At 41.8% G+C, this 124,316-nt stretch overlaps 1 protein-coding gene across 4 annotated transcripts; it reads left to right on the top strand.

Moving 5' to 3' along the window:
• The first annotated feature begins 62,854 nt into the window (after positions 1-62,854).
• Positions 62,855-123,781, top strand: KDM3A (lysine demethylase 3A). Of its 4 annotated transcripts, none has more exons than XM_059079343.2 (26): positions 62,855-63,003; positions 63,542-63,756; positions 70,722-70,877; positions 72,083-72,193; positions 74,896-74,998; positions 75,693-75,817; positions 76,449-76,521; positions 76,626-76,714; positions 83,209-83,372; positions 84,930-85,444; positions 96,002-96,206; positions 104,226-104,440; positions 107,580-107,732; positions 107,871-107,966; positions 108,326-108,453; positions 109,987-110,182; positions 111,451-111,623; positions 112,047-112,283; positions 113,553-113,724; positions 116,145-116,232; positions 117,194-117,324; positions 120,513-120,632; positions 120,713-120,852; positions 122,111-122,287; positions 122,369-122,503; positions 123,078-123,781. In XM_059079343.2, exons 2-26 carry the CDS (start codon positions 63,571-63,573, stop codon positions 123,156-123,158), a joined length of 3,969 nt encoding a protein of 1,322 aa, XP_058935326.1. In that variant the 5' UTR covers positions 62,855-63,003; positions 63,542-63,570; the 3' UTR covers positions 123,159-123,781. The 4 variants fall into 4 exon arrangements, with proteins under 4 accessions (XP_058935326.1, XP_058935327.1, XP_058935328.1 ...); XM_059079344.2 differs by having other exon boundaries at positions 62,856-62,959; XM_059079345.2 differs by lacking the exon at positions 107,580-107,732 and having other exon boundaries at positions 62,872-63,003.
• Positions 123,782-124,316: the final 535 nt, after the last annotated feature.

The raw sequence follows: 124,316 nt of genomic DNA, 5'->3' as shown, positions 1-124,316 counted from the left end.
TGACACTATTCATTGAATAATCCACCATTTTCTCCCTTACTTCGAAAGACCATCTCTATGATATACTCTAATTGTTATTATATCAGGGTCTATTTCGGGACTCTGTTCTTTTCTGCCCATTCATTCATGAGTTAATACCACACAATTTTAATTAATGTAGCTTTTTATAATATATTTTACTATTTGGTAGGGCTAGTGCCTCCACTTATTTCCTGAATTTTTCTTGTTATTCTTGCCATTTATACTTTCATAAGACTTTAGAGTCATGTTATTCATTTCAAGAACTTCTGGTTGTTATTTTTCATTGTTATGAGGTAAGATTTGTCAATTAATTTAGTGAGAATTTTTTTCATTACAATATCTAGCCTTCCTACGTGAAAGCAAGACATCCTAGGCACTTCCAATGCTTCATCTGGAAATGAACAAAAATATAAAGTGATCTGATTCATGGCTTGAGGAAAAACCCATTGTATTAAACTGTGATGGACCATATAAATAATTTTTTTACTGTATACAATTTTTTGCCTTAAAGATTGATATTGATATGAAAACTCAGCATAAGGTACAGATAAACCAGAAGTGGTTCACCATGAAAAAAAAAAAAACAGTTTTAGGGCCTCTAATTTTTTCCCTTTTAAGACCCTAGGCAGGACCCTAGCAATATAGTCACATGATTACATGTGCAAAAGTAAAATATTTTAATTAAGATCTGTTGGAGTGGCTATTTTTCCCACTCCATCTCTCAATCATGCTTCTCCTTGTATTGAGTATTATCCAAGTGGTCAAAAGCATTTTGGGGAGCTGGCGAAAGTGAAATTGAATTGGGAATACATTTTGTTAGGGTTTGGAGATATAGATTTATGGACTTGCAGTCATTTCCATGTCTAGTTTAAACTATGGCTACTCTCCACTGGAGGGACAGCTTCCAAGAATCCTCCTAGCCTGCCGATGCAGGGGACGCGGGTTCGTGCCCCGGTCTGGGAAGATCCCACGTGCCGCGGAGCGGCTGGGCCCGTGAGCCATGGCCGCTGAGCCTGTGCGTCCGGAGCCTGTGCTCCGCAACGGGAGAGGCCACAACAGTGAGAGGCCCTCGTACTGCAAAAAAAAAAAAAGAATCTTCCTACTGCCCTCTGTGCCAACACACCCAGCTTCAGACACAAGGGTACAGGGCTAAAGATTGGTATGATCATGGTATGAATGTGTCCTACAGCCTTGCCCCTGGAAATGTTTGGATAGTGGCAGAGAAATAGGTTTGAAATGTACAGAGCCAGAAATCTAGTCTGGGACTATTCTTCCAATCATTGGCTGTATAAAATTGTAAGTGGAGGATTCAGTTGTCATCAGTGCCAAGACCAGGAGGCAGAGAGAGCTAGGGGCCTGGGAAGTAGATTTATAGGAATAGATCAGCTAAGGCAGAGAGCAGGTCCCTGGCCTCTCTTCAAGCAGTGTCGGGCACCTGCAGCTCCTGCACTTGCTAGGTCAGAGGGTACGGTCTTCTGGCTTAAAGGTTCAGGTTGAGAGGCCATGAGCACAGGAAAATGCAGGGAGTCAGGTATTAGCTCAGTACTTTACTGTCTTATAGCAGAAGTGACACCATATGACTTCCAAGGCCAGGTCATAAAAGACCATGTAGTTTCTGCCTTATCTGCTACTCGTTCTTGGAGGATTGAGCCACCAGGCTCATAAAAGAGAAATGTGACTACACTGAGGCCGTATGTAGGTGTTTTAGTTGACAGTCTCAGCTGAGCCCAGCCTTCAAGGTATCCCAGCCCAGGCACCAGAGATGTGAACACAGGAGCCTTCAGATGTCTCTAGCCCCTAGTCATTAGAGTCACCCCTAGCCAATGGAGTCTTCCCAGCTGAGCTTCCATATATATTGGAGCAGAGACAAGCTATCCCACCATGTCCAGTCCAAATGCCTGACCCACAGGATACATAAGTGTAATAAAATTGTTGCTGTTTTTTTTTTTTTTTTTTTTTTTTGCGGTATGCGGGCCTCTCACTGTGTGGCCTCTCCCATTGCGGAGCACAGGCTCCGGACGCGCAGGCCTAGCGGCCATGGCTCACGGGCTTAGTTGCTCCGCGGCATGTGGGATCTTCCCGGACCAGGGCACGAACCCGTGTCTCCTGCATCGGCAGGCGGATTCTCAACCACTGCGCCACCAGGGAAGCCCCTGTTGCTGTTTTTTGCCACTAGTTTGCTGTAGTTTGTTACATAGCAATAGACAGATAACCAGAACGCCAAGTAAAGCTCCAGGTGTAGTAGCAAAGTTGGGATTTGAACTCATCTTTCTGATTCTCCAGACTGTGAACTTTCTACTTCACCAGTGGTTCCTGGGAACCAGTGCCCGGCAATGATAGCATTTTCAGTGAGAAAAATCAAGGTAATATAATGCATTTTTCAGAAAGCTAACATATGCCATTTAAAAGACCGTCTCTTATTCTGAGATTGTCTTTTATACCTTTGGGGTTCTTCATATGTCCTTTCTTTTATGACATAATGGTGACAGCAATTAGTGGTTGTTATTTTACCTAATGTCCTTCCTGGCAAAGTAAAAAGCTACCAAACTAATGTCATTCCCTTCAGTTCCTTTTTTTTTTTTTTTTTTTTTTTTTTTTTAAGCTTCACTGGTATTTGAAATTCAGAAGTCCAGGGGCCACTGCTCTGTCCTATTCCCTGAGTATCATGGATTCAGAGGTAGATACACTGGAAACTTGACATTGTTGTAGGGTTTCGTGTTTTCTTTGGTTGTTCCCTCTCCCCTTATAGGACTAGCACATATGTTGATTTATAATTTACACCCCACCTGTTTCCAAAAAGAATTCAAGGCAGCAAGACAGTTTTTCCCCTGGCATACCCCCAGATTCTTATAACGGTTACTGAGTCAGATGGGGCCCTTCCCCGGGTGCTGAGAGGATTCAAACAGCAGAAGAGGGTGGATGAGGGATGATCTTGTGCTATCTATGGCAGACAGAGCTGCCACATTGCCATTTGGCAGAGCTCAGCAGGGAAAGGCAGAGATTGAGACCAGGGCCCTTTGGCCCTCGTCCTGGCCCAGCCAGACATCCATCTTTAGGCTGTAAAGCTTTGCCTTAGGCAACACCTCTTCCCTTCAGGTGACTGGCTGCTTGTTGCCAGACCTCTTTATAAATGATCACCTGTGGTGGGACCCAAAAACTTTGGGGGAGGCAAGTGCAGCAGAGGAATTAAAAGTCTGATCTCTGGAGGAAGAGTGCCCAGATTGAACCCTAGTTCTGCCACTTACTAGGCATGTCATGCCCTTGGGCAAGCTGCCTTACTTTTCTGTGCCTCTGTTTCCTCATATGTAAAGTGGGGATAATAATAATAGTACATACTTCATGAGGTGGTTGTGAGAAGTAAGCACTTAAAACAGGGCCTGGGAAAGGCAATTTAAAACCACAGCGAGGGGACTTCCCTGGCGGTCCAGTGGTTAAGACTTCAACTCCAAATGCAGGGGCCATGGGTTCGATCCCTGGTCAGGGAGCTAAGATCCCACATGCCTTGTGGTCAAAAAACTAAAACATAATACAGAAGCAATATTGTAACAGATTCAATAAAGACTTTAAAAATGGTCCACATCAGGCTTCCCTGGTGGCACAGTGGTTAAGAATCCACCTGTCAATGCAGGGGACATGGGCTCGAAGCCTGGTCCGGGAAGATCCCACATACTGCGGAGCAACTAAGCCCGTATGCCACAACTGCTGAGCCTGCACTCTGGAACCCGCGAGCCACAACTTCTGAGGCCGCATGCCCCGACTACTGAAGCCCGCGTGCCTAGAGCCCGTGCTCCGCAACAAGAGAAGCCACTGCAGTGAGAAGCCCACGCACCACAATGAAGAGTAGCTCCCACTCGCCGCAACTAGAGAAAGCCCGCGCGCAGCAACAAAGACCCAACGCAGCCAAAGGTAAATATAAGCAAATAAATAAATTTTTTAAAAATGGTCCACATCAAAAAAATCTTTAAAAATAAAATAAAATAAAACCACAATGAGATAGCCCACCCACCCAGGAGAACGACTAAAATTAAAAAGAACAACAATACCAAATGCTGAAAGCAAATACTCAAAAGCAAGTGGAACTCTTGTACATTGTTGATGGGAATGAAAAATGACACAACCACTTTGGAAAACATGCTGGTTGTTTATAAAATGCCAAATGTTTTTTAAATTTCATTCATCAAATAAAATATACACATAAAGTGCATTAATATGAGATGATGTATACATCTTTACAAAAAAAGAAATATATGTTTACCAAATGGCCCAATATACATTTACCTCCTGGGTTTTTTACCTAGGAGAAATAAAAACATAGGATCACAGACTTGTAAAGAAATGTTCACAGTAGCACGATTTGTAACAGCTAAAAGAGTAAACAACCCAAATGGCCATCAACAGGTGAATGGATAAACAAAATGTGGTGTATCCATACAATGAAATACTACTCAGTTATAAAAAGGTATGATCTACTGACACATGCAATAACATGGGTGAATCTCAAAAAACTTTATGCTGAGAAAAATAAATAAAACCAGCAACAAAAGAATACATCCTTTGTTATTCATTTATAAGAAATGCTAGGGAAGACAAATCAATCTACATAGACAGAAAGCAGATTGATATTTGTATAGGGTGGAGAGAGAAGATTGGGGGAGAGAACAACAGAAATGTTCTCTCTACGTATATTGTGATGGATGTGGCCTAGTATATGTATTTTTTAATTTATTTTTATTTTTATTTTATTTTTATTTTTTTTGTGTGGTACGCGGGCCTCTCACTGTTGTGGCCTCTCCCTTTGCGGAGCGCAGGCTCCGGATGCACAGGCTCAGCGGCCACGGCTCATGGGCCCAGCCGCTCCGCGGTATGTGGGATCTTCCCAGACCGGGGCACGAACCCGTGTCTCCTGCATCGGCAGGCGGATTCTCAACCACTGCGCCACCAGGGAAGCCCATGTATTTTTTAAAATGCAACAAACCATACACTTCAAGTGTATGAATTTTATTATGTGGGAATTATACCTCAGTAAATCGATTTTTTAAAATCTACCTATTTGTATATAATATGATGCTCTAGCTGAAACTTGGGCTAAGGAAGGGGAGACGGTTATAAAGTTGGGGAGAGTGAGAACAAGGTAGAACCCATGAGCGTGAGCTGAAACCCACAAGATTGGACAGGAAGCTGTGTCAGTCACTCACCACCTCCAACCCTGATGAAGGGTATCCTGCAGGAGAAGCTGGCATTCTTTGTCACGGAGCCTAGCACACACCTGGCTCAGCAGTCAGGGAAACTGAAGGAAGAAGCAGGGCATGGTGGAGCACTGCAGGCCTGGGTGCTGTCCCAGCCACCAAGGTAAGCAGAGAAGCAACCATGTGCAATAGAAGCAACTGCCCTGACTTTCCATGTGTGAGAAAGAATATGGCTGCTGCTTCAGCTCTGCCCTCCAAATCTCATGAAAAGTCTCTTGTGGCCCAATTCAGCAGAAACATACAGGGAAGGAAATTCTGGGAAATGCAGTTCAGGCCAGCCAAACTGACACCTTACAAAGCCACCCTAAGTTTGCAGTTTCATGACTTAAAGCTGGTAGGTAGTTATGTAAGTGTTCTGACATTATTCTCTCTATTTTTTGTATTCCTGAAATATCTGATGATAGTTTAAATGTTCCTCACAGCTGGGGAATTGTAATCATGTTGGTTATACCTGCCCCTGACCTCTACAGCCTATACATTTAGAATCACAGATGTAGCCACTGAGACTCCAGGTCACCCAGACAGCAAGGGGCAGCACTGAGTCCCAAGACTGCCTTCCATGCTCTTTCCTCTAGATCAGGCTGCCTTCAGCAAACATGAGAAACTTAAAAGAGGTGGCTGCTACAGTATACTATCTTTTTACTTGATTTTCTTGTTTGACATCTGTCTCTTGTCACTAAAATGTTAACTCTATGAAAATAGGGGCATTTGTTCATTTTGTTCACTGCTGTCATCCTCAGAACCTAGGACAGTGACCTGCACACAGCAGGTGCTCAGTAAGTGTTTGTTGAATGAATGAATAAATGTTCTAAGAGAATTATGTTTCTCACATCACACAAGAGCTTTGGACACATTCTTGTTTAAACCAACAAGACACCCTCCACACACCCCCTCCAACCTAAGGCTTCTAAAGTAGCAGCCAATATTCCAGAATCATCATGGTCAGCATACAGCATTGACTTATGGCCCATCTTCATAAAAAAAGAACAAATCCTAAGGAATTCACTGGCCTCATTGAGAAGGGCCCAACCTCCTGAAGACTGAGTCAGCAGGACTGAGTTGTGTACCTGAATTGTGTGATTTCAGTGGTGCTCAAGTATTGAGCATGAAGGCCTAGCCCCTGTGTCTTCCCACCAGGATGCCCCGGATAGCCTCCTACCGTTATATGAATCCCGATGCATCAACTAAGAGAGCTAGGCTGTGCCACAGTAACAAACAGCCCCAAACACTCCATGGCTTATCGCACAAAGTTACTTCTCTCTCATGCCACGTGACAATCACAGGTTGTCTACTCCTCAAGTCTTCACTCTGGGACTGAGGCTGACAGAACAGCCACCCCTGAAATGTAGCTTGGGAAGGGGTACCCTGGAGAGTCTCACACTGATGATTAAATTCTCTGGCCCAAAAGTGATGAATACCCCCTGAGCTCACATCTCATTGACCTTTTCCTCATGGTCCCACCTTACCACAGAGTAGCTAAGAAGTACAATGCTATCATAGGGCTCAAAGAAAGAAGCTAGAAATAGCCATCCCTACCACATCAGGACCAACCCCCCACATGTGCCAAACCCTACTCAGTTCCCCCCTCCCCAATAATGCCCAGGCTTCTACTATCCTCTTATCTATTAGAAGGCAAAGCTCATCTAGTGTCCTACTCCCTCTGGATCCTGTACACTGCTCTCCATGGTGATGTCTGACTAAATTGATCAATTAATTTGGATTCTGTTAATGAGTGCTAATGTTTCACATAGCAGTTTTCTATAGACTGAACCGTGTTCCCCCCAAACTAATAGGTTAAAGTCCTACCCCCCCCCATGTGATATATTCAGATATGGGACCTTTAGGAGGTAATTAGATTTAGGTGAGGTCATGAGGGTGGGGTGTTCATATGGAATTAGTGCTCTGATAAAAAGAGATACCAGAGAGTTTGTTCTCTCTCTCTTTCTCTATCTCCCATGTGAGGACACAGCAAGAGGGTGACCAGCTGCAAGCCAGGAAGAGAGCTCTCACCAGGGACTGAATCAGCACATTAATCTCGGGCTTCCCAACCTCTGGAACTGTGAGAAATAAATTCCTGTTGTTTAAGCCACCTAGTCTATGGCATTTCTGTTATAGCAGCCCAAGCTTCAAGGTCTTCAAGGTAAGAGCCCAGCATTTTAAAAAGGGCTACCTGGAGACAAAAACTTCAACTCAGGCATGGAGGGAAGCTCTTTGCGGGTAACAGTTCAGGGTTCATGGGACCTCTGAGGTCCCTGAACTCATCCCACACAAGTTTAGATACTAACACATGCCTGGTAAGACACATGCTAGACAAGCAATGTGGATTAAGCAATGTGGACTGTACTGAGAGTCAGAATTTTCAGAGTTCTGCCTGCACAACTAGTGAGACATTGACCTTGGAACAAATTACAACCTGTCTGAGCTTCAGGTTTTTGTTTTCCACCAGGAAAGTAGGGGAAATCATCTTTGCCCTGCTTACCTCATAAGATTGTCATGAGGCTCAAATGAAACTGCCCCATAAAGTCTTTAATATGACTCCAATTATTCCCATGAGATGTTTATTCATTCCTAGAATGGAAAGGAAAACAAGATCACAGATGGACATAAAGGTGTGCAAAGGGCCAACTATTCCCATCAAAGACTTTCTGACTGCTGAGGACTCCCAGATGCTGAGGGATATTCACCAACAGCCAACTACAGGCATACCAAGCCTCAAGTACTGATTCTCTGAGAGGAGAACCATGATGCCCACACCCACAGCCCAGACTCCCCACAGCTCAGCTGTGGAAGAGTGGGGTTTGGATCCACAGCACATTCCCTCTTGTAGGTGGATTTTAATATTGCTTCCCCCACTGCTGGTTTTCTCTCTATGGCACACAACACAGCAGCATCCACCTAGTACTTATCCTGGCTGTGCTCAATGTCAGAAGACCCTGTTCTCATCACCCTGGACTCTTATCAATCTTATAAGATCCTGTCTGGAGCATACCTGATCACTCCCTACTTTGTTTCTCCTGAAGTTTTGTTCACACCTAGCAGGGAGTAGTGAAATGCCTTGTATTTCATTACACATCTTTCAATCCCAGCAGACTGGGAGATTCAAGAGAACATAGGCCTGGCTTATCCATCCATGGTTTTTGGCTCCTTGGCTCATGACCCAATGGTAGGCGTGTGGCAGGTGTTACATATAAGCTTGTTGAATGAATGAATGAATCAATCAATCAAAAACACTGGACAAACTCCCAGGCTATGCCTACTTTACCAGAGCTGTATTTCTCTTACTGTGCCTCTCTGATATTTGTGTCTGCATGGAGGTGGTAGCCACACAGAGGGCTGAAGACAGATGGCCCAGCAGCCTCAGACTTCTATCCTCCCAGGTCGGCAGTCCCAGAAGACAGAGAATCTCTACTCCCTCGTATCCAACCCAGAGAAGAGGCTGATTGCTCTTCTCACCACATCCCCAGCTTCTACCCAAACTCTTTAGCTTCCCGACGTCTTTCAAGAGTGTTAACGGTCTCACTGATGACCATCTAAAGAGTTCATTTACTACTTCACAAAGCTGATGTTACAGATTGAATGTTTGTGTGTCACCCCCTGACCCCCGTCACCCACCGCAAATTCATATGTCGGAAGCTAATCCGCAATGTGTTGGTATTTGGAGGTGGGGCCTTTAGGACGTGATTAGGTCATGAGGGTGGAGTCTTCATGAATGAGATTAGTGCCCTCAAAAAAGAACTCCCTCACCTCACCCTTTCTACCAAGTGAGGGCACAGCAAAGTGACTGCTGACTATGAACTAGGAAGTGGGTTCTCATGAGACATGGAATCTGCTGGCATCTTGATCTTGGACTTTCCAGCCTCCAGAACTATGAGAGATAAATGTTTGTCAGTTAAGCCACCCAGCCTGTGGTATTTTTTCTCCCCCTAAATTTATTTATTTATTTTTGGCTGCGTTGGGTCTTCGTTGCTGCGCGTGGGCTTTCTCTAGTTGCGGTGAGTGGAGGCTACTCTTTTTGCAGTGTGCTGGCTTCTCATTGCGTTGGCTTCTCTTGTTGCAGAGCACGGGCTCTAGGCATGCAGGTTTCAGTACTTGTGGCTTGCGGGCTCTGGAGCGCAGGCTCAGTAGTTGTGGCACATGGGCTTAGTTGCTCTGTGGCATATGGGATCTTTCCGCACCAGGGCTCGAACTTGTGTCCCCTGCAGTGGCAGCCAGATTCCCAACCACTGCACCACCAGGGAAGTCCCGTAGTCTATGGTATTTTGTTGTAGTAACCCGAATGGACTAAGACAGCTGGGCTGGACAAGTGCTGAGCAGAGTTTATTGCCTACCCCTCTTTTCCCAAAGGTCCAGGATCCTCTGGGCAAGGGCCTAGAGAGAGTTGATTAGATTTCAGGGTAATGTCCCACTGAGAAATGTGAAGGAAGTTCACACTTCCCTGCAATGCCATTGTTCTAGAAGACCTGGCTGACATGTCCGGAAAAACAAGTAGCTGTCGCTCCACACATGAGAACTGTGATTATACAAGCAGAGAATTTCCAAACCAGAAGAAACCTGGTTCACCCATCTGACTTCAGGAAACATAAAATTTAGGCTATCCAGGAAAGAAGAGTCTATCTCAGTAGAAAAAACAACAACAATAATAATGATGATAATGATAAACTATTGCTTTCGGAACATCAGTTCCTTATCCACAAAATGGTGATCTTCCACAGGGTAATTTACAAGATAATTAAATTAAATGAAGTCACACATATGAAGCAAGTACCAGGTAGACACAAAGGAAGCACTCCCTAAATTTCTCCTGCCTCCCTGTCACAACCAGCCTTTATCTCACCAAATTAGAGAATGAAAGTCCATAAATGATCAATTTTTTTTTTTTTGCCACACCGCTCAGCTTGTGGGATCTTAGTTCCCTGACCAGGGATTGAACCCAGGCCCTCAGCAGAGAAAGCACGGAGTCCTAACCACTGGACCACCGGGGAATTCCCCATAAATGATAACTTAAATGGATACACACACACACTCACACCCTGACTTATTCTGGATATTTACATTCTTTACATTCGATGACCAGGTACTATTATTTTAACCAAATAGTCTTTTGCTTTTATATTTTAATTGATTTAGTTGAAAACAGTTACTTCAAGTACAAGACCAACATTAATAATCTGAGCTAGCTGAGTGTGTGAAACTTGAAATTCTGGCCTCTGTGGTTAGCTTAATTTTCAGTTTGCCTTCTCTGATTGGTAGACTGGAGAAATTTCTTTCTAGTTATTTTAATTCAGAATTAATTAAAGTCTTTTCTTTTGCTCTCCAGGCAGAAGCCGGTTCTGTAGAAGCTGGGTGAATTGTTACCATAAACTCTAATTAATCCACCCAGAGCCACGCTATTGTGATGAGCGCTGGCTAGCCATGGCACGGGAGAGCCATGCTTGTGGGACACTTGGATTTGGAGGTGGGAAGCATTTCAACTCAGTGCCAGGACTACAAGAAAAGGCTGCTTTGTCTGTTCTTACTGTTGAGCTCATTAACGTGGATTACTGTCAGGACAACCGAGCCCCAAATGACAAACTCAGTCGTGCTGCAAGAGCCCTTCAAAAGTCTGCTGTAGAAGCAGGCCTGTATTTCCCCATGGAAACTGATGCTCCGTCCAGAACAGCACTGCCTTCTCTGAGTAGCCCACAATGCTGCTGAGCCTTCCAGCCTGAGTTCTGGAGCCCAGGAGCAGGGAGCCTCCGTGTAGGAGGTAGGGAGACATTGCTGGTGCAATGCTTCTCTTTTCCAGGGTACAGGTTGCTGCTGTTGACCCCAGAAACTCTGTGTAAATGTTGTTTGGTGCTTTTTGTTTTTTTTTTGTTTTTTTGTGTTTTTTTTTTGCTTTTCTGGCCGAGCCTCGCAGCTTGTGGGATCTTAGTTGCCTGACCAGGGATGGAACATGATGTGTCCCTGCAGTGGAAGTGCGGACTCTTAACCACTGGACCGTCAGGGAAGTTCCTAAATGCTGTTTTATGTGTGTGCATGCGTGCATCATTTGGGGCAGTGGATCCAAAGCTTTCCCGTGACTCTCAGAGCTGTCGCTGTGTCACTGACACCTCATCTTTCTCCCCACCCGGCCCCCTGCCAAAGGTCAGAAGCCCTTGTCTTAGTCCAGACCTTAGAAGGTCTGGCTCCACCTCACCTTCTGTTCTGCTTCTCCTGAAGACTCATGGCAGCACACGGCACCACACACAGAACCCCCTCCCCATACTCGCCACTTGAGGTGGGGGGGTCCTGAGGTCAAAGACTCCCTCAGCCAGCTAGAAGTCTTCCCTAGAGCCACTTCCTGGGACCTGTTCTTGCTCCTTTACATTTAGGAACATGTCCAAAAAACCCCGACGGCTTTCTTCCTCTAAGTGTGGCCAGGAACATGTTCAAGTGAAAATTCCCAGCCCCTCCCAGTCAAAACGTCCGGGGGAGGGCAGGGCTGCCATATCCCCCAAGCACACGAGGCACAGTGCCTGGGACCCACGAAAATGTTTTAATTTCTTTCAAAATGAGAAGAAACATAATCTAGTCTGGATTAGGTTCTTTGTACCAACATCGTGGTAAAATATAACTTTTTAGCATTTTTTTTTTATGGAGGAAGGTAGACCTGCCCAGGGCCCGAGAAAATCAAATGATAACCCCGAGGGGCGGGGCCTGAAACTCGCATTCTAACCCACTGGCCAAGCGATGCTGGCGCACCGAACTTGCACCACGGTTTTGCCACCTGCATTTAGGTGGCAGCGGTTGGGTGTGGGGGGTAGAATGGGGAACTGAGGGAGGTTTTGGAGGGGGCCTCTGAGCAGACAGCCACCATCGGACTGTGGCTCGTTTTAGAGTGTGGCATAGCTAACTGTACAACCTTCCAGGACAGGGGTAAGAAGCAACCCCCAGAGGGGAGGAGAGAAGCCTGACCTCCAGAGAGCAGCAGGGGTGACGGAGAGGGGTAGGGGAGGGAGGCAAATAGGAGGGGAAAGGACGGGTAGAGCCCCTCCCTCTGCAGAGCCCGGATGCCAGCCACTCCCTCCTCTCCGCCCCCAGCCCTCCCCCTTGGCCCAGCCCCTTAGCTGAGTTCTCAATTTCCCTGAACCCGGCAGCTGCAACTACTGAGCCTAAGTGCTCTGGAGGCCCACGTGCCGCAACTAGAGAAGCCTCAGCGCCGCAGTGAAGAGCCCGGTTGCTGCAACTAAGACCCAACGCAGCCAAATAAATAAATAAATATTTTTTTTTTAAAAAAGGGAAGGAACCAGTCCTGCCCACACCTTGATTTCAGACTTCTAGCCCCCAGAACCATTGGAGAATAAACTTGAGTTGTCTTAGGCTACCTAGTTTGTGGTAATTTTTTACGGCTGTCCTAGGAAACTGATACAGGTAGCTGCCTTCGGAATCTCTGGGGAGGTGCCTTTGTTTTCTCCCTGTTCTCTGGAGGCTGGGCTCTTCCCGCATCCCTGGCAGGGCTCGGGGTGGGAATCGTCATGTGAGCAAAGCATACAGGGCCATGGGTTTGTAACAGCCAGTCAACAGGGACGCCCTGTGAAAATAGCCCTGTGCAAAGTCCAGGTTAGGGCCCAGGGCTAGGAGGCAGTCCGCAGTGCAGTTGCCCCCTCTCTATAGTAGAGATGATAAAATGAGCCAGGGTGGAGGTAATATTAGTGAATGAGCAGAATGTTACTAAAAATAGGCAAGGCTGCGTGCTGGGGAGACAACAAGGAGGCAAAAGCATGTGGAGGTTATGATCCAGTTCTTATTAATAATGTAATGATGAAAACTACCATTTACTGAGCACTTAGCATGCCAGGCAGCACGCCACGCACTTTACAAACAATGTCTCATTTTAGCCTCACATCAGGCCGTTGTACGTAAATAATGGGCCCAAGGTCAAAAAGCTAGTAGGTTACAGAGAAGGGCAGATAAGACATGTGCTCACAAAAAGAAAGGAAGAAACAACAGAGCTGAAGGACATGATTTAGCAGGAGAAGCAACACTCAGTGTAGAAAAACCTGTAAAATAGTGACAAAATTAATTCCAACCTCATGGGTTGTTCTGAAGCCTGAGGGGCTAATGTTTCAAAGGATTTTTTTCTTAAGCGTCTAGCATTAAGCTCTCAGGAAATATTAGGTATTCTAATTATTATTAAAATGGGTAGGGCAGAGAGCCAGAACCTTCCAGATGGAAAGATTATCTAAGGAAAAGTAGAGATGCAGGAGTGGGTGTATTTTATTCTGGAGCCAGGTGTTTACACCGAACATGGAGATGAAGAAAACAGACATAAGTGTGGCTAAATAAAATAAAGGGCATTGGGAAAGTGTTCTGTGGCCTCCTGAGCTGGAGGGTCCTTACAGTTGCTGGGGGACAGGTGGGTAGAAGGCAGATGTTACAGGGGCCAGGCCCTTCCCTACCTCCCCCACCCTGGGCCAAACTGTTGAACTATTTTGCCCCCAGGACTTCATCATGGGATTTTGTCTGAAAAACGGACTCTGATTCCGAGCTTTGCCCCTCCGAGTCCTGTAACGAGCAAACCTCACGTCACCTCTCTGAGCCTCCATGTCCCCACTGTGAACTGGGGATAATACTAGCAGCTATCTTCCGGGGTGGTCATTCCATGCATGTCAAGGGCATGGGACAGCGCTGACACCTAGCACTAGCAAAACCTAAAGGATTCTGCTGCCACCTTATAGAGGAGGAAACTGCTGACCAGAGACAGGAAGTGACTCCTTGAGGTTGCCAGGCTGGCTAGCAGCAAAGCCGAGTCAAACCGACCTTTGACATGTGGGATCCACTCCCGTAACCCGGACCTACACTTCCTCTATGCACTGGGCTAAGGGCCTCACAAATATAACTCACTTAAGCTCGTGACAATCCCGAGAGGGGAAAGTGTAAAATTCTCCCATCTCACAGATAAGGAAACTGAGGCCCCAAACTCTTTTTTAAAAAAAATTCTACTAAATCAATGATTATCCTCAACATCATTTCGAAAAGGAAATGTAGTAGTTGCTTATACACAGACATGTCTAACTGGAGACCCAAAACTCTCGCCTGAGGGCTCAGAGCTGGTTAGTGTCAGAGTGAGAATGCAAACCCAGGCAGCACGGCACCAGGCTGTGAACTTTGCCTCAATCAAGTGACATATCCGTTTGTAATCGGGAGGGTTGGGATATAATTTCAGGGGGCAGAGGAAGGTGGCTTGCTGGGCTGTGAGTGGGACAGGCAGCCTTGGGGGTGACTTTGTGAAGCAGCCTACCGGGGACAGTGTCTTTCATGACCAAAGCCCCCTTGCCCTTCCTTACCCAGGTGCCCCTTACCCTGAGCTTCCTTCGTGCCCTGGCTTCCACTGGATGCCAGGAAGAAGAGCAGCACAGCTATTCAATTTCTGGGTTCAAACCCCAACTCGACTCCCACGTGCTGACCATGGGCAGGTTAGGTAACCTCCCTACCGCTCATCTGTCAAATAAGGATGGTTTTCTTGTGTTTCCTTTGCTTCATTCTAAGGATTAATCAAACCGTGTCTATAAAGCAAGTGGCACACAGCACTCCCTGAATTCTTGTTTCTTCCTCTGCACCTCAGCCTGCTAAGCCCCCTCCGCATCTACCCCTCCCCCACAACCTTCCCTCTCTAATTGCAGAACCCTGCGTCCCTGGCTCTTTCCTGCAAACATCCCTCCATCCGATGAGAAAATACGACTCAGATGGAAGTCAGCGGATTCACACTTAACCGCAACGAACATTTAGAACACCGTTATCTACCAGGCTGGCGGCAAGTGCTTTAAATGTATTTTTCTCACTCGAATCCTGCAATTTCCCGAAGTTTCAGAGACGGTGAGTAACTTGCCCATGATCACGCAGGAATACAACGTCAGACAGGACCCAGCAATCTTACTCCCAAGCCCGAACCGATTCGATTTCTCCCAAGACCGTCTCGCCAAGAGGAAGCCCGCCCGCGTCGTGCGGGCCCCGAGAGGGGACGTCTCCGAGACTGGCCTGGGGCTCCTGCGCCCCCTGGGGGAGCCTGCGGGGAGGGTGCGAAAAAAGCCACCGACGGCGCTCCGAGGACCCGCTGCCTTCAGCAGGCGCTTGGCTCTTCCCGAGGGACGGCAATTCAGTTAAGCCCCCAAGTTCAAACCCGGACTGTCCCAACACTCATGCCCTGGGAGGATCTAGAATCGGGAACAGGTGGGTGAGAATTTCAAAACAAGGGAGGTTCCCGGAGGAGCCCGCTTCACAGGGGACAGTCCCTGGCGCTGGTCAGCTGACATCATCTTCACTCCCCGGCGGGTCAGAGGCAGCCAGGTGAGGTGAAAGCTGTTGAGGTCCAACTCAGAAAGTGTCAGAACTTGAGAGGAATAGGACAATCGACTGTTATAGAAGACGAAAGTTGAAGTACGGAGGACCACTTGCCAGTCCAAAGGATTCCCGCTTTGGATACGAAATTAGAAGTTTCTCTGATTGAAGTTTCTGTGTCAAGAATCTGTGATTCTGGGCTTCCCTGGTGGCGCAGTGGTTGAGAGTCCACCTGCCGATGCAGGGGACGCGGGTTCGTGCCCCGGTCCGGGAAGGTCCCACGTGCCGCGGAGTGGCTGGGCCCGTGAGCCGTGGCCACTGAGACTGCGCGTCCGGAGCCTGTGCTCCGCAACGGGAGAGGCCACAACAGTGAGAGGCCCGCGTAACCGCAAAAACAAAAAAAAAAAAAAAAAAAAAAAGAACCTGTGATTCTACCACAGGTGCTGCTTTAGGGAAAAGTGCATTTGGGAGGTCTTCCCACACCTGGAGTTAATCTGAGGTTGACAGAAGCACATTTGGAGGAAATACTGAGAAAGACAGGGGTGGGCTAGCCTAGCTGAAACCGCACCTGAGATGGGACTCGAACCCACAATCTTACAAATGAAACTGCACAACTTGTCCCAGGACTTGATGAAGCTCAGGTTCCTTACGTCTCAGTGCAGAAGGAATTCAATGAGCGGCAAAGTGATAGGTAAGAAGTAGATTTTTAAATATCTGCTTATTAAAGGGGTTGCAGGGAAATGGGGTGCGAGAGGATACTCATGTCTCAGGGCGCAGACGAGTTTCTGGGATTGGTGAGGGTCCTTGGCTTCCAAGCAGGAAAGAATTCAAGAGCAGACACAGTAAAGTGAAAGCAGAGGTACACAAATGTAAAATGGATGGCTAGTGGGAAGCAGCTGCAAAGCACAGGGAGATCAGCTCGGTGCTTTGTGACCACGTAGAGGGGTGGGGTAGGGAGGGTGGGAGGGAGACGCAAGAGGGAGGGGATATGGTGATATAAGTATACGTATAGCTGACTCGCTTTGTTATACAGCAGAAACTAACACACCATTGTAAAGCAATTATACTCCAATAAAGATAAGAAAAAAATTTTAAAAAGCAGAGGTACACGTTCCAGAGACTGAGTGTGGTCTGTCTCAAAAAGCTAGAGGGCCCTGAGCTGTGGAGGGTGGTTAGTTTTTATGCTCTGGGTAATTTCATAGGCTAACGAGTGGGAGGATTATTCCAGCTGTTTCAGGGGAAGGGGCAGGGATTTCCAGGAATTGAGCCACCACCCACTTTCAGCCTTTTATGCTCGGCCTCGGAACTGTCATGGCGCTGGTGGGTGTGTCATTTAGCAAATGCTAATATATTACAATGAGCATATAATGAGGCTTAAAGTCCACTGGACGGCTAGTCTTCCGCCATCTTGGGCCTACTTGGTTCTAACCAGTTTTTGTCGTATCCAGTTCTTCTCAATGGTTGTATCATTCTTTTAATGGTTGGGCCCTGCCCCCTTCCCTCCTGTCTCATACTGCTTCTCAAAAATGTGGTTCCCGACTAGCAGCTTCAGCATCACCTGGGAATTTGTTAAAAATGCAGATGGGGGGACCCCACCCCACACCTACTGAATTAGATACTCTATGGGCGGGACCCAGGAATCTGTGTTTTAACAAACCTTCCTTCTCCACCCCACTCCCACTCCAGCATTCTGATGCAAGCTACAGTTTGAGAACCACTTATCTAGAGTTCCTCTTATTCTGGTCGTTCTTGTCCTCTGAATGTTGATTACATAGGATCGATTTTATTGCTGTTAATATAACGATATAGCATTCATTAATTAGGCACTTATGAGTCAACACAAAAGTGAACAAGAATTCTTCTTTTAGGAGTTCACAATCTGATGGGAAACTTGATTTCACCCCAAACTGTGATCTGCTCTACAGCCAAGGGATAAACACAGTAAGGGCACAGAAGAAAGAAGGGATTTATTCCCACTGCTAAGCTGAGGGAAAACATTACTGAAACTGTTAGGTGCATAGGGTAGGAGGTCCTGGAGAAAGGGAACCAGGCATGGCTTTCTTGACACAAGAGAAGCCATTTTGGGCCCAAGCCATTTTGTGATCTAAGCCTGGCCACAATGTTTGCCCTTGAACAGGTCTCAGTAATTAATGACCTTAAGGGAACAAAAGAATGCAGGAACAAATGACTGTTTTCAGGCAAAAGAAGTAACAATAGCAAAGGTAATAAACCAGTTGTAAAGACTCCCAGTTCTGTTTCAATGGCAAAGATTAGCCTGAAGCACTTTCTTGAGCAGTTTTCTCGAATTCAAACCCCACTCCACCACCAGGTCAGCTGGAATCTAAGGAATGTTGATGTTGGCTTTTTCTGACTCATGACTTCCATCAACTAAAGCTTGGACTCTGTCAACCTTTTCCCAAATTCTATGCTGAACTCTCCTCTGCTCAAGCCTCTTCATGAATATGCATAAAACTTCCCCAATTTTGCTGTCTGGGGAGACAACTGCTTTGGGAAAGATCCCTGGTGTTCTTACTTGCTGCAAGTAATAAATCCTTCTCTCTCTTGCTCTTTGGCTTCGTTGTGTCTTTTAGCTCAACAACCACCAAGAGGCAAACCCAGTTTTCAGGAAACAAAACAGTGACACGTGATTTGGATCTTGAAGGCTGTGTGCAATTTCCAGCAGGCAGAGAAGGACTTTAATATTACTTAATAACAGTTCAAATATCCTTAAACTCAGCGTTTTCTTTTATGCTCAACAGAGCAGAATAGCGGTTATCCTTGATATCTCTTATTTACCCTGTAAGTCAGGCAGCCTCATTTGCTGGTGGCTCTGGATGATAACAGAAAAGGGAAAATATATGATCTTCATTAGTTCACGAGGTCACTAATCACCCAAGGTCATGGCTGGGGACTGTTAACTCAGATGCCACTGGTTTTGAGTAGAGCAATAGGTGGAAAGGAGAATTACCTGGTGACAGCAAGAATGCATTGCTGTGTGTAGAGGGTTAGATGCTTGAAATGGGGAAAGAGGAATGGAGAGACATCAACAGAGAGGCAAGAAGAGATGGAGGAGAAATTGACTGAACTTGGTGGCTGCTGAGTAGAGGCCATCAGAAAAGAGGAAGAAGCAATAGTTCAATAGTACCTATACTTTGCCTCCTAAATTAAATATCAATAAGGCTTTCAACCCGAAAGCTTAAAAGGAAGTTTAAATCAGTGTTTCAGAAGTTTATTTAATACTGCAACATAGAATATTTGGGTCTGGGTCAGAGCTGAGATCCAGGCTGGCTTGAGGAGTCAGGCTGCATCACCTGTGAGAGAGATCAGGGCAGTCTAGCTCCAGGATCAGTCAGGGTCTGATCGGAAAAGAGAAACCACGGACCAGTTTGAACAGGAAAAGTTTAATACAAAGAATTATTAACTGTAATAGTGGATTGGAATAACAAAGGATTGGCCAGTAAGAAGCAAAGAGGACTCTAAAGAATATAGGCATAGCACATACAAGGAGCAGCTGCTACCCCTAGGGCTGCCACAGTGGACAGGATGGCAGGGTTACTGAGAGGCTGCAGCAGCAGAGCTTGCTGAGAATCAGCCCTCTAGGGGGCTAGGAAAAGCTGCTGACACTGCAGTGTCACTGGAGACACTCTGTTGCAAAACCACCAGAGGTGGGAGTGCCAGGGAAAGGTGCTAGCCTCTGGGTGCTGCAGGAGCCTGGGGCTGTAGAAGCTGTGCCTGCTGCAGGAAACTGCTGAACAAGCACACTGGAAGGAGGAAGCAAAGCTTTCCTTCTGCAGTGTCTCTCCAGCGCCCTCTACTGACACAGCTTTAAGGTCAGTTGGGAAAGGAAAAATGTTTAAAGGTCCCAGCCCAATTTTCACAGAGCAGTCAAAAAGGGTGAAGTTGGAGCTGGAAAGCAATAAACTGATAACCGGCACACTCTATAACCATCTTAGAATGTTCAGAACGCTGAAAAAACAGTATCCTTTGAGTTTCATGGGGCTCACATTTCTTTAGGAAACAGCTTAAATTTGTCTAAATTGGAATTTAGGCAGATGGAGACCTGCCTGATAAGTACCTGGCTATGAGTGCATCAAAAAATGTATAAAAATTCATTCTCTTTGATCAAGAATTTCTACTTCTAGAGACCCACAATAAGCCAATGCAAAAAAAAAAAAGTTCATTGCCATGCTTTTTATAAGAGAAAAAAAGTGCTTAAAAGTCTGATAACAGGAGAATGCTTAAATAAATTATGGTGTGTTTACAAGATGGAATATTACGTGGTCATTAAAACTGACATTTTAGAACAATTTTTAATGAAATGGGAAAATACTCATGATGTAAAAAGAGAAAAAGGGGCTTCCCTGGTGGCGCAGTGGTTGAGAATCCTCCTGCCGATGCAGGGGACACGGGTTCGTGCCCCGGTGCGGGAAGATCCCACATGCCGTGGAGCGGCTGAGCCCGTGAGCCATGGCCGCTGAGCCTGCGCGTCCGTAGCCTGTGCTCCGCAAAGGGAGAGGCCACAGTAGTGAGAGGCCCACGTACCACCAAAAAAAAAAAAAAGAGAAAAAGGAGTCAAATAATGTTTCTGTAGTATATTCGCAATTGTGTTAAAATAAAAAAGGTGTGTTTGTGTATAATGAAAGAGAAGGAAATTATAATAGTGTTTATCTCTGGATAATGATTAATTTTTCATTTCTTCTTCATATTTATATTTTCTATATTTCTTAGACTGAGCATGTGTTACTTTTATAATTAAAAGAAAATGTATGATACATTTTAAACAATATGCATATCTCCAGCATTCAGTAGTAGGAGGAAAGCTTGACTTCACAGTGCCTTATGGAAGTTTACATTCAAGATCTGATTCCCCTCCAGGAGCACAGACATTTAACGGTTTATTTACAGCACCCATGGAGTGGGGGTGGGGGTCTATTTCTGCCCTTCTCATTTCCTTTCCACATCTCTCTTGAATCTTTCCTCTCTTTGTGAAAGAGGAGAGAGACAGAACAAAATTATGCAGCAGTCTGGTATTCATAAAACCCTGCGCCTGACAGCCGAGAGCAGGGCATTTTGGTTTATTTACTAACTGCAGAAGCCCTCTCCCTCCTCAAAACCTCCCTCCTGCTTTGCTAGATATTTACCAATTCATTCACATCCGATGTTCCCTCTGAAACAATTCCTGGGATAAGATGAAATTCCTTTTGTTCTCAGATTTTCAATTGCCAGATCAGCGTTCCAGAATCTTATTTTTTAACAGACCTCAATTATGGTGAAAGAATCGCATGCAACATAATAATAACAAAAAAATCTAATGTTCACACTGACTAATAAAGAGTACTAACCAATATCCATTTTCATAGCTTCCTATATAATAAAAGGAATTGCACTGTCATAGGACACTTTTAACAAATCACTGAGTGACAAACTCCTTCCTCTTTTCATGAGTCCGAGGAAAGGTCAGCAATTTAATGACAGGTATCACTGAGGAAATAATGGAAGAGGAAGAAGAATGGGAAAGCTGAGAGGAGGAATGTTGTAATTAACCAGTATGCGCCCCCCTCCCAACACACACACACACACACACACACACACACACACACACACGCACTCACATGCTCGTGACAGGAGATGAAAGGAGATAAAAATTCCCTCTGGCCTGTGGAATAGAAGACAGCTGGAGAGGAAGAAAGAGAACTGATGGTTTCTCACCTAGATCCAAATGAAATGGAAAACAGTAGTTTAGAGGTGTCTAGTGGGACTTTCAGCAGTGATGGGAACAGTCTGTATCTGCACCAGCCAATGCAGTAGCCACTAGACACATGTGGCTAGTGTGACTGAGGCAGTGAGTTTTACATTTCACTTAATTTAAAATATTTATTTTTAAATTTTAATTCGTAATCTTTATTTTATATTAGAGTATAGTTGATTTACAATGTTGTGCTAGTTTCAGGTGTACAGCAAAGTGACTCATTTATACATATACACATATCTATTCTTTTTCAGATTCTTTTCCCATATAGGTTATCACAGAGTATTGAGTAGAGTTCCCTGTGCTATACAGTAGGTCCTTGTTGATTATCTATTTTATATATAGCAGTGTGGAGATGTTAATCCCAACCCCCTAATTTATCTCTCCCCCAGATTTTACTTAATTTAAATTAATTTAAAATTAAATACCCACAGGTGGCTACCATCTGGGTGGCACAGAAAGAGATGCAGTAAGTTTGGAGATCTGAGCACAGAAGAGCCCTGTTCCCTCTTTCTCTCCAGAACTCTGGTACCTTGCAGCAGTTTCTCAAGCCTTCATGCAGTAGCAGCCATACAGTAAAAATGGCTGAGGGGGATGCCAGGGACACAGAGGTCCTGAGACAGCCTCACCTAACTTCCCATGGCTCTGAAGTGGCATGGGGGAACAGCCAGCCACACGTTCCTGAACCCTCCTCCCCCAGAAGGTACAGAAGTTAGATAAAAAGAAAGGAATGCTAACTTCCAGGGTCACTCGGTCTTAAGGAGGGGATGCTGCCTTACAAAGTGGTGTGAGCTCTGTGACCGTGGCCGTATGAGGACACTGCCAGGGGCTGGAAGACTTACTTTATGGATAATGTGGTGCTTCCCTGCTGTTCCCCCTCTCAGGGACAGTGGCAATTGTGGTGAACTGGAGAGTAGAGACCCTTCCCTGATTCTCAGGGCTCTCTATCAGCATTTTGGAGTGCCATGATACCCCCGCAGGGACAGGGGGAGGGGTGACACCGAGGAGGACCCTGTGGGAGTCCTGAGCATGGAAGCCTTTTTTGTCCCGTTTCTTTTTTTTTCTTTCTTTTTTTTTTTTTTTGGGCCCCTGTTTCTTGTAGGCGAGACATCAGCCTCCATGACCTTCGCTGAGTTCCAAATGGCAGATTTGAACATTTGCTAGTCAAGGGAGGAGCAGCCAAGAAACCACCTGTGGCAAGATTAAAAGGACCAGAGAAGCTCATCAAGATTAGGAGACCCACCACCTGACACCCTGTACACTCCCTAATCATGTCAGCAACCCCTTGAACTAGTGCTATAAAACTCCTCATTAAGGACTTCCTTGGCAGTTCCATGGTTAAGCCTCTGTGCTTCCAATACAGGGGGCATGGGTTTGATCCCTGGTTGGGGACCTATGATCCCACATGCCGAGTGGCCAAAAAAAAAAACCAAAAACAAGATCCCTTATCAAATCCTCCTGGGTGAGGACACATAGTTTTCAAGGGCAGGAGCCCACTGTGTCCCCCTTTGCCTGGCAAAGCACTAAAGCTAACCTTTTCTACTTCACCCAAAACTGCATCTCCAAGATTCGATTTGGCACCAGTGCACAGAGAAGCTGAGCTTTCAGCATCAGGGGGAGGGGCCCAACAGTGCCCAGGATGGATTTTTGTAGGAAGGATGAAGTCATAGCGTCAGAATTAACTTGATTTAAGGAAAATAAATTTAGCAAACTAAGATTCATACCCAATATATTAGTTTGATTGTGCAGCTCCCTCTTTCTTACCTCTCCTCTCTTAAAAGTGGATTACTGGGGCTTCCCTGGTGGCACAGTGGTTAAGAATCTGCCTTCCAATGCAGGGGGCACGGGTTCGAGCCCTGGTCTGGGAAGATCCCACATGCTGCCAAGCAGCTAAGCCTGTGCGCCACAACTACTGAGCCCACATGCCACAATTACTGAAGCCCACACAACTAGAGACTGTGCTCCGCAACAGGAGAAGCCACCACAATGAGAAGCCTGCAAACTGCAATGAAGAGTAGCCTCCACTCGCTGCAACTAGAGAAAGGCCACATGTAGCAACAAAGACCAATGCAGCCAAAAAATAAATGAAATTTTTTAAAAAAATAATAAAATAAAATAAAATAGCCAGGGCATGGAAGCAACCTAAATGTCCATCAACAGAGGAATGGATAAAGAAGGTGTGGTATGTATATACAATGGCATATTACTCAGCCATAAAAAGGAACGAAATAATGCCATTTGCAGCAACATGGATGGAGCTAGATATTGTCATACAGGGTGAAGTAAGTCAGAAAGAGAAAGACAAATATATAATATTGTTTATATGTGGAGTCTAGAAAAATGGTTCAGATGAACTTATTTGCAAAGCAGAAATAGAGTCACAGATGTAGGAAACAAACTTATGGTTATTAAGGGGGGAAGGAGAGGTGGCATGAATTGGGAGATTGGGATTGACATATATAAACTACTATATATAAAATAGATAACTAATGAGAACCTACTGCATAGCACAGCGAACTCTACTCAGTGCTCTGTGGTGACATAATGGGAAGGAAATCCAAAAAAGAGTGGATATATGTATATGTATAACTGATTCATTTTGCTGTACAGCAGAAAGTAATACCACATTGTAAAGCAACTATACTTATATTCCAATTTAAAAAAAAGAAAAAAGATTCCTTTTTTGACTATGTGTTATTTAGAAAGATGTTGTTTAATCTCCAAATATTTGGGGATTTTTCCAGATATCTTGTTGTTATTGGTTTCTAGTTTAATTCCATTGTGGTCTGAGCAGATACTGTATGGTTTCCATTCTATTAACCTTGTTAAGGTGTGTTTTGTGGCCCAGAATGTGGTCTATCTTGGTGAATATAATACATTTTTTTACTTTTTATTATGTGGAAAGAATAGTATAATGAGTTATATTTTCATCACTCAGCTTCAGCAGTTATCCACACATGGCCAATCTTATTGCATCACTGATGTCTCCCGGCCATTGTAAAGCAAATTTTAGATGATATCATTTTATCCATAAGTACTTCAATATATACCACAATGTAGTCATCACCTTTGACAATGCGGTCCTTTGGAGTTCAACAAAATCAGCCTGTGCCCGTCGATAGCCATTGATATCCTGCCTTGACCACCCCTCCCCCCAACATGCCCTCTCCCTTGGCCAAAGCTAGATCAATCTAATTTGACTGTTTGTGATGAAAAGACTCCAGAAGCCAATGATGTGAACATGCCTTTAGGCAACTACTTCGGATAGGCAAAGGGACACAGTTGCAGTTGGCAGTCTGAATCCAGCTGTCACCACTTTGGAGCCATGTGAACTTGAGCAAGGCTTTCAACATCTAGAGCCATGTCTTGGTTTTCCTCTCTGCTTAAATGGAGATCATAAAACCTACTTCACCAAATTGTTACTAAGGTTACCTAAGGTAGTAGAAGTGAAAACCATGTTAGTCATTATTACCCTGGTTTATGCAGCAATAAAACCATGTTAAGGATGGAGATTTTCAATTAACCTTTGGTACAAGGTCCTCTTTTGCACACAGGAAGCCCTGTGCCCTTTAGAGAAGATAGTTCGGAAATCCCATGAAACCACAAGGCCCCAGGCACCAGTTATCAGAACAAGGCCCTGATAGAGATTGAATCTTGAACATGGGACACCAGGAAACCCAAACTGTCCCTCATGAACTAGATGTTATTTTATCCACTGAGTCATAAAGTTGGAACAGCGCTCAGTGTATAATGGAAATGGTAAGAAGAAGATAAGGCTCCAGCAGGTCTAAAAGCTCAAGAATATTGCATGAGTAGGTCAGCCATACTCCCATGCTTCTTGCTCCTACTGTTTTACCATCTCTCTCTCAGCCCACATCCACAGCCTCATGGGGAATTATGACTAGTTGACAGAAGAAGACAAAGGGCAGGCTTAGTTTGCAGATGGGTCTTTATGATACAGCCTCAAGTGAACAGATGCTGTTTAACCGCTTCCCTCAGAAGCAAGTCTGAAAGACAGGGGTGAAGGGAAATCCTCCCAATAGACAACGTTTTAAGTAGTACTTACATCTGCTGTCCACTTAGTGACGAAGGAGAGATGGCCTGGGGTGTGTAAGTATCAATTTACAGTCAGTGGTTCATGCGTTGAAAGATGGTCATTGGTTTGCAAAGAACAAAACTAGAAGTCTGGGGACAAGGAGGTCTGGGTCTCTGCCCCTCCCTCTTTGCTTTTGTCTACTTCCCCTTTCTAACCCTTGTCCTCCTGCTGTCCCCAATACTGTCTTCTTGTTCCTGCTCCTCACAGAGCAAACCAGCCGCAAGGCCACTGACACCACCCCATACCTGTAAACAGAGCGCCCACCTCTCTCCATGTGGATGAGACCCCAGAATTGGGGTTTGCCTGAGACCTTAGCTATGTACCTCTCTTGATTCTGGAAAATATGAGGTGTGTTCTCAGAAATGAACTGTTGTGTTCTGTTCCACCACAGAGCAGTCTGTAATCCACAAGGTGTGGTACAGGAGCATGAACCAGGCTTGGTTCTGAATTCTGATTTAGATATTAGACTGTGGCCTTGAGCTTCAGTTCTCTGAGCCTTCAGCTCACTCATCTGTGAAATGGGGATAATAATATCTACCTGACAGGGTACTGTGGGAAGCAAATGAGAGGGACTAGAAAACAACACAAAGCCCAGTCCCGGGAAAGTAAGACCTCAAAAATACCAGTTTTTCTTTCATGTCTTGAATATAATGCTGGATATATTCCCTAAAAAACTTGGCTTTGGCAGTTTGGCCTTTGACTGTTGCTGTGTTTCCAGAAAATAGCAGTTGTGTGTGTGCATGTATGTGTGTGTACACATGCATACGCTCCAGTTCTGCTAAATGGAGAAGGCCAAAGTAAGTCTGTTTTGTATGTGAGTATGTTTGTGTGCATTTGCATGCTTATCTTGGGGATTCCAAGGAAACAAATCAGTTAAACTTGACTCAGATAATTGTGTGTTAGTTTTTTTTTTTTTTGGGTATGCGGGCCTCTCACTGTTGTGGCCTCTCCCGTTGCGGAGCACAGGCTCCGGACGCGCAGGCCCAGCAGCCATGGCTCACGGGCTCAGTTGCTCCGCGGCATGTGGGATCTTGCCGGACCAGGGCACGAACCCGTGTCTCCTGCATCGGCAGGCGGATTCTCAACCACTGCGCCACCAGGGAAGCCCTGTGTGTTAGTTTTTAAAGCAGGTCTTCACTAAGACCTCACGCTATGCTTGCTCTAGATTCCATGAAGCATAAATCAATACAAGACATGGTTTCTGCGTACAAAGATTTACTAGTCAAGACTCTTCAACTAGCTTAAAGATGCAGGGGAGGGACTTCCCTGGTGGTCCAGTGGTAAAGAAACTGCCTTCCAGTGCAGGGGATGTGGGTTTGATCCCTGGTCAGGGAACTAAGATCCTACAAGCCGCGAGGCAACTAAGCCCATGCGCCACAACTACCAAGCTTGTGTGCCTCAATGAGAGAGCGCTCATGCCACAAACTACAGAGCCCATGTGCCTTGGAGCTCACATGCCACAACTAGAGAGAGAAAACCTGCAAGCCACAACTGGAGAGAAGCCTGCACCGCAACTAGAGAGAAGCCCACACGCCACAGCTAGAAAGAAGCCTGAGCGTCACAGTGAAGAGCCCACGCTGCAAAGAAAGATCCCACACGTCTCAATGAAGACCCCGCATGCTGCAAATAAGACCTAAGGCAGCCAAAAAATAAATAAATTAAATCAATAAATATTAAAAAATAGATTCAGGGGAAACATATTGGCTCAAGGAGAAAGACTGCAGAAAAAGTAGAAGTAGATCTGCCTTCAGATTCAGCTGGATCCAGGGCTTAAGCTCTGCCAGGACTCTCTTCTTGTGCTTGAGTCTCTTCTCCTCTCTTCGTTCTAGCCTGTTCTCTTAGACTGGCTCTTCTATGGGGTGGGAGATATGGCCATAGAGCACACAACCAGAGAGGAAATAGGGCTCTTTTCTCCAAGTTCTAATGAGAAAAATCCTACAGAAAAACTCTGATTGTCCAGGCTTAGGTCATGTATTCATTGCTGGCCCAATCATTATGCCTTAGGAATTAATGTGTGGCTTGCACTACCCACTGTGATATTGTGATTTATAAGAAATATATAGTTGGTCATTCAGATAACCAAAATACATTTCTCATATATATTTGATCTTCATCCACAGTTCCTGGCTCACAGGTCCCAAAACTCTTGGAAATTCCTAAGTGTGGAGAGTAATAAAGTTGTCTTTTGTTGGGACTTCCCTGGTATTCCAGTGGTTAAGACTCCGTGCTTCCAATGCAGGGAACATGGGTTTGATCCCTTGGGGGGAGGTGGAGGGAAAGTTGTCTTTGGCTATGTGAATGAGGTGATTTTTAGTAGAGTCTATGGATGGAGGCTGATTGCCAGGGAAACCAGCCATGTGATTAGAGGGTTAGAATTTTCAGTCCTTTCCTATTCTCTGACCTCAGGGGAAGGGAGAAGGGCTGGAAGTTGAATCAATCATCATTTGCCAATGATTTAGTCAATCATGACTATGTAATGAAGCCTCCACAAAACCCCCAAAGGATAGCTTTATGACCCTTTTCAGAAAGCTTCCCTGTGAGGGAACCAGAACACTTCCAAGTGCTACCATGCCAGGCCCCAAGCTCCATGAGGACAAAATCTCGTTTGTTTGGGATGTCGCTGTATGTATTTCTTTATCTGGCTGCTGCTTCGTAACCTTTAATATTCTTTTATAATTAATTGGTAATCTAGTGAGTAACCGGGTTTTCCTGAGTTCAATGAGCCATTCTAGCAAATTAATTGAACCCCAAGAGGAGGTCATGGGAACATCTGATTTATAGCCAGTCAGTCAGAAGTACAGGTAGCAACCTGGGCTTGTGACTTGTTTCTGAAGTGGAGGGCGGTTTTTTGGGACTGAGCCCCTTACCTATGGAATCTGATTCTGTCTCTGGGTAGATAGTGGCAGAACTGAGTTGAATTCTCTGACATTTTGCTGGCGTCCAAGAATTCCTTGTTGGTGTGGGGACGTCCATGTGCACGTGCGCAAACACACACACACACACACACACACACACACACACACACACACACACACACACTGGAACTGGGTCCGGGAATCCTTTGGATCTATCCTCACTGGTGACTGGAAGTGTAGGGTATCAAGAATGGCAGACTTGTGTGGCTGGAGGGTAGGGACAACTTCCCAGAAGAAGGATGTTTCAGTTACGGGCAGATGATATAAATAATAATATACCACACAGATGCATGTTAAATTTTGCTATGGAGGAAATACATGTCAGTGACATAATTAGTGAGCAAGTCAATATTTTTAAATTCTATTTTAATGGTGTCAGTAATAGATTGTCTTTTACACAATTAGAATAAGGTGTTTATCTTTTGATAATATAAACAAACAACTACTTAAAGTTTCAGAAAAAAGGTATTTTAATCCAGATATTTTCAGAAAATTACCATAGCTTCACAACTCAATGCATGTCCATGAGATAAAAATGTGTCTCACTTACTTTATAGTAATCTTTTATAAAGGGCTTTATTATGCCATGGTTTGGAGTAAACTGAATTTAACTTACCTTTTCTTTCTGCTCCATAGTATCTAAGGTTTCTTTCTTTCTGTGACCACAAAATGCCTATAATTCCTGATATTAACATTTTCTGACATCAATACTGTAATGAGGATCTACTAGATATAAACTGATATAAGTCATTGAATTCATTAGTGATGCCTTCAGAGGGAAATTTGGGATCCCAGGGTCTGTTCCAACTTCTGTGATATCTTGGGGTAGAACCAGAAATGACATGAGACCACACAGAATGGGAGGGGCTTAGACCTGGATATGGACTTGATTCACTGAGGTGGTGGAGGACGGAGAAAGGAGGGCTAGTGAGTCAAGAATTGTGGAGGCAAGACCAATAGTCCTTGGCCAGTGCTTGGAAAAGGGGAACAAAGTAGAGTGAGGATCCCACAATGACAGTGAAGTAGGGTGGAGGTGTTGGTTCCAGAACTAGGAGACAAGGAGGCAAAGCCAGTTGGAAGAGAGTCCCATTTATTTTATTTTTAATTTTTAATTTTTTGGTTGCGTTACATGGCTTGCAGGATCTGAGTTCTCTGACCAGGGATTGAACCCGGGTCACTGCAGTGAAAGTGGTGAGTTCTAACCACTGGATCACCAGGGAATTCGTGAGAGTCCCATTTCAGACAGTGAGGATGAGCTGCCAGGATCTGGTGGTACCGTGAGACTGAAACTCAGGACAGAAAATGGATTTTGGCAGCCACCCAATATGGAGATAACAGCTGAACTATGACAATACATGAGTTTGTCAAGTGAGAAAATGTAAAGAGAAAAATCATCACAGAGTGGGGTCAGCAGGACAGGGAAAGGAAAGAGAGGAAACAAAAGTATGGTTTCCATCAAGTCCCAGGGAGGGGTGCTCCAACCTGATTCTGCAGTGGGCATGCTGGGGTGTCTGTTGTGCTCAGGTCAGGGGTGGGCTGAGGACTGCAGGGGGTGGGAGATATATGCCCAGGAACCTCTGGTCCTCCTAGTGTCCCAGGGCCAGCCTACCTCTTACCCCTACACACACATACCCAGGGAGGTTTGACTGCCATTTGTGAAGATTCCAAGCTAGTTGTTTGCAGGACGTCCCTCAGTGCATTTGTCTGGCTGTTTCCTCATGATCACATTCAGTTCAATATTTTTAGGAGGAATGTTTCACAGATGATGTTGTGTTGCTCTCTGAACAGCACATGAGGGGTCACGTTGGTCTATCTCGGGCTGCTGTGACAAAATCCGACAGACTGGGTTTATAGCAACAGAAGTTTATTTCTCACAGTTCTGGAGGCTGGGAAGTCAAAGGTCAAGATATGGGCAGATTTGGTGTCTGGTGAGAGCTCTTTTCTTGGCTCATCAATGTCTGTCTTCTTCCTACAACCTATGGCAGAAAGGGGGAGGGAGCTTTCTGAAGCCTCTTCTTTTTTTTTTTTTTTTTTTTTGCAAATGTTAAAACAAAAAACAAAAAACTCTAGCCTAATATTGATTTGGAGTTCATGTTGGAAAAATTCCTTATTGCTTGTTGCTCAGGCCCGGCAAGTCCACAAGTTCACCATTTGGCCTCAGAGTGAAGCCTCTTCTTATAAGGGCATTAATCCTATTCATGAGGATTCCACCCTATGATCTAATTGCCTCCCAAAGGCCCCACCTCCCAATACCATCACATTGAGATTAGGCTTCAATTTTGGCGGGACACAAACATTCAATTTACAGCACACATTATGGCAATGGGCCCCATTATTAGTGATGTTAAGTTGAATGATTTGGGTGAGTGTGAAAACACACTGTGCAACTTGCCTTGAGACCAGACATGAGGATGAGGCCTCCTAAACTCTAGGCCTTGGAGAGACTTTGCTAACAACCAGATGGCCGAGAGGTCTTTTTTGAGATCCCCTAACTTAGAACAGCATTTCCCTTCTGAGGGTTTAAAGGTTGGGTTTGTTGGAGACTCCTTTCTCAGAGTCCTGCAGCCGCTGTTACTGTAGCCCAGAGCCCAGGGTGGTGGGAATAGGAGGCAGTGACAGTCGGCTGTAGGTTTTTTAAACTAACTAACTAAATAAATAAATAATTATTTCTGCACCGGGTCTTAGTTGCAACATGCAGGATCTTTATTGCGGTACGTGGGCTTCTTAGTTGTGGCGTGCAGACTTTTAGTTGCGGCATGCATGGAGGAATCTAGTTCCCCAATCAGAGATCAAACCCAGGGCCCCTGCATTACAAGTGTGGAGTCTTACCCACTGGACCACCAGGGAAGTCCCAGTCAGCTGTAGTTTGCTGCTAAAAAAAGATGTTAGGCTAAACAGGGGCAGCCAACATGGGTGGGAGGGACTGAGAATAGCCTGGCTCTTCTTTCCCCATTCCTAAGGGTCCAATTCTCCTGGAGCCGAATTTTCTGGTCACTGGGACAACTGAGGTTTGGAATCACTGCCCAAGAGAACTCCGCTGTGAGCTGGGGCCAGGCTCACAATGGGGTCTGGAAGTAAATGCTGTGTGTCAAGTGCCAAGGCCACACCCCAGGCCCTCTGGCCAAGTGAGAACACTTTTCTCCCCCCCAATGTCCCCCCACCCCCAGAATCCAGGTGTGTGTTTGGAAGACAGTAAACAAAACAGAGAAGAGAACGTCACCTTGGAGAAGCATCTATCCATCCTGACTGAGTAAGCAGTGCCATCTTGACTTGCCAGTAACCTGAGACAGGGATAGCAGCTGGGATATTTTGCCCTCTTCCTGCTTCCCATCCAAGGGCATCCCACAACCAAAGACTTACTGACTTAGGTATACGAAAAGAAAGATCCTGGAAGAGGGACTTCTGGAGCTCTGTGGACCCACTCCCTAGTAAAACTGGTGAAGATTATTTTTTAAAAAATCATTTAAAGCCTCTAGAAATGGTTCCAAAGACTTACAGCAAATGAAGAAATATTTATTCAAGAAAACTTACTAAAATTCCGTATGAATAGTTCTATGGTATTTGAACCCAGATGTGCTCCCCGCCTTCAACTTTCCAACTCGGCAAGATGGAAACTCTACCCCAGACTGGTTCAACCAAGAACACAGGGCTCCCACCCCTCTTCCCCAGCTGAACTGGAGAACTGTCTTCCTGAAAGGGGCAGTGTATGGTCAGACCACTCGAGGCGGTGTTCTCCTGTTCTTTGTACATGCTGCTTGACCAGTGTCTGCTTCACCTACACCTTATACACGTGACTGACCCTACATACTTGCCCCTGCCCCAGCTAGTGACTGTTCTTATCAAAGGGGATTGAGGGGCGTGTCCCTCTGCTAGTTTCCCTGGTAACTGATGAGCCAACCTGATGTTAATTCTCCCTATAACTGGTAATCTCCACTTCCCCCTGGGAGCAAAGACTGCTTCCATGTCCTGCCTGCTGTCCACCACACATGGTGGAGTGTCACTACAGGACCTTGCTTCAGATGTGTAAACTCCCGCATCCATTAAACTATTGATGCCTCTGTCGCTGATTCTGGGTTGTGTCTTGAAGCTGGGCAAATACAGTCCTTATAGGCCTGCGTGGTGCAGCCCAACAGGCAAGACATCAACATTTCTCATCTGGCCCCTAGTTACCTGTCCCAGGAAAGTGGCTGGCTGGTGGGGGCTACCGTTTTCCATCCAGCTGCCACTCATGAGGAGAAAGTGCTCCTTAAGCATGGTGCCACTGAGAATACTGGGACCCCAAATACCTCTGTCCCAGCTCATAAGGCAGTGATTTCACACCAAGAGAAAGAAGCCAAGGAGATCTGAGGTTACTGCCCCCCAAGCCACCAAATGTTAAACTCCTAAATGGGGGTATCATTCAGAGAGAAGAGGGTCTTTTCTGTCTTTACCCCCAGATCCAGAGCTGTGGCTCAGAGATTTTTGCCTGGGAGGAGAAGTAAGCCATAGAACAAATAGTTCCTAATCTCTTCTCAAGGAACTGACTCTATTAGGAACCGAGTATAAAGAACTTCAAGCCTAAGGGCACTGTTGAAGACAGTGGAGGTTGTGCTGAAAGGCAGTTAGGAGGAGATTAGTGGACTCACTGGGCTTATAGCTTAAATCTGAGGCCAGCAGGTTTTTCCAAAAGTACTGGGAAGAGAGGCAGCTGGGACTAGCTTGTCTGGGATCAAATCTTAAAAACTGACTTTCAGAACTATCCCTTCTTAGGAGCTGAATTTTATTGGTTTAATCTGTAGAGCAATTTATGCCCCAGGACATTGTTGAAAACAGTGGAGAAATCAGCTGACAATTAGTGGAGCTTAACAGCTGGGTGTGTGGTCAGGAAAAAAGATAATGACAAAGAGCCCTACCAAAACTACTGTCATTCCTGGGTGACCATGGGCATACCCAAGGCTGCATTCCCAAGAAACAACATCAGAGGATAAACACTGGGGATGGGTGGGATAGACTATATTAAAATAATCCAGCCAGTCATTAAACACAATATTAAGCTACAATGTATTATCTAAAATATCCAGTTTCTAACAAAACAATAACAACAACAAAAGGAAAATATGACCCACACCCTGGGAAAAAAGCAGGCAACAGAAACTACCTGTGAGAGTGAGTGAATGTCACATTTTACAAAGATTTCAAAGTAGCTATTATACATATGTTCAATAAACTAAAGGAAGGTATGATTAGAGAAGGGAAAATGTTATTACAGTGTTGCATCAAACTGACAGTATCAATAAAGAGATATAAATTATGACAAAGAAGCAAATGGAAATTCTGGAGTTTAAAAGTACAATAAATGAAATGACAGCTTAGCTAGAGGGACTCAACAGTAGATTTGAACTGGCAGAAGAAGGAATTAAAGAACTTAAAACTACGTCAATAGAGATTATGCAATCAGAAGAACAAAGAAAAAAAGAATGAAGAAAATGAACAGAGCCTCTGAGAAATATGGGACATTATTAAGCACCAATATACATGTAACACAAGTAACAGAAGCAGAAGAGAGAAAGGAGTAGAAAAAATATTTGAAGAAATAATGGCTGAAAAATCTCTCATATTTATTGAAAAACAATAATCCAGGAAGCTAAATGAATCCCAAGTAGGATAAACACAAAAAGTTCTATAGACACATCATAATACAAATGCTAAAAGCTGTGACCACCTAGAGGGGTGGAATAGGGAGTATGCAAGGGAGACGTAAGAGGGAGGAGATATGCGGATATATGTATATGTATAGCTTATTCACTTTGTTATAAAGCAGAAACTAACACACCATTGTAAAGCAATTATACTCCAATAAAGATGTTTAAAAAAAAGACCCAACACAGCTAAAAATAAATAAATAGAAAAATTTTTTTAAAAGCTGAAAGCCAAAGACAAGGCAAAAATCTCAAAAGCAGCAAGAGTAAAATGATGTATTACTTAAAAGGGAACTAAATAAAATTAACAACTTACTTCTCAGCAGAAACAATAGAGACCAGCAGGCAATGGGATCACATATACAGAGTGCTCAAAGAAATAAGCTGTCAGGAATTCCCTGGCATTCCAGTGGTTAAGACTTGGTGCTTTCACTGCTGTGCACCTGGGTTTCATCCCTAGTCAGGGAGCTAAGATCCTGCAAGCCATGCAGAGCAGCCAAAAACAAACAAACAAAAACAAAAAGAAAGAAAGAAAGAAAGAAGCTGTCAACCAAGGATCTTATATCCAGCAAAGTTATCTTTCAAACATGAAGGCAAAATACAGACATTCCCAGATAAGCAAAAAACTGAAAGAATTTGTTCCTAGCAAACCTGCCTTACAAGTCTACTAAAGGAAGTTCTTTAGGCTGAAAGCAAGTGACCCCAGACAGCAATCTGAATCCACAAGGTGGGAGTTGGGGGATGGGAGGAAAGAGCACAAGTGAAGGGAAGTAATTTTAAAACACAATACAAATGCATGTACTTTCTTCTTTCTCCTCAACTGATTTAAAAAACAATATATGTATACAAAAATAATATGTATTGTTTTGGTCTATAACATATAGAAATGTAATGTATTTGCCAGTAACAGTACAAAGGATGTGGGTGGGAGGGAGCAAAGCTGTACTGGGCTAAGGAAATTACTTCATATGGTAACTGGAATCCATAAGAATAAATAAAGAGAACTAGAAATGACAAGAAAAAAGGTTAATATAGGGAATTCCCTGGTGGTGCAGTGGTTAAGGATCTGCTTGCCAATGCAGAGGACACAGGTTTGTTCCCTGGTCTGGGAAGATCCCACATGATGCAGAGCAACTAAGGCCGCATGCCACAACTACTGAGCCCCTTGTGCTCTAGAGCGAGCGAGCCACAACTACTGAGCCCGCAAGCTGCAACTACTGAAGCATGCATGCCTAGAGCCCATGCTCCACAGCAAGAGAAGCCACCACATTGAGAAGCCCGTGCACTTCAACGAGGAGTAGCCCCCACTCACCACAACTAGACAAAGCCCATGCCCAGCAATGAAAACCCAACACACCCAAAAATAAATAAGTAAATATAAAAAAAATGAGGTTAATATAGCAAAAAGTATTAATATATATGGTTCTTTCTTCTCTCAGCTTACATAAAACATAAAATTATATAAAGTAATCATTATAACAATTTATTGTTTGATTTATAACATTTATAGATGCAATATGTGTAACAATACCACAAAAAAGGAGAAAAGAGAAGAGCTATATAGGAGTAATGTTTTTATATCTCATTGGAATTAAGTTACTAAGTCTGATGTTATTTCAAGTAAGTTAAGATGTATGTGATAAGCCCAATAAGGAAATACCTTAAAAAATGTAGTGAAAAATCATTACAGTAATTAAAATGCCAAAAAAACAAAAAAAATGCTACATTAGTAAATATTCACAGAGGAATAGAGGAACAAAAAAGACATGAGAAACATAGAAAACAAAAACGTAAGTGGCAGATGTAAATCCAACTATATCAATACAAACATTAAATGTGAATGGATGAAACAATCCAATCCAAAGGCAGAGACTGTCAGACTGTATTAAAAAACTCAACTAGATCTTAACTATATGCTGTCTAGGAAAGAAGTGTTTTAAATTCAAAGATGCAAGTAGAAGAATGGAAAAATAGCATGTAAGCAACAACCATAAAAAAGCTGGAGTAGTTACACTATCAGACAAAATAGACTTTAAGACAAAAAATGTTACTAGAGATTTAAAAAATCACTTAATAATGATAAAAGAGTCAGTCCATCAGGAAGACATAGCGGTTATAATCATATATGCACCAAAATACAAGAAGCAAAATCGACAGAAATGAAGAAAGAAATGGACAATTAAACAATAGAGTTGGAGACTTCAATACTCCACTTACGATTATGGATAGAACAACTAACTAGAAGATCAAGAAGGAAAGAGAAGACCTGAACAACACTAGAAACCTAGCAGGCATTTATGTTATTCTCCACCCAACAACACAAGAATATACATTCTCCACATGAGCACATGGAACATTCTCCAGGAGAGACCTTATGCTAGGCCATAAAACAAAATAAATTAAAAAGGATAGAAACCATACAAAGTATGTTTTCCCACCACAGTGGAATGACATTAGAAATCAAAAGCAAAGAAATTTGGGAAACTCACAAATATGTGGAAATTAAAGAACACATTCTTAAATAACCAATGGGTCAAAGAAGAAATCAAAAGGGAAATTAGACAATACTTGGAGATGAATGAAAATGAAAACAAAATATTTCAAAACTTATAGAATGAAGCCAAAGTAGTGCTTAGAAGGAAATTTATAGTTGTAAAGAAGGTCGGTCTCAAATCGTAACCTCATCTTCCATCTTAAGACACTGGAAAAGGAAGATCAAACTAAACTTAGAACAAGCAAAAGGAAGGAAATGTTGAAGATTAGAGCAGAACTTAATGAAATAGAGAATAGAAAAACAATACAGAAAATTAAGTCAAAAGTTGTTTCTGTAAAAGCTCAACAAAGTTGACAAATCTTTTTTTTTTTTTTTTTTTTTGCGGTACACGGGCTTCTCACTGCTGTGGCCTCTCCCATTGCAGAGCACAAGCTCTGGTCACACAGGCTCAGTGGCCATGGCTCACAGGCCCAGCCGCTCCGCGGCATGTGGGATCTTCCTGGACCGGGGCACGAACCCATGTCCCCCGCATTGGCAGGCAGACTCCCAACCACTGCACCACCAGGGAAGCCCCCTGACAAATCTTTAAAAAATATTAGATTTACAGAGAAAAAAGAGAGAAGACTTAAATTGCTAAAATCCCAAATTAAAGAGGGGACACTGTTACTCATCATACAGAAATGAAAAGGATTATAATAGAACATTATGGGGCTTCCCTGGTCATGCAGTCATTAAGAATATGCCTGCCAATGCAGGGGACATGGGTTCGAGCCCTGGTCCGGGAAGATCCTGCATGCCGTGGAGCAATTAAGTCCATGTGCCATAACTACCGAGCCTGTGCTCAGTAATGAGAGAAGCTCTGCACTAGAGAAGCCACTGCAATGAGAAGCCTGTGCACCACAACAAAAAGTAGCCCCTGCTCACTGCAACAAAGAGTAGCCCTGCTTTCTCACTAGAGAAAGCCCATGCACAACAACAAAGACCCAACACAGCCACCCCGAAAATTAATTAATTAATTAAATTTTTAAAAAGAATATTATGAACAATTGTATGCCAATAAATTAGATGATTTGGATGAAATGGGCAAAACCCTAGAAAGATACAAACTACCAAAACTGACTCTAGAAGAAATAGACAACCTGAATAGGCCCATAACAAAGAGATTGAATTCATAATAAAAAAACTACACACAAAGAAAAGCCCAGATAGCATCTCTGTTGAATTCTACCAAACATTTAAAAGGGAAGTAATATCAATTCCTCACAAACTCTTCCAAAAAACAGACCAGGAGAATACACTTCCCAACCCTTTCTATGAGGCCAGTAATAACCAGACACCAAAACCAGACAAAGACTTCACAACAAAAGAAAACTATAGACCAATATCTCTAATGAACATGGACACAAAATTTCTCAATAAAATATTACCAGAGTCATCAACATATAAAAATAATTATACACCATGACCAAATGAAATTTATTCCAGGAATGAAAGGTTGGTTTAACATCCAAAATCAATTAAAGTAATATACCATATTAATAGAAAAAAGCAAAAAACACATGATTGTCTCAATATTCACAGATAAATTATTTGACAAAAATCCAACACCCTTTAATGGTAAAATACTAGATAAACTAGGAGTAGAAGGAACTTCCTCAATTTGATAAAGATTATCTGGGCTTCCCTGGTGGTACAGTGGTTAAGAATCCACCTGTCAATGCAGGGGACATGGGTTTGATCCCTGGCTGGGGAAGATCCCACATGCCTTGGAGCAACTAAGCCTGTGAGCCACAACTACTGAAGCCTGCATGCCACAACTACTGAAGCCTGCGTGCCTAGAGCCCGTGCTCCACAACGATAAGCCACTGCAGTGAGAAGCCCCCGCACCGCAATGAAGAGTAACCCCCACTCGCCGCAACTAGAGAAAACCTGTGCACAGCAATGAAGATCCAACGCAGCCAAAAATAAATAAATAAATAAATAAATTTTAAAAATAAATAAATAAAAAATAAGCATATCTACCTAAAAACCCACTGATGACATCATAATTAATAGTGAAAGACTGGATGCTTTCCCCTTATGATAAGGAGCGAGATAAGGATGCCCGCTTTCACCATTTCTAGTCAACATTGTATTGGAGGTTCTAGTCAGGACAATTAGGCAAGAAAAAGAAATAAAAGGCATCCAGATTGTAAAGGAGGAATCAAAATTATCTCTACTTACAAATGACATGATCTTGTAGGTACAAAATTCTAAGGAATCCACTTAAAAAACTATTAGAACTAATAAATAAATTCAGCACAGTTGCAGGATGTAAAGTCAATCTAAAAAATTAATTATATTTCTATATTCTTACAATAAACAATCCAAAAAAGGAAATTAAGAAAACAGTTCCACTTAAACGATAGCATCAAAAAGAATAAAACACTTGGGGTAAATTTAACAAAAGAGATGCAAATTTTATACTCTGAAAACTGTAAAAAATTATTGAAGGAAATTAAAGCTCTAAATAAATGGAAAAACATCTATGTGTTCATGGATTGGAAAACTTAATATTGTTAAGATGGTTAAACTTCTCAAATTTATCTATAGGTTCAATACAATTTCTGTCAGAATCCCAGTGGACTTCTTTGTAGAAATTGACAAGCTGATTTTAAAATTTATATAAAATTGCAAGGGACTCAGAATAGCCAAAATAATCTTGAAAAAGAAGAAACAAGTAGGCAGACTCAAATTTCCCAATTTCAAAACTTACAAAGCAGCAATAATAACTTTATGTCTATCTATATGCCGGTACCACACTGTCTGTATTATTGCTGCTTTGTAAGCCCCTCTTCCTTTGATTTTTTTTTTCAGCCACTTAAAACTGTATAAACCACTCTTGGCTCATGGGCCTTGTGTTTACTATGTATGTACCAGGCACTGTCTTAACACTTCGTGTCTTGTACTTACAAAAAACAAATCTATCTTTTAGATAGATACCATTATTATTCCCATTTTACAAGTGAGAAAACATCGGCATAGAGATATTAAGTAACTTGCTTTCCCATCTTGCTCTGGAGTAGAACCAGAAGTATCCCACACGTCTGCCATGAATTCTACCAGGAAGGGAAATTCATGGGCATAAACAAGGGCTTTGAAGAAATTTCAAATGAGAGAAGGGTCATCCTCAAACCCAAAAAGACTGTGCGGGAGAGGAGTGATGAGACAGAATACTAGGGGCCAGGGAGGGAGAGGACCTGTGGGTTTTGGAGGAATGGGTATCCTGTCCTTATGTCAGCCTCAAAAAGATGCCCCTTCTTTAGCAGGTGTGGAGCAGGAGAGCAGCAGAGCCCCAGCTCAGATCACTGATGACCAGACAGACTCCAGGCACGCCCATTTCTTGGACCAGAGTGAGGCCCTCAAACCATGACACAACCTTGTGGATGGGGACCCCAGCCAGGACTCAAGCTCTTCTGCTAGGCTGGACATGGAATTTAAGGTGAGTTATGAAAAGTAAAGAAGCTTCCATTTCTCACATACCTGTATCTATGGACTGAGATTCACACCTACTCGCTTGCTGAAGATATTTTTTTCAGGAGCGTAAGGACCAAGAACATGAACATCAGTTCAAAATAATCCCTGGTGCACGCCTGCCACTTGAATACGTGTGTCGTTCTGGTACTGCCTTGGTGGTTGCATGGGAGTATGCTGCTCCCCAAGCTGAAGGAAGGTGTCTGTTAAATCCATGCCCCTCAGCTGATGCACAGCAAGCTCTCCGCGGCCCAAAAGGCATTCATTTCAGGAGGGGTGATTTGTTTCTCTTATTGTTATTTTTTAAATCTTTCGAGTAGTGCAGGAGCATGTGAAATCTATTAAGAGAAGCCAGAGGGACCTCTGTAGCCAGAGCTTAAAAGAAATCTTGCCAGTTTATAGTGAGAGTTTTTGCAGAAGCTTTCAACCTCCCAGCAACTTCTTGATGACCATTATGAAAACAAACAGTACAAAGCAGAAGTTAAGAAAATAAGAAATAGATACAACTATTAAGATGAAGTTATCATTTTAAAGTGGATAAAGAAATGAAATGAAAAGGAGGGAGGAAAGAATCATGATTCAAATTCATGAAACAAATTCAAAACAAGGCTGAAGCTTAATAATTCATCTGGTGAAATCCATGGCACAGTTTAAATTTAAAATTATTTTTAAAGGAAGTTAAAATAATATCAAATATGAAAATAAACATCAAAAAATCCAAATAATCTTTAAGTAAATCCCAGAGCTAATATAATGTGTTCAGACAAAAAGGAGGCAATGAGCTTGAGAATAGAAATTATAAAATAAATCAAAACAAGGAAGCCAATTAATTTAAAATGTAAAGAATTGGAAAAAAAACCATATATTGAAACAAGTAAAACCAGAAGATCAAAAATGTTGAAGATAAAATAGTGACTGCTAAAGGATAGCAGGGCAAAAAAAGAAAAAGATTAAAGGGAGAAAAACAGCAACAAAAAGATTAAAAATCAAACACAATGTTAGGAAAGCTATGTATTTTAAAAATTGCATACAAAATAAAAGTTTAGAAAGGAAACATTTTAAAGCAAAACAAATATGAAAATATTAAAAAGATAAAATTAGAAAACTGACAAAGACTTGAGAGGTGAAAAAATAAGAGAATACCATTTAAAATAAATCAGAGGGCCTTCCCTGGTGGCGCAGTGGTTAAGAATCCACCTGCCAATGCAGGGCACACGGGTTCGAGCCCTGGTCCGGAAGATCCCATATGCTGTGGACCAACTAAGCCCGTGCGTCACAACTACTGAGCACGTGGGCTGAGAGTCCGTGCTCCGCAACAAGAGAAGCCACCGCAGGGAGAAGCCCGCGCACCACAACGAAGAGTAGCCCCTGTTTGCTGCAACTAGAGAAACCCGTGCACAGCAACGAAGATCCAACGCAGCCAAAAATAAAATAAGTAAAATAAATTTATAAAAATAAAATAAAATAAATCAGAGCAACATAAATCAGAGTAAGACAATACAAAAGTACAAAGGTAAAACTCTTTCAGGCTAAATCCTTAAAAAAGAAAGATATACTCATGAAAAACAGTCAAGGGTGAGTGTTTAAGAAGGAATTTAGGGCTGAAGCAGCCCCATAGGGAGGAATCTGGTGGGGGGGCATAGAGCAAGAGAGCAGGACCCCTGTCCTCTGGCCCCAGTCCTCTGTGGGAGCCCCTTGCAGGCTGCTCTTTGGGAGAAACCACACTGCAATAGTAGGCAGCTGTCAGCTAAATCTGTCAAACCAACTGGGCTGCCAGGAGGCCCCTCTCAGCCCCTTGCACACATGCAGTCACAGCTGCAGCAGTCAGTAATGGTCTACGGCAGAGGTCAGACACATTTTAACACCCCGGGTCACAAATAGTATAAGACTGGGCTAAAGACAAACCAGCTTTGAAGACAGACCAACTCACCCTTCTTAGCTACATGCTCTTAGCAAGCTTCCTAACCTTTCAAAGGCTCAAGTTTCTCCTGAGAAAAGTAAGAATAATATACCTACCTTATAAAGCTATCTTGAAGATTCTACAAGATAAAGCTTACAAATTATGTGATAAGCAATCAACAAAGGTTAGCCTACATTATTCACTCATCAGGAGAAAAGAGTTTGTTTTCATGACAGCTATATAGGAAAGAAAAGCATTTTTAAGGTATTGGGATTTTCTTGAGGGAGAAAAAGAAAAGGTTCAACCATGCCACTTTTTTGTTGTTTGTTTCCTTAAAACATAAATTTATTGTCTTACAGTTCTGAAGCTCAGAAGTCCTAAAATCAAGTTGTCAGCTGAGCTAAATTCTTTCTAGAGGCTATAGGGAAGTATCCATTTCCTTGGCTTTTTCAGCATGAGGAAACCTCCTGCATTCCTTGGTTTAAGGCCCCTTCCTTCTCCATCTTCAAAGTGATCAGAATAGCGTCTTCAAACCTCTCTCTTTCTGTTTTTCTCATTTCTGCCATCACAGCTCCTTCTCTGATCCTCCTGTCCTCTCTTATATAAGGACAATTGTGAATTACATCAAACCCACTTGGATAATCCAGGATAATCTTCTCATCTCAAGACCCTTAATTTAGTCATACCTACAAAGTCCCTTTGCCATGTGAGGTGACATATTTGCAGGTTCTGAGGATTAGGTCCTGGACATATTTAGGTGGTCATTATTCTATTTACCATATCCCCCCATAAGGATTAACCTAGTGTCCATATTAAGGTGTCTTAGCTCTTTAAGACCTAACTCTTACTAGGAACAAATTATTCAGATCTGCCTTGGAGGACCATCTAACACATCAAAACCTTGCTGTTGAGAATGCTGCCCCTGACTTCTGACGTACCATCACTCAGTCCAATAGCAGAGACCCTTCCCTAAAAAGGGGTTGGAGGAGTGGGGTCTAGTTGTTTGTGATGAAGGCCAAGGAGACACTGTGCCCTGGACACATTATTGCCCCAGCTCTCCAGGAAGTCACAGGAGAGGTAAAACAGGGAGAAAAGCCCATTGGAGGGAGGGAGAAAACTCAACCAGGTTTATACTTTTCAACCAGTCTATACTTTCTCAGTTCCAGTTACACAGAGTTGTGTGTGTGTGTGTGTATGTGAGAGAGAGTATGATAAAATTCACATAACATAAAATTCACCATCTCAGCCATCTTAAAGTGTACAATTCAGTGGCATTAGCACATTGACAATGCTGTTCAACATCACCACGATCTAGTTCCAGGACATTTTCATCACTGCAAAAGGATACCCACTTAGCAGTGACACTCCATTTCCCCCTCGTCCAAACCCTGGCAACCACTAATCTACTTTGTCTCTATACAATATTATATTCTAGCTGTTTCATATGAATGGAAAACAATATGTCATCTTTTATGCCTGGCTTCTTTTACTTAGCCTGTTTTCAAGGTCCATTCATGTTGTAGCATGTATTTCATTAGTTTTTGTTGCCAGGTAATATTCCATTGTACTTGTTCATCCATTCATCAGTTGATGGGTATTTGGATTGTTTCCAGCTTTTGGCTATTGTGAATAATGCTGCTATGTCCATCTACAAACTTTTGTTTGAATACCTGTTTTTAATTATGTTGGGTATATACCTAAGAGTGGAATTGCAGGGCCATATGGTAATAATACGTTCAATGGGCCATCTTTAAAAAATACAACATCAATAAAACAAGTAAATTTAACAAAAACCATTATAATATTCCAGTAGGAAGTAAGAGCTCTCAAGGAGAAGATGGTGAAAGAGAGGAAAGACGAGGAGAAAATGAAAGAGAAAAAATATAGAAGGAAAAAACATGCATTAGTCAAGATATAGGTTTAGTTACTATAAAAGAAGCCAAAATAACAACAGCCTGAAAAGAGTTTGTTTTTCAATTATGTAAGAGTCATGGGGCCAGGAATCCAAGCTCCTCTGTCTTTAACAGCTTTCAAAATGGCTGCTCCAGTCTCTACCATCACATCCACATTTAGGGTGACCAACATGTCCCAGTTTACCTGAGAATCTCCCAGTTTTGGCTCAGAAAGTCCTGCATCTCAGGAATCTGTACAAACAGGGGCCATTGGTCACCCTATAATACTCCATCCAGCAGGAAGGGGAGAGGAAACATGGAGGTCACACCTTCCCTTTAAAGGCATGACCTGAAGGTGCACCTCATTTATTGTTTCTGCTCATATCCCATTAGCCAGCACTTAGTCACATGGCCACATCTAGTTATAGAGCAGGCTCAGTAATGTAATCTTGAGCTGGATGACTATGAGCCCAGCTAAAACTTGGGGATTCATTACTAAAAGAGAGGATAATGGATATGCAGAGACAACTAGCTGTCTCTGCCAACATACCCAACAAAGGGTGGTGTGTTACATTACAGGGACACAATGTAAGCTGAGCTGTGCAGAGAAAAAGGGGAATGTGTCATTGGGTTTGCTGAGATTTGTAAGTTTGATTGTTAAGAGATTTTCTCATCTTTGGATACATTATGATCCTACCAATGAACCCTGGTCTAGGACTTTGGCTTACCTACCTGACTCACTTATAGGTTCCTGTCTGTTTTCAGTAGGATTTTTTTTTTACCATATTGTGAAAAGCATTTTGTTTACCCCTGTAATCTTCCCCTTGACGTGGTTTATTAACTAGGCATGCTCTCCCCCTTCCAATAAAGACAAACAGGGACTTCCCTCGTGGTCCAGTGGTTAAGAATCTGCCTTCTAATGCAGGGGATGTGGGTTTGATCCCTGGTCGGGGAAATAAGATCCCACATGCTGCGGGGCAACTAAACCTCGCGCCGCAACTGCTGAGCACACAGGCCACAACTACAGAGCCCACGTGCTCTGTAGCCCGAGGGCCACAACTAGAGAGAAGCCCACACGCCACAGGGAAGATCCCGTGTGTCTCAACTAAGACCCAATGCAGTCAAAAATAAAATACATAAATAAATATTTTTAAAAAGTTTAAAGACAAACAAAACAAACCATGTGAGCATGTCTTTATTCTGGGCTTCCAAGTGGGATATTTTAAAATAGATTTCAAGCTCCCAGTAAGTTACTGATCTTCAAAATTCTACCTTTCATTGTAAAGAAGGCATACAGATCAGTAAGACAAGAACTAACTCCCTAACTCATCAATGGACAAATGCTGTGAATACACAATGTTTAGAAAGAGGATAAGAAATATTCAGACTTACTAGTAATCAAAGAAAAGCAGATTTGAAACAACCAGATTCAAATTTGGTTACTAGAAGATTAGCAGGGCTTTCCTGGTGGCGCAGTGGTTGAGAGTCCGCCTGCCGATGCAGGGGACACGGGTTCGTGCCCCGGTCCGGGAAGATCCCACATGCCGCGGAGCGGCTGGGCCCGTGAGCCATGGCCGCTGAGCCTGCGCGTCCGGGGCCTGTGCCCCGCAACGGGAGAGGCCACAGCAGTGAGAGGTCCGCGTACTGCAAAAAAAAAAAAAAGAAAAAAAAAGAAAATTAGCAAAAACAAAACTTGTAAATCTTCTCCAATATTATCAAGAGTGCAGGGAAAGATGTAAGTTGTTATCCAATTTTTTGGAAAGCATTTTGACAATATGTATCGAGACTCTTTATAACGTTAATAATATTTCCACAATTGAGCCTTTCCACGCACTAAGCCCTTTTCCTGCAGGGTTTTTAGTCAGGGTTTCTGCAGTTAACAAGACATACAACAATTCTTCTCTTTCTGGTGTGTGAAAGAGGCTGAAGATTGATAATAAACAGGTAAATAAATAAATCAACAGAATAGTTTCAGGTATGATAAGTTTCAAAAATAAAATAAGTGTTAGTGGTGGGCAGCGCTGGATAGGGAAAGCAGAGGCAGTGCAGCGAGGGGCTTGCCAGGGAAGGTCCTTTTAAAGAAATAAATGCTGAGTTGAAAAGCTGCATGAGTAGGAGAAGCCAGTCTTAGGAATATCTGGGCGAGGAAAGCTCCAGACTTGACTGCCAGTGGCATAGTCCTAGGTGGGGACCAGTCTAGTGAGGCTAGGAAGTGGCTGAAGCCTTGTGTGGATGGGCCAGGAGGTTGGAGGGGAGACCAAAGGGGTGGCAGGGCCACAACAAGAAGATGTCCATGTCATGGTAAGGGTTTGGGGTTTATTCTGAATACAAAGGAGGTCATTGGAAAAGTCTAAACAGGGGTGTGGTGCAAATTAGGAAGATCATTCTGTAAATCTGTATCTACTAACTTAAAATGATGTCCATGGTATAGTGTTAGACCCAACCCTGCACTGAAGGTTATAGCCCCTGATGGAGTAGAGGCTTGAAGCAGAAGTGAGGTTGAATTCTTGAAATAGTTACTACCTATTGCTTACCTGAGCTGCTGTGGGCTGCAACTTTTGTATGTGTACAAAGAGACAGTGTTACATATCGTGACCAATCAATAACTGTGGCCAGACTGTCTAAGTTTGAGCCCCAGGAACCCAGCAACCCTGTTTATTGTGACATGTCCTTAGGTGAGTCTATCAGTCAGGATAAGCTAGATGATGCTGTGGGAACAAACGACCCCCAAATCTCAACTGTTTACAGCACCAAAGGTTTTTTTGTTTGCTTGTTTTTGTTTTCGTTTTTGTTTTTTTCTCCCTTGGACTATATGTTTATTGAGGAGTAAGCTGTGTCTCTATTCCATGTTGTTTTCACTTCTGGGCCCGTGCTGATGGAGCAGTCTCTCTATGGAATATTATCAGTCATTGCGGCCAAGGGAGAGGAAATATGGAGAATCACGGGCTAGTTCTTAAAGCTTTGATTTCAAAGTGATCCACTTCACTTTTGCCAACAAATGTTAGTCCTGAGTTCAACAGGGTGGTGGGGGGGGCTTTCAGAGAGGGGCGAGAAAGGGGAAAATTCAGGGAGAATCAAAGAATTAAGTATTTCAAAACATTATTCAGCATGTAAGAAGAGAAAGCATGTGCTTCTTGAGGGTCATGCTAAGAGGATACAGAACATGGATCAATTATTCTGTGCTGATGTTAAAGACACCATAATGGGCACCGTCAAGCTCAACTTTTCATGGAAATAGACTTTGTGGTGAACCACAGAAGTCAGCGCAGTCACTTAGGGAATGCCACTCATGAAGTGCATCAGTGAGTGAGGCCACCATGTGAAAACGAGGCAGCGTATCAGGATGGTTGCATCCCCGACTCTCCCCTTTCTCACACCCCTCACATTCAAGCATTTAGCAGAGCCTTCAGAATACATCTGTAACTTGACTGCCTCTCACCACCTCCACTGCTACCCCCATCTCCCACCTGGACCACAGCAATAGCCTCCTACCTGGACCCCCAACTTCCATTCTTGCCCCAAGGAGGATCCTGGATAAACATATATCAGGTCATCTCTTTCTTAGTCTGAAAAACTTCCAGTGGCTTCCCATTTCACTCAGCTTAAAATCCAAGGTGTTTACAGTGCCTGTCAGAAATGCCACTGGCCTTCTGTTACCTGTTTAGATTTATTCTTCTTTGCTCCATCTGCTGAAGCCACTCTGGCCTCCATGGGACATGCGGGGTACACGCCTGCCTCAGGACACTGCCAGGAATACTCTTTCCCCGGTTATCCACATAGCTTGTTCCCCTAAAGCCTCAGGTCTCTGTCCAGAAGTAACCTTCTCACTTAGGACACTATTCTAGCTTTTTTTTTTTCTTTCTTCCTAGCACCTATCATCTTCTGATAACCTGTACAATATACTAATTTTCCTCCCATCTCCCCACTAGAATGTAAGCTCCAGAGAGGCAAGAATTTTATTCTGTTTTATTTATTACTATATCCCCAGTGCCTAGAACAGGGTCTGGCACATGGTAGATGCTCAGTAAATCTTTGTTAAATGTTGAATGACTCCTCTGTAGCTGAGATCTAGAATGTTAAGCTCTAAAGATCTAAAATATTAGACCAACTCACATTTGCACAGTTTTCTTACCTGTCTCCTCTTTCATGGATAGTGTCACCGTCCAACCCAGAAAACTGGGACCACCAACCTCTCTCCCCAAGTTCTGTTGATTATTCCTTATTCCTTTCCAAACCCTTCCATCTCCCTCCAACTCCTCTTCGGCTAACCTACATCAAGCCACCCTTATCTTCCATCTTGATTAAGAAAACAGTCTCTTTACTCACCTCCCTGCTGTTTTTCTCACCTCCTCCGTTTTATAATTCATGATACAGTTGATCAAAGTGATCTTTTGGAATGCAGATCTGCTTAAACTTGCTTATATCCTTCAATGGCTGCCCTTTACTCTGAGCATAAAGTCCAAACTCTTTGACATGGCTCAAAAACTCCTTTCCACCTGGGCCCGGTATAACTCTTCGGCTTCCTTTTTCGGGGCCTTTGCACAAGCTCTTCCCTTGGTGTAAAATTCTCTCTCCATCCCCTTTTGCTGGCTATCAGCTGCAGTTTCATTTGCACGAGACGGGGGTGCCACCAGAGCCCCGTACTTTCCCACCGTAGCATTCACTACTCTCTCTGTTCACTATCCCCCCGCCTCACTCACCCACCCTAATCCATGAGCCCTGAAAGAAGGAGACAGAAGGCTTGGTACTCAGCCCAGCCTAGGAGTGTCAGAGAGGTGGCACTGGATCTGTGTCTCAAAGGTGAGCCAGAATTAGCCAGGCTTTGGAGAAGTAATGGGTATTCTGGATTCTTGGAATAGTATACGCAAAACCATGATATCAAGAAACATCAGAGTGAAGGTGTGGAACTACAGGTATGTTTATGTTAATCAAAATTAATATGTGCAGGAATTCCCTAGCTGTCCCTGGTTAGAACTCTATGCTTCCAGTACAGGGGGTGCGGGTTCAATCCCTGGTGGAGTAACTAAGATCCCCCATGCTGTGCAGTGTGGCCAAGAAGAAAAAAAAAAATTAATATGTGCAGGGCAGCAGCAAGTTGGGGCAAGTATGGAAGACCTCAAAAGCCATGGTAAGGGTCTTTGACTTATTCTTTCCAGCCACTGAAATATTTTTGCTACAGCCATTTCAGGAGGACCATTCTGGTGGGATTGTGTGAAAAGTTTTTTTGGTTTTTTTTTTTGAGACTCCATTTTTTTTAGATCAGTTTTAGGTTCACAGCAAAATTGAGAGGAAGGTACAGAGATTTCCCATGTACCCTCTGCTCCCACACATGCATAGCCTCCCCATTATCAACATCTCCCACCAGAGTGGTATGTTTGTTATAACTGATGAACATACATTGACACAACAGAATCACCCAAAGTCCACAGTTTACATTAGAGTTCAATCTTGGAGTTGTACATTTTATGTGCAATGTATATATACTGTAGAATGACATGTAACCATCATTAAAGTATCATACAGAGTATTTTCACTGTCCTAAAAATCCTCTGTGTCCCACCTATTCATCCCTCTTCCTGCCCGTCTCAGCCCCAGTAACCTCTAATCTTTTTCCTCTCTCCACAACTTTGCCTTTCCCAGAATGTCATACAAATGGAATCATACAATAAATAGTATTTTCAGGTCGGTTTCTTTTACTTAGTAATGTGCATGTACGATTCCTCCATGTCTTTTCATGGCTTGATAGCTCATTCCTTTTTAAGCACTGAATATTATTCCACTGTCTGGATATACCTGTTTATTTATCCATTCATCTTCTGAAAGACATCTTGGTTGCTTTCAAGTTTTGGCAGTTATGAATAAAGCTGCTATCAACATCTGAATGCAGGTTTTCAGGTGGACATAGTTTTCAGCTCCTTTGGGAAATACCAGAGAGCATAACTGCTGGATCCCATGGTGAGAGTGTGTTTCGTTTTGTAAGAAATTGCCAAACTGTCTTCCAAAGTGGCTGTACCATTTTGCATTCCCACCAGCAATGAATGAGTTCCTGTGGTTCCACATCTTTGTCAGAATTTGGTATTGTCAGTAATTTGGATTTTGGTCATTCTGGTAGGTGAGCAATAGTATGAAAGGTGGTTTTGAGGATGCCACATGGCAGGTAAGTGGACCAGTGAGGGGATTTCACTTTTCTAGAACCTTATGGCAACAATATCCTCAAATCTGCCTTATTATTGGTTGTAACAGCCAAGGTCACTAAGTCAAATAATTAAGCCCATAATATGCTGGAGTTTGAGAGGTGAGGTGTTCATAATAATTTCTCTGTTAGAAAATATATTGAAGGCGGTCTATTAAATAGTTCATTTTTCACGATACATCCTCAAGATTCCAACATTAGGTATTATGTCCCTACAGCTCTTGTTAAACGAGGAACTGCAAGGATGAAACTCATGTTTCTCCAAATATAGAATGGATAAAACCAGTTTTAATTTAGCAGAGCTCTGTGACAAGAAATGAGGGGGATGCTTCTCCTACTGTAGGCAAATGAGATGGAGTTCTGAAAGTCTATCAGAGTCCAAAATTAGTGACAGTGAAAACCTCTCACTCCATCTCAATTTTTTTAACCCCTGAGCTCACCAATTCAACTGCAAGCCCCTGGATAGTTAAAATGTGTGACTTAAAAACGTGTTTCATATTCCACAATGTAAACCATGTCTTCCTTGATATAGTAGAAGGATAATTTTCCTCATTCTTCAAAGGAAAGTGCTATTTAAAAATTAATTTTATAAATATTGTGATGGAATATGTATGCATAAAATAAGCATAACTAAACATCTCTTCTTTCATAAAAATAAGATTACATATATGTTATTTTTATTTTCTCCTCATGAACAACCCAGTGTGGTAGGTATTACTGGGGCAATTTTATCTATGAGGAAACTGAGCCCCATAGAGATTAGATAATGTGCTCAATCATCCAGTAAGTGATGGGAGCCAGGGCACAAGCCAGGGCTCATGAGTCAAAGCCCTTGTTCTCTCCACTGCACAACTGCCTCTCCTGTGTCTGTTGTTCCACAGTGCAGTTAAGAACCTCCAGCAGCACTGTTAATAACGCCACAAGAAATGGCCCTCACCTCCAGCTCTTAAAGGCTAAAAGGACTCTGTTGGATATGTACCTGATGACAAAAATAGAGACCCTAGAGGATAAGACTCAGAAGCACAGCTGATTGGTTGTGGATAGTTTGTCATACAGATTAGAAAACCCTGTAGACTCTTTGAGACACCTCCCAGATCCTACTAGTACAGCTTATGCTTAAGGCAGAGCCATTAAGTTGGATTTTATGTTTATTTCACAGGTCATCAGCATTTCATTGGTACATTCTAATGTTGTTTATATTATTTTATTTTATTTTTGCTTTTCTAAATTGAAGTATAGTTGATTTAGAATGTTGTGTTAATTACTGTTATACAGCAAAGTGATGCAGTTATACATATATATGCATTAAAAATATTCTTTTCCATTATGATCTATCATAAGATATTAAATATATTTCTCTGTGCTATACAGTAGGACCTTGTTGTTTATCCATTCTATGTGTAAAAGCTTACATCTGCTAGGCCCAGCCTCCCACTCCACCCCTCCCCCAGCCCCCTCCCCCTTGGCAACCACCAGTCTATTCTCCACGTCCGTGATTCTGTTCCTGATTCATAGATATGTTCATTTGTGTCATATTTTAGGTTTTACACAGAAGTGACATCATATGGTATTATTCTTTCTCTTTCTGACTTAGTATAATCTCTAGTTGCATCCACATTGCTGCAAATGGCATTATTTCATTCTTTTTAATAGCTGAGTAGTATTCCATTACATATATGTACCACATCTTCTTCATCCATTCATCTGTCGATGGACATTTAAGTTGTTTCCATGTCTTGGTTATTGTGAATAGTGCTGCTGTGAACATAGAGGTGCATATATCTCTTTGAATTATAGTTTTGTCTGGATATATGCCCAGGATTGGGATTGCTGGATCGTATGGTAATTCTATTTTTAGTTTTCTGAGGAACCTCCATACTGTTTTCCATAGTGACTGCACCAACTTACATTCCCACCAACAGTGTAGGAGTGTTCCCTTTTCTCCACACCTTCTCCAGCATTTGTCATTTGTAGACTTTTTAATAATGGCCATTCTGACCAGTGTAAGGTGGTACCTCATTGTAGTTTTGATTTGCATTTCTCTAATTATTAGTGATGTTGAGCATCCTTTCATGTGTTTGTTGGCAACCTGTATATCTTCTTTGGAGAAATGTCTATTTAGGTCTTCTGCCCATTTTTCAATTGGGTTTTATGTTGTTTATTTTAGGTTTGTAAGTTCTTAGATACTTGATTAGAAGATACAGATGCAAAAAAATAAATAAAATAGGTTATTTTTCAGTTGTTCTTAGTTTTCTGTTAGTACCTTTACTGTTTTACTTTTTCCTGCTTAACTCTTTGACCTTCTGGTATGAGGTGTGAGACAGGGAATTCAACTTTACCTTTTTTTCAGATGATTATTCAGTTTTTTCTGTGGGATCATGTGTCTTATTTGTGGCCACCTCATGTCATTTGAATCCCATTTCTATGTCTGGGGATATTCTCATGTTATGTGCCCTGCCTTCTCATGTGGCTAGGAAAGAGGATTCCCCAGGTTCTCTTGTGGCTAAGAGGAATATGACCTAGGTTTCGTTAACCAGGTGTGCACAAGTGAGGTCTTGAGTTGGAAGAGAGCAGAATGAGGAGACAGTTTCCACCTGAACATAGTCCCTGATGAGGGTGTTGAAGTGCAGCAGAAAGTCATGAAGAAGTCAGCAGCAACAACAGCACATCTATGGTGGAAAATATGGTGCCAGCACCAGAAATGGTGCAACCATTCCTTTGGATAGCTGAACAAGCTAACTCAGTTTCCAAATGCTTCACTTCAAAGTCTAACTCTCCAACTCTTCTGGAAAATTTTTATTCTACTTCCTATTGCTTTGTACATTTATTTTCTATTAAAACTATCAACAATGGACTCTATTACTGCAAATTAGGACCCCCAATTAATATATGTGCTGGCACCATTTATTGAACAATTCATCTTCTCCTCCCTGATCTGAATTGCACCTTTGATGGAATTCTGCTTCTGGAAAGATGGAGTATTGAGGACCATATTCACCCCTCCTGCCTGAAACAAATAAAAAAACAAGGTAAATTATATGAAACAATGGGTCACAGACATAACATTGGATGGTACAAAACTGAGAGAATGGAAACAAATGAAGTGTGCCATACAATTGCCCCAGCTTACTTTTTTTGAGAGAGGCTTCAGGTTACAGTGCAAGGAGTGGGAACCCAGGCAGAGCCTGAAGGTCTCCTTTAGTTGAACAGATAGAGTTGGGAGACTGGGGAGGCCAAGGAGGCTAGAGTTCACAGGGCAGGGTATCAGAAGGGAAATAGCTGCACAAAGAAAAAGTTCTGGATAACTGTAAAAGGTCCACCTTGAGTAGTTAGCTAAATGCTGATCAGAGCATTTGAGTAAGTAAACTACCCATAGCTAGGGTAATAACTGTGTGAAAGGAACATAATCACCAGAGAGCTTGGAATAATCCATGGTTGTACCAGGCAGAGTAGAATGCATCATAATTCACTGGGCATTGGATAGGGTCCTCAGAAGGGCAAAATAAGCCTTAGACTAATTACCTCAATAATGTGGTCAAATAAGTCCTGTGTAAGGACATTTTAAAAACAAGAAAATTATATCCATTGTCAAGAGAGAAAACAGTCAGTAGAACCAGATACAGAGCTGTCTCATATGTTGGCATAATCAAAATCCATACTTAAAATAACCATGATATATATGTAAAAGATTTAGTGGGAAAAGTGGACAACATATGTTAACAGATGGGGAATTTCCCCAGAAAGAGGGAAACTATAATAAAGGGCCAAGTGGAAATGCTAGGTATAAAAAAAAATGATATAAGAAATAAAGACTTTTTTAAAGGGCAGGTTACATACAGGCATTAGATAACTTCAAGACAAGTCATTAGAAATTACCCAAACCAAAATACAAAGAGGAAAAGAGTGAAAACAAAACAAAACAAAATATCTGAGTGTGTAGAACAATACTGAACAGTTTAATATATATGTGAATGAATTCCCACAAGAACAGAGATAGAATGAAAATATTTAAAGACATAATAATGGCTAAGAATTTTACTAAAATTAATTAAAGATATTAGCCCATGGATCTAAGAAGCTCAGTAAATCTACAGTAGTTTAAATACAAAGGAAACCACACCTACATACGGGGGAACAATGATAAGAATAATGTCTGACTTCTCATCAGGAATAATAGAGACCAAAAGATAATGTATTGGCATCTTTAAAGGTAAAAGGGAAAAAAAAATCTCTGTCAATCTAGAATTCTATATCTAGCAAAAATATCCTTCAAAATGAAGGTAAAATTATGGCTTTTTTTTTTTTTTTTTTTTTTTTTTTTGCCAAGCTTCATGGCTTATGGGATCTTAGTACACTGACCAAGGATCAAACCTGGCCCCAGCAGTGAGAGCACTGAGTCCTAACCACTGGACTGCCAGGGAATTCCCTAAAAGTGACTTTTTAAACAGACAGAAGCTGGAGGAATTTATCTGCAGCACACTGTAAGAACTACTAAAATTAGTTCATTAGTGTAAAAGTGCTGGGCTCTACCTGAAAGCTGAAAAAATTAATGGTTTAGGTATATTTATAATTAACTGAATTAAACTTTTTCTATATAGAAAAATTAAGATCACTTATTTGAAAACAAAGATGAAGTCTTATCTTCCAATTTGCTTTCTCATTAATTCTTTCCATAGTAAAATTCTAAATATCATTTCCCCCTTATGTTTTCTGTATTGTACTAATAATCCCCAAATCATTCAGCTGCTTTTAAGAAGAAAAAAGAAAAACAGCTTGACATTGTGTACACTAATTTTGTTGTTGTTGATCAAATCACACACATGGAAACTTGTAATACAACTGAGTGGAATATATATCAAATTCTTGGCTTAGCATTGTCAATAGTCAGAATTACACAGTGAGCAATTATCAGATTATTTGTCCTTATGCCATCTAAATTACTGAATAAATTGTTAATCCATTTTTAAAAGTTCATTAGGCTGAAGGGAAATAATATGAAATAGAAATCTGATTTTGTAGGGAAGGAATGAACAGTAGCAGAAACAGTTAAAATGTTGGAAAGTATAAAGGCAGAACAGATAAGACAAACAGAAATCAAACACTAAGAAAATAGACTTAAACCCAAACATATTCATAATTACTTTTTTTTTTTTTTTGGCTGCACTTCATGGCATGTGGGATCTTAGTTCCCTGACCAGTGACTGAACCGAACCCCCCTGCAGTGGAAACACGGAGTCTTAATCACTGGACTGCCAGGGAAGTCCCCCATGATTACATTATTCATAATAGTTAAGAACTGAAAACAATTCAGATATTTAAGAGAGCACCGATGTACAAAATATGGCATATTTAGACAATGGAATACTACCTAGCAATGAACGGAAATAAACATCTTATAGATATAATTACATGGATAAATCTCAAAAACATGCTGAGTAAAGGAAGCTAGACACAAAAGAATATATACTGTATTATGTCATTTAAATAAAATTCAAAAACAGGCAAAGTCAATTTATAGTAATAGACTTTGGAACAAAGTTTACTCTGGGCAGGGGTATTGACTAGAAAATAACACTTAGGAACATTCAGGGGTCATGGAATGTTCTCTGTCAGGGTTTGGCAGACTTTTTCTGTAAGGGGGTGAAGAGCAAATATTTTAGGCTTTGAGGGGCATACAATCTCTGTTATAGCATGAAATTAGCCATACATAAAACAATGAATGGGTGTGGCTGTGTTCTAAAATTTTTTTTAGGCACCACAAATCATTTAACCATGAAAAGCCAGAACTTATCATCATCAAGATTTAAAATCAGTTAATCACTTTTTGTTGGGGGAGAGGGGTAGATATTAAGAATCCAAACATATATAATCTTTTATTTGGAAAACTTCCTAGGGATGATTACTACCCTGTGATTTCTTAGGAGGGAGACAGAAAGATTTGCATAAAAGAATTGTTTGTTCAACTTTGATGAACTAAATTCCCTTAGTTCTCACTTTGTTTTAGAGACCACGGAAAGATCCAAACTTCTTAATTATAGATTATTTATCATCTCTTTCCTTCAGGGAATATTTGAGATCCAAGAATGCCTGTTTTTCAAAATTAAACTCAAAATGATTGGAGAAAGTTGAAAATTGACAGGATGTTAAATTATATTAGATACCAATACTATAGTTTTGTAAGAAAAGACTATTTTTAGAAGATGTACACTGTTGTATTTAGTGGTGAAGTTCAATGATATTTGCAAATTTGCATGGTTCTGAAAAAAATTATATATATACATGTAAATAAAATTATATAAATAAAACAACCATGGCAAAATGTTAAATGTTGAACTTAGATGGTAGGCAGATGGGTAATATTTAAAATTTTTCATAATAAAGCATTGGGGGAAAAAAAACAAACAAGAGGTTGCATTTAGGAACTGTCCCATGTGAAATTTTCCCTCTTTCCCTTTTCCACTAATTGCACAGATTGTTGAGGTCGGAATTGTAGAACAGAAAACAGCTGGAGAAATAACAATATATTCAGCCATAAGTCAACTAACTAAAAGACAAGTTCTACAAAACTTTTGAAACAATATTTTGTCACTTACAGAGTCATTCAGCCAGATGGTAAGAAGTCAGTAACTGAAATATATGATTTTAAGAAAGAGATCCTTTTGTGTGGGGGCGGTGGGGGAGGGTGTATTAGCCTTTCCAGTGGACTTAATCCAGGGAATTTATCTAGAGGTATTTAGGGACCACATTTTGAAGACGTTAAGGAAACTACAGAAGAAAATAAGTTATGAGGTCCCTCTGTTTACAGGTTGTATTCTAATTTTATGTATAGACACTGAAATTTGAATTCTGCACAGTTTTCATGGTTACGAAATATTACTACTGTTTGTTTCTTTTCCAAACATTAAAAAATGTAAAAATATGGAATTCCCCAGTGGTCCAGTGCTTAGGACTTGGTGTGCTTCACTGCTGGGACCCTGGGTTTGATCTCTGGTCTGGCAACTAAGATCCCACAAGCCTCATGGCTGGGCCAAAAAAAAAAAAAAGTAAAAATCATTCTTCATAGGCTGTAGAAAATTAGGTGGTGTGTCAGATTTGGCCTGTAGCCTGTAGTTGGCTGACCCCTGTTCTACATCTTGATAGGGGTGTGTGTTATACGGATGTACGCACTTGTAAAATTGAAGAAACTGGTCACTTAAGATCTGTGCATTTCTCTGGAAATGATTCCTCAACAGAAAAATTCTTTAAAAAAAAAAAAGGAGACGAGGAGCTTAGTACTGATGGTTTGCTTCATTAATTGTCACAGGTGCAATGCATTAACAGAAATAACATAAAACATTTAAATTTTCACACAAAACACGATTCTTGTGCTATTTAAGAGAAGCAGATTTAGACAGAAAATTGTATTCTAATTGTTCTGCAACTGAGGAATCAAGGTCCAAACAGACTCCAAATTTCTAGTTGCTAACTTTCTTAAGGGCTTTTGGAAACTTCTGATGCCCCTTGGGGTAAAAGTCAACTCATTTAATTAGTGGCAGGATTTTGAATGTAATGTTTATGTTGGAGCTTGGATGATAGTTTTTACAAACTAATAGAAGTGATTTATGGCAATACCTCTAGGCTAAAATATATTTGTTGGAAGTGTCAGTATCCTGCTTCTCAGTCCTCCATCTGCCTTGACTTCAGCTTATCCTTTGACCTCTGTGAATGGTTCTCAATATTGAAATTCTCTCCTGCCTTGTTTCCAGGATGCATCTGTCTCCTGTTCTCCTCCTACTTCTAAGGTCTCTCTTAGTCTTCTCAGTGTCGTTTGCTGGTCCCTGACTGAATGCTCTCCTTACCTTCCCCAGGCTCTAACTTCCAGTGCCAGGCTTTCCCCCAACGAGAGCAGTCTATTCACCTTGTTTGGACTCTAACATACCACACCAGGTGACCCTCATTCATGGATGCCCGCCTCACCTTACTTGGGCTCTACTTGGTCAACCATGCCAGGTGGACCTTCTGTATATCTACCTTTTTCATCCCACTTGGGCTCTGGGATGCCAGGCCATAACTCCTAATTAGCTCAAAAGTTCCATGCCAGGCAGACTCTTCTTACGAAAACCTACCTTACTCTGCACTCCTAATGGCTTTAGGACTGAAATGTTGAGGAAGAGGAAGAGAAAGAGAAGGAGGAAGGAAAAGGGGAAGGAATCTTAAAATATTTTATTAGATTTTTTTTTTTTTTTTTTTTTTTTTGCAGTACGCGGCCCTCTCACTGTTGTGGACTCTCCCGCTGCGGAGCACAGGCTCCGGACGTGCAGGCTCAGCGGCCATGGCTCACGGGCCCAGCCGCTCCGCGGCATGTGGGATCTTCCCGGACCGGGGCACGAACCCGTGTCCCCTGCATCGGCAGGCAGATTCTCAACCACTGCGCCACCAGGGAAGCCCTAGATTTTTTATATCAAGCTCTTTGATTCACCTGGAACTTATTTTTGTGAACATTGATGTGGGAATCTGACTTTGTTATTTTTTCCTAATGGATAACAAATAGACCCCAAAGCATATATTGAATAGTTTATTGTTTACATTCATTTGAAATGCTATGTTAATCATAAATTAATTGTTCATATATACATGGATCTGTTTCTGTATTCTCTTAATTATTTACATAGAGTAAGTCCCCTACATACGAACCTTCAAGTTGAGAACTTTCAAAGATGCCAATGTGCATTCACATGACGAAGCATTTAAGTTAGTTCACGCATCTAGCGTACATTGTCACGTGCGTGTATCCTCTACAAGTGGTTGCGCTTTTGTGTATTTTACTGTACGGTACTGTATAGAGTACAGTAGTAGAGTATGTTTATTTCAAGCTAGATCTGCAAGAGGATGACTTCACTGAACTCCTTGCTGTGCAACACGAGGAGCTTCACTGAAGACCTGGTGGAATTGGAGGCCCAGAGAAAGAAGGAAGAGAGACAAGAGGAAGAAGAAGTAACTGAAGAACCAAAGAGATTCACGATGCAGGAAATGGCAAGGGGATTTTCTTTATTTGGGAGGCACTGTTAGTTTTTGAGGCATAGGACCCGAACTAGAATGGTACACGAAGGTTGCAGCAGCCGTTCAGAATGCAATCCAGTGCTATCATGTCATCTATGATGAGAAAAAAAAGAGCTAGTACCCAGACATCACTGGATCATTTTTTCAAGAGGATAGATAGAATTGAATCCAGCAAGGAACCAGAACCTGTGCCATCAACGTCAGGTGTGACTGAAATTGCAGCTTGCCCACCATCTCCTCTTGCTTATGATCCTTCAGCTCTGCCATCTCCCACCTCCCCTCCCTCCTCCAGTCAGTAACTCTTCTTGCCTGTTCACTTGATGCCAGCCCCTGTACGCCAGCTGTTGTACTGTACTACTGTACTTTTCAAGGTACTGTACTGTTAAGATTTAAAACGTTTTCTTTATTTTTTTGTTTTTTTATGTATTATTTGCATGAAAAGTATTATAAACCTATTACAGTGCAGTACTACATAGCCGATTGTGTTAGTTGGGTACCTAGGCTAACTTTGTTGGACTTACAAACAAATTGGACTTACGAATGCACTCTTGGAACAGAACTCGTTTGTATGTAGGGGACACTGTATCTATTTTGATTCTTTCATTCACTGAAAGAAATTTAATTTGAAAGTAGTTTAATTTGAGGAGAAATGACATCTTTATCAAGTAATATAAGGAAATGGAATTTTTCAAATCTTCTTTTATGCATACATTTTATGGATATCTTTCTATTGGTAAAGTTCTACGGTTTTCTTCATACAGGTTTTGTTCACTTCATGTTATGTTTTTTTTCCAAGGTATTCTGTAGTTTCATGATCATAAATGGTTTCTTTTTTTCTGTTTTATGTTGTAATTGATGCTTGTTGAGGAATAGGAATTCTTTTTTTGTTGATTTTTTAAATTGCATCACCTTCTCGATTCTTGTGTTAGTTCTAATAATTTGTCATGAATACTCAAGTGTTAATGTAGTAAACTACATTCATAGGATTTAAAATATAGCTTTAAATTTCAAAAGTAACATGAATACTTTTGCCTTATAAAAATGAGAGAATTACAATGTTAAATCACCTTTGACCAATACCCCCAATACTAGTGTGAACCCTCCAATACTAGTAACCATCATTATGAGTCTCAATATATATATTTCATAGAACATATTTAGTGTAATTTTTGTGTGTGTATTTTCAAATATTGCCAAATGCAACTTTCTTTTTCATTCAAAATGTGTTTTGCTAATCTATCGTTATTGGTACATCTAAATATATTTCATTCCCTTTCAAACGCTCTACAGCTTTTCACTATATGTATCACATTTCATTTATTTATTTAATTGAAGCACATTTCCATTATTTCTAATTTTTCACAGCCACAAACAATGTTGAAATGAACAACCTTGTTGATGTCTCCTAGTTCATATTTGCAGGTCTTTTTCTAAGGTGGGTGTATTATATTCCTAGGTTTGTAGGAAGTTTAAAATTATTTTAAAATCATGAATAAGCATTAAATATGTGTGTGCTCTTAATATTCCTAGTTTTCATGGTAGTTCAGTGTTCATTGTGAGTGTGTGTTCTTTTCAGCCTCTACTAAAATGAACACAATTTTTCTCTTTTAACCTGTTGTGGTGATTTATAGTAATTTCCTAATCTTGAAATATCCTCATATTCATATAATAATCCTAATTAATCATGGTGATTATTTTAAAAATATACTGCTGGATTTAACTGGCTGATATTTTATACAAGAATTTTCTATCTCTGTTCATAAGTGTAATTGAACTATAGTTTTCCTTTCTTGTACTCTACTGGTTCAGGTTGGATAATAGGGGTTTCCAAGTTTTATAAAATGCATTGGATACCTTTTCATCTTTCCTAAGTTCTGGAACCATGAATGTAACCTAGGAATTATATGTCATTTGAAGTTTGATAGAACTTGTTCCCAGCTATTGTTTTTCAAATTAATAGTTAATTATGTAATCTAGATCCTCCATACCCTCACTTATTTTAAAAATCTGAGATGCCTATTTCTGTGGTAGATGTATTTATAAATATCTTCACTGTACTCTTATTACAAATTGTCAAAAATTTCTCATAAGTTTAGTCTTAGCATAGGCTAGAATATGTTCCCAGAGTCACAATAGTTCAAGAGTGTGTGTTACCTTTGTGGACTTTATCCTTTATTAGTATAAAATCCTTTTCTCTTTGATGCCTTTGCTTTCAATTATATTAACATTGCTATATCGCTTTCCTTCAATTACCATTAGATTACAAACTCTTTTAACCCACTATTTTCAAGCTTTCTTTGTTGTTGTTGGAGTTTGCTGGTGGTCAATTTATAGATGGATTTTATTTTTAATCCAGTGTGTCTTTTCAAGGTCTGAGTAAATTAACCCACTTATATTTATTGTAAATACTGATATTTAGACTTACTCCTCTAATTTTATTTTATTTTATTTTGTATTTACCATATTTCTGCTTAGATTATTTTGTTTTTTTTCTTTTTTTATTCCTCCCTTCTTCCGATTCTGACTTATGTTGTACTGGACAAGTTTTCTTTGTTCCATTTCCCCCCTTTTCAATGGTCTGCAAATAACAAATCAAATTAATTCTTCAGTGTTTATTCTTAATTAAAATTTTTATTTAATATCATGTATTCAGAGCATATATGTTGAAAATCAACACCTGGAGTTAACTTCTATCTATAATTCCTTGAATACATTTCTGAACTTTTTCCGATTCTCAGTTTTCACATTTGTAAAATTGGGAGCTTGAGTTCTTCACTTACTCTTCATTTAATCTTAAAGATTAAATGTGATGCCAGGTCAAGCACCAGCCTTTACAAAATAAGAGATCTTCAATTACTTCATTCCATTTTTTCTTCATTCAACCAAAAAACTTCAGGTCCAAAAGACACAATCACTCCTCAACTCCTTTGTCCTTCAAAGTCACCTCCTCCTCATATCTCTTACATCATTATGACCTTATCTAGTCTTTCCATTTCATTGTAGGACTCAGAATATCTTTTCATCCTCCCTTTATATTAAAAAACAAAAAGAAAAAAACCCATCCTGCATTGTACTGAACAGCATCTTTTGCTTTAGATTTAATTAACGTCATTTCCCAGGGACTCCATGCCTTTCTTCATTTTTCCTTCAAAATGGCGGACTTTAGACGTTCCATGATCAGCACCACGTGCGCCTGCGCCTCCCGCGGCCATTTCGCCCAGCAGCCCAAGCTCCAGCCTCTGCTCCGCGAAGCGCCTGCGCACGAGTCTCCAGAGCACCGTCGCTCCTCCCTCTAGCTGAGTACGCTTCAAACCGCACGTTCCTGTCCCTTCCCTCCCCCGCTGACTCTGCACCGCCCTCACCCCTTTCCTGTGAGATTCTTCCGCCAAGTGAAAAGCCTATCTTCGGTCGACAGCCTACGCACTTGAAAAGCAATCCAATAAGCACTTACAGCCCTGGGGTTCGCCATTCAGTCTTATCTGTGCACCACTGCAATTTTCCTCTGGGTCCGAAAGTTGATGACCGATTTCTCTGGACTTTTTTGCATCCCGTGAGGCAACAAATGGAAAGAATGGCTGTGGCGGAAGGATCCCTCGCTTACGCTCGGTGTACTTTAACCTAATGGGGGTCGTCCGGGAGTCGGAAGGGGGAGGGGAAAGGGAGGAGGCAGCCGAGGAATTGTTTTTTTCTCTCGCCCCGCCCTCGCCGGGGCGGCCAATGGCGATGGGCTCCTTCCCTACGAGTCTCGCCCAGCTCCTTGGACTCAGCCAATGAGCGATGGAAGCGGCTCTGAGGGGGCGGGCCCGAGAGGCTGTGCGTGTCTTGTGAGAGCTCTTGAACCAAGTCAGAGAGCTAGAGTCGGCTGGGCGGCTGGAAACGGTGGCCGCCGCCGGTGACTCAGGGAGGCGGGAGGCGGGAGGCGGGGTAAGAGCGCCGCGGCCTCGGCTGAGGGGAGCGGAGGAAGAAAGGTGAAGGCGCCAAGCCCGCGGCTCCGCCGCCCCCGCTCCGCGGCGCAGGCTGGGGGTCTGCGGCCGAGTAGAAGGGTGTCGGGGCGGGGCGGAGGGGCAAGTGCGGAACGGCGGGCTCGTCCCTCCCGCGGGGCTGCCCGGGGCGGGGACCCGGCCGCCTGGGACGGGCCCTTTGCTTCGGGGCCTTTTCTTTTCCGGGGTGAGGGGTGAACACTTTCAAATCCACTTAAGCCACAGATAATTCTCCCCTCACTCTGTCTGCGTTTAGGTTTCAGGTTTTGGAAAAGCGAAACTTGGGAGAGCCAGGGTCACGCGACGCTTTGGCCAGTGTTTGCGGTGGGGGAGGGATCGGGGGCGGGGAGGGCGCGGGTGGAGAGATCGGGTGCGGGGTCCTCCGTCTCACCCGCCGCCGCCTGGGGTCCTGTCCTCCGATCGGGATTAGGATCCTTTCCTCCTCCCTGGCCTCCCCCACCGACCTCTCTTCCCGGCCCCCTCCCGCCGGCCGCCCCCGTTGCATTTTGTTTTTGTGTTTTTGCAGGGAGGAGCCCTTCCTGCAGCGTGGAAACCATGGTGCTCACGTTCGGAGAAAGTTGGCCAGTATTGGTAGGGAAGCGATTCCTCAGTCTGTCCGCAGCCGACGGCAGCGACGGCGGCCACGACAGCTGGGACTTGGAGCGCGTCGCCGAGTGGCCCTGGCTCTCCGGGACCATTCGAGCCGTCTCCCACACCGACGTTACTAAGAAGGATCTGAAGGTAAAACCGGCTCCCGGGCCTCGGCAGTCGGACGTTTCCTAGTTACCTTGGTAACGAGACAGCCAGCAACCCTCCCTCCCCTTTTCTGAAAAGGCGACCAGAAAGTTGGCATCTGATCTGAAGGTGCAGAAAAGTAGACCTTGAAAGTCTTTGAAATGGTGTGTAGAGCGAGGTGTGTTTGGCCTAGAGTTGCCCGTGTTTAATAATGGGCTTAGGGTTGCTCAGACATGATTAGTTATTGCACGCGCTGTGTGCCTCATTAGGGCTGTACGATGATTTCTCCGAAGGCGGAGTGTTGTTAATATTAAGTTGGGCAAGTGGGTGACGTTTGGAATCATTGAGAATTGAGCACTAGTGCTTAGAAGTGCTTTCAGTCGGGTTTTTTGTTTGTTCCTTCTAATTTCTTCACCCAACTTCTTAAACTTTCAGACTTAGAAGTGTGAGTGTAGAGGAAGGAGCTTAATTCTCTTCAGTATATTAAGGTGGGTATTTGTCCGTATGTGGTGGGTCAGGGCAGGAGTGGGTTCCTGGTTGTCTCTGATGAGTCTGTGAGTGGGTGTGGGATATGACCATATATGGAGGGCTGGGGTGGAGCTGCCCCTTATATGGTGTGTTGGAGGGATGGCTTTGAAATATTCCATTTGGGTGTTTGAGGGGAGGGAGAGAAATGGGAACAAGTGCGGCCAGTGATTTTTAATCAGAATGACACGCAGAACCTTTTTCAGTTAGATCTTTTCAAAAAGAGATGAATTCTGATCGTACTCCCTAATAGAAGTATTGGTGTGAAAGGACTGTGTGGAAACTACCAGTGAGGAAGCCATTGTACCAACAAAGACTCCTTTGTGCAAAAATAACTGAAAAAAGGTCCCCAACAAAGACTCCGAAGTGGTGATAACTTGAAGGAAGCTTGTCAGAACAGAAGAGCTTTCCATCCTGGGTAACGGATATGTTTCAGTATCTTCACTTGGTCATTATCTTTGCTTTTTCTTGAAAACTGCTCAAATAAGGGAAGCAAGTTTTCGCATTGGCAGTTGAATATGTGTTGATTGCTGAAACACTGTTCAAGGAATTGGCATAACCTGTGTTCTGACCCAGAAAGTTTTGACCCTTGAGCCCACCTTCTTAATCATCGTGCTCCCTGATCAAAGGCTCTGCCACCAGAAGACTCCTGTCGTACACTGTGAAATTTGGTTTCACTCCTAGCAAGGTGCGTTTTGATGTTTACAGAAAGAAGGGAATGTGGTACAGCCTATTTGCTTAGGCTAATAATCTTTCTCAGTAAGATGGGCTTTGTGCAGTAGATTTCAGTCATAGTTGTGGCGGTTTATTTCACCTGCCAAGTAAGATTTTCTCTAGTGCATTTGTTTTTACCCGATTTGAGTGGAAACAAGATTAATCCTTTCAGTCTTTAGTTCTTTGGCAGATGATGAGAGATTAGGTGTTTCCTTACTCAGCAGTGATTGCGAACCTGTTGGGTTAGGAAGGGAATCTAGGAGGTCCTTGATGTGTGTTCTTTTTAATCTCCACATCTCCCCCACCCCCAGCCTCTGAAGTGGTGGTGATATCTTCATTTTCAGAATAAAGAAATAGATTTAGGAAAGGAAATCTTGTCCAGACTTGCATAGTTAGCTACTAAGTGACAGAGGGAGCATTGGAATCCAGGTTTGGCTGTGTGTGTCTTCCACTGCACTAAAGTGCCTAAGCTGGAGAAGATGGGGATTTTAATTCAAGAACAATTTTGACTATAGTGGATTTTTTGCTTTACCTGCAGACTTCACAACTCAGCCCTCATGTAAGAAATCTACTCAGTTTCTCATTTCGAATCATGATTTATTGCTGCGTTCCTTAATTGAGTAGCAGATAAAGTAATTGGTGCAAGTTTAGGGGCATGTTGTGTTAGCAAAAACACAAGTTTTTGAAACATTGAAACCAATTGTGTTTGGCAGGATGCAGGCGGGAACTGAGTAACTAAGACAATGCCTAAGACCTGGGCTTAGGGATATTGAGTTTTGGGGAGTGGGTTGGGGGCCTGCAATGAATATGAATGAATGAAATTCAGGTAGTGTGCAACTGTTTTAGTACTGATAGAAGGTACAAGTCTGTCTAGACTGACTTGCTTCCTTAGTTGAGGTTGAAATTAATGAGACCAAGGCTTGTTAACTTTGTTTCATCTAGAGAAAGACTTTGTAACAAAGTCACTTACTCAGATACAATGTTTAGTAGTTGATTACAAAGAAGTTAGGTGAAGACATAATAAATACTTATCATGCAGTAAATACTTTTATTTAATCCTCACAAAAATCCTAAATAGTAAACCACATTTTTTAGTGTTAGAAATTGAGGCTTAAACAAGTTAAATAACTTGCCCAAGTTTGTCCCCAGACCTTAAACACTAGGCTTTAATAATCAGATAGAGTGAGGTTAGAGCAACTCTATTTTGCTGGGTTCAGTATCCCCAGCACTGAGAACGTTGCTTGGCATGTAGTTTCTGCTAAAATATTTAAACAAATGAAGGAATCATAAAATTATTACTTGTATATAGAAAAGCAGTTTAGAAATTACCTTCCGATGGAGCATTGGCATTCTCTTTAACTGGGATAACAACAGATCTTAATTAGGTGTGATTATAAGGACTTCTTTAACCTTTTTTTTTTTTTTTTTTTTTTGTCGTATGCGGGCCTCTCACCGCTGCGGCCTCTCCCGCCGCGGAGCACAGGCTCCGGACGCGCAGGCCCAGCGGCCACGGCCCACGGGCCCAGCCGCTCCGCGGCACGCGGGATCCCCCCGGACCAGGGCACGAACCCGTGCCCCCCGCATCGGCAGGCGGACCCCCAACCACTGCGCCACCAGGGAAGCCCTAACCTTTTTTTAATGCTACTCTGTTTACTTGAGTGTGAGGCAGATTGCTTTCTAACTGGCTTTGTTCGTTAGCCATGCTGGGAATGCCCTCCTTCCCCAACTTTTTTGTCTAGGTCTTTTCCTTGCTTTGAACCTACTTTTTCCTTGAGTCTTCTGCCCCTTCTTAGTTCTTTGGGATGTCCTTAGCATATGGGTAGTACTTGCCAACTATATGTACCATTTCTTGCTGTTAAAGCCCTTTATGGCAATTAGATGCCTTGACCAATCAATGCCTAGTTTCTTCATCCTTGCATACAGTTGAAACTTGAATGTTGGTGGATTCTGTTGACAGTCAACCCATGTAAAACGAGAAACTCTTAGCACAGTGTAATAAAAACTGTTTACCCCTATAATTGAATGCTAGACTCTGGGATTTTAGATAAGAGTCTAGGTATAAGAAGACATAAATAGAAGCATAATGAATTAATTCCTAATTTGTGAAGTAGTGAAATAAGTGGTATTCTGTACTGTAGTACTGGGCATAGAGTAGATATGTCATTAAAAACTTCGTGATTAAAAGCCATTGTGTAAGTGCCTACTTTTAAACTTGGAAACATTTTACTTGGCCATTCTGATGGTTTTCATAATCATATGCTTAGGTAAGATTAGTATATACTAAAAGTGGAGGTTTTGAGGTTAGCTTGATTAGATAATATTCATATATCTTAAAGGAAAGAGATTTATCTTTGTGGGAAGAACAGCTTGAAATAATTAACTTGATATATCCAACATCTGGTCAAGAAATTTTATAGGCTAATAGGCGCGTATTTACAAAATGCCCTATTTTTTAAATAGGAAATTTGGGCATTATAGGTAGTAAATTGTAATTTATAGGCCTTTTTCTGTCCTTTGGAGTCAGCACAGATAACATCTCCTTTGTGGACCAAGGGATTGTGGAGGAAAGAACACAATTTAGAATGAGAACTAGTTGTATCTGTCACTTTGCAGGAGCTTGGTCAAATCACATTAGTTCCCCCTGAATTTGAATTCTTACCGTTGTTTTTTTAAAATAGAAATTTGTGTAAAAGAGACTTTTGGTGGCGGGGGGTGTCCTTATATATAGAACTTCAGACCTCAAGGCACTAATGAAAGATATGTGATTATGATAAACAGGGAACTTTTTAAAGAATGTTTAAGAAAGCTCACAACTTGTTGGTTTCATTATATTTTTTTAAAAGTCATCTTTTTAAATGTGAAGTTTTGACCAACACAACCTAATACTTCAAAGTATTATTACTTATTTTTAAAGAACTAAACTTAATTTTCAGATTACTCAAAAATTGAGATATAGGGACTTCCCTGGTGGCGTAGTGGTTAAGAATCCGCCTGCCAATGCAGGGGAAGATCCCACATGCCGCAGAGCAACTGAGCCCATGTGCCACAACTACTGAGCTTGCGCTCTAGAGCCTGTGAGCCACAAGTACTGAGCCCGTGTGCCTAGAGCCTATGCTCCACAACAAGAGAAGCCACCACAGTGAGAAGACACCGCACCGCAACAAAGAGTAGCACCTGCTCGCTGCAACTAGAGAAAGCCTGCGCGCGGCAATGAAGACCCAACGCAGCCAAAAATAAATAAATAAATAAATAAATAAATAAATTTATATTTAAAAAATTGAGATATAAAGAGGGACCGTGTCTAAAATTTGGTTTAGGGTTGATCATAAGCTTTATAGATAGCTTATAGATATGATAAGAACTGTGATATTGTATACGTTTTGGGAAGCCACTTAAGATCTTAGATTACTTTTTTTCTGAGTAGATGTTAGATAATCATATTGAAGTCTTCCTCCTCCCATTCCTAACTGAAGAAGTGATACTCTGATAAATTAAGATTTGAATTACCACAGAGGTCTTAAAACTACCTAGTCTCCTTGCCAGATACTTAACATAAATTGCCTTTAAAATCTACCTAACAATTCAGTGAAGGGTGGGTGTTAGTACTTTCATTTTGAAGCTACCAGAACACAAGATTCAGAGGGCTTAGCTTCTTGACCTGGGTACAGTTAATTGGTTTCCTTTGTAATCCTACATATTTTATTTTATGCATGTAAAATCATTCTAAGAAAGCTTCGACATAGCTGGTATTCAAACCCAGATCTCTCTGGTTCTGATGTGTGTAGATGTGCATTCCTCTTACACTATGTTGATGGGAAAACTGTCATCCAAAGCTAAGTTGGGTTTGAGGTTGATGTGCTGTGGGGCAAAAAGACTAGGGGAGATGTTAGAGGACCTGGATTCTGTGGCTACGCAAACAGAAAGGAAGATAGGCAGTCTCTGAAGCCCAATGTAAAGGACCACTGGTTGGTTATGGTGATGGATGGAATACATAGAACCAAGGTAGAGTATGCAGGGACTTGTCACATAGTAGGTGCTTAACACATTTACACTTATTCTGTAATAACTGCAAGGTTAAAAGCCTGCCATACCAAGAAGATAGGCAGCTTCTCAGGGGAAGTTGCCTGGGGAATTAGGGGTGCATATTTTGTGGTTGGGGGAGAAGGATAAGATGGGTCTCAGATTTCATTGATTTTAAAGATTGATAGTCTATAGCCATAAAACTGGAAAAGTTTGGGATTGAGGCTAGTGGTATATCAGTTGGGAACTTCCTGCCTTCCAAATGGATGAGAGAAACAAGGTAAGAGCCCAATTCAGAGAGAAATTTATTCATTCAACAAGTATTCGAGTACTGACTGACGAAATACATGGTAAGTAAAAGAAGACAGACTTTGACCGATTAGAGTTTTTAATATGTCAGTTAACCACAAATAAATAATTCAAAATGTGGATTAGTGCTAGGAAGGAAGAGTACAGAGTTTTGAGTACAATTAACAAGGGACTTCTCTTGGGAGAGAGAGGGGCTCTTTGGTAAGGGAAGGCTTCCTTGAGGAAAGGAGTTTTGAATTGGGTTCTGATGAATAAATGGAAATAAACTTTTTAAAGTTAAAGGTTGAAAAGGGAGATAGGATTGTTATGAAATTATGAAGTGTTGATAGATTTATTAACTAATTCTTTGAAACCAAATATGAGACATCACTCTATTAAGAAGGGAGCTTTTAAATCAAATTAAAATAGTGATTTTTTACACTAAATATTGAGGGAGTTTATTGTATCTCAGTTAAAACATAAGAAACATTTTAAAAGACTTAGAGTAAATTAAAGGGTAGCATATTCATAATGGGGTTAAGGAAGCTAAGGTGTTTGGTACATTTATATGACTTAAGGTTTTGTGACTGATTCCTACTTATGGGTTACTGTCAGAGACCCACTTTTGGACTGAATTCTTTTTTTATGTTTTAAAATATCTGTACAGATTATAAGGGTTTTAACTTTAGGGCTAAAAGGTATTTTGCAGATCAGAAGCAGAAAACTTCATAGCTACTTGGAAAATAGTATTTCAAAGGTAGTTTAATTTTATGTAAGAAGTTAGAGGGTAAAAAAAAAAAAAAGAAGTTAGAGGTAGTTTTGGAAAATTCTGGGGTCCTTTATCAATTACTTGTTTCTATATGTAGCGAAGTTGTCTTGGATTTCAAACTCTGAGGTAAATTTCCCAGTTTATTCAACTCAAACTGTTGAAAGCGCCTCGTGCTGAGTCCTTCTCCTACCAGAGGGGTTCAGAAGCCGGTGGTGGATTGTGTTGATGGGCGGTCATCTTAAACTCACCGACAGTGTCAACATAGAATTACAATGCCCTGCGAGAAGTACTTTGGGTTTCAGATTTCTGTCTTTCAATTCTCAAAGCTCTGATGTCTAATTAACATATGTAAAAACCTTCTACATGGGGGTTCTTTTTTGTTCAGGCTTCCCAGAGGTTAATTTGAGGGCAGAGACTGGTCTTCACATCCCTTGACTGCTTCCCAAAGTGGTTTGGGAGCCAAAGCTTGTTGGTTAGACTTACGGATCTGGTTAGTTTATTGTGGGTTTAGAAGGGAAGTAAGAGAGCAGGAGTCGGGGGCAGTATATTCAGATACAAGACTCAAGTAGAATGGTGAGGGTATAATTCAACTTGAGCATTTTTTATGTTTATTTTTGTTAATCAAGTCTGCTTTCCTTCAATTCTGTTTGTCTAGGTGTGTGTGGAGTTTGATGGGGAATCTTGGAGGAAGAGAAGATGGATAGATGTCTACAGCCTTCTAAGGAGAGCCTTTTTAGTGGAACATAACTTGGTTTTGGCTGAACGAAAGTCTCCTGAAGTTTCTGAGCGAATTGTTCAGTGGCCTGCGATAGTGAGTAAAACTCGGGCTTGTTTGAACTCCTGAGAAGAGGGTATTTGATGCCTTATGAATGATACAGGGAAAATCTATACGTAATAATAGTACAGAGATATGACAATGTAGAAGATTCAGAAAACCCCCCAGGACCTCCTGTCAGCCCTGCTAGGAGCCCTGCAACTCTGACCCTTGACTTTCTTGGGCCTCAGTTTCTTCACTTGAAAAGTCGGAGGTGGAGGTCATGTGGGGAACGTCTAGTCTCGGTCAGTGGTTAGAAACCAGCAGATATATACAGACATACAGATCTTTTTGTTTTGATCCTCACAGTGTTTTAAGAAAATCTAAATTAGTTGTCTACATTTAAAAAATGTACAGAATGTCCTTAAAAATCTAGAGTTCCAGTTTTTCTTGGAAAAATGGCAAGATATGGCAACACTGGAGCCTCATAGCAATTCCTTATTGCAACAGTAGGCTGAAGCTGAAAAGTAGCTGTTGCCTGGCCCCTGTAAGGTTTTCCACTTTTGGTCTCATGATCTTTAAGGTTCCCTCTGGCTCATCTTTCTTTGGCTTTAAAGATGCTAGCAGTCAGTATATGACTGTGCCATTTCCACACCATAAGTCTGGTGCAGTTAAAGGAAAATAGTGATCAGGAGAGGACAGTTCAGGCTATTTGAGACATGAGCTGGGACTTGAAGGAGGAAGGGGCCTATGGAATAGTTGAAAGGCTAAGAGGATGATTGAAAGGCTGACCAGCTTGTGAAGGGCCTGCATGCCCCTATGAGCAAAGTTAAGATTTTGCCCATGGGTGAGAAGAGCTGCTGGAGATTTTTGAGTGATGTCGGGTTTTGTTTAAAGTTGTATTTTGCTCTTTGTATTTTTTTCCCCCATCTGTTAAGCATTTGCCAAAAACATGGCCCTGTCTCCCCACAAAAATGTACATAAAGCAATATTTTGCATAAATTTGGGGGAAGCCATACATCTGTGGACCCAGACCTACATGTTAATGACTCTCAAATGTATATCTCATTTAAATTATTGATTCTGGATGAAAATTACATGCTCCTGTTGTGGTTGCATAAATAGTTATTATCGAGATACTGGTAGTAAATAAACAACTGAATGGCTTTATCTCTTTTCATGTGTATGGAAAATTGCCAGTCCCCATTTTCAGAATTATGCTGACAGCAGTTATGATGCCAAAACATCTTCTTTTGTTTCAGATGTACAGATCTCTGCTGGACAAAGCTGGTTTGGGATCCATAACGTCTATTCGCTTTTTAGGAGATCAACAAAGAGTATTTCTTTCTAAAGACCTTTTAAAGCCTATACAGGTAAAACACAGAAACAGTATTAAACCCTAAAGATAGAAATACAAACTCCTTTAATATGAGAACTAACGTATTGATGTTGATTGCTCTCGTTCAGGTATCTAACAGAGAAAAGGCCCCATCTTTGAGCAGCTAAGTTGTCAGACGCGATTGCTCAGTGTTAGCCGTTGGGTTGGTACTGTTTATTTGGGGTTGGAAGGCCAAACATACTACAGTTGATGATGTGTGTGTATAGAAGCACCTAGGTGATATGAAGATAATTTCTAAGACTCTCATTCATATATATACATATATCTGTGTATATATATATATATATGTCAGTCTTGATTATTTAAGGTTTCTGTATTTGGGAACTTGCTTACTTGCTAAAATATATTTGTAACCCCCCAATCAGTACTTTGGTGCTTTCACGATCATTCACAGACATGTGCAGAGTGGTGAAAATTTTTAGTTGTCTGACACATGTTCCCAGCTGAGGTTGAATAAGGTGACATTCTGCCTTCTTCTTTCCTCTCTTCTACTGTAAACCAGTGTCCTTTTCAAGGTCTATTTAGTACTGCATTTTTGTGCTTTTCTGTTGGTGATTTCACTGTTTTAAATGGCCCCCACTACCCCAAGGGTAGTGCTGAAGTGCTCTCTAGTGTTCCTAAGTACAGGGAGGCTGTGATGTGCCTTAGGGAGAAAATACATGTGTTAGATAAGCTTCATTCAGCCGTGAGGTATAGGGGCCATGGGTTCGAGGTTAATATTGCAGCAATATATACTAAATAATGTGTTTTTCAACGGAAACACATAAAACAAGGTTATGTATTGATTGACGACAGTGTTGTGACCAGAGGCTTGAAGGAACCTAACCCCATCTTTCCCCGGGGAATGGTTCGGTATTCACTAATGCAGTGTTTGTGGTGACTTAACATAACTACCACAAACAATGTGAATTGTGTGTGTGTGTGTGTGTGTGTGTGTGTGTGTGTGTGTTCATACTCTTTCCAATTAGCTTGCAGAACTCCCACCTTTTTCTTCACAACATTTAGGCTCTTGGGTCTTGCTCGTGTGTGATTTTTTTCCTTTATTATAAAAATGTTGGGAGGGAGGGGAAGAACACGCAGATTATCACCACAGATCACTAACTTGGGAATAATGTTGGTCTTATAATAACATTGGTTTTTTTATATGTCATTTGTGAAGCTTAGTAATCCCCTTTACCCACTTCTGTTTTGTGACCTGACTTGTTTCTATGGCCTGTAGAACAATTAAGCCGGTTTATTTGCTGAAAGACAGTTTAGGACCAAGGGTCATTGCCATTGCTGGGCCTTGGCATTGACTTTTCTCTACTCAGGTCTTACTTTTACTTCCATGTCCTCGAAGTGAGTGAAAACAGGGTTCACACTCAGAATGCTGTTTTATAATGTTTAAGTAAATGGAACAGAGGAAGATGCCTTTACTTAATTGCAGACACAAGTTATCTTCATATGTCAAATAGGCATCTTGATATTTTTCCTACATTAAAAGGCAGATTGACTGCTCTTAAGGACCAAGGAACATACAGCAGGGGCTGTGGATGTCTGCTTCACTAAGCAGTAGAGTAGTTTTTACTTCTTAGCATTGTTTTTGGGACAGTTCTGTTTTATATCTTTCATGTTTTTAACCTTTTCAGTTTTGTTTCTTGAAGTTGAAAAAGGTCAGTAAGTTTTATTTATTTAAGAGCCCTTTGTGGCTCACCCCATTAACATGATATTTTACCTTGTAGGAATTGGAGAACACATTTAAATTTTTTGAAATTGCAGTAGCATGAAAATAAAAACAACACATGGCCCGTTCTGGTTATTAATGTTGAGCTCTTATGAAACCCCTAGTTTAAGTCTAATGTTATTTGGCTTAAGAAATTTTTCCAGCATGGCCTCTCCAAAAGACTGTTCTTTCCAATGGGAGAAATGGATGAACTATTTTTGGCCACTGTGTACCCATTTCACATGCAGAAAAGCACGGAGGCCTGATATTGGAAGGGCTTCTGTGCTATACAGTTTGGGTTTGGCAGGTTCCTCCTATTGACAGTCTGTATACCTTTATCATAACTGAGTGTACACACAAAGCCAGAGCACTGTGGAATAGTGCCAAAAATAGAGCTGCCAAGAATTGAATGTTTCAAAGCTGGCTTGCTGAAGGCTTAACGCTATTCATTCAGATTTTATCCTTCCTCACCCCCACGCCCCCCTTCGTAAACAAGAATGCATTTGGAATTCTAGTTAGGGTAAATGAATCTGTGTGAAATGATGTTTGTTTAAAACAGCAATTTCAATGAATTGACACTGTGGATCTAAATGATTTCTATGTATGTGTCTTTTGCCCCTTGCATTTGGAGCTGTGATTTCGCTAATCCATAGTTTGGGATACAGAGTATTTTTGACATGAACTGACTAGCTAGTTTGTTTGCTTATTAAGTTTAAAATTTGAGCCACTCTTAGTATCTGTCTTGCTCTTAGCTTGGGGTGACTTCACTTCTGTCTGCCTTGTATTTGTGATGGTTTCATGGTTTCCTACTATTTGACCAGTCTAATTCATTGGAGTTGCAATGGTTTGCTGCCATCAAATGGCTAATTGACACTACTTTAATTCCTGTGATTAAACTGATTGAAATATCCACTGGAATTTAAACAATTCTTCTTACTTGTTACCTTAAAATGTAATGATTTTCCATTTTTCAGGATGTAAACAATCTTCGACTTTCACTTATCGATAATCAGAATGTCAGTAAAGAATTTCAAGCTTTGATTGTGAAACATTTGGATGAAAGCCATCTTTTACAAGGTAAGAAGTTATGTTTTAGCCCTTCTCACTCAATTTGCTCATTAAAAATTCTAATTTGTTAGAAATTCTTTGCAGCTTTTCCCATGCAACTAGATGAGTGGAGGACTTTATTCTGTAATGTATTCTAAAGCCTCTGAAATTTGGAAAGCTCAGGGATCATGTGAAGACTGTAAAAGTGAAGTAGATATTAAACAAGCTCAGCTATATTTTAACATGGAATTTGATATGTTTGGAATTTCAGTCTTATAAAATAAATAAAGCATTAATTTGGTAATCTTGATCTTGCCATTTACTGTTATTGATTTTCTTGTTCAATTTCACAGTTGTAAGTATTTTATCAGACTTAGCAGTTTTGCTGAGGTTCCTGAATTTGGATCCTCTAAAACTCTGCATAGGAGAATGATTTACGTCTCAATGTGTTATCTGATACTACATGGTCTGATACAAATGCTAGAATAAATATATTGCAAGTCTAAGATAAATCAGTAGAAAAGTGAAGCTTAAAAATAGTTTAAATTTTCTCCTAGCTTTGCTGAAATGTCTGTCTTCATGCATTTATAGCAGTATCTTTTAATGTTTACTTTTTGTCTACTGCATTTTTAAAGACTTGGGAAAAGATTATCCTGGATAATGGTGCTGTTGGGGGATAATGCATATTGCTCTAAGGATTTTTTTTTAATTTTTATTTTTTAAGGTGACAAAAACTTAGTTGGTTCAGAAGTAAAAATTTATAGCTTGGACCCATCTACACAGTGGTTTTCTGCTACCATTGTAAATGGAAACCCAACATCAAAAACTCTTCAAGTCAACTGTGAGGAGGTAAGGATGATGATAATTGTGTGTAAGATAACTTGACAGGGAAAGATAATTATAAAAAGGAATTATAGTATCCTATAGGAGCTAAACAACTTTATTATTTTATATTAAAATATCAGAGTAGAAAAAAATCACAATTATTTTAAAAAGAAATTATATGTAAGAAGCCCCTATTGTTTGTTTTTAAAAATTTTAATGAATTAATTAATTTATGGCTGTGTTGGGTCTTCACTGCTGCGCACGGGCTTTCTCTAGTTGCAGCGAGCAGGGTCTACTCTTCATTGTGGTGTGCGGGCTTCTTATTGTGGTGGCTTCTCTTGTTGCGGAGCATGGGCTCTAGGTGCGCGGGCTTCAGTAGTTTGTGGCGCATGTGCTCAGTAGTTGTGGCTTGTGGGCTCTAGAGCGCAGGCTCAGTAGTTGTGGTGCATGGGCTTAGTTGCTCCGTGGCATGTGGGATCTTCCCAGACCAGGGCTCGAACCCGTGTCCCCTGCATTGGCGGGCGGATTCTTAACCACTGTGCCACCAGGGAAGTCCCAGAAGCCCCTACTGTTATGTTGATAGAGCTAATTTCTGGTGTGTTCCTCAGCATTTTTAAATTTCCCAGCATCTTTGTTTTATTTATTTGTTTTTAAGGTTCCAGCACTGAAAATTGTCGATCCATCACTGATTCATGTTGAAGTTGTACATGATAACTTTGTGACATGTGGTAAGATACATTGTTTGATTAAAATCTTTGTTCTCCTTTCCCCTTTATCCTTCTCACATTAAGAGAAACAGGGATGCCAACTTACCTGTTTTTAAATATTTTAGGTAATTCTACAAGAATTGGGGCTGTAAAACGCAAATCTTCTGAGAATAATGGAAGCCTGGTTTCCAAACAAGCAAAATCTTGCTCTGAGGTAACCTTGATTTATTTTTGTCACTTGTGTAAACCTTTCTTTAATTCTCACAGTGCATGGCCAGTTTGTTTAGTGGTAATAAAGCTGTCTTCTCTGCTCTTCTGTGCTGTTGTGTCTGCTCTTTGCTAGTCCCAGATCTTGGCCGTAATTTCTATACTCAAGCAGATGGAGATAATATAAGTTTCTGGTTCACTATTTTTGTCAAGAAAAAGTTTTTAGTTTTGATGTTTCCTGAAAATTGTCAATAGATTTGACAGTTCACCATATGGAGGTATTTTTGAAGGTAAATTGAGTTGTGTGTGTCAAATCAGAAGAATTCCTTGCATGAGAAGAGGGGAGGAACCTTAGAATTCTGAGTAGATTTGGTCTTGAAATAGGACTCCCACCTCAATAATTGAGAGGTTTGATTGGTCATTTATGATTGGGTGAACAAACATATTCACTTTTTGAAAGAAGTGGTTGGTTTGCCATTGCTAATTTCTGCCTAGAAAACTACAGGCTTCTGTGAATGGCACTGTTGAGTTAAAGTACTGGATTTAATTCTGTCCTGAAATACGATTTGGATCAAGAAACTTAAGGCTGTCAGCTTTTCCCTCTCCTCCATGTTGTAGAGAAGCTGGCCTTCTTTAGCTCTTCAAGTCCTCATGCTTTCTCCAACCTTAGGACTCACTGTTCTCCTTTCTCTTCTAATCCTATCTTCACTCTAATTAACTCCCATTTATCTTTCTAATGTGATGTTGCTTCCTCCAGGAAGCCATACCTAACATCTCTACAATCATTTTAACCTATATCCCAGACTAGGTCAAATTCCCTAATTGATTATGCTTTGTAATTACTCGTACATGTCTTCAGGACATCACAGTGTACACAATGGGGCAATTTTATTCAGAATTCCCAAAAGATTAGGCTAGACAGACTAGCCTAATGAGGGGCTGGGGGGCTGGGGGGCTGGGGTAGACTTCTCAAAGGAGGGTATAAATGACAGCGTCAAATTTTGAAATCTGGTGGGGGAAAAAAGAAACTTAAGGCTTTTTCTTTTTTAAGTGAGTTGAATCCTTAGGTCCTATTACAGTACAGATTACTTTTCTCACCACTGAGGTATCCAAATGCACTTGTGTTACATGGAAAGTTTACTGTGTTATAATTGTCAAAAACGCCTTTATGATGCTCTGCTCCAGGCTGGAGTTTAGAATTTTATTTTATTTTATTTATTTATTTTTAAAGATATTTATTTATTTGGCTGCACCAGGTCTTAATTACAGAATGAGGGATCTTTAGTTGTGGCTTGAGGGATCTAGTTCCCTGACCAGGGATCAAACCCAGGCCCCCCGCATTGGGAGCGTGGAGTCTTAACCACTGGGTCACCAGGGAAGTCCCTGGAGTTTAGAATTTTAAAATTGATCAAGTGGATATTGTTAAGATTGTTGGCAGCATTGTAGAGGGAACTTTGGAGCCTGGGTGGGGGCAGGTCAAGGAGAGATGGCATGAGAATGGGTCAGGGTCAGTGAATGCATCTAAGGCTCTGGATCAGGGCAGGCTGGACTACAACATCAACTAGAACCAAAGCAAGCACATGCTACACAAATACTGAAGAATCTGGATGGCTAAGATGATTGGCTTTCCTGAGTCTTAAGCCTTTGTACAGGCCACAGGAACTTTGATACTTGATGAGAAACCTTGTAAACCAGGATGTCTAATACCTCTGTCTTCCTTCCAAATGTGTAGGCTTGACCTCAGGTGGCTCAGGAAAGAATGAAGAGGTAATTACGGAAATTAGCATTACTACCTTTTCATTTTGCCTTGAAGTTCATGAAGGGGAAGTAATGTAGTAAGGACTGTAAATTGAGGATGTCAGGCAAGTGATTATTGCCTCTTAGAGGCAGACTCACAGGGGATACTGTCAAGTAATCCATAGTATTAGAAGCTGAAAGAGAAACAGAGCAGAATGGTAACCTGTCAGGTTTTGTACTGGATAAATTGTTAACAGTCTTTCGTAGAGGTAATAAAGGGCAGTTTGGAGAAGTTGATTGCATGTTGCCTGTCATGGAGAAGGCATCACTGTAAACTTCCGGTAAGATGAAAAGGAAAGCCACATGATATTATGTTGAGGTGGGGACCAGACCCAAGGAAATGGCATCCTGATGGATCATGGAGAAATCAACCTGGGGTACAAGCGGGACTGGGGTCAGTGGGGACCTCCTGTTGGGGAAGATGCCACTTCTTCAAAGTGTCAAGTTTATCAGTGATGTGATAGGCAATTGAGCAAGTAAATTTATAACCTTGAAGGAGGTGCTTGTAAAATATGGTAACATATACGTATGTAAGTGATCCTCTCTTCCTGACTCACGCTTTTGAAGGGCAGGGAGCTTGTGTCTTTGCTCTCTGTCAGCATACTGTCCAGCTCAGAAGGTTTGTGTGCTACTGATTACTGGACACAGTAGAAGCTGTTTTTCAAAAAAACCTGAACTTTGGTTGGGAGATAAGTTCGTCAACCTATTTGAGCCTTAACTTCAGCATCTAAAATGTGGAAATAAATTTGATGTTTAAAAAATGTCTGGGCTTCCCTGCTGGCGCAGTGGTTGAGAGTCCGCCTGCTGATGCAGGGGACATGGGTTCATGCCCCTGTCTGGGAAGATCCCACATGCCGCGGAGCGGCTGGGCCCATGAGCCATGGCCGCTGAGCCTGCGCGTCCAGAGCCTGTGCTCCGCAACGGGAGAGACCACAACAGTGAGAGGCCTGCGTACCGCAAAAAAAAAAAAAAAAAAAAAAAAAGTCTGTTTCAGCTCTTAAGAACTATCCTAGTCATCTTCACATTCCAAAGGAATTTGGAGATGGTAAATTTTTTACCTGGGTATTGACATTTTAGAAATTATTATTATTTTTTTAATTATAAAAGTTATTCTCCTTTTATATTGCACTTGTTTTCAAAATAAAGATTCTTACATTAAAAAATAAGTTATTCTCATTTAAAAATATTTAGGAAACCCAGAAAAGCATAGTAAAGAAAAGAAACATCACTCATAATCATACTTTTCAGAGACTCTCACTATTCACATTTTGGAATACCTGTCTTCCTCCTGTTTTTTTTTCTTTTCTTTTTCCTGTATATTCGTGGAGGCTTTTTTTTTTTTTTTTTGGTAAACTAAAAGCCATACTCTTGTGTAGCTTCCTTGATTCCTTTACAGTATATTGTGAATATTTTTCCATATCCTGGGTGATCATTGTAATCAGGCAAGTTTTTGGAAACACTGGCCTAGCCTAGATTTCAGGGGAGATGGAGAGGTAAAGGAAGAAGTGGGGAAAGAAAGAGAGTTCATTTACATGTGTGAGTGAAAGGTGAGTACAGTAACACACTTGGTGCACGTCTCACTGTGTCTGCACTTTCCAGATGTGTTGGACTGGCAAAGAGTTTGGTGCTCTTTGGATGACAGGAGTTTAGGTTGAGGTTGACAACACTCTTGATTGCTGGGACGAATACTTGTGGATAAGGTAAACCTGTTTGCCAGTAACATCTGGCTCCTTGAAGGTCTTCTCTGCCTAGCAGACTATTCCTCAGAGTTAGGACGTTGCCTGGTTAATTGAGAGAGTCTGCTGAGGAGTGTGAGCCAGCAGTGTCCTTTCTGGAATATCATTATACACTCAATTATATTATCTCCGTCTGCTGGCAGGGAGGAACTATTGCCATGACTGGTATAGAAGACCTTCAGGGAAAACTCTTCAGGTAAGAAGAAACTTTGACCCTTGTCAAGTCAGAGGCCAATGCAGTGGTGTGCACGTGGAGATGGGTTTTGGAATTGGAGCCCTATCCCTGTTGAGCTAAACCTCAGTAAAGTTGTAGAGTGATGTACTTCATTTTCTTAAAGGAAAAGCATCCAGGTTATGATAATTCTAACACATGGTGACTGCATCGAGAAACTTCTCAGGATATTTTTCTGCTTTGAGACAGCTAATCTATGAGCCAGGCACTGTGGTAAAGCACAGCCCTGTAGAGTATGCTTCATTACTCTCCTTCTTTCTCAACACTGTCATTCATTACTCCTCACGATGATTGAGGAAACTGAAGCTTAGAGAGGTTAAGTAATGTGCTAGGAAGTGTCAGAGACTGGATTCCAACCAGGGTCTAACACCAAAACCCAATGCTCTTAGCCACTGTGCTGTCGTTGCCACTCCTCTACAAAACCTTTCCTCGGTATGGTGAGGCACCATTGTAAAACCAGCGGAGTCCTCCTCCCTTCCCTCTATCCTCCATCCTGCCTTCCAACAGATACTTATTGAACACTTAATATGTGCTAGACATTGGTGAGCATTACTGCCTGGTTCCTGAGGTATCTCACAAGACTTAGTTGTAGCTCTTTGAAATATTAAGTGCTAAGAGCATTTATTCATTCATGCATTCCACCAGTCTTTTTTATTGAGCATCTGCTATGTGCCTGGCTTTAAAAGGTGTCACAGTGGATACAAGAGCAGGGTCTGTGTCCATAGGGGTTTACGTTTCATTGTGAGGAGACTGACAGTAAAAAAAAAAGTGACTTAAGATATTTTCACAGTGTGGTAGTACAGTGAAAGAAACATGGCAATATAATAAAGTGTAAGGCAGTGGCTTGTGGGACACTGCTTTGGAAAGAGTGATCAGAGATACTGAGGTGACAGTTGAGCAGATTTGAGGGTGAAGGATGGAACCAGCCAATCACATGAAAACTGCCCAGACAGGGGCGATAGCAAGTACAAAGGGGCAGGCAAGAAAGAGCTTAGAACATCTGAAGACCAGAAGGGAAGTTGGTGTAGTTGGAGCACCGTAAACAAGTGGAGTGAGATGAGGGGCAGGGGTTGGCAGAGACCAGACCATGTAGAATTCTTGTAGGCAGTGGAGTGCCACCATCTGATTGATTTATGTTTTATAAAGATTGCTCTGTGGTAGAATAAATTTCAGATAGGAGGCAAAAGGTTTAGGCAAAAATGGAAGGGAATCAGGCCAGTTAGTATACACATAGTAGTCTAGGGGAAAGATGGTGGTAATGGTGGCCCAGAAAGAAATTTATAGATTCCAGAAACATTTTGGAAATAGAGGCAGGCTTTCCTGGTTCATTGATCGGATGTGGGAAATGACTTGGAGGGTTTTTTGGCTCGAGCAGTTCAATGGATGTTGTACAGAATAAAAATATCTGATTTCCTCATTTTAAGGATTAGGAAGCTCAGGCCCAGAGAGGTAAAGTTGGCTAGCCCAAGGATGTCCTTAGAATAGCCAGAGCCTCCCACCAAAAATCCTTCTGGAGAACACTGAGCTGCTAATATTTAACCAAAACTGAGCTAACATAGTGTAATATATGATCAGATGATTTAGCATTGATACCTTAAAATAGTTGGAAGCTATGCTGAAACTGTAATGGTGATTAAGTAAATTCTTATTTTTCAGATATTTGTATTTAGCATATACTAGACAGTATTTTCAAGGCTGTCAGAGTAATTGTCTGCGAAAAAGATTCATGAGTAGACTACATAGTCTGTATTCAGAATTGTGAGATTTTAAAAATTTACCCCAGGAAGTTCTGCATCAAATTTTAGAAGTTAGTAACTAGAAGATGAAACTTTGAAGATTTTGCAAGTTTTGATTTGCTAAGGTGAATGTAAAGGTCATTGTGGTGTGAAAGAGACGCAATTGAAAAGGACAATGTGACTTTAAATTTAAGCACATGATGAAGAGGCTGGTGAAGATGGTCAGTGGGTTTCACCAGGTTAAGCCATAGACTGTTTAGTTGTCTGGAGTTGAGTTTAATCTCTTCCTTCTCTTTCCATGGTGGGAAAGTATAAACTGGGAAGAAGTTGGTCCGTTATTAATATTTTTGTAAAGTTAAAAGTACACGAAAGTGGAAGGGGACAAGTGTCCTAACTTTGTCCCAGAGGCCTGTCATGACTTGATATTTTTTGCAGCTTGGGATGACCTTTGTGACTTGGTGAGCCACATACCAGCAAGAACCATGTCCTCAACCTTTATTGCATTGTAAAGGCTTAAATTGGTACCCAGTAGGCACCACTGCCTGCAAGAGTCCTATGTGGTCTGGTCTCCTGCCAGTCTACGCAGTAAGTGCGTGGTGGGCACTTAGTAATGTTGAACTGAATGCATGTGAACCTGCCACCATTTGAAGACTGTTGATTAAAAAGCTCACTTCTGTGCATTGCATTAGTAAAGTAATTGCCACATGGCTGCATTTTCCTGGCATAATGATTCAGAGGTCTGTAAAAGATCAGCTTGTGATCTTTTATAGGAAGACGCAAGTTTTGTGAAAAGCTGGAGTGACTTACTTATTAGCTCTCAGGTATAAGTCCTTAATTTGTGATTTATTACTTGTTCTACTGTCCTGTTCTTTTTATTTGGTGATTTTGGTGTGCTTGTTTACTACTAAACCAAGCAAATAAACTTGAATCTTGCTAGCATTTCGTAATGCCTCAACCAGGGGCTTTCCTTTTAATATCTGTTTGGTTTGGTATCTTTTAGGCCTCTCCCAGTGTGTGTCCTGTACAGTCTGTTCCCACAACAGTTTTTAAGGAGATACTGCTCGGCTGCACTGCAGCAACTCCGCCAAGTAAGGACCCGAGACATCAGAGTACTCCCCAGGCTGCCAACTCGCCACCTAACCTTGGAGCAAAAATTCCTCAAGGGTGAGTCATGATTTAAAAATGTTTAGTCATAATACAGAGAACGGTTATTTTAGCCACGGTTCTTCCTGTCTGAGCTGACATTGCTCAGGTGGCAAGACTGACCCTACATTCAGTGTTTATAGAGAGACTATTAGTGCAGCTAAAATTTGATGTAATTCCCTGCCATTCAGTGTATCTCAGGTTGTCCAGGGAGGTTAGAGTTTCCAAGTTGGTCAGGTGCCTTCAGAGGTGGTAAGTGTAGCTGGCATACAGGACAACATTTAAAAGGTTACAGAAAAGAAGGGGGTCTGAGGAAAGAGGTGCTTTCTTGACTTGATATAGGGAGAATGGTCCTTTGAAATACTACAGACAGCTGTAGAATAGATGTCCACTTTCAAGGAAAAGGGAGCAGATTGTTGTATGTGGAAGACTGAGGTCAGTGGGAGTGTGGAGAAGAGGGAGACAGGGTTCCAGTGAGTGATTCTCATCAGCCCAGACCTCAAGTAGAGGTGAGAAATGTGGCAGTAGGGAAAATACTAAGTCATGAGGCATAGTTACTAAGTTATAGGTGAAGATAATAAGAAATGTAAAATTTAATCAGAGATTTAAAGTGGCTACAAGGTTAATGGAGAGAAGAGTTTTAAGGGAAGGATCTCTTTTAGGAGGAGTGGTGGCCTGTGCAGGCAGTTGATAAAAACCTAAGATAGGGGTCAGAGACTGGTGTAGAAAGGTAGGCTTGGAAGACCACTGCAATAAAGTGGGAGAGTGGGTGAGCATGTCGGTTCACTGGGAGGACAGCGGGCCGCTTGGGAGAGAGCTTGGTGGAGGGACACATAGCGGTCAGAGAGAGGGCGGAGTGGTCTTCAGAGCAGAAGGAGGGAGCAGTAAGAAGTTCGGTGGTACCCAAGCAAAGATGTCTAGTATGGGTACTTAAGAGAGAACAACTTCTCCAGGATGAATCCTTTGTTAGAGGCAGGACGACAAGTGTAACAGGAAAAAAGGACTTTGCATTTTGCTGGGGAAAGAACTTTAGGATGATTTTCAGAGAAACAAACTTTCTTTAAGGATAACCCCTATTGGGGGTGGAGGGGAGTACCAGATGGTTCTGTGAATAAGTACGTAATCAGCGGGCTTTTCTCTTTGCTGTGGGTCTTGATCGCTGACCAAACAAGAGTGAAATAGTCCAGTGCTGAGGCTGGTAACACGTTCACAGTCAGATAGGGTTTTGCACTGCTGGTGATTTTGGTTCCATGTGATACACTCAAGTTTGTTTTGAGGGAAAGCTAAGGTTCATTTTGCTATGAGAAGTAGAACTAACTTGAAGTAGTTAAAGATTTATGAGAACATGCAAATAGGATTTAGGGTTATCTTTTTCTTAGTGTTTAATATATTTTTGCAGAGCCGTTGACTGATTACTTTTAACTCCAGCCCACAGAAACCTATCATAAATTCTCTAATATAAGCGGTTTTCTTTTCTCTTTCATACTGATTACTTTAGGGAACCAAGCAATTATTTTTGGAAGGTAGGGAAGAGATAAAAGAGTCCTAGATGCTAGTTTTCATATTATTCTTTTTCAGAAGTCATAAACAGATTTTACCAGAACTTTCTTCCTGTCTAAATACAAAGCCTGAAATACTGAGAACACCAGATGCTGTCTGCAAAGTAGGGTTGCTGTCTTCAAAGTCCTCTCAGATTGGAACTGGAGACTTGAAAACCCTGAGTGAACCACAGGGAAGCTATACCCAGCTGAAGACAAACACTGACCAGGAAAGCAGGTTGGAATCTTTTCCTCCACCATCAACTGACCTTCCTAAGGAGTGCTTACCTACAAAGGCTTCTTCTACGGCAGAATTGGAAATTGCCAGTACTCCTGAACTGCAGAAGCATCTCGAACATGGACCTTCCACATCTGATGTCCTTTCAAATAAGCCAGAAGAGAAAGCAGATGTCAATAGTAATAGTCCTAATTGTCGTGTAGAAAAAAAGGTAGAACCTTCAACTTTAGGTTGCCAGTCACAGAATTTAAAGGAGTCTTCAGCAAAAGTAGATACTGAAAGCTGTTGTACAAGAAGCAACAATAAAATCCAGAATGGTGAGTGTTTCTGCATATCTTTATTGGTAGAAGGTAAGAAATGGTTGTCAGTACGTACATATCTTTTTCTTACCTTATGAGAAAATAATAGGAAAATGACTGTAGAAAAAGTTCATACAATCAAAAAAGTTCAAAGAAGAAAGTAAAATCCCTAAATCTTCTCAGAAATGATTACTTTTAACATTTTGGTGGACTTAGCTCCATGTATATAGAAACACAGATAAACTATTACTATTACAAATGGGTTCATACCAACAGTTTTACCCAATGTATTACTGTAGGTGCCTGTCAACATTTTAAAGTCTGCAAGGATTCCATTATATGCATTTACCGTATGACTTAGGTGGTTCCCAATTTTTGGTTTAAGAAAATAATTTTGAAATAAAATCTAAAGTGATCTGATGATTGCTTTATCTTCAGCCTATTACTTATCTTTCTGTGACATCCAGGTTGGAGTGAAGGAAGTGATTGAAATTTTATGCTCACACAGGTAGTCCAGATTTGAAATTTTTTTAAAAAGGGAATTGCATCACCACCTCTAGAAAAGGGATTTTTAGTTAAAGAATTTTAGGACATTGCTGAAACACCAGGCAGAGTCTCTTTGCTTAAGGGGAGGTCCAGCTGCACCCACAATTTAGAACTAAGTACTCTTTTTTTTTTTTTTTTTAAACATCTTTATTGGAGTATAATTGCTTTACAATGGTGTGTTAGTTTCTGCTTTACAACAAAGTGAATCAGTTATGCATATACATATGTTCCCATATCTCTTCCCTCTTGCATCTCCCTCCCTCCCACCCTCCCTATCCCACCCCTCTAGGTGGTCACAAACCACTGAGCTGATCTCCCTGTGCCATGCGGCTGCTTCCCGCTAGCTATCCACCCTATGTGTGGTAGCGTATATATGTCCATGCCACTCTCTCACTTCATCACAGCTTACCCTTCCCCCTCCCCATATCCTCAAGTCCATGCTCTAGTCGGTCTGTGTTTTATTCCCGTCCTACCCCTAGTCTCTTCATGACATTTTTTTCCCTTAGATTCCATATATATATGTGTTAGCGTACGGTATTTGTTTTTCTCCTTCTGACTTAATTCACTCTGTATGACAGACTCCAGGTCCATCTACCTGACTACAAATAACTCAGTTTCATTTCTTTTTATGGCTGAGTAATATTCCATTGTATATATGTGCCACATCTTCTTTATCCATTCATCTGTTGATGGACACTTAGGTTGCTTCCATGTCCTGGCTATTGTAAATAGAGCTGCAATGAACATTGTGGTACATGACTTTTTGAATTATGGTTTTCTCAGGGTATATGCCCAGTAGTGGGATTGCTGGGTCGTATGGTAGTTCTATTTGTAGTTTTTTAAGAAACCTCCATACTGTTCTCCATAGTGGCTGTATCAATTTACATTCCCACCAGCAGTTCAAGAGGGTTCCCTTTTCTCCACGCCCTCTCCAGCATTTATTGTTTCTAGATTTTTTGATGATGGCCATTCTGACCGGTGTGAGATGATATCTCATTGTAGTTTTGATTTGCATTTCTCTAATGATTAATGATGTTGAGCATTCTTTCATGTGTTTGTTGGCAATCTGTATATCTTCTTTGGAGAAATGTCTATTTAGGTCTTCTGCCCATTTTTGGATTGCGTTGTTTGTTTTTTTGTTATTGAGCTGCATGAGTTGCTTACAAATTTTGGAGATGAATCCTTTGTCAGTTGCTTCATTTGCAACTATTTTCTCCCATTCTGAGGGTTGTTTTTGGTCTTGTTTATGGTATCTTTTGCTGTGCAAAAGCTTTTAAGTTTCATTAGGTCCCATTTGTTTATTTTTGTTTTTATTTCCATTTCTCTAGGAGGTGGGTCAAAAAGGTTCTTGCTGTGATTTATGTCATAGAGTATTCTGCCTATGTTTTCCTCTAAGAGTTTGATAGTATCTGCCCTTACTTTTAGATCTTTAACCCATTTTGAGTTTATTTTTGTCTATGGTGTTAGGGAGTGTTCTAATTTCATACTTTTACATGTACCTGTCCAGTTTTCCCAGCACCACTTATTGAAGAGGTTGTCTTTTCTCCACTATATATTTTTGCCTCCTTTATCAAAGATAAGGTGACCATATGTGTGTGGGTTTATCTCTGGGCTTTCTATCCTGTTGCATTGATCTATATTTCTGTTTTTGTGCCAGTACCATACTATCTTGATTACTGTAGCTTTGTAGTAGAGTCTGAAGTCAGGGAGCCCGATTCCTCCAGCTCCATTTTTTGTTCTCAGGATTGCTTTGGCTATTCAGGGTCTTTTGTGTTTCCATACAAATTGTGTAATTTTTGTTCTAGTTCTGTAAAAAATGCCAGTGGTAGTTTGATAGGGATTGCATTGAATCTGTAGATTGCTTTGGGTAGTAGAGTAATTTTCACAATGTTGATTCTTCCAATCCAAGAATGTGGTATATTTCTCCACCTATTTGTATCATCTTTAATTTCTTTCATCAGTGTCTTATAGTTTTCTGCATACAAGTATTTTGTCTCCTTAGGTAGGTTTATTCCTAGATATTTTATTCTTTTTGTTGCAATGGTAAATGGGAGTGTTTTCTTAATTTCACTCTCAGATTTTTCATCATTAGTGTATAGGAATGCCAGGGATTTCTGTGCATTAATTTTGTATCCTGCTACTTTACCAAATTCATTGATTAGCTCTAGTAGTTTTCTGGTAGCATCCTTAGGAGTCTCTGTGTATAGTATCATGTTATCTGCAAACAGTGACAGTTTTACTTCTTCTTTTCCAATTTGGATTCCTTTTATTTCTTTTTCTTCTCTGATTGCTGTGGCTAGAACTTCCAAAACTAGGTTGAATAAGAGTGGTGAGAGTGGGCAACCTTGTCTTGTTCCTGATCTTAGTGGAAATGGTTTCAGTTTTTCACCATTGAGAACGATGCTGGCTCTGGGTTTGTTATATATGGCCTTTATAATGTTGAGGAAAGTTCCCTCTGTGCCTACTTTCTGCAGGGTTTTTATCATAGATGGGTGTTGAATTTTGTCAAAAGCTTTCTCTGCATCTATTGAGATGATCATATGGTTTTTCTCCTTCCGTTTGTTGATATGGTGTATCACGTTGATTGATTTGCGTATATTGAAGAATCCTTGCATTCCTGAAATAAACCCCACTTGATCACGGTGTATGATCCTTTTAATGTGCTGTTGGATTCTCTTTGCTAGCATTTTGTTGAGGATTTTTGCATCTATGTTCATTAGTGATATTGGCCTGTAGTTTTCTTTCTTTGTGACGTTTTTGTCTGGTTTTGGTATCAGGGTGATGGTGGCCTCATAGAATGAGTTTGGGAGTGTTTCTCCCTCTGCTATCTTTTGGAAGAGTTTGAGAAGGATAGGTGTTAGCTCTTCTCTAAATGTTTGGTAGAATTCGCCTGTGAAGCCATCTGGTCCTGGGCTTTTGTTTGTTGGAAGATTTTTTTTTTTTTTTTGCGTTACGCGGGCCTCTCCCGTTGCAGAGAACAGGCTCCGGATGCGTAGGCTCAGCCGCCATGGCTCACGGGCCCAGCAGATTTTTAATCACAGTTTCAGTTTCAGTGCTTGTGATTGGTCTGTTCATATTTTCTGTTTCTTCCTGGTTCAGTCTCGGCAGGTTGTGCAATTCTAAGAATTTGGCCATTTCTTCCAGGTTGTCCATTTTATTGGCGTACAGTTGCTTGTAGTAATCTCTAATAATCTTTTGTATTTCTGCAGTGTCCATTGTTACATCTCCTTTTTCATTTCTAATTCTATTGATTTGAGTCTTCTCCCTTTTTTTCTTGATGAGTCTGGCTAGTGGTTTATTAATTTTATTTATCTTCTCAAAGAACCAGCTTTTAGTTTTATTGATCTTTGCTATCGTTTCCTTCATTTCTTTTTCATTTATTTCTGATCTTATCTTTATGATTTCTCTCCTCCTGCTAACTTTGGGGTTTTTTTGTTCTTCTTTCTCTAATTGCTTTAGGTGCAAAGTTAGGTTGTTTATTCGAGATGTTTCCTGTTTTTTAAGGTAGGATTGTATTGCTATAAACTTCCTTCTTAGAACTGCTTTTGCTGCATCCCATAGGTTTTGGGTTGTAGTGTCTCCATTGTCATTTGTTTCTAAGTATTTTTTGATTTCCTCTTTGATTTCTTCAGTGATCACTTCGTTATTAAGTAGTGTATTGTTTAGTCTCCATGTGTTTGTATTTTTTACAGATCTTTTCCTGGAATTGATATCTAGTCTCATAGCATTGTGGTAGGAAAAGATACTTGATACGATTTCACTTTTCTTAAACTTACCAAGGCTAGATTTGTGACCCAAGATATGATCTATCATGGAGAATGTTCCATGAGCCCTTGAGAAAAATGTGTATTCTGTTGTTTTTGGATGAAATGTCCTATAAGTATCAATTAAGTCCATCTTGTTTAATGTATCATTTAAAACTTGTGTTTCCTTATTTATTTTCATTTTGGATGATCTGTCCATTGGTGAAAGTGGGGTGTTAAAGTCCCCTACTGTGATTGTGTTACTGTCGATTTCCCCTTTTATGGCTGTTAGTATTTGCCTTATGTATTGAGGTGCTCCTGTGTTGGGTGCATAAATATTTACAATTGTTATATCTTCTTCATGGATCGATCCCTTGATCATTGTGTAGTGTCCTTCTTTGTCTCTTGTAATAGTCTTTATTTATTTATTTATTTATTTTTTGCGTTACGCGGGCCTCTCACTGTTGTGGCCTCTCCCGCTGCGGAGCACAGGCTCCGGACGCGCAGGCCCGGCGGCCATGGCTCACGGGCCCAGTCGCTCCGCCGCATGTGGGATCCTCCCGGACCGGGGCACGAACCCGTGTCCCCCGCATCGGCAGGCGGACTCTCAACCACTGCGCCACCAGGGAAGCCCAATAGTCTTTATTTTAAAGTGTATTTTGTCTGATATGAGAATTGCTACTATGAGAAATTGCTACTATGAGAAATCAGCTTTCTTCTGATTTCCATTTGCATGGAATAGCTTTTTCCATCCCCTCACTTTCAGTCTGTATGTGTCCCTAGGTCTGAAGTGGGTCTCTTGTAGACAGCATATATATGGGTCTTGTTTTTGTATCCATTCAGCCAGTCTGTGTCTTTTGTTGGGAGCATTTACATTTAAGGTAATTTTTGATATGTATGTTCCTATTACCATTTACTTAATTGTTTCGAGTTTGTTCTTGTAGGTCTTTTCCTTCTCTTGTGTTTCTTTCTTAGAGAAGTTCCTTTAGCATTTCTTGTAAAGCTGGTTTGGTGGTGCTGAACTCAGGTTTTGCTTGTCTGTAAAGGTTTTAATTTCTCCATCAAATCTGAATGAGATCCTTGCTGGGTAGAGTAATCTTGGTTGTAGGTTTTTCTCCTTCATCACTTTAAATATGTCCTGCCACTCCCTTCTGGCTTGCAGAGTTTCTGCTGAAAGATCAGCTGTTAACCTTTTGGGGATTCCCTTGTATGTTATTTGTTGTTTTTCCTTTGCTGCTTTTAATATGTTTTCTTTGTATTTAATTTTTGGTAGTTTGATTAACATGTGTCTTGGCATGTTTCTCCTTGGATTTATCCTGTATGGGACTCTGTGCTTCCTGGACTTGATTAACTATTTCCTTTCCCATATTAGGGAAGTTTTCAACTATAATCTCCTCAAATGTTTTCTCTGTCCCTTTCTTTTTCTCTTCTTCTTCTGGGACCCCTATAATTTGAATGTTGGTGCGTTTAATGTTGTCCCAGCGGTCTCTGAGACTGTCCTCAGTTCTTTTCATTCTTTATTCTGCTCTGCAGTAGTTAGTTCCACTATTTTATCTTCCAGGTCACTTATCCGTTCTTCTGCCTCAGTTATTCTGCTATTGATCCCATCTAGAGTATTTTAAATTTCATTTATTGTGTTGCTCATCATTGCTTGCTTCCTGTTTATTTCTTCTAGGTCCTTGTTAAATGTTTCTTGCATTTTGTCTATTCTATTTCCAAGATTTTGGATCATCTTTACTGTCATTATTCTGAATTCTTTTTCAGATAGACTGCCTATTTCCTCTTCATTTGTTAGGTCTGGTAGGTTTTTACCTTGCTCCTTCATCTGCTGTGTGTTTTTCTGTCTTTTCATTTTGCTTACTGTGTTTGGGGTCTCCTTTTTGCAGGCTGCAGGTTCGTAGTTCCCGTTGTTTTTGGTGTCTGTCCCCAGTGGCTAAGGTTGGTTCAGTGGGTTGAGTAGGTTTCCTGGTTGGGGGGACTAGTGTCTGTGTTCTTGTGAATGAGGCTAGATCTTGTCTTTCTGGTGGGCAGGTCCATGTCTGGTGGTGTGTTTTGGGGTGTCTGTAGCCTTATTATGATTTTAGGCAGCCTCTCTGCTAATGCATGGGGCTGTGTTCCTGTCTTGCCAGTTGTTGGGCATAGGGTGTCCAGCACTGTAGCTTGCTGGTCGTTGAGTGAAGCTGGGTCTTGGTGTTCAGATGGAGATCTCTGGGAGATTTTCACCGTTTGATATTATGTGGAACTGGGAGGTCTCTTGTGGACCAGTGTCCTGAAGTTGGTTCTCCCGCCTCAAAGACACAGCCCTGATTCCTGGCTGGAGCACCAAGAGCCTTTAATCCACACGGCTCAGAATAAAAGGGAGAAAAAAAAAAAGGGAGAAAAAAATTGGAAAGAAAGGAAGGAAGGAAGAAAGGAAGGAAGGAAGAGAAGATAAAGTAGGATAAAATAAAGTTATTAAAATAAAAAATAATTATTAAGAAGAAAAATTTCAAAAAATAAACAAAAAAATGAGTCGGTCAGAGCCCTAGGACAAATGGTGAAAGCAAAGCTATACAGACAAAATCTCACACAGCAGCACACACATACACACTCACAAAAAGAGAAAAAGGAGAAAAAAATATATATATCGTTGCTCCCAAAGCCCACCTTCTCAACTTGGGATGATTCGCTGTCTATTCAGGTATTCCACAGATGCAGGGCACTTCAAGTTGATTGTGGAAATTTAATCCGCTGCTCCTGAGGCTACTGGGAGAGACCTCCCTCTCTCCTCATTGTTCGCACAGCTCCTGGGGTTCAGCTTTGGACTTGGCCCCGCCTCTGCGTGTAGGTCGCCGGAGGGCGTCTGCTCTTCGCTCAGACGGGGTTAAAGCAGCAGCTGATTCGGGGGCTCTGGCTCAGGCCGGAGGGAGGGAAGGGTACGGATGCTGGGCGAGCCTGCGGTGACAGAGGCCGGTGTGACGTTGCACCAGCCTGAGGCATGCTGTGCGTTCTCCCGGGGAAGTTGTCTCTGGCTCCCGGGACCCTGGCAGTGGCGTGCTGCACAGGCTCCCGGCAGGGGAGGCGTGGAGAGTGACCTGTGCTCGCAACACAGGCTTCTTGGTGGCGGCAGCAGCAGCCTTAGCGTCTCATGCCCGTCTCTGGTGTCCACGCTGATAACCGCCGCTTGCGCCCCTTTCTGGAGCTCCTTTACGCAGCGCGCTTAATCCCCTCTCCTCGCGCCCCAGGAAGCGAAGAGGGAAGAAAAGGTCTCTTGCCTCTTCGGCAGCTCCAGACTTCTCCTGGACTCCCTCCCGGCCAGCCGTGGTGCACTAACCCCTTCAGGCTGTGTTCACACAGCCAACCGCAGTTCTCTCCTGGCTTCCGCCCGAAGCCCGAGCCTCAGCTCCCAGCCCCCCCCCCCCCCCCCCCCCCCCCGCCCGCCCCAGCGGGTGAGCAGACAAGCCTCTCGGGCTGGTGAGTGCTGGTCGACACCCATCCTCTGTGCGGGAATCTCTCCACTTTGCCCTCCGCACCCTGTTACTACACTGTCCTCTGGGGCCCCAGCACTTCCCCTTCTGCCACCCGCAGTCTCCGCCTGTGAAGGGGCTTCTAGTGTGTGGGAACCTTTCCTCCTTCGCAGGTCTCGTTCCTGTTCTTTTGTCTCTGTTTATTCTTTTTTCTTTTGTCCTACCCAGGTACGTGGGGAGTTTCTTGCCTTTTGGGAGTTCTGAGGTCTTCTGCCAGCGTTCGGTGGGTGTTCTATAGGAGCGGTTCCACGTGTACATGTATTTCTGATGTATCTGTGGGGAGGAAGGTAATCTCTGCGTCTTACTCTTCCGCCATCTTCTCTCTACCTCCTAAGTATTCTTCTTATAGAGAAAATGGCACATGTATTTCACACTACTTATGTTAAGTTTGCGGATGAATATCAGTGATGGTAGTTATCAGATGCTCTCTTACTAGAATTAATAGAACTGAATGGCTTCAGTATGTCAGAAGGTTCAGGCCTGTTACAGTTTAAAAATAGATTTGATAATTGTCAGCTGTGTGGGAAAATTAACTTGAAAAAAAACTTAATAAAAACGCTATTCATTTGGGTAAGTAACAAATGAATAATCCACACTCTAGCTTTTCCTACAGGCCTCTGAAGCTAGAGGTGGATTTGACTGGGGGTCTTTTTGAAGTAGAGTTGGAGGAATTGGAAAACAACTTTCCTTGCTGAGTAATACTTCTAACCCAGCTTGTTCATTCTTGAGATTTAAGTTGATATAGCTGGTAATTTGCACAAAATTAATTGCATAAGGTTCTACTGTTCCTCAGGAGTTATGTAACTCCCCAAAGAAAGTGAATATTCATAACCATGTCCCTGTTCTATTTCTTTATTCTTTTTGAGTCATCAGCCCTCACATTCAGCTAGTTTTTAAGGCAAATTATTTTAATATGTGAAGAAACAAAGTTCTGGGCTGGTAAGCACATTATAGGTATAGAAGTGAGTTTCAGAGTCCAGCTTTGTCTTTCTTAATGTGTTGTGCAGCTGTGCTCCAACTAAAATGATTTTAAGAGAAATGAAAAGCCTAGTCCACATCCTGGTGCATGCTGTCTCCTGGGACTTTTGGCTGAGGGGTAGGACAGTGTGATCAGAAGCCTGCCAGGATCTCTGTGCTGTTTCCACCAGTATTGCTTGTGGGTATGGAGAGACTCGACTGGAAACTGTTCCTCTGCCGTGTGTCCTTGCTTGCTTGGGGGTTAGAAAACAAAAACAAGCTGGAGTTGAACAGCTGCCCTTTTTCTGTTTAGTAGATGTGTGGCTCCTCAGAAGTTGGTGTTGCTTTTGTCCCTTGGCTCTGCTCTGAATTGAGTCATTGATTGGGGATCAACTGTTCCTCTCCTCACTGAAGAGCTAGATTTAAATAGTTCAGCTTGCTTATTTCTAGGTATTTCCTCCTTTAGCCCAGGCAGAACAGATAAGATAATCTTTGGACTTGGTCTGGGAAAACCTGGTCCAATTCAAAGGATGATGTGTTTCCAATATCTGAGTAATTAAAATTCCATCATGAACTACTGATTTCTTTATTTTCCCTCCTTTCTTGCTTTACCTTCTCTTTCACTAACTGAATAAGAACGTTTAAGCGGTCAAGGCCTGATGGCATCCATTCAGCATTTTTCAGTGTGCTCTAGTCATGCTTTGAAAGAGAGGTAAGATTGGAACACCTCTAAGGTAATTATTAAAGATGCTTATTTTATTTAAAGCCTTCTTTGGTTTGAGATCTTTCTTCTAGTTTCTTTCAAGACTACTTACCACCGTCTCCTACCCATCGCTAGACTGGTTCCCCAGAAGTTGTGTTTTTGTTTCTTGTTTGCCTAAGAATCGGCTTTCCTCTTCTCAGCTCCTTTGGACCCCGAGAAAAGGTCTTTTCTGTCGGTTTTACATGAAATACAGTCCCTCAGTATCTGAGAGGGATCAGTTTCAGGACCCCCTGTGGATACCACAAATCCACAAATGCACCAGTCCCCTACAGTTAGCCTTTCCATTCCCATCTGCAGGTTCTGCATCTGCAGATTCAACCGACCACAGGTCGTGTAGTATTTATTTTCAATCCATGGTTGGTTGAACCCATGGATGTAGAGGGCCCACTGTATACCTCAAGGCTCTTGACTTAGAAATGGATTCCTTTTTGTGTTATTTGGTCTGACACAGTGGTTGATCTTTAATGTTACATGTCTATTTTTTATAACTTAAAACATGCATTTACTTAGAATCAAAATCCTCTCTTTAGCCAATGCTCTTAATCTTGAATGGAACGTATGTGTGAAGGAAATAGAAGATATGTCAAGGGTCAAGTGACATCTCTTAGAAGCATTTAGAGGATAACTCTTATAGGCGAGGGGGCCTGTCACATTTGGAATGGTTAGCTTTTGCAGAACGCTTTGGGAAACACATCTCAAACCAGTCTTTTTGAGTGTGAAAACTGACACAGTTGACTTGCGCACGGTCCTCTGTTGAAGCGTTCTTCTTATCTAGAGTTGTGAATAGAGGTATGCACTAACTTGGAATTGTGAGTCTGGGGTTTTAAGTTGCCAAATGGATTCACCAAATGAGATGTATTTTATAAAGAGAACAAAACTTCCAATTGTTCTGATAGTTGTCTTCTTTTAAGCTATTTTTAGAAATTACTACAGTTGAACCAGTAATTGAGAAGAGGCGTTCTCCCTTTGGGAAAACTGACCTTTTGAATAGAATTCAGTCAAATATTGATGTGATTTTTTAAAAATTTGAGGTCCCATTTTCCTTCCTCTTTTTTTCTAGCCCCATCCCGGAAGTCGGTTTTGACAGACCCAGCCAAACTCAAGAAGCTGCAGCAGAGCGGTGAGGCCTTTGTGCAGGACGACTCTTGCGTGAACATCGTTGCGCAGCTGCCCAAGTGCCGGGAGTGTCGCTTGGACAGCCTCCGAAAGGATAAGGAGCAGCAGAAAGACTCGCCCGTGTTTTGCCGCTTCTTTCACTTCAGGAGGTGAGCCATGGGGGAAAACTGAGGTACCCGGAGCGCGATAATGTACTTTTCTCCCTCTTCTCCTACCAACAGTAAGTCTAAAATGGAAAAGAGTACAGATTATACTTTTTAATATGTGGATTTAGGAATCTAGATCTTATTACACATTCTTTCCTTCTCATGCTCCTTTCAGGTTTTTTGTTTAAAGCAAAGAAGCTTAAAGATATAAACTTCTATTTTTTTTTAACATTTTTATTGGAGTATAATTGCTTTACAGTGTTGTGTTAGTTTCTGCTGTAAAACAAAGTGAATCAGCTATACATATACATATATCCCCATATCCCCTCCCTCTTGCGTGTCCCTCCCAGCCTTCTTATCCCACCCATCTAGGTGGTCACAAAGTACCGAGCTGATCTCCCTGTGCTATGCAGCTGCTTCCCAATAGCTATCTATTTTACATGTGGTAGTGTATATATGTCCATGCCACTCTCTCACTTCGTCCCAGCATACCCTACCCCCTCCCCATGTCCTCAAGTCTATTCTCTACATCTGTATCTTTATTCCTGTCCTGCCCTTAGGTTCATCAGAACCATATTTTTCTTTGAGATTCCATATATATATGTGTTAGCATACAGTATTTGTTTTTCTCTTTCTGACTTACTGCACTCTGTATGACAGACCGTAGGTCCATCCACCTCATTACAAATAACTCAATTTCGTTTCTTCTTATGGCTGAGTAATAGCCCATTGTGTAAACGTGCCACATCTTCTTTATCCATTCATCTGTCAGTGGACATTTAGGTTGCTTCCATGTCCTGGCTATTGTAAATAGTGCTGCAATGAATATTGTGGTACATGACTCTTTTTGAATTATGGTTTTCTCAGGGTATATGCCCAGTAGTGGGATTGCTGGGTCGTATGGTAGTTCCATTTTTAGTTTTTTAAGGAACCTCCATACTGTTCTCCATAGTGGCTGTATCAATTTACATTCCCCCCAACAGTACAAGAGGGTTCCCTTTTCTCCACACCCTCTCCAGCATTTATCATTTGTAGAGTGTTTGATAATGGCCATTCTGACTAGTGTGAGGTGATACCTCATTGTAGTTTTGATTTCCACTTCTCTAATGATTACTGATGTTGAGCATCCTTTCATGTGTTTGTTGGCAACCTGTATATCTTTGGAGAAATGTCTATTTAGGTCTTCTGCCCATTTTAGGATTGGGTTGTTTGTTTTTTTGATATTGAGCTGCATGAGCTGCTTGTATACTTTGGAGATTAAAATCCTGTGCCAGCTGCTTCATTTGCACATATTTGCTCCCATTCTGAGGGTTGTCTTTTCGTCTTGTTTATGGTTTCATATGCTGTGCAAAAGCTTTTAAATTTCACTAGGTCCCATTTGTTTATTTTCGTTTTTATTTCCATTTCTCTAGGAGGTGGATCAGAAAGGATCTTGCTGTGATTTATGTCATAGAGTGTTCTGCCTATGTTTTCTTCTAAGAGTTTTATAGTGTGTGGCCTTACATTTAGGTCTTTAATCCATTTTGAGTTTTTCTTTGTGTATGGTGTTAGGGAGTGTTCTAATTTCATACTTTTACATGTAGCTGTCCAGTTTTCCCAGCACCACTTATTGAAGAGGCTGTCTTTTCTCCATTGTATATTCTTGCTTCCTTTATCAAAGATAAGGTGACCATATGTGCATGGGTTTATCTCTGGGCTTTCTGTCCTTTTCCATTGATCTATATTTCTGTTTTTGTGCCAGTACCATACTGTCTTGATTACTGTAGCTTTGTAGTATAGTCTGAAGCCCAGCAGCCTCATTCCTCCAGCTCCATTTTTCTTTCTCAAGATTGCTTTGGCTGTTTGGGGTCTTTTGTGTTTCCATACAAGTTGTGCAATTTTTGGTTCTAGTACTGTGAAAAATGCCATTGGTAGTTTGATAGGAGTTGCATTGAATCTGTAGATTGCTTTAGATAGTAGAGTCATTTTCACAATGTTGAGTCTTCCAATCCAAGAACATAGTATATGTCTCCATCTGTTTGTATCATCTTGAATTTCTTTTATCAGTGTCTTACAGTTTTCTGCATACAGGTCTTTTGTCTTCTTAGGTAGGTTTATTCCTAAGTATTTTATTCTTTTTGTTGCAATGGTAAGTGGGAGTGTTACCCTAATTTCTCTTTCAGATTTTTCATCATTAGTGTATAGGAATGCAAGAGATTGCTGTGTGTTAATTTTGTATCCTGCTACTTAACCAAATTCATGTATTAGCTCTAGTAGTTTTCTGGTAGCATCTTTAAAATTCTCTATGTATAGTATCATGTCATCTGCAAACAGTGCCAGTTTTACTTCTTTTCCGATTTGGATTCCTTTTATTTCTTTTTCTTTTCTGATTACTGTGGCCAAAACTTCCAAAACTATGTTGAATAATAGTGGTGAGAAGGTGCAACCTTGTCTTGTTGCCCTGAAAAATGGTTTCAGTCTTTCATCACTGAAAAATGGTTTCAGTTTTTCATCATTGAGAATGATGTTGGCTGTGGGTTTGTCATATAAGGCCTTTATTATGTTGAGGTAGGTTCCCTCTGTACCCACTTTCTGGAGAGTTTTTTTTTTATCATAAATGGGTGTTGAATTTTGTCACAAGCTTTTTCTGCATCTCTTGAAATTATATGGTTTTTATCCTTCAATTTATTAATATGGTGTATCACATGGATTGATTCACGTATATTGAAGAATCCTTGCATTCCTGGGATAAATCCCACTTGATCACGCTGTGTGATCCTTTTAATGTGCTGTTGGATTCAGTTTGCTAGTATCTTGTTGAGGATTTTTGCATCTATGTTCATCAGAGATACTGGCCTGAAGTTTTCTTTCTTTGTGACGTCTTTGTCTGGTTTTTCTATCAGGGTGATGGTGGCCCCGTAGAATGAGTTTGGGAGTGTTTCTCCCTCTGCTATATTTTGGAAGAGTTTGAGAAGGATAGGTGTTAGCTCTTCTCTAAATGTTTGATAGAATTCACCTGTGAAGTCATCTGATCCTGGGCTTTTGTTGGAAGATTTTTAATCACAGTTTCAATTTCAGTGCTTGTGATTGGTCTGTTTATGTTTTCTATTTCTTTCTGGTTCAGTCTTGAAAGGTTGTGCTTTTGTAAGAAATTGTCCATTTCTTCCAGGTGGTCCATTTTATTGGCTTGTAGTAATCTCTCATGATCCTTTGTATTTCTGCAGTGTCAGTTGTTACTCCTCCTTTTTCATTTCTAATTCTGTTGATTTGAGTCTTCTCCCTTTTTTTCTTGCTGTGTCTGGCTAATGGTTTATCAATTTTGTGTATCTTCTCAAAGAACCAGCTTTTAGTTTTATTGATCTTTGCTATCATTTCCTTCATTTCTTTTTCATTTATTTCTGATCTGATCTTTATATTTTTCCTTCTGCTAACTTTGGGGTTTTTTTGTTCTTCTTTCTCTAATTGCTTTAGGTGTAAGGTTAGGTTGAGATTTTTCTTGAGGTAGGATTGTATTGCAATAAACTTCCTTCTTAGAACTGCTTTTGCTGCATCCCATAGGTTTTGGGTCATCGTGTTTTCATTGTCATTTGTTTCTAGGTATTTTTTCATTTCTTCAGTGATCTCTTGGTTATTTAGTAGCGTATTGTTTAGCCTCTATGTGTTTGTATTTTTTAGTTTTTTTCCTGTAATTGATATCTAGTCTCATAGTGTTGTGGTCGGAAAAGATACTTGATACAATTTTAATTTTCTTAAATTTACTAAGGCTTGATTTGTGACCCAAGATATGATCTATCTTGGAGAATGTTCCATGAGCACTTGAGAAGAAAGTGTATTCTGTTGTTTTTGGATAGAATGTCCTATAAATATCAATTAAGTCCATCTTGTTTAATGTGTCATTTAAATTTTGTGTTTCCTTATTTATTTTCATTTTGGATGATCTGTCCATTGGTGAAAGTAGGGTGTTCAAGTCCCCTACTATTACTGTGTTACTGTCGATTTCTCCTTTTATGGCTGTTAGCATTTGCCTTATGTATTGAGGTACTCCTGTGTTGGGTGCATAAATATTTATAATTGTTATATCTTCTTCTTGGATTGATTCCTTGATCATTATGTAGTGTTCTTCTTTGTCTTTTGTAATAGTCTTTAAAGTCTATTTTGTCTGATATGAGAATTGGCAGGAGCCTAGAGAAGTTCCTTTAGCATTTATTGTAAAGCTGGTTTGGTAATGCTGAATTCTCTTAACTTTTGCTTATCTGTAAAGGTTTTAATTTCTCCATCGAATCTGAATGATATCCTCGCTGGGTAGAGTAATCTCGGTTGTAAGTTTTTCCCTTTCATCACTTTAAATATGTCCTGCCACTCCCTTCTGGCTTGCAGAGTTTCTGCTGAAAAATCAGCTGTTAACCTTATGGGGATTCCCCCTTGTATGTTATTTGTTGCTTTTCCTTTGCTGCTTTTAATATTTATTTATTTATTTATTTATTTATTTATTTATTTATTTATTTTTTGCTGTACGCGGGCCTCTCACTGTTGTGGCCTCTCCAATTGCGGAGCACAGGCTCCGGACGCGCAGGCTCAGCGGCCATGGCCCACGGGCCCAGCCGCTCCGCGGCATGTGAAATCTTCCCGGACCGGGGCACGAACCCGCATTCCCTGCATTGGCAGGTGGAGTCTCAACCACTGCGCCACCAGGGAAGCCCTTGTATTTAATTTTTGATAGTTTGATTAATATGTGTCTCAGCGTGTTTCTCTTTGGATTTATCCTATGTCGTACTCTCTGTGCTTCCTGGACTTGATTGTTTCCTTTCCTACGTTAGGGAAGTTTGACTGTCATGTCTTCAGATATTTTCTCAGACCCTTTCTTTTTCTCTTCCTCTGGGACCCCTGTAATTCGAATGTTGGTGTGTTTAATGTTGTCCCAGACCTCTCTGAGACTGTCCTCAATTCTTTTTTCTTTATTCTGCTCCCTGGCAGTTATTTCCACCATTTTATATTCCATCTTACTTATCTGTTCTTTTGCCTCATTTATTCTGTTACTGATTCCTTCTAGACTATTTCTAATTTCAGTGATTGTGTTCATCACTGTTTGTTTGCTCTTTAGTTCTTCTAGATCCTTGTTAAATGTTTCTTGTATTTTCTCCATTCTATTTCTGAGATTTTGGATCATGTTTACTCTCATTACTCTGAATTCTTTTTCAGGTAGTTTGCCTATTTCATCTTCATTTATTTGGTCTTGTAGATTTTTAGCCTGCTCCTTCATCTGTAACATGTTTTTTTGTCATTTCATTTTTTTTTTGGATGGGTGGTACTGTATTCTTCTCTTACTGGTTGTTTGGCCTGGAACGTCCAGCACTGGAGTTTGCAAGCAGTTGGATAGAGCTGGGTCTTGGTGCTGAGATGAGGACCTCTTGGAGGCCTCACTCCAGTTGATATTTCCTGGGGTCTGAGGTTCTCTGTTTGCTCGGTGGTTTGGACTTGGAGCTCACACCACAGGAGCTCGGGTCTGACCTCCGGCCTGGGAACCAAGATCCTGCAAGCATGCAGCAGGTGAAGTAGTGGTCCCCCAAAGACATGGACATCCAAATCCCTGGAACTGCCTGGCTGGTGTGTGGTGATGGGGACCCGGAGCTGCTGGAGGGGCAGGGCGGTGGCCTGAGGAGCACAGGGTGGGCTGGTGTCTAAAGTTCTAGTTTTAAAAGTAGCAAGCATAGGAAAATTCTGAAGGTTCTAAAAAACCACCACAAATAACTACTGTTAACTTTTCAGTGCATTTTAGTGTTTACGTGGCCATAAAGTATATTCAAGCATACCTACTTGGCGTGTTGTATATACTGTGTGTGTGTGTGTGTGTGTGTGTGTGTGTGTGTGTGGTACACGGGCCTCTCACTGTTGTGGCCTCTCCCGTTGCGGAGCACAGGCTCCAGACGCACAGGCTCAGTGGCCATGGCTCACGGGCCCAGCCGCTCCGCGGCACGTGGGATCTTCCCAGACCGGGGCACGAACCTGTGTCCCCTGCATCGGCAGGCAGACTCTCAACCACTGCGCCACCAGGGAAGCCTGGTGTGTGTGTTTTAAGGCTTTGATACATAAGTTCTGTCAAATAGCCCTAGAGGAAGGTTGCACCTGCATCCATGCCCACTGGCAGGGTTTGAGCATTCCTGTCTCCGTGTACCTTTGCCAGCCGGTGTATCTTTAAAAAATCTTTTCTGCTTTTATAGGCAAAAACTTTCATTTTTACATTGCTTTTTTTTTTCTTTAAGTCAAATTAGTTTTCTTTAAATTTTTCCATCCTGAGTGAAAAGAAAGGTAGCCTTCTGGTCTTTTTGATATATAAATGAGCAGTGTTTGTTGTTCTGGGTATAGTTGAGCTTTTAGATATCATACATTTTCTCAGAAATGTAGGTAGTTTCAGTCTCAACTAGTTCTAATCATAAACAGCAGTGTTGACTTCAATTTCTTCCTATTCTCCTCTCCTTTAGTTTTATCAAGATTAAAGATTGCTGATGAACTGAATTAAATGCACAGGCATTTTAATGATCAGTAATTATATCTGTGCTGATAACTTTCAGGTTCAGGGTTATTTAATGAACAAGAGTTTTCCAGATGGTAGTTTGTCCCATTCATTCCTGAGTAAATTGCAAAAGCACCATGATAATATGTGTGTATAGCATTTAGAGCTGTGATAACTGTTAACAGAAGTCAGTGTATTAGAAACTCAAACAAACTCACCTCTTTGGTAAAAAGAATATCATGGTTGTAAAAGCAAAGCCTTTTTTTCCTGATGTTTAGAGTGAAGATCGACACTGTCATTAATCTTACCAAGTTTGTTTCTCATTACATTCTGCAGATGAAATGGGAGGGGGTAGGGTCTCAGTGGTAAAGCTCAGTTGCCAAATCCTGTTTTCCATCTCCTCCCCATTTGAAATGGCTTCCAAATTTATTTTTTAGAACTATGACTAGCTCTAATTTGGGCTATCAATTAAAAGCTTGCATCTCTCCTTTGGACTCCTAGAAATACATTTGCATCTGTTTTGTAACTCCCAGTGTCCTTCCAGTTCATTCTACACAGTTCTAGACAAATGCATTTTCTAAAGCACAACTTTATGTGTGTCTCGTGGACTCAGAAAGTTTCGGCAGCTGCCCAATGACTAGCAAAGAAATCAAGATCCCTGCGTTTTTCTTGCAAGGCCAAGTTTAATTATTGTCTCTAACATGAAGTCTTCTTCATATAAGACCCACAGAACTCATAGTCAGCACTTCTTCCTCTGATTCCTGTAAGACTCAATGACTGTTATGTTACCTTTCATACCCTACTTCCCTGGGTGTTTTAGGTCTACTTCTGTGTCTCCAGCTAGATTGACATATAATGTTGTGTTTAAATAAGTCCAAAACTATTGCATAGCTTAGAAAAAACATTGCAGATGTCAAAGATGCTGAAAGATAATGCTGAGAAAATATTCTGCTTTTTGTTCCACCTTCTTAGGTACCGAGGCCCATCTTAACACTGCTTCTTATTCCAGAAGCTTTCATGGTAATTTGTAGCTAGGATTCCTGAGGGTGTTGAATACCGCGTGGATGTGTATGGTCATGGCTTCAGTGTCGTCTCGGGTTAGCCGTCCCCTCCTGAGCGTTATCATCCTTGAAGCAGTGTCTGGGCTCAGATGTGGTCACATTGTTTGTCACCTTCTGTTTGCTATCAGTGTACTTCCGTGGTGACTTGTGATTATTCTTGCTATTAAGTTCCAAGTCAGGCAGGTTCAGTAGCCGTCCTTGGAAATGACGTGAGTAGATCTCGGTTCGAGTGGAAAGGACAACTCCCTCTCCCTGCCAACCCGCCATGTCTTTGGGGGGAAAACTTGGAAGTTTTAAAAATCTTTCTATTGATGTTGTCAAGTAGCAATTGGCTGTAATTAGCCATGGAGATTATAGAAAACTGGGAAGGAAATGCTTGATTTAAATAACATTTAAAAAGTAACAACAACAAGATGTAAATCACTATTTCGTGTATGTAACATCCTTTTTTAATTTTTTCACTTCCTCTAGGTTACAGTTCAACAAACATGGTGTATTACGGGTAGAAGGCTTCTTAACACCAAACAAGTATGACAGTGAAGCAATTGGCTTGTGGTTGCCTTTAACCAAAAATGTTGTTGGGACTGATTTGGACACAGCAAAGTATATCCTGGCAAACATTGGAGACCACTTCTGTCAAATGGTGATTTCTGAAAAGGAAGCTATGTCAACTATTGAGCCACACAGTAAGAGCATCTCTTAGGGGGTAGGATTTTTGAGTCCAACTTGATTTTTGTTCCTAAAAGACACCTAAGTCCTAATTGCATGGATTTCATTTTCATGCAGGAGTGTAGATGACTTTGGTATAATGAAGTTGCATTTTTCCTTTTGTAACAGATTCTGCCTATTGATTTCATCAGAGTCAGTAATCTATCTGTGGGGTTTGTTTCAGGGCAATTACTAAATTTTTTGTTAAGAAAGGTAAAGGTGAGGTGGTGGTGGAATTTGCATATCCTTACCAACAAGTGTGGACTCACCAAAAGAGGTTTATTTTAAGACAAAGGTTCTTAAGAAAACATTTCAAAGAAGATAATGGACAGGCTGTACCCTAGACCTACTGAATCAGGGTCTGAGGAGGCTGGGACCCAGGCATGAAAATGGGAACAATCGCAGATGAAAATGATTCTGTTAGAGTCAAGGTTTTCAGGGAAAACTTGGAGGTTCCAGCCAGGTGTGTGCAGTGTCCCCACTCCGTGAGAGCACTCTCACACTAATCTGGCAGCCCAGTAAACCACGGAGATCAGTGTGGGTGACACATTAGAGCCAGACCTCCCTCATGCCGTCTCAAGGTATGGTGTCAAGGAGGACAGCACACCTCTTGTCTATGTGCCCTTAGAAGTGAGATATCCAGCCAGAAGCACTAAGGGGCATCTATCTTTTTAAGTGTCACGCTTTGTTCCATCATTTTATCTTTTCCAAATGGTGGCAAGTTAAAAGTGAAGCCTTTCCATCCCTCTGGTAGATATCTTTTCAGACTTTGCATAGCCAAATATGTTTCAATATAAGCATCCACACATACTGATCTTAAGAATTTTGGTTGTAGGTCCCAGGAACTAACTGAAGCTAGCTTAAGCACAAAAATAACTTATTGGATAAGTTTGAACACTGGTATATCTCAGAGTCCAAGGAATGGGAACTGACCTTCCCAGAAGCGGGAATTCAGATCTAGGTGGGGTATGGGATTGTGAGCTCCATGGGCAGCCAGCGTCCTGCTAAAGTGAAGAGCAGCTTTATAATCACTTTTCTGTTGGGGTAGTAGAGACTCTGGTAAGTCAAGAATCGTATTAAAGTTGTTTTTCCTATCATCTATTTAGGACAAGTGATACTGGTTTTCCATTTTCAGTAGAGATATAAAAGTTTTCTTCTTATATACTTTTTTTTTTTTTTTGCGGTACACGGGTCTCTCACTGTTGTGGCCTCTCCTGTTGCGGAGCACAGGCTCCAGACGCGCAGGCTCAGCGGCCATGGCTCACGGGCCTAGCCGCTCCGCGGCATGTGGGACCTTCCCAGACCAGGGCACAAACCCGTGTCCCCTGCATTGGCAGGCGGACTCTCAACCACTGCGCCACCAGGGAAGCCCTCTTCTTATATACTTTTAAGAGAAGATTTAAAGAAAAGTTCTTAAGTAACTGGTCTAGAGGTAGTATATGAATGACTGGGTTGCAAAAACAATTTTTTGGAATGTATTAGTAGCTTCCTGAGTCGGAAGGGCTGTTTTAAGCTACTGATGTTTTTTCTTTGCTCAAGGTGAGTCATCTGAAAATGTGTCCTTAAAGATGTAATGGTGATTAACCTTTCCTCCTTGCCTATTTGATTATCCTGTTCCTCTTTATTTCCTCTTTGACAAGCTGGTCAGCTGGAGAGAGGAACTCACTGTGAGTGATACTGAAAGATGCCACCACAAGGTGTCGCTAGAGAGGGGGGTGGAGGGTACCCTCTGATCCTGAGATTAGGAAGCAGGTCTCAGCTTTTATACATTTATTCTGTCTTTTCAATGACAAATAATCATTAAATAGGTGGCTAAGAGTTCAAGACTACTCTCTAATAAAACAGTCTAATCCAAGTGACCAAGGTGAAGTTCATAAAATCTCATGTGTAAAATGCCTAAAGTTCTATGTATTGTGCACTGAGCTTTTACATTGTAATGAAATGGCAGAGGTTCACTCAGCAGTTGGATTAACTTAAAGCAAACTGGTTAGTCATTTCTTTTGTGGGCAGTCTGAAGAAAGAAGTAACCACTGACTGGATTAGGAAACGATGTTCTCCGTAGAACACGAATGTGACAGTATTGATCCTGTCTTGTTCGAGAGAGAGAGAGAGAGAGAGAGAGACTGACAGAAAACAGTCTTCTGATCAGCAGACCTTGGGCTTTTCTGTGATGCAGGAAAATGTCCTCCCTTTTCTCTTACTCCCTGAAGCTTTCTAATGCCGTGTGTGGCACTCCTCCGTGGTCGGGGGTGGGGTACGATTTCCTGCCCAGTCCTGGAAGGCCCCTCTCTCCAGTTTTCAGGGTTTGGCCACTGGAACAGAAGATGCTACTTCATAGAATTCTTGATTGTACCTCAATCTGTTGGCTACTTGGTTTGTGTGAGTCGGTCCTGGGTGCCTGTATCACTCTTGGCTCTAAAAATTGAGTTTCTGACACTGGCCTAGGACAGAACTGACTTTGGACCATTGTACACCCACTAGTTAATGCGCTGCTCCCTCCAGGTTTCCCTCAGCGCCCTGGGGTTTTTAATGGGCCGTCTGAGTGGTTTCGAGGCATCTGTGAATAACCTGACACTCGACACTGAAGACTGGGTTTGTGTATTTGAGTCAATTTTTTTTCCTTTGGAGAAAGCATGCTCCGTGTTGCCTTTACAGTTCTCAGATGGTCTCATGACCCAAAATGTGAAGAACCACCGCTCCTTTATATTTGTGTCTGAACTCCAGCTTGTGTAACCAATGCTGCTTTTTTCACTGACTTACTCAGCAGGACTTACTATGCAGAGCTCCTTGGAGGGTGGGGTGGGGTGTGGGGATAGGGTACAGCCTGAGCAGGGATTCTGCTTGCATGGAGTTTAGTCTCCTAGAGGGAAGTAAACCTGCACCTGACTGCATACAGTGTGAAGAGGCCTGAGTCTCAAGTACAAGTTGATGGGAGTGCTGAAGGAATCCAGGAGAGCTTCATGGCGGTGGTGGGGGATTTGAGATGGGCTCTGGAGGCTGAACAGTTAATGGGAACTCCAGTGAGAGGGAGGAATGGCATCAGCTCCCCTCCCACTTCATGTTTTATTTCAGGAGCCCTCTCGTCCCCAAGACTAAGTGATTTATTGATTTTTGTAGGACAGGTTGCTTGGAAGCGAGCTGTCAAAGGTGTTCGAGAAATGTGTGATGTGTGTGACACCACCATCTTCAACCTGCACTGGGTGTGTCCTCGGTGTGGGTTTGGAGTGTGTGTGGATTGCTATCGGATGAAGAGGAAAAATTGCCAACAGGGTGAGAACTGACTTGACTCTCCTCCAAGCCCCTTATACTCTTAAATGAAGCCTTTCATTGATTTGTGGTTGATGGATTTCTGAAACTTTTGGGACCAGAGTCCATAAGGAGCAATTACTACAAATCAGTAATTTGCAGGTGCTGCCTACAAGACTTTCTCTTGGCTGAGATGTGTGAAGAGTCAGATACATGAACCAGAGAACCTCATGCCTACGCAGATCATTCCTGGAAAAGGTATTTCATGTGGTGCAATGATTTTCCTTTACCTGTGTTTTGGGTAGCTCATAGGGGCTGGTAGTTCAGTTTTACTTTGTGTAGTACAATCACTTGCTGACTTTATTTTAGTATGTACCATAAATTGCCGAGAAATATATTAAATAATGCCCCGTAAATAGTTTTGTAAAAGGAAAGAAAATGGCACATTTGGGGCAAGGCATGCTTAGGATGTAAAGGGGGTAGTGTAAGCACCCTAAAAAAAATGCTGCTAAAAAAAAGTTATCCTGTTAGAGATATAAGCTTTTGCTTTGTAATGTTGAGGTTGAAAGTACCTAATATCCTTGTTCAGATTTTGCCTGTGCCCTTTTTTTTTTTAGCCCTCTATGATGTTGGAGACATTGTTCATTCTGTAAGAGCAAAATGGGGAATAAAGGCAAATTGTCCGTGTTCAAACAGGCAGTTCAAACTCTTTTCAAAGCCAGCCTCAAAGGAAGACTTAAAACAGGTATTTACTGTTTGTGCTGGGTTCACCATCCTCGTGATTGTTCTCTGTCTGTTTTCAAATAACCCAAGGATTTCTATAGTATATTTGAAAGGAACATGGGGAGAGCTGTCAGTGGAAAGAGATAGTTCATATGGTCCATGTGATACTTTATAGACCCATTCTGAAGTTTCACATTATTTTTGTGGACCTCATTTGTAGCCTCTTTCAGTAGGCTTTTAATTTTGTTCCTTGAAAAAGCAAAAACGTTTTCTATTATAGTCTACCTAATAAGTTGCTGTCAAATTTGTATAGGTTTCTTAACTTCTCATGTTTTACACAGTAAAAATTATTCAGATAAGCTTTAAAATTTTTTTTATTATTAAATATGTCTTACCTATAATATACCTGAAGAATTGAAGGACACAATACTGAAACAAACCTTTATGTAGCTCTCACTCCACGTAGAAAATGTACGTTTCCTTGGCGCTCACACGCCTCTTCCTGGTGACATTCCCTTAACCTTCACCATCCCATCTGCCCCCCAACTGTCTCCCTTTTTCTTCCTCACTCCAATAATCATTATCCCACATTGTTTTTAGTAATCAGAAATTATTTTACATTTTGATAAAGCTGTGGTGTTGAAGGCAGCATAGGTAGAAGAGTTTTGATCTTTGTAGTCAGGACTGAATTTGAATTCTTTTTCTGCCACTTTCCAGTTGTATAACTTTGGCTCAAATGAACTGATGTATATATGCTTCAGCTTCCTCATCAGTAATAGAGGAATAGTAAACAATGCTGGTAATTGGGCATCACAGAATTATATCACATGTAAAGTGAGGGCCTGGACCACAACAGGAATTTGACTCTCCTTTTTCCTTCTTATGTACATATAAACGCACTAGCTGAGTTGTCAAGGCAGTTTTTTAAGTAATAGAAAAATAAGTGGTGTGTTCTGTCTGTCTAGTTTTTGTTGTTCTGGTTCAGTTTATGTTTTGAATTCTTTTTAGGGCTGTCCATCAATTTTTAAAGCCTACTACACTATGCTAAATCAAAAGAGCATTTTCTTTTTTCTGCATCCCATTTCCTTCTGAATTATTCACAGCTGTATTTCCTACCTTGCCTCATTCATTCGTTCACTGACTCAGCCACTGGGTTTTGAGTGCCTATTCATGATACAGGGGTGAGTTCACAGGGGAGGTGGGCACAAACTGGGCAAACGTTTTAAAGCAACATGGTGAACGGAGCGATAGGGGTATGAACAAGCATGAGATGGGGATACGAGGGTGGGGGTGGATATCTTGCTGTATTTACATTCTTCACTTACCTCTTACAGTTTTACTAGTAATACTTAAAAGCTAAAAGATTAAAATCTCTCCTACATAGTTCTGCTCTATTGTTGAGAGATTAATTACTGTGGCGGTGGTGATGTCCAGGGCCATTAGGTGGTTGTGTTTTGGATATTTCTCTTACTGGTGAGCAGTTAGGGGAGAAGGTAAGAAAAGCGAAACGTAATTTTTCAGCTTGTGTAAGATTCTCCTTCTGTACTTACCACAGACTTCCTTGGTTGGAGAAAAATCGACTCTTGGTGCCGTGCTCCAGCAGAGCTCCTCGGGGTTGGAGCCCGTGGCTGTAGGTGGGGAGGCTGCGTCCAAGCCGGCCAGCAGCGTGAAGCCTGCCTGTCCGACCAGCACATCTCCTTTGAACTGGCTGGCAGACCTGACCAGCGGCAATGTCAACAAGGAAAACAAGGGTGAGCGTTTCCTGCCTCCCTGAGAACTTGCGTCTGTTCCCAGAGGGTCCTGGCCGCCTTAGTTACGGTGAGAACAGAGTGGTTAGAAGTAGTGTGGAGTGGAAAGTGGTTCCCTATGGTCACCCTGAGACCTGACACAAATGCAGCACCAGAGAGAACTTCTGCTTATGATAGAACTCTAGGTAAGGTTGAGATTGTGGTTGGCAAGAATGGAGTGGGCTGAGACGTGTGTTTTAATAGTGATTTTTGCTTTTCTGCCTTTAACCCTGTGTATATTTCCTATTTTGTCTAAGTTGCAGCGTTCTGGCTTCAGCTTTATTTTTCTCATCTGTGCTGTTGTCTCAGGATGCTTGATGATAACATGAAGAACATGGATTTGGAATCAGGTAGTTAGATTAGGATTTTGGTGATCCTGCTTTCTGGCTGTGTTAAAGAAAGGAAAATTGCAGATCACTTTCTTTCATGCAAAGATCCTAAACAACATCTCAGTGAATAGAATTTAGCACTGTAAATAAAGGAATCATACAGAGTGACCAAGTAGAGCTTCAGAAATGCAGCTGTAGTTTTAACATTAAAAAAGTGGGGGGAAAGTCATGTGAAAGAGATACAGAAAAAGAGTAAAATTCAAAGCCTATTTATAATTTTTTTTAAAAAAAACTTAAATTAGGAATAGAAGGGAACGTCCTTAATCTAACGAGTTTCTACAATAAAACTAACAGCAGACATCCTAAAATGTGATTGCATTTTTTCATTGGTTGAATAATTTTTAACAGTTTCCTTCTGTGTTCAGGCATGAGACAAGGATTCCTGCTTTCACTCCTTTATTAAACATTGTATTGGAAGTTTTGGCTGTTTAAGTCAGTAAGGTAAACAAACAGATGTTAGGATTGGAAAGAAAGGGATAGAACTGTTGGTGTTTGTAAGCAATCTAATTATACATGGGAAAAGTCTTAAGAGAATTGGTATTTGTAAACATATCTATCAGGGTTGATAGTGTTTATTTACAAAAATCAATTGTATTTTGTATACCAGGAACAAACAAATAAAAAATGCAGTTTACCATAGTATCACATTGGATATTGGATATTTATTTTTTTAATAGCAGTTGGAAATCCATGTCTAAATCAGTCATGTCATTTATCCTCTTAAGTTTTTTTGGTTCTAGAAATGAAAACCAAGTTCCAAAGTAATTCTGTCAGTAAAAGACTAGTAAGGGATTTGCCTTTTCAGAATGCTTTTCCAACTGGATGTTTTTGATTTGTTTTTAGAAAAACAACCAACGATGCCAATTTTAAAGAACGAAATCAAATGCCTTCCACCCCTACCCCCCTTGAGCAAATCCAACACAGTCCTCCACACCTTTAACAGCACAATTTTGACACCTGTAAGCAACAACAATTCTGGTTTCCTCCGAAATCTCTTGAATTCCTCTGCAGGAAAGGTACACATTTATTTTATTGTTTATTACTCCACCTTGTGGAGATGAATTGGAGTTAGAGTAAGGAGAAACTGATTGGAGTTAGAGTAAGGAGAAACGGAAATAGAAAGTAGAAAGAGGATGAGTCCCATGCTTTCCTTCGTGGGTACAGAGACTGTGTCATTGGCACATGGGCTTCACATGGTTAGAATTCTGGGCTGGGTCATTTTCACCTGTTAACACTTTTTCCTGTACCCACTTCTGAGAGTTGTGATGTCAGGTAGAGGAAGAGGACTTACCTTTTTGAGGGTAAGATTCTTTCGTGGCTTAGATTCTTTCCTAGATATGTAACGTATGCTCATCCTACCATAATAGGAATGGGTTTTTTGATGGTAGGGAATGACATATTTAAGACTCGTGGTGTTTTGTTTTTTTTTCCAAATTCAGACAGAAAATGGACTCAAGAATACACCAAAAATCCTTGATGACATCTTTGCCTCTTTGGTGCAAAATAAGACTTGCTCCGATGTATCTAAGCGGCCACAAGGACTGACCATCAAGCCCAGCATCCTGGGCTTCGACACTCCTCACTACTGGCTGTGTGATAGTCGCCTGCTGTGCCTGCAAGATCCCAACAACAAGAGCAACTGGAATGTGTTCCGGGAGTGCTGGAAGCAAGGGCAGGTAAGCGGGGCTCTGCTTTCCAGCCCCCTTCATACCCCCTTCTTGGTGCCTTTGGCAGACTCCTGACACCCACCCCCTGCCCCCTTCCTGCATTATAAACGGCATGTACTTTATCTCTCTTTATTGTTTAATGTGAATACAATTAGAGCAGAGTGTGGCTCTGAGTCTTGTTTCTTACCGCAGACACTCCTGAGCTGTATTCTCTGACGAGGTGTGGATCGCTTCCCACCCGTCATCCTTGGATTTTTGATGAGAGCATTCTGGGCTCTTGGTGATTCTTGTGTGATAAACTTCAATAGGAGAAGTGGGAATATGACTAAGGCTGGTGGGGTTTGGGGGATTAGACAAAATAGGATAAAAATCAGGCATCCCTCTTCCATGAATTAGAACCTTGTGCTGAAGACAATTTTAGGTGGCCCTGAGCCATGTGGTGTCAACCTGGAATTGGTGTGTCGTCTCCCAAGGGAAGGAGCCTGCTTTTTAAAGGGCAGTGATGTTCAGTCTTAAGGTTTGGTTGATAGTTTAGGAGATGCATGGCTTTGTAGACCTGCTGCTCTGCTTTCTTGTTTTGGTTTATGTTTTCTGGATCTCTGTCTTCTCTTCTGGGCCAAATGGAGTCCTCACTAAAGGAACACTTTGCTCTTGGACAAGGCCAGGACTTGGGGAATTGCCAAATAGAAAAATGTATGTATTTAACCACAAAAAAATTATTTTTTTCACTCCTGTGTTCTAACAAGATTTGCTCACGATGACAATGACAGACCAAATACAGTCCACCAGCATGTTTTGTTTAGATTAGATAATGTCTTTTAAAAGTTGAACTTGTTGCCATTATTTTAGTCAGGCTCTTTCACATAAAGATCAGGATTTCTGTCTTGTCTCGGATAACCAAAAGACGTGGCAATCCAGGGCCATGTTCCTGCCTGGTAACAATAAGCTGCAGGCCAGAGGCAGCATCCTCTTTGGACAGGGCACTCTCGCTGCCTTTGTGTCTGCTTCACACCCCCTGCCTAGCCCCGAGCCTTGGCGTTGGTATTCTGCGAGTAGGGGATCTGAGTTGGAAGGCGTGATCCTTGCTCTTAGGAGCTCACTAGTGTAGTTTGAGGGGTGTGTGTAGCAGGTGACTCGGGACGAAGCGGTCACTTTGGGATCTGACACTGAGGACCAGCCACAGAGAAACACAGCAGCAGCTGTTTGAGGAAGGGCTGCCTTGGGTGAAGGGACAGAGCTGGGGGAGTTCAAACTAAAGTCTTGGTTCTCTCCTCTTAGCCAGTGATGGTGTCAGGAGTGCATCATAAACTGAACACTGAACTTTGGAAACCGGAATCCTTCAGGAAAGAGTTTGGAAATCAGGAAGTTGACCTCGTTAATTGCAGAACCAATGAAATCATCACAGGAGCCACAGTAGGAGACTTCTGGGATGGATTTGAAGATGTTCCGAGTATGTATTAAAGACCTTTTAAGGGGGTTGAGGATGTGAAAGGAGGGGGCACGGGAGTAGCAGCAGTCTGTGGCCCTCCAGCGGCAGCGACAGCATTTTCTATGACTCTGGAGTTTAAAAATCAGTGTCTTATCTCCTCTTCCCCTTTCTTTTTACAAAGTTTATGCTTTTGAACTGAGGCATATTCGCTTTGTAGTTCCTTAGAGAGTGAGGTTTTAGTCACCTCTTCTTCGGGTGGCTCCAGGTCTGTCCTGTGACAGAAATGTGCCCAAGGGGAGGGGAGCACAGAGCCAGGGCCTGTGACTCAAAGCTGATGGTTTTATATAGCCTCCTTCTTTAAAAAAATTTTAATTATGTTTAACAAGATAAGTAGAACTGAAAGTGCCAGAGAACGTGAATCCATTGAACGCAGGTTATCCTGGTCAGTGCCTGCTTCACCTGGGCGAGGCGGGTGGTGGTGGTAAGGAGGCTTGAGTGTCTAGTGCTGAGCTTGGGCCCTTTGCGTGGACTGGCCAGGCAGTAAACTGTTTGCAAGAACCCCTGCATCAGCACAGGCACCTGGCTTCACGCTCCCACCCCCACTGGAGGGCTTGGCCAGTTCATTCCTATTAGACCCAGTAATTCAACTTTGCTCATGTATCATTCTCATTCTTTCACGACATATTTTTACCTTGTAACCTCCTGCTTCCTTATTTCCCATTAGCCACGTTTACAGCTTATGGCCCACACTTTCAACAAATTTTAGAACAAAGGTATAGCTAACTCTAAGTAGGGCGTGATGGGGGTTTCCACACGTAGAGGTTAAGGTTGAGTTTCAGACGTAAGGTGTTTTACCTGGGGATCAAAGTCTGTGAGATGGAGGAGGAGGAAGCAGGACTGGGCTGGAGAAGGGGCGGGCTGCGGCGGAGGCCCGGCGGAGCCTCAGCCAGTCTGGCAGGGAGCTCTGGAGCAGGCATCGCCTCTCATTGTCTCATTGGGCCGAAGTGGGGAAAGTCAGGGCCTCTATCCCCTCACCTCCCTTGGCCTCCAGGTGCTCAGGTGCCCCAGGGAGGGCATGACCTGGCAGGACAGCTCTCTGCAGCTGACGCAGACCCCAGAGCTGTGTCTGGGCAGCAGGTCCTTTGAAAGGGCATCAAGGGCCACACATACTACAGTGTGCTTTCCAGTTAGGCCTGGGTTCAAGTCCTGACTCTTGATATGTACTTGCTGTGTATGTGAGCTTGGTGATTGCATTTTTCTGGGGCTCACACTTCCTCATGCCTGCAGATGGTTAGGGCAGCCCAGAGGCCACCGCAGCCTGCCTTTTCCATACTGATGATTCTTCTGCCCAGACCCCCAGTACACCCCCCATGCTGAGACGCCACCGGTGTCCTGAGCATACACTGTACCCGTATTTTCCTGTGTTTCTTGTCTCCTGGAGTGGGCACCTGTTCAAACTAGGTTATGGGACTCGGGGGACTAGAGGACACTATACAGATATTAGTCCTCACGAATATAACGCTTGAAGCTGGGTTCCAGTTTCAGTTCTGCTGTGTAATATCAAGAGCTGGATGGCCTCAGGCATCTGTCAATTTCCTCATCCAAAAGCAGAAATATTAAATAGTGCCAGATCTCATTGGGATGTTGGATTTAGTTGTAAGGACTAAGTGGTTAAAACACTTGAGCAGAGACTGGAACACAACAAGAAGTGGAATAATAGTTATCATTGCTGTTAATCATAATCGTCAACATATTTCTTTCAATGAGGGCTCCTTGGTTCTTGGTTCCTTCACATTACCTGCAGTGGGTAACTGCGCTATTACAAGAAAATAGTTCTGACTAAACCCTGTATGTGTCACCTAGAAGATGGGGAGGCAGGGGAAAGTGAGCCGTATTAGCCCTAGTTGTCCCTGGACAGAACATCAGGTAGCTTCAGTCTCTCTGAGCAAAGTCAGTCATTTCTATTTCGTGCTGGCCTCAGAAAACTGGGTTTTCTAAAATCTGTGGCCCTTTGATTGATAAATTGCTGTTTGTTAGTTGCGGAGCGGCTCACTTCTAGAACACTGTGTAGGAGGAGATTGGATCTGTCAAAACACCGCCTATGTGGAATAGACAAAAGGGAGTGGCTGAAATCTCAAAGGAGTAGCAGTTGAATAAGCGTTTAGAAAAGACAGGGCTGTAAATACAAACTAGTTGGTGATCTTCATTTTGCTGCCCCTTGCTGCTTCATGGGTATGAATGGATTTCTCGGCACTGTAGAAGTAAAATGATCGGCCATTTGCAGGAGGGAAATACTCAAGAAAAATAATATTTGTATACCAAATCTTGCAGAGGTAAGTTTTATTTGCATTGTTAAGGCTTAAAGTGCTAATTTGCCATCGATTTTGGTCTGTTTCCAAGTTATGAATAGTAGCCATTCAGTAATTCCGGTTACCTTGCAGACCGCTTGAAAAATGAAAAAGAGCCAATGGTGCTGAAACTTAAGGACTGGCCACCAGGAGAAGATTTTAGAGACATGATGCCCTCCAGGTATGATTATGGGGAGGGGGAGAGATGATCCTGTCCTTGACTTGGTAGGATAAATTTTTTTTGAGGTGGTAAGATGAAGTTACTGACTTTTAAATCTGGCTCACTAGTGAAAACTCCACGCATTTCCACTGTAGTGCTCCGCCAGAGAAGAGGCCGACTCAGACGTACACGCACTGATTTGGAGGCAGGAGTGAGATCAGACATGCTAGGGTTGGGTATCGTTGCTTTAGACAAGACAGCGGAATTGCTAGATCCATTTTCCTGAATTGAGCTTGAACCTTCCAGAGAGTCCTCAGAACTAATGAATACTTCTTATCATCAGGAATTTGTTGCTCAGAGCTTTTGTCTGCAGTATTCTAGATCATTTTGATATATATGTGTGTTGTAGGAGAGAAAGAAGATGTCTTAGTTCATAAGCACTATAATTCTAATCTTAAATATTAGTTTTTTAAAATTTATTTTTTATTGAAGTAGAGTTGAATTACAGTGTTGTGTTAATCACTGCTGTACAGCAAAGTGACTCAGTTATACATAGCTGTACACTTTTTAAATATTCTTTTCCATTATGGTTTATCACAGGATATCGAATATAGTTCCCTGTGCTATACAGTAGGACCTTGTTGTTTATCCATTCTGTATATAACAGTTTGCGTTTGCTAATCCCAAACTCCCACCCACTCCTACCCTTTCCCAACCTCCTCCCCCTTGGCATCCACCAGTGTATTCTCTACGTCCCTGATTCTGTTTCTGTTTCATAGATAGGTTCATTTGTATCATATTTTAGAATCCACATATAAGTGATATCATATGCTAATCTTACATGTTGTTAACGATAGCTATCTCCATCTTCACGAGCACAGATATTTTTGTTGTTCCTTTTGGTGTAGAAGGAACAAATCAAATCCCACGATATATTAGAAACACAAGCTTATTTTGCAAATTCACGGTTCTCTTGTCCTAGGTTTGATGATCTGATGGCCAACATTCCACTGCCTGAGTACACAAGGAGAGATGGCAAACTGAACTTGGCCTCAAGGCTGCCAAACTACTTCGTTAGGCCAGATCTGGGTCCCAAGATGTATAATGCTTACGGTAAGGAGGAAATGGCTCACTTGAAAACATGATTACAGACGTCAGGCAAGTCAGAATGTTTGGAGCATTGATTTTGGGGGGAGGGAGAGATGGAAAACATCTATAATCCTAACCCTTAACACAGCGGTCGTCTTCATTTTTGCACATTTCCTTTCATTCCTTGGCCACATGTATGTATATTTCCGTTTCATAGTTGCAGTTGTAGGGCATGTGCCATTTTAAAAGTTTCCCCTACACCTAATATTATACAGTAAAATCTTTACATGTTGCTTAATGGTTTTTAGTGTGATCGTTTTTAACGGTTCCATGGTACATAATTGAATGAATGTAATTTTGTTCATTGTTTTAATGTTGCCGGACGTTTAGGCCAGTCTGCTAGCATTGCAGCTGTTTCAGCATCTGCTACTCTTGAATTCAGTGTTCTGTGTTGGTGGGTGGTAGTCAGTTACTTAAGTTAGTACTGAAAACACCCTTGGAATTGTATTTCTCTGATTCATCTCCTTCCTCCCATAATGATCCCAAGTCGAGTCTCTCAGACTTGAGGGTGGCAGGCCAGAGTCTTCTGGCATCTTTGCCATGTTCTCCAGATGCTGCTGGGAGAGGGAGGAGCGAGGGCTTGGACCTCAGCCCCCCACTTCCGTTCCGGTGGAGTCGGCCCAGGGAGCCGCCTGGAGTGAGGTCCGGGAACGTTCCAAGAGGGGAGTTGACCCTGGGAGGTTCCCACAGTCCAGATGCTCAGGATGTTCCCTTCCCCCGAGCCCTTCAAAGAAGCTGGGTGGCTGGGACTTCAGGGCATGTTCTGTTCACAGTGAAGATCTGCAATGAACTTACGTAAATGGAAGCATTTTTCCACTAAAGCAAATGCTATAATGTTGCGTAGTGATTATCCATGCCTTATAGAAACTATGCAGCTTTTATAGGGTAGAAGTGGTTATCTGAGAAGTTTTCAAAATAAATAGTCTGCTTGGTTTAAATGGCTTGACGGCAACTCTTTTCCTCCTAGATACCAATAGATAGAGGGCAGTGTTACTCTATAATAGGTTTTCCTATCAAAATTTTTCCCGTTCAGAGTAAGCAGTTAGGGATTGAAAATAAAGAAAACGTGTTCATTTTCAAACACCTCACACCTTATCATAAACATCATTAAAGAGCAGTCAGTTTTCAAAAGTTGGGTGACTGAGCTGTGACTCCTCCACAGACAACGTAGAGTGAAAGGCTCTTTGGAAAGACCATACAGTCACCCTCTCTCCAGCTCCAGCACCAGTTTTACACATGGGGACCAGGACTTCAGGACGATAGAGGGGACGGTGACCTGATCACGATATCCAAGGGGCACCTAATGGCAGGTCTGGGAGGAGGACTTAAGTCTCCTGATTTCTAGGCTTGACCCAGCCTCCAACCCCAGTACTCTGTCACCCAGCAGCCCCTACTGTGTCCGCTTATGTTCTTTTCATAAAAGTCCATGGTGTGTTTTGTTTCAGGATTTTCTATTTTCTGGGAATCCTTTCCCTCGGACCGTTGTTCTTGGTTCCATCTGAGTTCAGGCTCTCTCAGTTTAGAGACTGGTTTTATCAGTGTGCAGTCGCCCGTAGCTGGGATTGGCTGGACTTTGGGCTGACGGCTGGGTAGGTGTGGTTTCCTTCCTCTTGCGGAACACTTTTTACTCAGTTTGGCAACGGCCAAACCAGCAAGCAGCTTCTGACGAGGCTCTGAGCCTTGCTCACCTTTGCCGACTCCGCCCCGCTCCGTGTCCTTCCTCCTCCCCCAGTGTTAACCAGTATCCTGAAGGCTGTGTTTATCATTTCCTTGCATTGGTAGTCTTACCATATTCTTTAGTATTTAACCTGCTTTTGAGCTTTATATAAATGGAATCAGACTTCTGGATGTTCCTCTGTGCTGTCGTGAATAACTGTTCATTTCATTCATTTGCCTTCTGTCATGTTAATTGCTTTTTTCTCTTCTCAGATTTTACTTGTTTATTTTTTACTATAGAAAACTTTCCAAATGCACTGAAAACGTGAGAGTCCAGGACAGTGACTTCCCATATACTCATCCCCCAGTTACAACAGCTCTCAGGTTCTTTTTCCATAATTGTTTCCTTATTTCCTCCCTTTATATTTTTCCTTTACTATTTTAAAGGAAATCTCATATATCCTATGATTTTTGTCCAATATCTGTTGCTTTACCTCCTCCTAGGGCTGATATTTCAGCAAACTGGAAAGAAAGGAAAGTGCAGCAGAGCCCTAGGGCCATGGTCCGCAGTTGAAATGATAAGGTCCCCTCTCCTGTGTATAGCTGCTCCTAAACCACAGGCCCCTGCAAGCCAGAGAGGAGTTCCTTGGCCTCCGAACAAGACAGGGCTGCTTCAGGGCCTGGCAGGTTAGAAAACAGCCTTGGCTTGCCCACCCCGAGCTATGCGTGGCTCTGCTGCCCATTCGAGAAGCAGTGACTGCGTGTCAGGATGTGCGTCCAAGGTAACTGCAGGGCTTGACGAGCCTCAGGGTGAATGCTGAACAAATGAGCCTTCTTCTGGGGGAAGAGGTTAGAGCCTCGGATTATGAGCACCAGCGTGGACCTCTTTCACAGTTGAAGGATCCAGGGGACATGTGGGCAGCGTTCCTTCTTGCACCGAGTGCACAGTCATTTGAGGTCCCGGCTTCACATGTTTCTGAGGGGGTTTCTGTTAGACTCCCCATCTTACGTCTTAACCCCAGACTCCTTCTAGTCTGTGTCAACCAAAGCTTGAGCTCACCTGCTTGAGCAAACATCCTTTTGGCAGATCGCAGCCTCAGTGGTCCACCGTACCATTCCCGAGTCCTGCTTTCCAGTTTTGGCTTTCTTCTTTTCTTGCCAGCATATTATTGACTCATTAAAAAAATATTTTTAAAAATAATTTCATCAAGGATTTTTAGTTGTTCTCAGCAGGAGGAGAAACCTATTTTGCCTATCACCAGAAACAAGTGCTAGTATTAGGAGTTGGTTTTTTTATTCTTACAAATAAATATTTAATAAGAACTTTTTTCCCCAAAGTTGAAAGGATGAAATAACTTAATATTAAATATTGTTCCATTACTTTTACATGATTAGAAAGGTAGCTTTTAAGTTTTGTGACCACGTATTCCAGGGAGTGGGGAAGACTGAGACAGTCTCTGCTGTCTCAGTAAATTTAAGGCATTTTCTGTTCGCAGGATTAATTACTCCAGAAGATCGGAAATATGGAACAACAAATCTTCACTTAGATGTATCTGATGCAGCCAATGTCATGGTCTATGTGGGAATTCCCAAAGGACAGTGTGACCAAGAAGAAGGTAGGGTGCTGAGCATAAAAGTGGGGCTTATTCTCTGAGCTGGGACGTTGTGGTCTGATGTTCGCTTTCTCTTGCTCCAGAAGTCCTTAAAACCATCCAAGATGGAGATTCTGATGAACTCACGATAAAGCGATTTATTGAAGGAAAAGAGAAGCCAGGAGCCCTCTGGCACATATATGCTGCTAAGGACACAGAGAAGATACGAGAATTTCTTAAAAAGGTGTGCTCCATACCCTATGGCATGTGAAGAGAGATACGCAGAATAGCAGTATTGTACGACATGTCGAGACCTGACTGAGTTACTGGAGAATAATCACAGCTTCAAAAGTTAGATCTGTGCATCTCAGATTGGATAGGCTGAAGCTGGTTGCTAAGGAACAGTGATTTCTAGATGATTAGGCTCACAGCTCTGAAAAGAGGGAAACTTACCTTTTTTCTTATGTCTGTGTGTTACGTCCTAGTGCATTTGGAGGTTTTTGTGCTCTACCTTCAAGGTGGTTCCTCTGATGATCACGTGGTATCTGTTTGTTTTTATTGCCTTAACAATCTAAGCGCTGCGGAAATCCACGTATCATTTCTTTGCTCTTGATAGCTGTGTTCCAAGTGAATTACCAAGGTCCCTGTTGGTTTTATCCACCCTCATTTAGTAGTAGGTCAGGAAGACCTCACAGCCTACTGTGGCCATTAGCTTATGCGGGAAAGGGATACAGGGACTTTGAAGATTGCAGGTTTCCAGTGGTTAGCAGGTTGTTCAGCAAGGGTTCTGTGTGGAAGTTCTAGGCAACCGGAAAGATGGGCATATTCAGTTTTTAACCTATTCGCCACTGAGGCTGCTAGTTGCAGCCCAGATATTTGTGGCTGGTATTCTTCAGTTGTTCATGAGGAGTGGATATGAACGCTCCTCACCCGCTGCCTGGTGCCAGGTTAGACCCTTAACCAGCATTTGCTTCAGTCAAGGTGTTTCTAGCTAAGGATAATTGGACTCTTCCAGAAAACCTGCTGGTCACCATATTGTTCCTTTGATAGTGTCACCCTGAATCTGTGCTAGATACTGGGTCTAGAATAAACGAGTTTAACCTACAGCCAACTTTGGGACTGTTTCATAACTCAAATTGCTAAGCGAATACAGATTTTTAAGAACTGCAGTGTAGCAAGTCTATTTCTAAGGAGCTTAAGTCTACTTACATTCAAAAGCCTAGGCCAAAATACTGTCCTAACACAGTGTTTATAAAAACATGCAGACTCCCAGTCACCGTTTATAGGAAATGGCAGAAGGGAACCCACATTTTCTTTCCGTCTCCTCACAGTTCATTCAGTTAATGTCTTTGAGTGCTATTTTCTCCTTCTGCCAACAGGGACACATGTTAAAGAAGGCCTGACATTCACTGACTGACTGCCCACACTGTCCAGGGGGCAAAAATGCCCTCAAGGAGACCCAGCGTGTGACTCAGTTTCATAATACTTGGAATGTATTCTAGGTATCAGAAGAGCAAGGTCAAGAAAACCCCGCAGACCACGACCCCATCCATGATCAGAGCTGGTACTTAGACCGATCACTAAGAAAGCGTCTTCATCAAGAGTATGGAGTTCAGGGCTGGGCTATCGTGCAGTTTCTTGGAGACGTGGTATTTATCCCAGCAGGAGCTCCACATCAGGCAAGAACCATTACTTTAGTCTTTATTCTCCTTACTCTATAAACTTTGGCATGTGTTACTACGTGGCTTGTTGTTTTCCAGGTTCATAACTTATACAGCTGTATCAAAGTGGCTGAAGATTTTGTTTCTCCAGAACATGTTAAACACTGCTTCTGGCTTACTCAGGAATTCCGCTATCTGTCACAGACTCATACAAATCATGAAGATAAATTACAGGTAAAAATGGCTGTGATTCCTGGCATTTTCTGACTCTGGCTTCATAGCCCATTACTGACCTTATAAAAATAATCAGCAAACTTGGCCATACCACACTTGGTACAGTGAGTTGATGAACTGGCTTTATGTCTAGTTCTGCTACCTACTTAGGCAAAGGAGGAGTAAACATGGAGGAAATCTCATTTTGGTTTAGAGGCTTTCAGTAGTGAATCATCTCACATATGAGTCCATGTTTGGAAAACAAGGGAAATAGATAAACTCTGAAAAATAGAGCTGTACCTTGGGGCTTGCTTATGTCTGCACTCACTGGGGGCAGGGCCATGTAGGATCAAAGCCTCTGGAAGGGGGAAAATGAGCTTTTAAGTTCTTCAAAGGAGGCATGGGTTTAAAATGTGTATAAAATAACATCCTAAAGGAGCCCAGGGGCCTTTCAAGTATTATTAACATTTCATATTGAATTTTGAGTTTTAAATTTCAAGAGCATGGTATAAAATTGGTAGGGGGAAGGTTTATTCTTACTGACAGATTTTAGATCTTATGGTAAACTGACCATATTTTCTCTCATTTTTTTCAGGTGAAGAATGTTATCTACCATGCAGTGAAAGATGCGGTTGCTATGCTGAAAGCCAGTGAATCCAGTTTTGGCAAACCCTGAGGGTCCCAGAGGCGCCTTACCCCTGCACATTGGAAGTGAATTACTGGCAGCTGTTCAAACTCTTCAGGCAGGAATCCTGTGGACTTTGAGACTCATGTTACCTCATCTTCTTTTTTAAACTGTACCCACCTGGTAAGGGTACTCCGTCTAATGTATATTTCTAGTGTTTACAGACACTAAATGTGTATATGTAGTAACTATTTACAGAACATGCATCCTTAAACTGTGACTTCTCACCTAGTGCAGAGCTTCTACGCAGCTGTAAAAACAGAACCCCTTATCAGCTCTGGAACAAGACAAGACCTGCAGTTATTCCCCAGCTGTGTGGCTGGACAGCTTAGTCAAATGGGTTATAACTCTTAGGAATCACTGTGCAGTTTATTTGGGTTGTGTCTGAGTACCCTCTTCCCGACCCCTTAGGGTTCAGAAGGGCAGTGGAGGAAGCGACGACCCGACGTTTGGGCGTTGTATTGCCTTAGGACTGGCATTCTACAGCAGAGGTCGAGGTCAACAACTGCACCTTTCTTGGGGTTAACCATCTTTAGTTAAACGGAGTTTTAATTTAAATGAAGCTTTGCTAATTTTAAGTGTTAAGCATTTTGCATTAAAGTATTCATATAATGTTTTGACTCAGTTTATTGGCATTATTCTCTGGTTGCAGAGTCAACACACACTTCATCAGTGTTACAGGTGTAAGAGTTTGCACCAGGAACTCGTCTTAAAAGCACAGAAATGTGATGCTATAGTGATTTCTGAGTGGTTATTACAATGCTAACATGGAAACAAGTTTCCCCCCAGCCAAGCTGAAACTCCTGTCACACTTTTGTAAAGAAACACTACCACCTTTAGAAGTGACAATTAACCAAAAAACCAAATAGTGACGGGTTAAATGGTTCTAAGAAGGTAAGAGATCAAAATTCTTTGTCTCTCTTCTGACCCTTTATAGTTTAAGAGTTTACAAAGGAAAATGAAATTACTAGAAGTTTTAGAACAGTAGTATCTAAAATAATCATCTCTATGAAGGAAGAAAATAAAGAAGCCACATTTCTATAGCTCGTTGATTCTCCTAGACATCTGTAGCTGTACTAAAAGGAATTAAATTGAAATCAAGTAGCGTAGACAAGGCCTAGAGCCTGGATTTTTACCTGTGAGCTCAGA

The sequence above is a fragment of the Kogia breviceps genome, chromosome 11 (assembly GCF_026419965.1).
Source record: "Kogia breviceps isolate mKogBre1 chromosome 11, mKogBre1 haplotype 1, whole genome shotgun sequence".
NCBI classification, from domain to species: domain Eukaryota; kingdom Metazoa; phylum Chordata; class Mammalia; order Artiodactyla; family Physeteridae; genus Kogia; species Kogia breviceps.
Note: the sequence above shows the minus strand (reverse complement) of the source record. Positions and strands in the feature narration are given on the sequence as shown.

Excerpts from the sequence above, each read along its gene's own strand:
- KDM3A (XM_059079343.2), top strand. The coding sequence starts at position 63,571 with ATGGTGCTCACGTTCGGAGAAAGTTGGCCAGTATTGGTAGGGAAGCGA. Across the intron at positions 75,818-76,448 it reads TTCAAGTCAACTGTGAGGAG|GTTCCAGCACTGAAAATTGT; the intron begins GTAAGGATGATG and ends TTTGTTTTTAAG. Across the intron at positions 122,504-123,077 it reads ATCATGAAGATAAATTACAG|GTGAAGAATGTTATCTACCA; the intron begins GTAAAAATGGCT and ends CATTTTTTTCAG.